At 36.2% G+C, this 134,734-nt stretch overlaps 9 protein-coding genes, 1 long non-coding RNA gene and 1 other non-coding gene across 15 annotated transcripts; 7 read left to right on the forward strand and 4 right to left on the reverse strand.

Annotated features, from left to right (window-relative positions):
* Nucleotides 1-6,828: 6,828 nt before the first annotated feature.
* LOC108982677 (probable receptor-like protein kinase At5g24010) lies at nt 6,829-9,653 on the reverse strand. Its single transcript, XM_018954118.2, has one exon. It carries the CDS (start codon nt 9,512-9,514, stop codon nt 7,028-7,030), a length of 2,487 nt encoding a protein of 828 aa, XP_018809663.1. The 5' UTR covers nt 9,515-9,653; the 3' UTR covers nt 6,829-7,027.
* Nucleotides 9,654-14,817: 5,164 nt separating this feature from the next.
* LOC108982683 (proline--tRNA ligase, chloroplastic/mitochondrial) lies at nt 14,818-20,807 on the reverse strand. Its single transcript, XM_018954121.2, has 11 exons — nt 20,329-20,807; nt 20,132-20,188; nt 19,547-19,657; nt 19,296-19,382; nt 19,090-19,203; nt 18,798-19,004; nt 17,896-18,033; nt 15,922-16,083; nt 15,455-15,654; nt 15,289-15,372; nt 14,818-15,181 (listed from the first exon to the last, which is right to left on the reverse strand). Exons 1-11 carry the CDS (start codon nt 20,698-20,700, stop codon nt 15,040-15,042), a joined length of 1,674 nt encoding a protein of 557 aa, XP_018809666.1. The 5' UTR covers nt 20,701-20,807; the 3' UTR covers nt 14,818-15,039.
* A 350-nt stretch (nt 20,808-21,157) lies between these two features.
* LOC108982688 lies at nt 21,158-23,700 on the reverse strand. Of its 3 annotated transcripts, none has more exons than XM_018954126.2 (5): nt 23,558-23,700; nt 22,533-22,655; nt 21,961-22,428; nt 21,799-21,854; nt 21,158-21,692 (listed from the first exon to the last, which is right to left on the reverse strand). In XM_018954126.2, exons 2-5 carry the CDS (start codon nt 22,588-22,590, stop codon nt 21,471-21,473), a joined length of 804 nt encoding a protein of 267 aa, XP_018809671.1. In that variant the 5' UTR covers nt 22,591-22,655; nt 23,558-23,700; the 3' UTR covers nt 21,158-21,470. The 3 variants fall into 3 exon arrangements, with proteins under 3 accessions (XP_018809671.1, XP_018809672.1, XP_018809673.1); XM_018954127.2 differs by having other exon boundaries at nt 21,175-21,692; nt 22,533-22,624; nt 23,558-23,697; XM_018954128.2 differs by having other exon boundaries at nt 21,175-21,692; nt 21,799-21,815; nt 23,558-23,682.
* A 4,038-nt stretch (nt 23,701-27,738) lies between these two features.
* Nucleotides 27,739-28,314, reverse strand: LOC118344142. Its single transcript, XR_004797907.1, has 2 exons — nt 28,184-28,314; nt 27,739-27,876 (listed from the first exon to the last, which is right to left on the reverse strand). It is a non-coding gene; the product is annotated as an uncharacterized LOC118344142 (long non-coding RNA).
* A 3,137-nt stretch (nt 28,315-31,451) lies between these two features.
* Nucleotides 31,452-35,650, forward strand: LOC108982687 (protein DETOXIFICATION 35). The gene is made up of 7 exons (XM_018954125.2): nt 31,452-31,930; nt 32,389-33,014; nt 33,462-33,518; nt 34,248-34,486; nt 34,583-34,701; nt 34,875-34,961; nt 35,287-35,650. The coding sequence occupies exons 1-7, from the start codon at nt 31,688-31,690 to the stop codon at nt 35,362-35,364; spliced, it is 1,449 nt and encodes a 482-aa protein (XP_018809670.1). The 5' UTR covers nt 31,452-31,687; the 3' UTR covers nt 35,365-35,650.
* Nucleotides 35,651-40,370: 4,720 nt separating this feature from the next.
* On the forward strand, nt 40,371-41,686 carry LOC108982676 (protein SRC2 homolog). The gene has a single exon (XM_018954117.2). The coding sequence runs from the start codon at nt 40,488-40,490 to the stop codon at nt 41,409-41,411; it is 924 nt and encodes a 307-aa protein (XP_018809662.1). The 5' UTR covers nt 40,371-40,487; the 3' UTR covers nt 41,412-41,686.
* Nucleotides 41,687-43,613: 1,927 nt separating this feature from the next.
* LOC118344409 lies at nt 43,614-43,706 on the forward strand. The gene has a single exon (XR_004798180.1). It is a non-coding gene; the product is annotated as a small nucleolar RNA snoR69Y (small nucleolar RNA).
* A 22,711-nt stretch (nt 43,707-66,417) lies between these two features.
* On the forward strand, nt 66,418-69,121 carry LOC108982684 (BAHD acyltransferase DCR). Its single transcript, XM_018954122.2, has 2 exons — nt 66,418-66,963; nt 68,029-69,121. Exons 1-2 carry the CDS (start codon nt 66,511-66,513, stop codon nt 68,932-68,934), a joined length of 1,359 nt encoding a protein of 452 aa, XP_018809667.1. The 5' UTR covers nt 66,418-66,510; the 3' UTR covers nt 68,935-69,121.
* A 20,473-nt stretch (nt 69,122-89,594) lies between these two features.
* Nucleotides 89,595-97,391, forward strand: LOC108982673 (N6-adenosine-methyltransferase non-catalytic subunit MTB). Of its 2 annotated transcripts, none has more exons than XM_035684151.1 (7): nt 89,595-89,748; nt 90,235-93,093; nt 93,406-93,489; nt 93,616-93,720; nt 93,863-93,971; nt 94,597-94,748; nt 96,788-97,391. In XM_035684151.1, exons 2-7 carry the CDS (start codon nt 90,400-90,402, stop codon nt 97,226-97,228), a joined length of 3,585 nt encoding a protein of 1,194 aa, XP_035540044.1. In that variant the 5' UTR covers nt 89,595-89,748; nt 90,235-90,399; the 3' UTR covers nt 97,229-97,391. The 2 variants fall into 2 exon arrangements, with proteins under 2 accessions (XP_035540044.1, XP_018809652.2); XM_018954107.2 differs by having other exon boundaries at nt 90,368-93,093.
* An 8,455-nt stretch (nt 97,392-105,846) lies between these two features.
* Nucleotides 105,847-109,903, forward strand: LOC108982675. 2 transcript variants are annotated; one of them, XM_018954115.2, is made up of 2 exons: nt 105,847-106,205; nt 108,167-109,903. In XM_018954115.2, the coding sequence occupies exons 1-2, from the start codon at nt 106,110-106,112 to the stop codon at nt 109,574-109,576; spliced, it is 1,506 nt and encodes a 501-aa protein (XP_018809660.2). In that variant the 5' UTR covers nt 105,847-106,109; the 3' UTR covers nt 109,577-109,903. The 2 variants fall into 2 exon arrangements, with proteins under 2 accessions (XP_018809660.2, XP_018809661.2); XM_018954116.2 differs by lacking the exon at nt 105,847-106,205 and adding an exon at nt 106,212-106,571.
* Nucleotides 109,904-117,426: 7,523 nt separating this feature from the next.
* On the forward strand, nt 117,427-133,415 carry LOC108982672 (mitogen-activated protein kinase kinase kinase YODA-like). Its single transcript, XM_018954106.2, has 12 exons — nt 117,427-117,710; nt 118,767-119,612; nt 119,764-120,492; nt 120,982-121,069; nt 121,289-121,351; nt 122,080-122,240; nt 122,352-122,427; nt 122,655-122,714; nt 122,804-122,911; nt 123,118-123,357; nt 132,016-132,107; nt 132,204-133,415. Exons 2-12 carry the CDS (start codon nt 119,056-119,058, stop codon nt 132,682-132,684), a joined length of 2,655 nt encoding a protein of 884 aa, XP_018809651.1. The 5' UTR covers nt 117,427-117,710; nt 118,767-119,055; the 3' UTR covers nt 132,685-133,415.
* The last annotated feature ends 1,319 nt before the right edge of the window (nt 133,416-134,734 follow it).

Genomic DNA, 134,734 nt, shown 5'->3' on the forward strand with positions numbered 1-134,734 from the left:
TGAGAATGTTTGTGAATAGTTATGAGTAGAGATTGAAGTGAGTTTGTGGGTCCCATTGAGAGTATTTTGAGTTGTTTGGATGTGTGAAGTATGTTGAGTTGTTGACTTTTGAGTAGATAATTGAAAAATGTGTGGGTCCCATAAATATTATAGTGATTTGATTTTTAATAATAAATATTATAATGATTTTATTATAGTGATTTTTTTATATTAATAAATATTGTAGTGATTTTATTTTACTTTTATATATAATAATGATAAATATTATAATGATTTTATTTTTAATTTATATATAATAATGATAAATATTATAATGATTTTATTTTTAATTTATATATAATAGTGATAAATATTATAATGATTTTATTTATATATATATAATAGTAATAAATATTATAGTAATGTTATTTTATATTTATATATTATAGTGATTTTATTTTTAATTTATATATAATAATGATAAATATTATAGTATTTTATTTTTTATTTATATATAATAGTGATAAATATTATAGTATTTTATTTTTTATTTATATATAATAGTGATTTTATTTTTATTTATATATTTTAGTGTTTTTATTTTTTATTTATATATAATAGAGATAAATATTATTATGATTTTATTTTTTATTTATATATTATAGTGATTTTATTTTTTATTTATATATTATAGTGATTTTATTTTTTATTTATATATTATAATGATTTTATTTTTTATTTATATATTATAGTGATTTTATTTTTTATTTATATATTATAGTGATAAATATTATAGTAATTTTATTTTTTATTTATTATATATTATAGCGATTTTATTTTTTATTTATATATTATAGCGATTTTATTTTTTATTTATATATTATAGCGATTTTATTTTTTATTTATATATAATAGTGATAAATCTTTTTTATTTATATATTATAGTTAGTTTATTTTTTATTTATATATTATAGTGATTTTATTTTTTATTTATATATCACAGTGATTTTATTTTTTATTTATATATAATAGTGATAAATATTTTTTATTTATATATTATAGTTATTTTATTTTTTATTTATATATTATAGTGATTTTATTTTATTTATATTTAATAGTGATAAATATTATAGTGATTTTATTTTTTATTTATATGTAATAGTGATAAGTATAATAGTTATAAATATTATAGTAATTTTATTTTTTATTTATATATAATAGTGATAAATATTTTTTTATTTATATATTATAGTGATTTTATTATTTATTTATATATTATAGTGATTTTATTATTTATTTATATATTATAGTGATTTTATTTTATTTATATTTAATAGTGATAAATATTATAGTGATTTTATTTTTTATTTATATGTAATAGTGATAAGTATTATAGAATGTTTGTGAATAGTTATGAGTAGATATTGAAGTAGGTTTATGGGTCCCATTGAGAGTATTTTAAGTTGTTTGGCATGTGAAGTATTTTCAAAAGTACGAGAATACTTGAAAAGTGTTGAGGAATGTTTGGTAGCCAAACATAGCCTAAGACAATTTAGAAAGAGATATGATTGTTATTAGAGAAATAGGATTTAAAATGGAGGCAAAGAGCTAAAGTGAATTGGTACAAGCTAGGAGATAAAAACACCAAATTTTTTCATAGTTGTGCTAATCAAATGAGAAGAAAAACAAAATAACAACTATAAGGGATGATCAGAACAGATGCCACTCAAAGCATGAAGATGTGGATGGAGCTTTTAAAGAGTTTTCTGGAAGGTTATTCACATCCTCATCTCCTAGCAAACAGGAGATTGATGACTACTTAAAGAACTTGGAGGCTTGAGTGACATGGGAAATGAACGAAGCTCTTACAAAGCCTTTCACAAAACTGGAAATTGATGATGTCATAAAGCATATGGCACCTCTAAAGTCACCTGGTCCAGATGGTTTTGGAGCCTGCTTCTACCAAAGTCATTGGCACTTTATTGGAGATAAAGTCAATAGGGCTGTTATTTCTTGGTTAAATTGTAACTCTTTTGATTCCTTTGTCAATTTCACTTACATTGCCCTCATTCCAAAAGTTTCTAATCTCAGTTTAGTTAGTGAATATCGTCCAATTAGTCTTTGTAATGTGGCCTATAAAATTATGTCAAAAGTTTTGGCCAATAGACTAAAATCTGTTTTGGCTGTTATAATATCTGATAAAGTGATAAAAACTACATGATGAAGCTGCTTAAGTGAATGAATTGTTTAACAAAAAAAAATGAATTAAGCACTTAATTATGTATTGGTTTTTAATACTTGACTCTATGTAAAGTTATGATATTTTACACTTAAAAAGAGTTGTAATGCAGCTGGTCCATACCATAAATTAACATTCCAAAATTTTACCATTTTCATTGTTAACACTTTCCATTTTATGTAGGGTATTTTTGGAAGAGCCACACAAATGGGACGTGCAGCACCCAAATGCTAAAGCAGCTAGGGATTAGAAACAAAACAAAGAAGAGAAATGAAACATGGCTTCATAGCGTGGCCTCACAGCAAATCCACTCACGCGAGGTGCTGAGCTGAAGATGAAACGCACTGCAGGACCTGCTGGCTCAAAACGCACGATCGTGGCCTCACTGCGAGCTCGCATGCGGTGCTGGGCTGGAGAGGTGCTGAGCAAAACACACAGCAGCAGACGCACGACGTGGATCGTGCAAGCAGCTCGCACGCAGACCCATTCACGCACGGACAGCAGAAACGCACAGCAGCAAGACGTGAAATGCGGACGAAGTGGAACGCGAGTTGGGCGAGACGCAAAACGCTGGGCTGGATCAAAACGCAGGAGATGGAGGCGTGAAACGCGGACGCACGAACCTGGACCGCACGTCAAAACGCACGAAAATGGATGCGAAACGGCATGGTGTTGGGCTGAGATGAAACGCGTAGCTGAGAAAGCTTAGACGCAAAACAGAGAGTATAAAACGAAAAAGAATTTTCGTGCGCCGGCAGTTTTCGATTTTAATTTTATCAGTGTTTTTCTTCCGCACATTTTTTTCTTTTTCGGATCTTTTTCTTTCGATTTCATTTTCGTTCGGTTCTTCTTCTTCATTTTATTTTCCAGTTCTATTGACTGCTATTTCATTTTATTTTCCGCAAGTTTGTATGCTTTTGAGTTTCGGATTTCAGCACATTTGAGGGATACAGTATATTTTTATTCAGCAACTTTCCTTTGAAACAGTATTTGATGATGTTAGATTTTAATTTTCTTGAGCATTTTGTTAATCTAGAGATGATAGACTAGATTTTTAGCTTGGGATTCAATGAGTAACCCATGACTATTTGGGATTAGATTTACTTCAATATTTAGTACTTTTGATGATTAACTTGATGGATTATATCTCAATGTGCATCTAGAAAATATTAGAGTTCTTTGTTCTTGATTTAGATCAATTGTAGACGTAAAGGCACAATTGATACTTGAACAAGTAACATGACTTTAATGTTTTTCTTTCACTTTTCTATGATTGTTATATAATTTATCAAGTAGTTTTATTAAAATAAAATTGTGGTTCATTGCTATATTATTCGACTATGATTTCTAGGAATGAGAGAATGGTTGAGAGGAAATGAAAAGAGAAGTAAATCCATCACCAAATTAGTGGGCGAAAATTGCATCCCAAGTGTTTGTTTAATTGTTTCTTACTAGTTTAAGTCAACTTCCAAACGATTTCTTTAAATCTCTTTACTCTTAGCAATTTTAGAAAAATAGATTCTCTTTTATTTTCAGCTTTACTTATGCTTGAACGTCCCGACAATTTCACTCATAATTCATTCTACACTCCCTTAGTAAATAGCCACATTTAGGTGTCAATATTGTTAGTGGTTAAATTTAGAAATTTATTTCTCTTTGCTTATTATTTTAAACTTTCGTGTCACTCCAAACGGTAATATCTGGTCTTGTGAAAATGAAATGTTTGCTAAATTCTCATTGTCCCTGTGAATTCGATCTTAGGATTTACCCTTGTATTACTTTGACAGCTTCTACGCTTGGAAGTCGAAATTAAAAGCTGATCAATATCCCCCTAATCAAAGTGCCTTCATTTTTGGGAGATTAATTACTGACAACATCATGGTGGCTTACGAGTTGCTGCACTCAAGGAAAGCTAGGAAGAGAGGTAAACAAGTAAGTATGGCAATGAAACTTGATATGTCAAAGGTATATGACAGGATCAAATGGCCTTACTTAGAGGTTGTTTTGTATAAATTGGGTTTCTGTAAAAGATGGACTGAATTAATAATGATGTGTGTGTCCTCAGTATCATACTCAGTGCTGATAAATGGAACTCCAGGCTCTAAGTTTTACCCCTTAAGAGGTTTGAAATAGGGAGACCCTTTGTCTCCCTACCTCTTTATAGTATGTGCTGAGGGCTTATCTTCACTTCTTAATGCTTCTGATTTGAAAGGAGAGACAAGAGGGGTTAATGTGGCTATGAGAGGAATCAGAGTAAACCATTTATTGTTTGCTGATGATTGTGTCTTACTTGGTAGAGCATTAGTAGAAGAATGGAAGAAGCTGCAAGCTATGTTACTGACATATGAGAAAGCCTCGGGTCAGGTGCTGAACAAAGAAAATTTTGCCTTTTACTTTAGTTCAAATACTAGCTCTAGAGAGAAAGATATAATAAGAGCAGAAGGTGGGGTTGTGATGGTTTGTAGCTATGAAAAGTATTTAGGGCTGCCCTCAGTGGTTGGAAGATCAAAATACTTAACTTTCAGAGGCATCAAAGAAAGAGTATGGAAGATTCGAAGAAGATCAATAGTTGGAAAAACTCATTTTTGTCAGCAGCAGGAAAGGAAATACTCATCAAAGCAATCCTACAAACTGTGCCTACATATACGATGAGTGTATTTCAGCTCCCAAAAAAGTTGTGCAATGAGCTGAATGCATTGTTTGCAAAATTTTGGTGGTGTAATTAGCACAAGGAAAAGGGTATACATTGGAGCATTGGGCAGTCTTTGGGAAAACAAAAAGGAAAGGGTGGGTTGGGGTTTAGAGATGTGGAATGTTCTAACAAAACTTTGCTAGCCAAGCAGGGCTGGAGGTTTCTACATAACCCCACTAGTTTAGCAGCCATCATTTATAAACATAAATATTTTAAAGGGACTTCTCTGCTAAAGGCTAAGTTGGGTTCCAATCCTTTATTAATATGGAGGAGTGTGTGGATGGCATTAGGTTTGATAAAAGAGGTTGAGGTGGAGGTTGCAAAATGGTAAAAATATAAACATATAGGGGCAAAAATGGTTGTCTTCACCTATTTCTTACTATGTACAACCACCAGTACTGTTGATTGTAGATAGGGATGCAAAAGTTGAAGTGTTGTTATAGCAGAATAGAGGGGAGTGGAATGAGGAACTTGTCAGAAGCTTGTTTAGCAGAAAAGAGGCAGAACAAATTTTAAGCATACCTCTGAGCAAAATGAATATAGAAGATAAAATGGTATGGGGGACTTCAAAGAAGGGTATATTTTCTGTAAGAAGTGCTTACTACCTGGAGCTAGAGAGGAAAAGTGCCACCAGAGGAGAAACATCAAGAAGAAATGAAGTAGACAATAGATGGAAGGGCATATGAGAATTGAATATACTAGAAAATGTGAAATTGTTTTTATGGAAGGCAGGGAATCACTCCCTACCCACAAAGAAGAAATTATACTCGAAGAAGCTAGTGTAAAATGCACTCTGTCCAATCTGTAAACAGGAAAATGAAGATGTTATGCATGTTCTCTGGAAGTGCATTGCTAAAAATGATTTATGGCATGAGTCAATGATTAAAACTCAAAAATGGTGCACTGATGAAGATGATTTACTGGAACTTTGGGGAAAATTGATGATCAAAATGTCAAAAGCTGAACTAGGAGAAACATCAACTGTGATGAGGGGTCTGTGGACAAGAAGAAACCAACTTTTTTTTTAGGACAATTTTAAAAAACTGGGGCAAGTTGTAAGCATTGCAAGGGAAGAGGTGAAAGAGTTTCAAAGAGCTCAGAGCCTAATAAGCAGGAAACAACCTAATGCAGTTGCTGTGAGGCAAGTGGAATGGAAGAAATCGAGGGAAAATTATGTGAAAGCCAATTGGGATGTTGCTTTGGATCAAAAGGAGAAAAAGATGGGAATTGGAATAGTTAAAAGGGATGAGAAGGGGGAAATATTAGCAGTTGTTTGTGGTCAAATACAACATGTACAACAAGCGGCAACAGCAGAGAGTCTAGCCCTCTAGAGAGCTTTGGGGATCTGTAACGACCTTAATTCCTGTAGTGTAGGGTTTGGAGGTGATGCTCAGGTTGTTATCAAGGCCATTAATGAAGAAAGCATTTTTTGCTACTATGTGTGCTACCTCACTTCTATGTATAAATTGCACTTTCCAATCTGTCATATTCTTGATCATCTTATTTGCATCTTCTACCACCATCCCATAGTCTGAATTATATGCTGAGTTTTGTATTTGAATTGTTGTGGTAAGGAATCAAGGATACAAGTGACTTCAAGCACGAAGTAATGATCAACCATAACACAGATCATAGATGGCTACATTTGGTCTTTCTTGTATATATTTCTCTATGATGCCACATGTGTCTCAAATTGCATTAGGACTACTGATCTTGATCCTCAAGTCCTAAGTTAATCCTACTTGATTAAAAATGTATAGGATTACTCCTAGGTAACATTAGATTGGAGAGTTTCCAACTTGCATCACCATCCTTGTGATGGCTCTATTTGCAACAGTTTCTGTTGTATCTATTTAGCAGAACACACAATATGGAGTACTTTGTGACATCAACTTGAACTAAATGAAAAAATCATCTATAACTGTCTAAGGATCCCATTTTATTCCCTAAGATAATCAAAATAAGAAATTCAATCTAAAAGAAAAATGAGAGCGAATAAATAGTTAAAAATGAAAATATTACATTAATACCTCTAATTTCACTGGAAGTTTGAAGATACAAATCTTCAATCTTGAGATTACTTATACTGTAGATATATTAGTTGTAGGACTCTAAAGCTATCTGCCATCATTAGTCATCAACTGGGAAAATACGTCAGTTGTAGATATGTCTGAGTTATGATTACCACGTTCTCCATCTGCTCTTATGTTACTGGATGGGATTTGGGGAACGATTCCAAATGTTGGGGAATTAGGCCCATCAACACTGCTGCCTTCACTAGGTTCTCTTTGTTGTGCAGTTTCCTGAAGCTGAAGTGCATATTCCAGATTCCATAACACGTCACCCATGGTTGGCCTATCAACACCATAGTCTGCCAAACATTTCTCTGCTGTTTCTACAAATTTCTTCAAAGAGCTCGGTTTTATCTGTCCAGCAAGATGAGGATCAATAATTTGCTCGAGCATGCCCTTCTTCTGCCATTGCATTGCCCATTCAGCTAAATTCACTTGTTCCCTAGCAAGCAATGGATCAACAGCAGGTCTAGCACAAAGAACTTCAAAAAGCACAACCCCAAATGAATAAACATCTGACTTATCTGTAAGCTGCTGCCTCCGGAAATACTCAGGATCAAGATATCCAAAACTACCCTTTACACCTGTACTTACATGGGTTTCGTTGAGACATGGGCCAGATCTTGAAAGACCAAAATCAGCAACCTTGGCCACATAATTCTCATCAAGCAATATGTTGGTCGATTTAATGTCACGATGGATAATTCCTTGGGCTGAACCTGTATGAAGGTAGTGAAGACCTCGAGCTGAGCCAATGCATATTTCAAGCCGCTGCTTCCAAGACAGAGGTGGAAACCCTGAACTGTACAAATGCTTTTTCAATGGCCCCTTCTCCATATATTCATACACTAGTATCATTTCTGATTGTTCTTCACAATACCCAACAAGAGAAACAAGATGTCGGTGGCGAATTTTTGACAGAACTGTTATTTCAGTCTGGAATTCTGGAAGGCCCTGCCTGGATCCTGGTACACCTCTCTTCACGGCGACCTTTGTATTGTCTCGAAGAACCCCCTTGTAAACCATGCCAAATCCACCAGAGCCTATAATCAGACTTTTGTCAAAATTGTTAGTTGCAAATTGTAGATCAGCAAAAGGGATTCTCATGGCTAAGTATCCATTTGGGCCAGGAGATACATAGGCTGTTCCTTCAGACATTCTACTGTGAGAACTGCCTCCATTTACACGTAACGGTGTCCACCCCACACTTTCTGCAGGTCTTGGTTTTGGTTTCTTCTTCCAGCATTTCATAACAAGCAGTAGTGCAAGCAATATCAAACATAAACCAACAAAGCCAACAACCAAACCCACGATAATCCAGATATTCTTCTCCTTAGTACTACTTTCGGAATTCTCATGACCTAAAATCTTCATAATCTCTGCCCCATTCAGAATTGCGTTCATTGCCGAAGTGCTGCTGAGAATCGAAGGACCTACACTTACTTGCACAACCGTAGAATCACCCGAATCCACAATGACATCAAAATAGACTGGAGATGCAAGCGCATGGTACACAGTCGATAAATCAAGATCCTCACATGCAAGGTAACCATTGATATAAACATTGAAGTACAGCAAGTTAAGCCCCCGACTAACAATATCACAGAAGTGCAATCGAACCAAGTATCGAGCACAATCCGAACCCACTGGAAAATTCCAAGTGATATTAAACCTTGCATTAAAATTCGGGTTTTCCCTGTTCATTTCTTGAGCAGTCATATACACACTGTCTGGAGCAATATCTCGACTCGCACCTCCAGTTTGATAATTTGGCGGGTGGGTAGTGTTCACACGCCTTGCCGCAGATTTCAGAACAAGATAATCGTCATCAGGAATCCAAGTCCTCCAAAGGGTATCATTAAAAGGAGTAACTTTTGGACCTCCGACGTTAATCCTAGTAACTGTCTCTAAGACCCGTGATGAAAGATTCTTGTACACTTTACTTCCATCAGCACTAAGTAACTTCACTCCCTCATCGACTATAAAGTCCCTAGGAGCCGAAAAAAGTTCGATTGCATTAACGAACCCGAAACCCGATTCATTACCAGGTGTAAACACAATTTCCACCGCAGTTCTATCTATTTTTAAGATATACTCTCTCAGGACAGTGTCGGTGTTATTCAAATGCAAACCTCCAAGAATCAAATTCCCATTAACCAGAACACTAAAATTTGCTGTAGTTAAATCAAAGCCTTGAGATACAAAGGGCGAGAAATGGAAACGTACCAAGTGAGTCCCATTTTTCTTGATGTTGAATCTGTAGCCAGAACTTCTGGTGAAAACCCTGGCTGTATGGTACAAAGTAGAGGAATTTGGTGATGGTACTTGGTTCTTGAGCGAAATGGACCGGTCTGCAGAGAGAAAATCCGAACCGGGTTTCGTTGAATCTGTGAGAAAGAGACGGCTGTAGATAGAAGTGTTGCTAGGCGAACCACAGTTGAGGAGGTAGTTGTCTGATGGAGTAAAAGAGCTTGAGAAGGAGACGAGAGATGCGATAATCAGAGGGAGGAAGCGAATGAATTTGGTCACCATGTTGACAAAGATCTTTTGGGGGTTCCTGAAGAGGTTTATAAATTTGGGTCTCCTGGAAGGGAGAGTATGTGTAGTGTGGACATTTAGTTGAGTGGAAGTGGGCGAGACAGTACTAGCTGGTCCCCCCCCGGCCTCCCACATGCTAGAAAATCATTGCAGGATCAGCACTACTCTCGTATTTGGCACTTCATAGTGGCGGTGGGCCAAATTTCCCAAAAAGTTTTGCTGTTGGTGGGCCAAATTTGTTGAAATTTTTTTCTCCGGTTGGTGGGTGGGCGTCATTTTTGCGAGACTTTGAAAGTTGAAATAGATGACATGACACCTATACAGGACGAAATCGCTTCGCCAACCTCGTGGATCGTCTGCAAATAGTTCGAGTTCGACTCTGACTTTGTATTCGGCTTCCTTTTATAACTGCGAATCATGATATAGAGCGTTAGTTTCATACTACTTCCTTTTCTTTTACCGTGCGCTCACTATTTATCATGAAGAAAATCGAGTTTGGCTCTGTATTCGGCTCTGTTATCGGGTATCGAGTAAATGGAGAATTATATGGTTCTTTCTGGGAATTTCAAACTGAGACTCTAGCTAATACTGGAATGGTTTCAGGTGGTCGAACTCGAACCAAGAGGTGGAAATGGAGCATATATATGAATCATAATTCCTTAATAAGTCCCAAATGTTCCTCAATGGGTCCTCCCTCGACACGTCAGTATATCGGCTAAGGGAAAAAACAAGGACACGAAGGAGACGAGGTTAAAAAACCTATCAACGTGATGGGGGATTCCACACTCAAACCTGGGGTTACATCTCTGCCTCACTGAGTGTCAAACTATCCTCCATTAATGGCTTTTAATCCTCGCCCACCTTTCTCCGCCACCTCTAATCCCGCACCCCAACCTCTCACCCCCTTTTATCCCGCCGTAGTAGGCTCACGACGCTCTGTTCCATCAACCGTCAAAGGATTAGACATCTCTCACCATTCATCTTACCCAATAATCGAAATTCGACTCGACGACCTGAGAAGTTAATTAGGTCACAACTGAGGTATCCTATCATATCTCCGGAAGACCACTGGGGCACATGGCCTGCTCTCTCCTTGCCACTGGTGCTTTTGGTCTCTGGTACGCACTCTCATTTCATACTTAGCATGTTCAATAATTCTGGTGCTTTTGGTCAAGCGTCAAGGAAACGTTCAAGGATCAAATTTACGTTTGGAAATTACTGGTTTCAGTGAATATCGAAAACACAGTCCAAAGATTGTCTCTTTTGTGGGCAAATTTGAGTAGCACTTTGTAAAAATATGCTTTTTCTAGAGTGTTGTTTGTTTTTTCCCGTCGTTAAATCAATAATGAAAATGATTTTTTTTTTTTAATTTTCCACACCAAATTTGGCACTCATAATTAATTTTCTCCTTTCTTACTACTATAAATAGAATTTTGTCTCTTTTTTTATCCAAAAAATAGCTTACACCCCATATTTTATTACTAAAGATTTTTTATTTTATTAGATTCTGTATAGCCAATTTCTTGGTGACTAATTTGGGTAAAGGATATGTAATATGTTTTGGGGATGTAAGGTCAGAGAAGACCAAGATTGGGAGCATGGTGAGTGCTGCCTTGGTAAGCACTTTAATTGGCCTTGCAGCAAGTAATATTGGCATTATTCCTCATGAAGCACCGGCGTATTCGATTGTGTTGGAGTGATACAGTCCACTGGGACATTGCTTTTGGCTTTCTTGATTGGATCAGGTATTGTACTAAAAATTTAAATAACAGCCTTCATGCTGCTAAGACTATTTCCATTTATTTTCTTTTTCAGCTTTTTAATGTTAACAAATAGGCCCGAAAGAGGAAATAGCAGAATATTTTGTGGTCTTTAACCTTTTTCGGCTTTTCTATCGCAAATTATTCTTCTCTGTAAAGAGGAAATAGTAGAAAAGCCTCTCAAGAGCAAATTTTTCTACTTTCTGCTTTATTTTATGAGAGCAGGTTATTCTTCTTCAGGCGAGTAGCAGAGCAAATTTTACCTCCGCCTTTAAGACCTCTCTCTCTCTTTCTTCTTCCAATTCTACCTTCCAGTGTTTGGTTTTCTTTTTTGGTTTTTCTCCTTGAGAAACTGCGAGAAAATTAAGGAGGCAGCTGAGCAGGAATATAGCTTTATTTGATTATCTTATTTGGACTAGTTCTGTGTTTTTTGGCCTAGGAATTTTTAATAGATCCATCTGTTGGGTAAGTTTTTTTTTATTTTTTTTTTATTTTCTCTTTATTTCTGCACCGTTTTTGATTGATCGGTCGGTCACAAGATTGGGTACTTCTGATTGTCATGTTTTTGGGTTTATTGTAAAGCAAACTTTCAAGTTTTTTTTTTTTGTTTTAATGCTATTTTAACTCCAAACCCATATATTGGTTGAGTGTGAAATCTGTTTTTTTTTTTCTTGCTTTTAATTCTGGTCTTAATATGTTTTTGGATTTTTCAAATCATTCTGATGCAAAAAGGAGAGGGAGTGAAATCGTAAAGAGAGATGGAGATGAAAAGGGAAGGATTATAACCGATGAAATTTCGAGGGAGGGAGAGAGAGAGAGAGAGAGGGAATCTTCCCAAGAGAGACTTTGGGGGGTAACGATCCTGAGGAGGGGAAAATGAAACGATGTATTTAAACAAGAATAAAAAAGCAAACGGATGAAAAATATATTTGACGTGAGCACGATGGTTGCATCAGGCAGTTGCAACCAGCATTTTTCAAAATCAAAAGGCGTACTTTTGATTTGAGTACCCTCAATGTTGAGGGTAAACAATATTTCATACACATGGATGAGCAACAAAACCAATAGCATACAACAAACGGGTTTCGTTTGTGACAGAATGCTAATCGGGCAAGAAAAAAGGAATGTTAATTACCAAGCCTAAAAGGTGATTAAAAAAAGGACTTTCTGAGTAAGGATTCTTTACGACAACCACAAGAGTCAGGAGAAGGGAGGTTGGAAGGGCGAGCAGTACACACTTGTAGATGCGAAACAAGAACGGTTATGAGAGATTAGTTGCGGTGCTGAGTTCTCGATGGTGTTAGGGAGAGGCATCGTGTGTGGTTGTGGAACTAGAAATTTGGATACAAGACACTCGGAGTGAGTTATGAGTATAGGATGGCGGCATATGTGATTTTGAAAGAGTAGGAAGGGGATAGGGTGATAGTCGAGAGATCTCGAATTGGCTGCCATTGAAATTTGAAAATTCATACATGAATGATTTCTCTGATTCTTGTGTTCAAATTCAAGTTGGTTTTTCTTTATTGAACATTTGAACAATTCTTTTATTTTGATATGAACATTATTTTTTTATAAAAACTAAAATAAATTTTGAAATTGGTTCACAAATCACGAGGATTGAATATTACTAATTTTGGTTACTAGTAATAGATTGACCCCGTTTGGATTGAGAAATTATCTCAATTCATTTCATTTTATTTTTTTATTACAATTTTTATAAATTTGCACATAAAATGTAATAAACAACATATTTTATTCGACTTTTAACTTTTATCTAAAATCATCTCATCTTATTTCATTATCCAAACAGCTGCTTAGTCTTCAGATAATCTTTGATAAATTCTCATGTATTCATATTATCTTTAAAAAAAATTCTTTATGTATGCATATAATTAACAACTTGATATTTTACCAAAAGTTAAAAGTTAGTATTAAATAGAGTTGTTTATCTTAATTTAATAGTTGCATACTGACCCTACCCAAAAAAAAAAAAAAAGGAAATAGAAGCCAGGATCACTCATCAAAGTTGGCCAGGTCAAAGTCAGAAAGGAAAATGCTATCCACCGCGCTCAGATGTCCCGCTCTCACTTCCCGCTTGACGTGGAATGTCACATTGTAAGTGTTTAAAAATTAAAAAATAAAGCCTTTGCCATCAGCAAGGAAAAGCCATCCCAACTTGCCGCCTCCATCTCCATTTCGTAAAGCCTTCAACAAGAGAAACCCATCCCGTGAAGCCGCCTCCATCTCTATTTCGCCCTCAACCTTCTTCATCTTCAAGTAAATTAAACCCATCAACAAGAGAAACCCACCCCACCAAGAGAAACCCATCCAGAAACCAGTTTGTCTTCAAGTCAAAGAAACTCATCCCACCAAAGAGAAATAGGTTTGTCTTCAATCATTTGACAGCAAATCTTTAGCAAAATTTCGGTACAAAGAAACCCATCCCATTTAGTAGAATCTGACCCTTGTATTTTTAATAAGTTTGTTCAATGTCAATTTGAATCTCCTATCGAAATTGGACTAATCCTTGTATGGATTATTCAAATTCTTAACTCTCAACACCTTCGCCCCATCTTCCTGTTCCCTATATCACAGAACACAACCGGTTGCTTCATCTTGCAACAACCTTTTTCATGTGATTGGTATTGGTACAGAACACAGATCTATCGAAAATAATTTGCAATCCAAATTTGTTTTGATTGAAATGTACCTCTCAGATTGGAGGTCGAATGGAGGAGAGTCGGAAGACAACGCCGGAAATGTATTTTTTGTCGCGCAGACTGGATGTTGTGGAAGTCTGACGGAGGAGTTGGAAGAAATGAAGCTTCCGTCGAGGGTTAGGGTTTTCACTTTTGAACGCGAAATGAGGAGCAAGGGAGAGGGGGTGGGTGGGTGGGTTGGGCAAGAGATAAAGCTTTTTTTTAATAAAACAATTTTAAAGGATGTGGCATGCCACGTACAGCGAGAAGCTCAAACAGAAAAACTAAGCGATAACTGTAGCACTATCCAATCAAAAAAGGTAAAAAATATTCCCTGCAACCTTGCCTTTGCCAACAAGGTGGCCGAAAGTACGTGTGGCAAATAACAAACTGACATTGTCTAAAAAATTTACAATGAAATGAAAATTATAAAATGATATCTCTCAACTCAAAGTCGATGATCCTACAATAAGAAAGGTGTTACAGTTATAATAAGATTATAAAAAATAATAAAAATAAATTTATAAGCTAATATAACATCATATAACCCGTTAGATTTATTTTACAATTAAAATAACTTTACGACAACATATCACACATCTAGCTACATTACTTTATAGATTTACTTTGTATAATTAATCTCTTCGTGATTAAAGCATTTCTTGATCCATCAAAAACCTTTTTTTTTTTAATTTCTATACTCACCCAATTTACCCAACTACTGAAGTGAAATATACAAAAGCTATTATGAAATGTTTTGATTGGGTACGTACTGCAAGACGTTCGTGACATCCGTATGTCATAAACAACAACCGATCTAAAAAAGATGAACTTAATCTCACCCAACTCATGAAATTAGTGGTGCTGACATTATAACTAACAAATTGTAACAACCATCTTCATCTAAAATCATGACAAATAACAAACTTGAAGAACAGTCGATAATTTACACCGTTTCGGACTAATTTCATCCAAACAATACACTTGAAAAAGAGCTATAGCTGCCCCAAACAATATGATTTCACCATTAAAGAGGAGCGAGCACCCCTGGAGGGAGACCTTAGTATGATTTTGCAAAAATGGCTACTTCCTCTGCAGGATTACCAGTCATCAGGCATGTTTTAATCCCTTGAGGCTGTTGGAAGGGAAAACACCTAATAGTCGCCCCCGTCTCTTCTTTCACTTTTAACTCATCTTCATCACTGTACCATTAGTTATAGCATTATATTATATTTGCAATTTATGTGTAACTTGTATGTTTCAACATACTTCCTATACAAATCCTCAAAAGATACGAATGATGAAATACCTAGCTGACCAAGGACCCCTTGCCCATTTGCCCCGAGAGATTGCAACTTTGAGTTCATCATACGAGCTTACATCCACAATGTTACTGCAAAAGTATCCCCTTCAGTATGAATGTCTGCGACAGCATGTATGTGTCTCAAAGTGATAAATATTAGATCAAGAGTTACCTGTCCCGAAATGAAGTTGCCTGTCCCAAAAGAGAGGACTGGATCTCGTCCAATTTTTCTTTTACATAAGCCTCTAAAATTGAAGGTTCCATAGATATTCCAAACACCTTCCCTTGCTTTCCAGGAACATCTCTCCTAGAAATGACCACACTTCTACTGGAAACATCACGAGGACCAATCTCAATCCTTAAAGGGACTCCCTATATACAATCAGCATGTTATTTAGAAGATTATCAGCAACACAATATCTAGATTTTATCTTTTTTCTTTAAAAAAGTGGTAGATATAGTACGTCTCGTCAACAGTCAACTTTTGGCTATATAGTCTGAAATGAAGAACAGAGTATGTATATATGTACCTAAAGCAAGGATGAAACCCAGTACAACAAGAAGATTTGGTCAATTTTTGAATCTTATGACAGTTTGTATAGAATGCTGCACTCTTGACGTTCATGAAAAGAGACATACCTTCATCTCCCAGAAATTGAATTTCCATCCTGGGGTTCGTACGTCCGAGTCGTCAAGTTTAACTTTAAACCCTGCAGTTTGCAATACCTCTTTTACAGATGATGCGGCATTTAGAACTTCCATTTTTTCAGCATCCTTCTTCCAAATTGGTATGATTATCACCTGGAATCATTGCAATGCACATTTCTTAAGAAGTAATCATGCGAGCAAGAAACAAGTCAGATGAATTAAAACATGCAAGTGACTAATCATCCTTTCTCATGAGAAACAAGAACATCAAGGTAAAATAATCAAGTTGACCAAAAAGTCGTCAAATTAAAGAGGTTGGGCAAGTTGACAAATTATTCTTGGATTATAACATCGTTTGTATACTCTTCATCTTTACCTTGCACTCTTAGCCAAAAAAATACGCATGGAATCTATCTTTGTAAGACAGTTCCATTCTCATCATGACTAGGAATATAAAAAGCCACACTCTCCTCTTGCTCATAAGAAAGACTTCCACTCTCATCATATTTAATCTCCATAGAATAAGAGTGTCACCCACATTCTCATTTTGATCATATTTACTTGCAAGAATACACCTGTTTCATTTAACAACTGATTACTGAAGCCATCAACAGCTTTACATAGAAATCAGGTGTATAAACTCTTAAGGAAACTTTCTTGATCTAGGCTATCATGAAACATTCTGACATCTCTGACAAGCATAAAATATAAATATAATTTAACCATTCATTCGACCATCTTTCTTTAAAGACTGTTCCCAGCATTATATTCAGAAGCTTAATTTCCATGACTCAATCATCCATTAAGATTGCAACACTTTGAGAACTAGACTTTTGGCCGTAAGCAGTACATCGTACACAGACAAACTCAAACTCAAAACTTCTTCAAAACTTCACTGAACAGTGTAAGCCTTGGTACTATCATGGTGCCAAATGAACTATCATCTAACTTCCCTTCTGATAGAGCCTCTAAAAAATACTCATACAATTTCATACTTTGTTTACCTAGTTCATTCCAGCCACCCATGTAATGTTAATCAATTAAGTAGGAACCCACATCGCATGGAACTTGCTTTTTGGCATGTTCTCCATGCGATAGTTGCTTTCAAAAGTGTCCAAAATCTTTGCTGTATTTGAGATACTGAGACCAACAAGCATCCAAGGATCCCAAAAAAATGATGGTCCTGCCAACAAGTCTTCAAGGGCCAATCTTAAGACTTCATCCTTGATTGGCTACCCTCACGCAATTATAGCCTGTTGACCCACAATAACCAGGTCACACACAATTATTCACTAATTTTCCTTTATTGGTAATTATTCACTTAAAAAATAATCCTAGAAATCCTGAATCAACCGAAAAGTTACCATAGCTGAATTCATCTCATTGCAAAGCAACCGAGGAAGTCTTTAAGTAAGATGTCACAACAACTTCCACTTTAATAAGTTTTACTACTTATTAGAAACAAGAACTGATGTCTCGAGAAGGATGTTCTTCACAACCAACTACAACCCCAATCAACGCAAATTCAAACCTTAACACAACCCATCATTGATGTCTAGAATCGGGCATCAATGAATTCACAAAATATGAACTTAAAATACAAAGCAATTATAAATTTGGTTCAGAGAGAAATAAACAATAACTACTGGAAAAATTAAATTCCTGCAAAATTGGCTCGTAACAAACGTAGTAAATCCTTTTGCTTCTGCATCAATGAATCCAAATCAGAAGCCTCACAAATTGGCCTACAATGATCATGTACATTTTTTTATCAAACAATGGCATGTATTGAGGTTTATTCATAAATATTTTCATGCTCTTTTATGAAAGGAAACTTTTAAGCTTATATTATAAGAATGATTTAGTTTCATTCCCACACTAAATATTGAAAAACTTAACATTGAAATACATCTCAACCAGTGCCAACAACATCAGGCAGAAGACACATAAAGAATTCAAATGTACCTGTATCGGTGAAAGCCTTGGAGGCAGCATTAGACCTGCATCATCTCCATGGGTCATGATAATTCCACCAACAAAACGGGTACTAATTGCCCATGATGTTTGCCATACATGTAGCCTCTGTCCATTTTCATCTGTGAACTATACAAGCAAACACATCGATCAGTTTCTGCCCCACAGAAATCAAGAAAGAGCATCAATGATAATGAAACTAAAGGAATAATGACACGTATTTTCTTCCTTTTTGAAAACTACAGAACTAAATAATAAAATATGTTAAATTCCCAAAAAAGAACATGGCATGGGTATATAATTAGGGGGAATAGTGAGGACAGATTAGTATTTGAACTCACAGAATGAAATATTTTAACATAATAGAAACTAACTATAACATTATAAACACATTGTAACCTCCAACTTATGTCTTTACAAATGTTTGAAGTAAACTTAACACCAATGTACTTATGTCTTTACAAATGTTTGAAGTAACCTTAACACCAATGTCTTACTTATTCTGTACACATACACCACTGTCATACTGAATCAAATAAAATGATCATCCAACACGATGTAAAGTAGAACACACGCACATGTAGAGAGAGAGAGAGAGTCAAAATGAAGAGATTGGAAACAGAAACATCCAAACAAAAGCATTGATGAAGCGATCAGAAACAAATAGCTAAATTGTTAAAATGCCACAGCACACTTGTTGAATATTTTAATAAACAAATTATATTCTTAAGCTTTTTAATCATCATCCTCTCACCGTACCTTGAGGTGACATCAAATGGTTGAAAAACTATTTTCCAATCGTTTGGAACCCACATCAAATGATAAAAAGGCTCATGAATAGCATTTCTCGCTTCAATAAACTCAACAAAAAATCATGGTAGTGTTTCAAGCACCTGGGTTCCAAAAGCACGGGAGAAGTTCTGCCCAAGATTGTGGCTGGTTCCAGCCTGTAATGCCTTTCGATCACCCATCATGGCTTCAATCGTATAGGTCTTAGAAGCACCAGCAAATGTCTCGACTCTAGATTTTCGACCAGCAATAACAGGTATTGCAGCTTGCTCATAAGCAAATTTTGTATAGATGTTAATCATCTGTATGGCCTGCAGTTCAGAGGCACCAACAACTTAGATGCAAACTATAATTTGATAAAGCTATCAGAAGCCTTCAGGTTTATATGATGCCAACCTCATTTTCTGCTTCTTCGGGAGTGGCATGAGCAGTATGGCCCTCCTGCCAGAGAAATTCAAGGGTCCTTATAAATGGTTTTGTTCGCATCTCCCATCTAGTGACATTTGCCCACTGAACCATATCAATTGGAAAAAAGAAGAAAATTAGTATGTAAATGCCCCTGAATAGCTGGAGGCACTTTAAACAATAAGAAATAGCTGTACCTGGTTAACCATGAGAGGAAGATCACGGTAACTATGAATCCATTGAGTGAACATATGATTTACTATGGTTTCGCTTGTGGGTCGAACCTGTCAAAGCCTCAGGGAGCAACAATCAAAGCCAAACCTTAGGTTATAGCTTTTCAACAACTTAAAAGGGGCACATTGCTTCAGTTCAGAATAAGAAGAAAAATTGTTTGCACATCATGAGACATAGAAAGGCAATTGTCAAGCGGGTGAAGAGGTAAAAGTACCACAAGTTTTTCTTCAAGTTCCTTTCCTCCCCCAATGGTCACAAGAGCTAATTCTGGACTAAAACCTTCAACATGGCTAGCTTCTTTCTCTATAAATGAGTATGGTATAAACTGCACATAGATCAGGATACAAGCATCATATATATGAGTTCCAAATTCTTGATTGGCCATAGCAACAACTCACAGACTTCATTGCGGCACCGTTTAAATTTCAAAAGAATCCGGCTACAGCATTCAAACAAAAGTAAAATTCGTAGGGATCCCTTCATCCCCCCCCAGTTGAATCCTTCCTAAAGATAGCTCTTTTCTTTAAAGAAAAATAACAGAATATCGATAGTTCATTTTCCAATTCAAGAGAAATAAAGTTCAGCCTGAATCATCTCTCATGGCAATTATCATATAATAAACTCTTACTCTGAATAAACGCATAACGAAGTAACAATAAGCAAGAGAAGTTTCGTTCCAAGAACGTGTTCTTTCATTTTCTTTCACCTTTCAAAATAATGGATGACCAGAATACATGAATAAAACAATGGCAAAAGAGCAAAGTATATGCCAAGTGATAATTCATCATCAGAGCCACACCTGGGGGAAATACATATTACTGTGACCAGTCTCCTTGAACTTAACGTTCAGGAATTCCTGCGTAACAAATATAAACGATAAAGTCAAAATGAGCTTTCAAAAGCAATGGAAAAGCACTTCAAAACTCAAAGTGAAGACAACAGAAGTAATTATCTTAAAGAAACTAAACAACCTCGTTTTCGGAGATCGTAAAGTACCTGAATTGCTTCCCAAATGGCATAACCGTAGGGTCGAATAACCATGGTGCCGCGGACGGGGCCGTAGTCGGCAAGCTCGGCGTTCGCTATAACATCGAGGTACCAAGCGTTGAAATCCTGGGACCGAGGCGTGATGACTCGGTCCGGGTTGTTGCTCATTCGGTTCTTCGAGTTGCCATCCACCCGGTCCTCGCTCGTGGTCTCGGTAGCCGCCGTTCCCTGCGTGGAGGCGGAAAAAAGCGGCGAATGAGGCTGAAACTGGCGGGGCCCGCTCCACCGCCCGAGAAGAGCCGGAGAGCGCCTAAGGGAGTTGGTGGTGGCGGGAGAGAATAGTGACGAAGTGAGAGAAGGGAGTCTGAGACAGACCACCATTTTCTAGGTCGGAGTTCCAAACACCAAAGTCTAGTCTTCTAGAGCGGGGAAGCCTGAACTCTGAAGAGTGAGGGAGAGATGAGGTTTCGAAGGTGCAGTGAGATCGACGCGAGAGCGTCGTCGCCTTTTTCTTATGGGCCTTTTTTTAGTGATTTGGGCCGTACGGAAGGTAGACCATTTATAAATAGGATGCCCATTTTTTAGCTGAATATCTATCATAATTCTTACGTGAGAAGAAATCTGGCCCACTAACCCAATACACAGTAGAATAGTTTGTTGAATTGTTTGTAAATTCTATCCTGATCCGTTAGTTCAATAATTACTAAGCAATGAGTGTCAAGAAAGAAAAGAGAAAATATATTTACAATCGTGAATTGTACAATCGTCGTGTAATCGTTTTGAAAAAAGTGAATAAAATATAAGATTCATATAAAATTTTTAATAGTAAATTTTACTCTTTTTTAAAACGATTTATGTACTTATTTTATTCAAAATTCAACAAATTCTTACAGGAAGAGAAGGGAGAACAAAGTTCTAACAGATAAGAAAGGGTAAACATTTCTCTATTGGAAATTGCCTTCTACAAAACAGCTCAAGCAGAAAGCTCTACTGCAACAGTGAAGTTCTGCTGCAGAAGGCAGCAAACATTCTTTACTTAGCACAGGCCAGATAAAAAACATCTTAGTCTCCACTTCCCCATGTGGCATACTTCTTAGCACCAGATTTTACATCCTGGAAGAACAGGCATTTTTACACGAAGGAAAACCAAATCAATGCCTTGGCAATTCTGGAGTCTCCACCAACTTAAAGTTGGTGAAGTCGTAGTCGTTGCAGAATGTGAAGTGATAGACTGATTTTGGGGTCTTGCATGGAGGAGGAGAGGCGGGATTGTAAGGCAACAGCTCATGCATCCAAGAAGATCCTCCGTCTTCAATCACCTGCTCGGCCATCTCTTCCAAATCAAGATGGTACTTCTTCAGGGGGCTTTCTATCTGAATTCACGAGTTGCACACGTCTTTTTTATTGAAGGCTCCAAGACGAAAGGCTTTAAAGACCAGGAAGGAAAATAAAAAAGACTTGAGGAAAATGCCAACTGACCTTCGTTTTACTTGACACTGGTGGTGCACGAGGAAATGCAAAGTATTTGGGATGAGCTAAACACATAATAACAGTAAGAAATTAACAAGAAAAGGTAAAGGAAAAATTGCGTATTAAGGAGGGATGTTCATCATAGATACGTATGGGAAAGTTTGATATTACCATTATCTAGTCCAACTGTCTTCAGAAATTCATCCATGTCCATGGCCTTTGTCTGTGCTTTGACGCACTCGTGATGATTGTGCAGAAATTGTTCGTCGGCAATAGCATTCGGTTGAGGAAGTTGTTCTTCTGCAACAGCACTAAGCTTCATCTTAAGGTTCTTCTTTGGTGCCTCATTCAGACGTGCTTTTCCAGAGTTTGAAATGTCAGAAAGAGCTTTCCTGTTACCGGCCTGCACGGTTTTAATGACTTTGGAGATGCCTTTCTTTTTGTTTGTATCATTTCTGAGTTTAGAAACGCCTGAATCTTCATCAATTAAAGCGAGATTTTTGGAACTTTGCTTTTTTGTTGCCTGATTTAAAGGAGCAGGCTTCCCTGAGTTCGATAAATCACCAAGCGGCTTCCTTCCACCAAGCCCCGCTTTCCTCTCTGCTTTCAAGACATTACTCTTTCCCCCAACAGAAGTACCTGCCGCAGATTTCAGAAGGTTAAACTAATGAACAGCCCAAGTGATTAGTGGAGGGAAAGCAATCATTTAAACATTTGCAAAGAAAGTACAGATAGTAAAGTACCATTGTAGCGAGCATTGAAGTTCTGATCTTGGATCAGACTGCCAGCTTGCGTTGCCATTCGTAACTTTCGTGGTCCAAATTCCAGTCAATACCTAGTCAAGTATTGGAAATATGATTGAAAACCTGTACTTGTGAAAGGAGAACAAGTACTCAGTCTAACTGATTTTGTTATGATCTAAAAGGAGTATAAGCCTATGAAATGAAAAGGCCAAACAGCAACCAGACCCCTCTACAAGTGACTTCCCTTCAACATTCTCGAGAGGGTTTAAAGCAAAAAAGGTCCCTCCGGCTCCGAGAGATCAAAACGTCTTTCGCTTGCTTGTGCTAGTTTAAGTTGGATAAGATTATCCCCCCCAGGTAACATGGATTTATTTCAAATGTTCCCTCTTTTTCTCTTTTTCCTACCTTCTCGTGGAAACGAAACAAATTAGGAACATTATTTCTTATTTTTCCAAATTTATTCCGAGTGAATGGAACCCTAGACTTTGGAACCTTAAATGTTCCGAAAAAGTACTCGTAATTCGAATAGTCAGAATGCAAGCAAAGCAACATTATTTTTTGCTTTTATAAATCTGATTTCGAATCTATGAAACTCTAGATGTTGGGCAAAAGAAAATGGATGTAACCCAAATCATCAGAACGCGCAAAGAAAGCTTTTGTGTGAATTAAAAAGAATATATTGTGCGTGTGTCTGTGTGACTAACCCTCTAACTTTAATGCATAAACCCCAGTATCCCTAGATGTTCACAGTCGAAACCCCAGTATCCCTAGATGCATAAACCCCACCATAACACTCTGGTTGTCGAGAACGGGATAAAAGGACACGGTACTTTGGGTCTTAGATTTGATTATTACCTACTTCTAAAGCAATTTAAAAAAAAAAAGAAAGACAACTGAGGTAAAGATTTCATCTCTTCTAGTTTCTTCCAATTTCGCAGAAACCAAACAGCCTAATCATTAACATAGTTTAGAAACGTATCTTTGAGTTTCAATCAGATAAAAAGGAACCAAAACAAAAGACTTACTTTGGATGGAGAACTCACAAAACGGTTTGTAAGGGGCGATCTTTCTTGATTTACTTTGGATTTCCTCCTAGTTCTCCCTTGGAGTTTCTTGCTTTTCTTTCCTCGAATCTTCCGTTTCTGGTAAGGCAGTTGTTAAGAGTGAGCCATCCATTCAAATTTGGCCGGTCCTATATAGGAGGGAATTGGAAATCCAACGGTAACATTTTAATGGTTTTACATTATTACCCTTCGTTGCACAGGGTGTTTCTTTACCCCTTTCTAATAAGACCAAGTGAGCTGTTCTACTTATTATGAAAAAAAGAAAAACAAAACTAGAAGAGGTGTGGCGTGCAGTTTGTAAGATTATAATTTTTCTTAGAAAAAATGAACGTACAGTTGGTAGACGCTCTATATCTTTTTATAAAAACTTTATTTAGAAACCAATTTTATTTGGATTCGGTGTGGGTAAATTACACCCTGAGATTTATTGACATGTCAAGACTTGATTTAGTAGAGAAATTTAAAATTAAAATCTTCTACAAATCAAATCTTATCATGTCAATAAAATAGAGAGTGTGCACACTGGGTTCCAAATAGAATTTTTCTTTAGGATTATGATATTAAGAGTGTAACTGATTCAGTTTGATTTATTTTGGACATTTTTTAGAATCAACCTGGTATACACCAATTTTATAAATTTATAAATCGATATAAAACTGATTCACCACCGAAATCGAAACTTTTGGTTTTACAATTTCGGTCCAGTCCGATTTTTCCAGTTTTACGAATAAACAAAATCATACTCCAACAAAACTTTAGCATGTGATATTGTGATTGAACCATGTCTCTCATTTTATGTTATATTAATTTGATGTTATAAAATTAAAATTTATATGTTATATCATAATCAAATATTATATTAAGATTTATAAGATTAATTCTATATTATATCAAATGTTATATTAATTTAATTTTATAAGATTAATATATATGGATTTAAAATTTTATGTTATATTAATTAACAATTTAGCATATAATACATATAATATCATATAAAAAATATTTTATGTATCATATTAGAAATTAAAAATAATATTTATGACAATTCTCAATTAATGGCGGTGGCTGTTAAGCAATCCCGCCAAGAGCCATGGATTTCATAAGTTAGAACTGTCGGGGACTTGGAAACCTTCAGACAATTCAAGACTTTTACCTAATGGTGAAGGATAAGCAACCCAAACTAGTTTTTCTTATTGAGACAAAACTAGTACATGCTAAATTTGATTTCTTAAAGAGGAGATTGGGCTTTGAAGGACGTTTTGTGGTGGATTCAAGGGGTAGAAGTGGAGGGCTTGTACTATTACGGAGGAAGGAAATGGGAGTGGAAATCCAAAGTTTTTCACAAAGACATATAAACGCTGTAATTTTAGAGAGTTTACCTAAAAATAATTGGACACTTACATGTTTTTATGAGAATCTAGATGTTAGTAAAAGAAAGAAAGTAGGGAATTTACTATCTTTGATCAAGCAAACTTTGCATAAGAAGTGGTGTGTTATAGGTGATTTTAATGAGATCTTCTCACATGATGAAAAATATGGGGGTAGACAAATATCTGAAGGGTGTATGGAGGATTTTAGGAGGGCTTTGGAAGAAAATAATTTGTTTGATCTTGGATGGAGTGGGGATATGTTCACTTGGAGTAATAAGCATGAAGATACAACTTTGAGAGGCTGGATAGGGAAGTGGCTTCCCCTCAATGGATAGAGACTTACAAAGATGTTCGAGTAGTTATATTGGTGGCTAGAAGCTCAGATCATAAGCCTCTTTTGTTGTCATGTAATAGGTGGGAGAGGAGACCACGACTCAGAAGGAAGATATTTAGATATGAAGATAGTTGGTCTATTGAGGCAGAATGTACAGAAATTGTGAAATCAGTTTGGCATAGAGAGGGTCTGTTGCAGAGTCCTTGCATAGAGAGGGTCTGTTGCAGAGTCCTTGCAGTGGGATCCTATCTAAGTGGAGTTCAATGAAGTTTAGAGAACATGAGAGGCAAATAGAAAAAAAAAAAAAAATAGAAGAATTGAAGGGTTGGCAAGAGGATGAAAATCAATTTAATGCTGCAGAGATAAGAAGCATTCAAGCAGATCTGGGTCACTTGCTGGAACAAGAGGATAAGAAGTGGAGATAGTGAGCAAAATTGAATTGGTACAAACTGGGGGATAAAAATACCAGGTATTTCTATGCTTGTGCAAATTAGAGAAGGAAAAAGAACTGGATCCACAATATTTCTGATAGACAATGACAGACATTGAAAGAGCAAGCTGACATTGAAGGAGCTTTCTTGAAGCACTTTTCTGAAATCTTCAAATCATCCAATCCAACTAGAGAGGTGAATGAGGACAGTTTAAAACATGTGGAATAAAAAATTAATGCTGCTATGAACACTGGCCTGCATAAAACATTCACAAAAACAGAAGTGGAGGAGACCCATAAACAAATGGATCCTCTAAAGTCCCCAGGACCTAGTGGATATGGTGCATGTTTCTACAAAGCACAGTGGTCTGCTATTGGTGATGAGGTATGTGAAGTTGTTCTCAATTTTCTTAGAGGAGAAGGTTTGGATTCTACTTTGAACTTTACCTATATAGTTTTAATTCCAAAAGTAGGAACTCCAAAGTTTGTGACTGATTATCGACTTATTAGTCTTTGTAATGTTTTATTCAAATTGATATCAAAAGTATTGGCTAATAGATTGAAAAAAACACTCAATTGTTATTTATAGGCACCAAAGTGTCTTTATACCAGGAAGGCTCATTACATCTAATATTATGGTGGCATATGAGCTTCTCCATTTAATGAAGACAAGGCAAAAGGGAAAGACAAGGAGCATGGCACTCAAGTTAGACATGTCAAAAGCATATGATCTCGTTGAGTGGAGTTATTTACAAGCTTTAATGGTGAAATTGAGGTTTGGGGATAAGTGGATTGAGTTAATTATGGCTTATGTGAGTTTAGTTTCATATTCAGTTCTTGTGAATAGGCAACCTACTGAACCTTTTACTCCTTTTAGGGGACTTCGACAAGGAGATCCATTATCTCCATATATGTTTATATTATTTGCTGAGGGGCTTAGTTCTATGTTAATAAACTCTAATTCAAGTGGTGATATAAAAAGGGGTAGATGTAGTAAAAGGAGGAACAAGAATCAATCATCTTATGTTTGCTGATAATTGTATTCTCTTTTGTAGAGAAAGTCTTATTGAATGGAATAAAATGCATAAACTGTTGGATACATATGGGGCAGCCTCAAGTTAGTGTTTGAATAGATAGAAGACTTCGATTTTTTCCAGTTCTAATACAGATGAGATGACAAAAGATCAAATTATTTAAGTAGCTGGTGTCTCCCCTATCAGTAATTCTGAAAGATATTTGGGTTTACCTATTATGATTGGAAGATCAAAGTATAACACTTTCAGAATTGTAAAGGATAAGGTGTGGAATAAGTGAATAGTTAGAAAAATAATTTATTGTCACAAGCAGGAAAAGAAATTCTGATTAAGACAGTGATTCAAACAATACCTACTTTCCACATGAGTGTATTCAATAGAGATTAGTGCTACAACGTCAAAATTTTGGTGGGGACATAAATAAAATGAGCATAAAATTCAATAGAGAAGCTGGAAAAATATGAGAAAATAAAAAAAGAATTGAGAGTTGGGATTTCGAGATATTGAATGTTTTAACAATACACTACTTGCAAAACAATGCTAGAGGTTGTTAACTGACTCCACTTCTATGTTTACTCAGATTATGATGGAAAAATATTATAAAAACAGAAAACTCCTAGAAGCACCTCAGGACAGGGTCCATCTGATATATGGAGAAGCATGTGGCTAGGACTGTTCATCCAACCCGACCCGACCCGAGATAAGTATTTCCAACTAGACCCAAAACAGCAAAAGTTCCGACTAACTGTTTGGCCATTTACCCGAACCGAAACACTTTGAAAAACAGGGATCCCGACCCGACCCACTGTTTTATTTTATTTTATTGTATTTTTATTTTTATTTTTATGTGTACTGGAACTCAACAGCAAAAGATGTTTTGCATAAGACCTTGAAAGACCTTCAAATTCAAACTTCTTTAATCTGAGTTTCCAAAATTTGCCATGATAGTCTTTGAATTAGCACATGATGTCAGCTTCCAGAATCTGTCATGATAGTTAGTCTTTGAATTAGCAATGGGTTAGCAATACAACTGAAGCTGTGCGAGAAGAATCAAACACCAACAACAAAGGCCTGGACATCCTCTGACCAGGAAACCAAACCACATGAAAAATCTGCAATAGGAAAAAGGAAAAAAAAAAAATTCATAAATAAACTGAGAAACTTAGGAAATACTTTCACTCTAACAGAGTCCACAATAAAAAGGAATGAAGAAATCCCCCCTAAAAAAAGCAGTTAAAACCCATGAATCAAAGATGTTGAGAAACATTACACCAAAACAAATCAAATCTTAAGAAGCATGCAAACCCAGAATAGTTTTTCCCTCAAACGAGCTAAAACATGTAAACTAAATCATAAACATATATATGTGTGAGAGAGAGAGAGAGAGAGAAGGGGGGGGGGGAGTCGACTAATGCTCACCGTGTGAGAGGATGGTGAACATTACCAAGCTAGTTCGATGGCTGTGTTTTGGTTTCCTTCTTCAAGCATTGCCATTACCGAGGATGCTAGGGTTCTCTGGAGAGAGTGAGAGTTGCAAGGAAGAGAATGAGAGTGAGCTGCAATGGATATAATCGGCTAAAAACGGGTATCGGGTATTACCTGATTAAAAAGCAAATGGGTTACGGTTAATTCCGGTGCCATTTTTCACCTAAACGGTTCGGCCTTTTTGGGTCGGGTCGGGTCGAAATTCCGACCGGGCCGGGTAAACGGATTTTTTGTTCAGGCCTACATGTGGCACTCTTTGGATTTGATGAAGGCTGGTATTATGTTGACAGTAGGTAATGGACAAAAAATTAATATTTGGGGGATCCTTGGTTACCAACAACTGCTACACACAAAGTGCAGTCACCTGTTCAGTTGATAGAAGGAAATTCCAAGGTTGCTGAGCTAATCGAATCAGAAGCTGGATGTTGGAAGAAGGAAGTGATAGATGCTGTTTTCTGTCCTCAAGAGGCTGAAATTATTTTGAGTATTCCAGTTAGTAAACAAGGTGTGGAAGACAAACTAATATGGGGGCATACGAAAGATGTAAAGTTTTCTGTAAAAAGTGCATATCATCTTGAAATGGCTAGGAAAAAAGCTATTGGAGGTGAGTCATCAAATCACACTAATAGAGGTAATGGCAGCAGTTATGGGGATTAAACGTACATGGGCATGCTAAGCATTTTATTTGGAGAGCTATCCATGAGATATTACCCACTAGAAGGAAATTATATGATAAAAACTGTGTGGATTCACCAAATTGTCTCATCTGTCTGCATGAAGAGGAAACTGTATGTCATGTGCTGTGGTGTTGTACTGCAACTAGTGATGTTTGGTGTAATATGGGCAGTCCAGTTCAAAAGTGGTCGAAGACAGAAGCCAACTTTATGGATTTATGGCAGAATTTGAATGAAAAGCTCTCTGGTGATGATCTTCAAATCGTAGTTATGATTATGAGAAGAGTTTGTCTAGAAGAAATGCTGTAATCTTTCAGAATCAGTTTGAACCACCAAATAAGTTACTTGTCGCGACAATGAATGAACTCAAGGATTTCAAGCAGGCTCAAAAAATGTCAAATCTGTCTCATAGTGTAACAGGGAATGGGAGGGCTCTGGCAAAGTAGAAAAAACCGAGTGTATTGGAGGTTAAGGCTGATTGGGATACTGCTATTGATGGAAATGAGAAAAAGGTGGGGATTTGAGTCATCCTAAGAGACTCTGCAAGTGATATACTAGCATCTTTATGCCAGAGCTTCCATTGTGTTGTCCAACCTTGTGTAGCTGAAGCACATGCATTGAGAAGGGCTATGGAGTTTTGTGAAGAACTAGGCTTCTCAAATGTGGCTTTTGAGGGAGATTCACAATCTATTATCCAAGCTATAAATAGTGTGCATGAAAACTGGCTGTGGTATGGACAACTCAATGAAGACATCAGAAGAATGCAATCCTGGAGACCTTTTTGGAAAGTCCAATTTGTATTTAGAGAAGCAAATTGTGTAGCACACAATCTAGCAAAGCATGCTTTTGTCCATTTTCAACAAATTAAAATCAAAACCGGCCGAGTTTTATTCCATTTTACTAAATCAGAACCGGTACAGATCGATTTTGGTTTATTGATTTTCGGGTTTTTTTTTTACAGCCCTGTCAGTAAAGTAAACGGTAGACCATTGATCAATCATCAAGTAGTCAATTAATGACAATTCATTCAGAAAATCTTAAAAATTTTATTCAATTTTCTTTTTGATCTAAAATATATATTGTAGAAAATTTTTATTTACAAGGCTATTTTCTACACACGGCCACATATTAGATGTGATTCTGATGCGACACGTGCTAATGTTAGCACAAAAAAAATAAAAAACTTAAAAAATAAAAATAATTATAAAATGATCAAATATTTTAAAGATTTATTAAGATTCCTTATATATTATGCTTGAAAGGACGAGGGCTAAATGCCTTCTAGTCAAATTCAATTGTATGATCCGATATGTTGTTACGGAAGCTTACATTTATATAAATCCCCCCTATACTTAAAACTAGCTATAAACGGATGAACATGAATGAGCAGTGAACGTGTTTTACGCTTTTCTTCTTCCCCTTACGTTCTTCTCTGCATCCTTATAGCAAAATCACTTCAAAATCACCATACAAATCACAAATCAACAAATCCCGTAAAGAAAGAGGGCATGAGAGAAGCTGGGGTTTTGGCTGGAGGAAAGGAGGAAGTGGAGGGGTCGTCGGCGAAGGACGAGGTTGCTGCTGGTGGTGTGGTGGCGTAGGAGTGGCTAACGGCGGCGCTACGAGGAGAAACCCGTGTGTGTAGAAGGGCTGCGTGCGTGGGGCTAGGGAGGAGCTACAGGTGGTGGGTTCCATGGAAGTGGTCCATGGCATGAGGGGAACTCGGTGGTGGTGCTTGGTGGAGCTAGGGCTGAGCCGCGGTGGCGCAAGGGTGGAGAACCCGTGCGTCGAGACCAATTTTGAGTTGCTCGCGTGCGGCTGAGGGAGGAGCTGCCAAGGGGCTTCGACGGTGGGGTTTGCTCACCGGCGTGAGAGGAAGCTAGTGAGGTGGTCGGTTACGCCGCAGGGTCGCGCACGGTGACGTTGGGCTGCTTGAGGGAGGAGATCAGGTGAGAGAGAGGGAAGACGTGCGGGGAAGGAGAGAGAGGGAGAAAGGGAAAGTGAAGGGAAAAAGTTGGGTTTAGGGTTTTAAATCCCAACTCTTCATCTTGAATATCTAGATTTAATCTAACGGTAGAGATTTAAGTGTTGATTTAAACTAACATAAAATAGATAATTAAGATATAAATATTATATCATACACTTAAAATCAACTTTAATTTATAAAATATTAATCTTTCATAATTAAATAAATGATGAAGTTTTGTTAAATATTTTTAAAAGAATAAAATTATCTAATAAATTTGAATTTCATAATAAATCATAAACATAAATGAACAGTAATTTTACTCTTATGCATTAGACTATTTTCAATATTTAGAGTCACAATTTATTTTTTCCTTCAAGTAGGCAGATGTGGCTAAATATGCTTATGTGTGTGTGTGTATATATATATATATCTTTAAAAGGACTTAGCATATATATATTAGATAATAATAGATATAGTTTTAAAATGTAGTGTCCTGTATTCTTTAAGAAATTCGAAAGTGTTGAAAGGTATGTATATTTCAGAAGATCAAGCAAAGCTGATCATCATGCAAAGAAAATGAGAAGTCACCAAAACAATTAGGAGAGAAGGGGTAACCAAAGAATTAAGATGTGCACAAAATCATGATCTGCCCCATGAATTGCGTAACTACTATTCAACTTCGTCTACTTCGCCCAGTTTCCAAATCAAAACCAAAGCCATACCAACATCTCGTTTCTTTTAAGACGCCACAGTCCAGAAACTGGCTCCATCGCTAACTCCAACACAACCTGCTATATGGACACGCCATTGATCGACGGCGACTACCCGCCTGTGAGAAGCGTGGGGGAGGCGAGACGGGTCTTGTGGAAAGAGACGTCCAAGTTATGGAAGATAGCGGGGCCCATTGCCTTCAACATTCTGTGCCTCTACGGGACCAACTCGGTCACCAACATCTTCGTCGGCCACATCGGGGAAGTGGAGCTCTCTGCCGTCGCTATCGCTCTCTCTGTCATCGGCACCTTCTCTTTCGGCTTCATGGTACAGGGCTCTCTATCATATGATCTCATCATGTGCTATATGTTCTTGTTCATATCAATTTGAGATTAGGAGGGCTTGAGTCAGTTTCCAAGTTGGATCTTGTTTTAATTTTCTCGTAATTTCTCTGACATGAACCAGCGGATAACAATGCGAAGTTTTTTTTTTTTTCTCTTTGGAAACAATGCAAAGTTGTTGATGACGGAACTGGTTTCCATTATGGGTTACTTCTTTTCTGGTGGTTGTTTCAAGATTAGGGAAATTCAAGCTATTGCTGGAATATGAGTTTTATAAGCAAGTCATGGGTGTACAATTTCTTACTTATCCGGAATATAGTATATGTATAAATACATACATACATACACATACATGTATCCGACACATCCATTCATCGCAACTCATATCTCATTGATCAACAATATTGATGTGGCTTTTATTGTTTGTCCCAAAATTGTGTGTAGCTTGGTATGGGGAGTGCCCTCGAGACGCTTTGTGGTCAAGCTTTTGGTGCTGGACAAATCTACTTGCTCGGTATTTACATGCAACGATCTTGGATTATCCTCTGGGTTTCCTGTATCGCTATCTTGCCGATTTACGTCTTTGCTACCCCGATTCTAAAGTTCCTAGGACAAGAAGATGACATAGCTGATCTTGCTGGAAAATTCACTGTTTTAATCATTCCCCAGTTATTCTCATTTGCCTTCAATTTCCCAACGCAGAAGTTCCTTCAGGCCCAGAGCAAGGTTAGTGTGCTTGCATGGATCGGGTTCGTGGCTCTAATAATACACGTGGGGATGCTTGGTCTTTTCATATATGTATTCGGTTGGGGGGTTACTGGTGCAGCCATTGCACTTGACATCACAGGTTGGGAGATCGCCGTGGCTCAGGTTGTCTATGTTGTATTTTGGTGCAACGAAGGGTGGAATGGATTGTCTTGGTTGGCTTTCAAAGACATTTGGGCCTTTGTTAGGCTCTCACTTGCATCGGCAGTGATGCTTTGCCTAGAAATTTGGTATATGATGAGCATAATAATTCTAACTGGTCACCTTGATAATGCTGTGATTGCTGTCGGTTCCCTCTCTATTTGGTAAGACCACAACAAACACTTGCTTTTGGTATCGAATTACAAATAATATCGCTAAACACCTATATGCAGCTTCATAGCAAAATTGCTTGTTCTGTTTTCCGAAGGATCTTCAATCTCATCATGGATAGTTATATTATTTTAAATCATGAACGAACTTATAAAGAAAAACACCTTATTCGAAATCATGGGCTTATCCAATCATGAAAGGCCACATGACATGAGTGTTTATTGTCTGTTGATCATGTGGTAAGAAAAGGGAGGTTTAAACAAGTTTAATCTTTTTTTGATCAATTAAAGAAGTTATTCTACCATGTACTTCTCTGGAATTGGTGCATAGGCTAACATTATCCTGGATCAAATACTGATCGTTGATAGCCTGAATAGTTAAGAACATGCACCTCTAAATATGTTCCTTAATTGTACTCATCATTATATTTCGTATTCCAGCATGAATTTCAACGGGTGGGAAGCCATGCTGTTCATTGGAATAAATGCAGCTATAAGGTATTTTGCTGAAACTCTGAATTCTTTTTAGGGAAAATACACTTTTTTTGTTTTGCTTTTCACACCAAACTATAAAAACTAAAACATTTAACTCTGTAAGTATAAAAAAACTAACAAAGAATATCCAATCTAATTATATCCCTTAATTAGATGAATGAAAATATGTGATGCAACACAATTTTGATAATTAGATCTTAACGGAGGGTACACATTGCAACTTTTTTTTATAGTTAAAGTGTGTAATATATCAGTTTTAGTAAATTTGAGGGTGCGAAGTGTATATTTTTCTCTTCTTTTAGTATCATTTTTCGGTAAGTTACACTTAAAACACCTAATTAGGCATGGGTTACCATAAAATAAGTAATAATTGAGGAACACTATGATGTTGTATAATGTATTTCTGTTGAATCGCTTATTGATAATGTGAGGATTCTATTAATAAATTCAGAGAATCATGGCAACGTGGCCAAAAAAGTTGCTTACTGAGATAGAGATGGTAGAACACTATTGAGTTTTGTACTGTGTTTTGTGGAAAGTTTGTACTTGTTGTGTAGGTTGACGTACAAATTACGTGGATCACTAGCATCTTGTAAAGTATGTGTTTGTGCTTGGTCTCTTTAAGTTTCTGTTTTCATTATTTCATGTACTATCGAAATAGGTACTGGCATCTGCTCTATGTTCGATTCGTTGCTACTCCATAGCTGATTCTCTTTTCTTCCCGATTTGCAGTGTTCGAGTTTCCAATGAACTTGGATTGGGACATCCAAGAGCTGCAAAATACTCTGTTTATGTGACAATACTTCAGTCTCTACTCATCGGGATTTTTTTCATGGTCGTTATCCTGATAACTAAAGATTATTTTGCCGTCATTTTCACAAGCAGTGAAGATTTACAAAGAGCTGTCTCTCGTTTGGCATTCCTTCTTGGCGTGACCATGGTTCTTAACAGTGTTCAACCTGTAATTTCAGGTCTCATATTATTTGGCTTCTTCTTCTTTATCTATGTTGTATAATATATGCTTCTCACTTCCGCCCCCTTCAATTTATTTTGAATCATTCTTGCAGGCGTTGCTGTTGGAGGTGGTTGGCAGGCATTGGTGGCTTATATCAACTTGGGTAGTTATTATGTTTTTGGGCTTCCACTTGGATTCCTTCTCGGTTACACAGCAAACTTGGGAGTGATGGTAAAAATTTTCAATTCCGCCTGCATGCGATACTAATTAGGAATTTTTCATTGTTAAAGCTTTGGTGTCAATGCTGCCTCAATCTAAACTTCATCAATGTCTCTTGAAGAAAATGAGGGCCTTATTGCTTTCTCTCCTACTAGTCTCACCACTACTCATTTTCACTATTGTAGGGACTTTGGGGCGGCATGATATGCGGAACTGCTCTACAGACTTTGCTACTCTTGCTTGTACTGTATAAAACTAACTGGAACAAGGAGGTAACGGAAATTTCTTAACCTTTAGTCATTTGAGCTTTAGTTACGCTTGCTTAGTGGTAAGGGTTTCATTGCAGATTCTACCTCTCGCAGTTGTGTTATCTTAGCAACTTTTTTGATGGTTTTGAACTTCTAATAACTGACGTGGACGTTTAATTATGGGAATTTATATAAACTAAAAAACAAAGTACAAAATTCCAAAAGGTGGGAGACATTTAGATAGTGCTGATTCTCTTGGGTCCACACACACACACACACTTAAGACACCATTACTCTTGCTTATAGAGAGTTTTAAAAGTAGAGAGTGGTGATAGTAAATCACTTGCAGGTTGAACAAACCACGGAACGCATGCAGAAGTGGGGTGGCCAAGATATCAAAACCGACATGATACCTGATAATGTTTGAAGTTGCTTATTATATGTAAAATTGTCTGCTCATTACTCCCGAAATATTTTTGGGTGCCTCAAGTGACCCCAAAATTCCATGCCATTCATGTTGTTCAGGTCGTCACTTTAGCATTGCATTATCCTACTATGGCTTTCATGATATGAGCCGCAATTTTGAGCTCTAGTTAGAAGTACATATCATCCATCATATTCCGGTTAGGAGTTTGACATTTTACCTCATGGTTTTGAATAATATCCTCCTTTTAATTAAGCTCGAAATTAAATTCCATAATAGTAAACCGAAACGAACAAAGAGACATGGTACGGTACTCTCTCTCTCTCTCTCTCAACTATACATTAATTCTAATATCAATAAGAACTATAATCATATGGAAGTATTTTTTAGAAGAGAAAATATATTTACAACTGTGAATTATACAACTATCTTGAAATTACTTTGAAAAAAATGAATAAAGTATGAGATTCATATAAAAAAAATTAATTTTTTAATAATAGATCTTATTCTTTTTTAAAACAATCACGCGATATTTCTATAGACTTGTAGAAACAATCACGCGATGTTTCCATTTAACAGTTTCTGAAGCAAGAACAGATTGATTGACTGAATTTTCGTACTCGTATATAAACTTTTCAAGGTATTTGGTTTCCTACTGAGGTTCATTGTTTCAGAAATTCAAAAATAAGATTAACCAAGTAATAAAACTCTAAATACCTGATTTTGAATGATTTGTTGGTGTCAGCGAGACTTGCACTTTTTTTTTTTTTTTTATGTCGGGCAAGAGGATTGCTGTAATCATAAAAGAATTACGTAAAAGTAATATTATAAATTAATATTTCATGTAATTTGTCAGATTTATTTTATAATAAAAATAATTTTACAATCTGACAAACCTTATCAAGTCACATCTATTTGTAAAATTATTTTTGTATAATCACTTTGTAATTAGAGTATTTCTCGTTGGATAAATATAATCCAAGAGTGATGTTAGGCTGCCGCGTGCCGTCTAGGCTAAATTTATCTTCTTATTTTTTTTTTAAATTTTTTTTATCATTTTAAAATATTTTTAAAAAATATATAAAAAAAAATATGAATACACTAATAATTATTTCCTTAATCAATAAGTAAAATAAAAATATTAAAAAAAATTAAATCTTTAAGCGGTCAAAATAAGTGGACTAGATAAAAGGATACAGTAGCATTATTCATAATCCAATTGTAATCACGGTACGTTTCCATATTTTAAAAAGATGCGCAGGCCAAATGCTGCACAATGGACCAAATTATGGCTACTCCCTCTGCAAAAACTAAATTACTATAAAGTTTAATGAATTGAGATTTCACGACTTGTTTTAATGAATTACTATAAAGTTTAAATACTTTACTAAATTATATATTGAAAGTGAAATTATGTTATTAGTATTTAAATAATTTAAGATATCAACATTCATTTTTGTATTAAACAGAATATTTATTTAATTATTTTTTACAGTATGAATTTAATTAAGTGGGATATTAGGACACGTTTTTCTAGATAGATTTAGTGGCATTTAATACTTCTAATAGATGATGAGTTACGAAATAAAATTCAAGAAGTAGTGCAATGAGATAAGTAGCTTAATCATAAATTAAGATTAGCACATGGTCAAATTATTATTATTAAAGCAAATTCTTGATAGTCACGTTTTATGTATCACGCATGTCATAATATATACAAACATGTCATCTAGCATAGTGAACGATCATGTCATTCTACATCATGTTCAGATTCAACACTTTATAGTTATTTACATTAGTATGTATGTCTTGCATCTCACGTCGTATAAGATACGTAAGCTATTTTAAGGAAAAATCTTATTGTAAGCAAGTTTTGTGCACTAATTCGTACACCAATATTGATATATAATACATATGTTTAACGAAACGATGTGAATTAAAGATGAAAATAATTTTTATCATATAGGAGATTTTCTTCTTCTCTCAAAATTTTTTTTTCATTTTTTTTAAATAAAAAAAATTATCGGTACGCGATATGATGCACGAACTTGCTTGTATCTAGCAAAACCCCTATTTTAAATTCAAGTGCAAAGATAAGATCATATCAATTTAATCAGACGATCATTCATATGTATGGTATCAATGCAGTTTCAGGGTGAATATGCAAGCCACATACTCAAGCGTGGTCTATCGTAGCATGCCAGAATACTACCTCAGCAATTCTCCTTGTTGCAGCGGGATGTGGGGCTGCTGCACAACCTTGTACACAGAGTTAAGTGTGTTGGTCATTCAAATCATTTAGTTAAGGGAGAAAAGTCAATTAATTTAGATAGTTCAAGACACGCTATGTATAGCATAAATATCAGTATAATCAATCATGATTTTAAACTCTCAGTATGAAAAATTTTATGAAAATTTTACGTTTATTATGTTTACGTTATGATGAGTTTATTATCGAGTCGAAAACTCATTTTAGTTTTATTTCATATTTTTAACCATCCAGGTGAGGATGATGATCGATATGAGTAGGAGGGTTAGGCTTAGTTAGAGCAATTCGATTTAGTTCCAAATTTTATTTAATTATTTAATTAGTTTGATTTATTAAATTATGAAATTTTTTGTCTGGTTACATGTACGTAAACACGTGACATTACTAACCCTAGGAAAGGGTGTTCACATCACCTCCAAAATACACGGTCAACTTTGCTTGGAAAACCATAGAAACAACCGTCACAGACAAAGCTAGCATTGTAAGTGAATGGGTTCCGGAAATGCTTTCAGTATGTAGCGGAAAAGTCGTGGTTGTGGGAGGTCGCATCTGATACGAAAATATCAGATTTACATTAAACTTAATAATCTAACTTATATATTAACATAAAAGATAACGTTCTAAAAGATGACTTAATAGTTTCTATGAAATAAATAAATTTTAAATATTTTGTTACAAATATAATAATAGATAAATATTATTTTAAGAAATATTATCGTAAAAAATTTGAAACATATATTAAAATGTTGTATTTTTAAAATTTTATTTCTACATATATATTGCAAATTATCGAGATCTAATTTTATATATAATTATTTATATACTAATATAAAAGATAACGTTCTGAAAGATGACTTAATAGTTTCTATGAAGTAAATAAATTCAAAATATTTTGTTACAAATATAATAATGGATAAATATTATTTTAAGAAATATTATTGTAAAAAATCTGAAACATATATTAAAATATTGTATTTTTAGAATTTTATTTCTACATGTATATTACAAATTATCGAGATCTAATTTTATATATAGTTATTATTTTATATATAGTTATTTATATACTAATATAAAAGATAAAGTTCTAAAAGATGACTTAATAGTTTTGAAGTAAATAAATTCTAAATATTTTGTTACAAATATAATAATGGATAAATATTATTTTAAGAAATATTATCATAAAAAATCTGAAACATATATTAAAATGTTGTATTTTTAGAATTTTATTTCTACATGCATATTGCAAATTATCGAGATCTAATTTTATATATAATTATATTTTTATGATTTTTGAATCTCAAAGACTCAATGTATCACACACTAAAAAAATTGATACGCTTAAAAAAAAAGAAATTATATTTACAGTCATGAGTGCTTAAGTGTCGTGTAATTATTTTAAAACAATAAATAATTATGAGATTCACATAAAAAATAATTTTTTAATAATAAATTTTATTTTTTTTCAAAATAACTATATCTCGTTTGTTTATTTCACAATTACATATAAGATTACTTTTAAAAAAGAAAAACTGTCGGTTCTGCCATTGTCCCAATCCCATAGAACGAATATGGGCTTGGATGTAGCAAAAGTGCCTATATCAGGGAGCTGGCAAAGAGAAAATGGCCAGGCCGGTTTAGAAGGCCTGGGCTGAAGGATCTGATCTGGCTTTGGAAGTTGTGGGTCTTTATATGAGGAAGCCCAAGCATGTGTGCACGAGTCAGCACGACTAACTGAGTAACTGGGAGGCAAGGCTGCTCACCGAAAGTCAAGTTGAATACACATGCATCGATGCCTATATATGACTCTTGGAAAATACTAATACGTGGTATGAGTTTGTCTTCTTATTTTGATCATTTATATATGTATTTAATTTTTTTTAATTTTTTTATTTAATGGTTAAGTGATTTTTAGTGTATTAGTATATTTTTATTTTTTAAAAATATTTAAATATGTTTAAAAAATATAAAAAGAAAAAGAAAACATTAAAATGTAAAAATAGTAATAGTGGACACGGCACACTAGCACTACTCTATGCCTCTTATAGGATTGGCCACAAGCTTCTTCTTGAGATCTGACCTTCCTTCCTTAAATCAAACATGCTTTAATTTGTCGTTACACACTCGGTTTTTATATGTCTCTGGTTGTTCACTTGCGCGTTAAAAATTATAATACTACTCCTACTCACGGCCTTGTAAGAAGACTTGGGGCAAACCTCGATCTGTTTAATTTGTATTTATTAAATATATTTATATGTTAGTTGGGGTGTTTTGTTTTCTCCTTCCTATTTAATAAGATGTGGTCTTGGTCATGCTAAATAGCATATAGGTTTTTCAGAACTATCTAGAAGGCATCTGTGAGTTTGTGTAACCTGGGACCAAGGGTATATATAAGACGAGAAAATCGAATGCCAACGAGTTTTTTGCGCGTTTGGTACGTGGGAAATCAATTTTAATAGTGGCAGAAGAAGTAATAAATAAATAAATATGTCCATAAAACTTTCAATAAATAAATAAGCCCAAAAAACGAGCGAATATCAACGCGCGTGGCTCCAAACAGCCCACGAACCGGGTAAATAGCTCCCCCACTCGTTTGCTTACTACTTAAGCCATTCCTAATTTCCTATTACCATTTCAGACACTGACAGCCTAGTTATAATAACCTTATCCTTTTTCTCAAAAAAAAAAAAAAAACCTTATCCTAACTTCTTTGCCCAATTTACCCTGTACCTTTTCAACATATTCCCATCTTGTCCGCTAGCCCTGCCAAGTGTGCCAACTCAGTATCAAGGGCAATTAGAAGAAACTCAGCATTCTCCTTGGGACTTTAAATACAGGATCTGGTTCCCAACTCACCTCAATGCACCCCGACGACATTCGGCCTTCTCCAGAGCATTCATTTTTACAAGACACCACATTCAAACTAATGGCCTCTCCATACGAAGTAGAGATCAAGCTCTCCTCGGCTAGGGACCTCAAGAACGTCAACTGGCGCCATGGCCCCATCAGGCCTTACGCTGTCTTATGGGTTGACCCCAAAAACAAATGCTCCTCCAGGGTCGACGAGGAGGGTGACACCTGCCCCCACTGGGACGAGGCCCTTGTCCTTCCCTTGCCCGGCTCCATCGACGACTACCCAACTCTCTACATCGACATCGACATCGTCCACGCCGGTTCCGAGGAAGAAACCAAGCCTCTCATCGGATCCGCTCGCCTCAAGCTCACGGAGATTCTGGACGACGTCGGCTTCAATGAGCGCGCCCACCGAACCTTACAGCTCAAGCGACCCTCGGGCAGGCCCCACGGCAAGATTGATGTTAACGTAGAAATACGACAGCCACGCTACCGCGCGCCGGACCCCTATCACGCTCCATCTTACGGGGTCCCACCACCATCGGCTTCCAGATCCTACGACTATACTCCTCCGCCACCCTATGGTAGTAACCCATACGCAGCACCACCACACGATCCTTACTATTCAGCTGCACCACCGGGTGGGTACCCCTACAGTGGGTACAACGCGCCAACACCTTACGGGCAACCAAGTTACGGGCAGACACAGTACGGTGGGGAGTACGGCTACGGGCAGGTGGAGGAAAAGAAGAAGGATAGCAAGTTTGGGATGGGGACTGGACTGGCGGTGGGAGCGGTGGCAGGGGTGTTGGGTGGAATCGCAATAGCAGAAGGTGCCGATTACGTGGAGGACAAGATCGCCGACGAGGCCGCCGAGAGGGTGGAGGAGCAGTTGGAGGATGATGCTGGCTACGAGGGGGATGACTTCTAGATGACGGGTGCCTAATTCTGATGTTATTTCCTTTTTTATTTTAAGATTCCAATAAAGCTTTCTTTTGATGGCTAGAAGGAGAGGATGAATATGAACTCCTAAACAAGAACAGAGAAAAAGAAAAAGAAAGGAGTGATGGCGTGCTTGCATATGTCGTATTCAATTTTACTGTAAAACGCGTGGCCAAAAAAATATTGTGCTGAACGTTGAAGATTAATTTGATGTTGGTTTTTGCATGATGCGCTGGCTTGTAAAAGTAAACTGGGTGCTCCGCCTCAAAATAAAACTCGGTGTCCAGCTTGGTAGTTTTATTGATATGAAGAAAATGATAGATACAGCCAATCAATTATCTGTCTATACAAAAAAAAAAAACTACATTCATAATTACAAAGTTAATGACTAATTGCACCTCAAAATAAGGAAATCAAGCTTAATTTCTCTTCTCTAGTCTTTGGAAGCAAATGAATGTTCTGATCATACAAGCAATTCTTAGCAGCAGCAGCCGTTGCCTCTTTTGCAGACTGGTCTGTAATTCCATTTACTTAACCAAATCCATGATGAAAATTGTAAAAGTTAACTTCAATTTGTAACCGAGGGTTGGCGTTAATTATAAGAATAATAGATTCGTAGATATCTCCAAGTACTAAGCCCCTGTCCGAACGTGCTTTCACTGTGACTTCCAGAGTGGGCAAGACGCGGACGTATATGCCATGACTCGTGCTTTGTTTGTACTTGAAGAAGCAATATGCCATGGTGGGGTTGGTCATACGCTTGTCTCGTGGCTCGTGGGGAACCCCCATTGACCAAAAGACGAAGACTGATGCCGAGGATATGCTTCTCTTGATCTTCACGTTGTAGCCAATCAAGTGGTGTTTTTTTTACACAATAATAGGGTCAAGAAAATTAAACCATAAACCAATAATAATAATAACAACAATTATCGTCTAATCGTACTGTAGTGACTGGGAACATACCTTGCTTGGTAGATACGAGTGTTTGCTCTGAAAGGAATCTCAACTCCCATAAATATTCTCACAGTCTCGCATTAGATAATCATAGTATAACTGCGACATCATCTCCCATGCACCGGCTCTCTATAGTATACATTTTCCCTTTGCTACAAAGTCGTGATTACGGAGGTGTCTTAGGAACAAACATGTCACATGTTTGGATAAGGTAATGATGTTGTTGAAATTACCACATGAAACCTCTCAAGTTCCTCCGGTTCCTCCAGACAAGCAAATCACAGAACAAGTACCACATGACACCAGAACGTAGTGGTGGAATATTTTCGATTATAGAGTTGTTACAATGAGCTGTAAAATATATTCTTTTTTTAGTCATTCTTTCTTCTTCTTTTATTCGGTTAAGCATTTGTCTACAAATAGCCGAGCACTTGTACATTCCTGACGTGATAATAGAATCTTCATTTCTTCATCTGCACTCTGTCATTCTGTTATTGCATTGTTCCCTTGCATCTTTTACTTCTTGCATCATTTCCATTAGATGTTGATTTTGGGGGAGAAATGAATAAAGAACTCAAGCAATGGTTGTAGAATCCGTAATGGTTACTCCATTGGGATTGACAATATATATATATATATATATATATATTCTAAATTAACTTCCCCTTGATCTCTTCTCCAATACTTTGAAAAAGATGCCAATTGTAGTCGGTGAAGTATTCCTTGATCCCATAGTAAGGTGTTGGAGAATGAGCTCTGCTACTCGGCCTCATCTTTTATAGAGAAAATCTACTTTAAAGCCGGTCTAACTTCCACTCCACACACCTACTGATGTGGCAGACCCGATCTGTTGTAAAATGGTCGAGTGACTCACTCAGAGACCTAACTCCTGAAATCTCCCCCCCATCGTCTCCATCACTCCCTCCCCATCTCTCTCTCTCCTCTCCAATCTTTGAGCCCTAACTCCTGAAATCGTGATTCGTCTCCATGGCTCGTCTCCATCGCTCCCTCCCCATCTCGGAAATCTAACTCCTGAAATCTCCCATACGCAATCTGCCCATCTCCATCTGCGAACCCCCTCTGTGAAATGAAGTTGTATGTATTTTATTATATTGGGATATGATATAATCCCTCTCTGTACCTACCATTCATTCTGTGATTGAGTATCGTTGTAATCTAATTTATTGCTTGCTAACAATTATGGGACTAATTTTGTATACAAATTTGATGCTGATACATCGGAAGTGATTATAAATGTACAATCCCAGCTCATTATGAGACCTTTTTCAAGGTCTGGGAATGGAATTTTCAACGTTTGTCTGATCCCAATCCTTCTTTTTTAACAAAACGATAGTTGAATGAAGCAGAACGCCGTCACAATCATTTGAAAGAATAAAGTAATATTTTTAATACTAAGTACATTATATTTTCTGATCTCTTTAAGTGTTAAAAGTATATTTCTATTTATTTTTATAGATATAGAGATTATATTTTATAAATAATAAATTCGAAGTTAAAGTTAGATGTGCTTGTATTAGGCGGACCACGGATAGCTCATTTTACAATTTCAAAAACTATGCTAGAATGAAAGGACTATATGCAACCTCCTGTCAAATGCAAGCCAAGGGTCTCTTAATAACTCGCACTAATAGTGTGGTTGAGGCAATCTTCTGTTAAATACAAGTTGAGTGTCTTCATTTACACAATTTGAACGGTTGAGGCAACTTCTTGCCAAACACAAGGTCAAGTGTTTCCTCTTGCATTTTAATGCGGTCGAGATAATCTTTCTATCTATAGAGGTTGCACCTAGTGACTTGCACCTAGTGACCGAATGTTACAACATTCATGCACCACTTGCGTTTACACGATGTTTTAGTAGTTGCTCAAATGCATCATGTGTGTGGAATCTTTTTTCAATAATTCTTGCTCAATGTTTCATTTAGATCACTTATGGCCTCGAGTCAATCATCATGTGTTGTTGATGAGTTGCAAATCGAAACACCAACTTGTTGGTGTGGGTTGAAAGCATCATTGAAGACCTCGCATACTAACAAAAATCCTAGAAGGAAATTTTACGTCTGCCCGAAGTAGAACACGGTAAAGCATATTTTTTTATCATAATTTTGTAGTACTTTTTAATTTGGCATATTTAACAATCTTGGAATTAACAATTTGCATGTTGGGAGAAGAAATGTGTCAATTCTTTATATGGGTAGATATACTTCAATTGGTAGAGGAGAAAATATGCACAAGAGAGAATGCAGCTCGAAAAAGGGAGGACGATTTACTGTTGCGCGAGTATGAAGTTCAGAAAACGAAAGATAAACTTGTTAAGAGAGAGAATGTTCTTTACAAGCAAGAGAAGAAAATTGGAAAGTAGCTCGTAGAGAATAGATGTGCACGAATATTATTATGTATTTATTGGGTGTTATCAATTGTAATAATATTTAGTTGTCTTGGACTATAAATATATTTTGAAGAAGTAAATTATAGATGGATGGTACGGATTAATGTATATTAATTGTACTAATTGTATTAATGTTAATGCCTGTGTTGGAAACCTGTTGTTCCTTAAACTGTTTTACTATATTGCTTTGAGATGACAAATATATTGTTAATCAGGGCTAAATTCACTACCATGAGCATACAAAACATGTGGCATTGGTACATCAGAACACCTAATATAGGTGGCGATATATCACATGATTCCCAAAATCCACAAAAATACAAAACATACCCAAACTACATCACAGTCTTCTAAAAATCCATAAAAATACATAACAATCTTCCAAGATCCATAAAAATACATAACAGTCTTTCAAGATCTATAAAAATACATAACACTCTTCTAAAAATCCATAAGAATACATAAAAGTCTTCCAAGATCCATAAAAAATACATCATAGTCTTCCAAAAATCCATAAAAATACATAACAGTCTTCCAAAATCCATAACAAATACATCACAGTCTACCAATAATCCATAAAAATACATAACAGTCTTCCAAGATCCATAAAAATACATAACACTCTTCCAATGAGAATGGTATGCAATGCTCCTAAATCTTGAAAGCTTGTTTACGGGATATTAAAGAGTTTTCCAGGCAACTTTCAGTTTACATTTAGGTAATTTAGCAAGTGAAAATGGTATGCAATGCTCAAAAGAAAATCAAATACATACCTAGTTATGCTAAATGGGCTATGGTACTGATTGAATTGTAAAATTCAAAGTAAACTAGATGCTGTTTTGAATACAATTTTTCAACCTTAAAACTCCCAAAATAATTAAACTAACAATGTTCAATATAAAATGCTCAACTCAGAGACACTAAGAAAACTAACTAAAACATACGAAAATAGAAAATACAAACAAAATGCAGCAGTAACCAAAAATGTTGTTGGTGCAACCCCATAGATCAGATTCCCTAAGATATAAGATTAAGAAACATCTCAGAAAATCCAACTAAAGAGGACTAAGCAGTAAAATGGATGACCACAACGTAGATGCCGGAAGGCAGACGGCAGAACGCACGGCACACCCAGATGGCACGACAGAAGGCAGACGGCACGACAAAAGACAGACGGCACGCGGACGACGACAGAGGATCGGGAGGAACCGAGCTGGAGAGAGAGAGAGAGAGAGAGAGAGAGAGAGAGAGAGAGAGATTCGAAGGCAAGATGGGTTTTGAGCAGACGGCACCCAGACGATGGCAGACGGCACGTGGACGACAGCAAGAACCGAGCATGAGGGACAAGAATGCAGGAACCGAGTAGGAGAGACCTGAAATTTGAATGCACTGTTTAGAAAGGGAAGATGGGTTTTGAGTAAAACGTCTCATTTTACTGTAGCAATTTAAAAAAAAAAAAAAAGCCACATAGGCAATGTGTGGTGTTAGTTACTGTAGAGGCTTAAGTGTAGAAGCACCCTCTTTTATAACACTCGGGTATATTGCTTGAGTTGGCAAGCCACCTGGATAAGAAAAAAAAAATGGCAGAGGCCAGCTCCTCTGAAGCCAATTTGAAACCTAATCTCAGACGTCACCAACCTCTATTTTGAAACCTAATCTCCTTAGACCTCACCCACTTGAATCCACTAAAGTGGACGTTTGATTTTGTTCACTTGTGATCCGTGTGATTTCGTCCTCGCCCAAAGCTGTGCAAAGTTGTGTGATTCCGTCTAAAGATATCGGCTTTGATTCTGTCCAAAGGTACCGGCTGTGATTCTTTTTATTTTTACATAATCAGAAAGAAGAAATTTATTCTAGCTATTGATCATTTGTTTTCCATTACTTACGTTATCTTAGTAATTTTCTATTAGGGACCTGACGGTGCAAGAAGGGAAGCGGAAGAAGATGAAGACGTGGGTGAAGGGACCTAGGAGATGAGATTCTGCGAAGTAAAGTAAAGAAAGAGTAAAAAAGAAACGGCGTCGTCTAATTTCAGTGAGGAGCAGATGAATAGAGTTGAATAAAACGGATTGTTTAAGAGTATGTTGAGTTTGTTGTTTAGTTAAGGTTACATTACACACCGTTTAATTAAGCTATAGTCTGTTGTTTAGTGGAGTAAATGTAATACGCATCATTTGGGACTAAAGACATCAAACGAGGCGTTTTGACAACTATGATTTTCTTTTAGCATTATGTTGGTTAGTTTATCATTGTCACATGAGAGTTTGTTACGAGGAGGCATCATCCTTAAAGGGAGGAAGGTGTTGAAAGAAGAATATATGGAATTTGCTAACCCTGAATCTGTAAGGAGTTTGGGTTTCCCTCGAAGAACCCTTATCAATACATTTGTGGCTTATTTGAGCAGTTCATCAAACACTTTTCATCCCTGCATTTTATTTCATTACAACATCCTTCTTCTACATTTCCTAACACTCGCTGGTTACATTTATCCATTACAAGAGAACTCTAACAATTGGTATCAGTATCCACTGATCCTATGGAAGACAATACAAGATCCAAGTATCAACAACAAGAGACCTTTCAACAGCAACTAATTGAAGTTCAACAGCAAAATGCACACACAAAACAAACTATACAAGACTTGATGGCTAATATAGAGACACTAAATGACATGATGTGTACCCTCATCATGTCCCAAACTCAACAATAGCATCAACAACAAAATCAACAGCAACGTGAGCCTCATTATGATCATTGATGACCAGGAGCCACCAGATCCAAGGAGGGAGAATTTCAGGGGTGTTAGATTGGAGTTTCCTCATTTCCATGGAGACAACCTAGCTGCTTGGGTCTTCAAGGCAAACCGGTACTTTGAATTCCATCAGACTCCTATGCCCCAATGCGTGCTCATGGCCTTATATCACATGGACGTGGAGGCTCTTGTGTGGTACCAATAATCTTTGGATAGGTCCATTTCCGTGACTGAGATGCCTTCACCAGATCAACTCGATTAAAACAGACTAGCTCCATCGCTGCCTATAAGGCATAGTTAGAGGCCCTTTTCCAATCGATTGTGAGGACTTTCCGATATGCACAAGCTGAGTTGCTTCTTCAGTGGGTTAAAAGATAAAATCTGCCTTCCCATTAGAATGTTCAATCCTATTAGATTGAATGAAGCATATGGGTTAGCCAATACAAGAGAAATACCTCTTCAGTAAAAAAAAAATAAAATAAAAAAAATAAAAAATAAAAAATCACGTAAGCTTATAATAGAGAAGACTAGTGAAGTAGTTGGGGGTTTTTCCCGAGGATCCTTCTCAGGAAGCAGTAGCAGTAAATGGCCTAAACCCATGGGCACCACTAGAGATAGTTATCCTCGGCCCAAATAGATGAGAAATGCAAGAAGAGACTGTGCTAGAAGTAGAGCCCAACACATAACTGCAAAAATTCAAGGATTTATTTTTTACAAGCTAATGAAGAAGAGTTAGTGGAGGAAGGACGCAACCAACCTAATGATCATGTAGAAAAGGTTTAGGAAAACAAGGCTGGAGATAAGGTGGAGGAACCTGAGATTTCCTTGGTTGCAATTTTTTGAACTCCCAGAGTTAGAACAATGAGGCTGGTGGGCAACATTAAGGGGGAGCAATTAGTGATTTATGTGGATTCAAACAGCTAACATAATTTCATAAACTCAACTTTGATTCCAAAATTGAAGCTGCCAGTAGATCCTTCTATGACCTTAAAAGTTAAGATAGCTAATGGTCAATGCTTAATGAGTGGAGTGTGCAATGCAATAAATTTGAAGGTGCAAGGCACCTTGTTTCAACCCTTTCTTTATTTACTTGTTCTTGCTAGTTGTGATGTTGTGCTAGGAATCCAATGGTTAGAGACATTGGCCCCATCACTTGGAATTTTTCTAAGTTGTTGATGAGTTTTATGCATGAGGGGAAGTTGACTGAATTACAAGGGTTAAGGTTGAAACCATCAGTTGTGGAGGATTGTCACAAGATGCTTAGGGCGACTATGTCTAAAGGAAAGGGAATTTGTTACAGATTATGTCTGTCGAATGTGATGGGCAGTATTCTAAAATTTTGGATAGTAATATTACACAGTTGCTGTGAGAGTTTCATGGAGTTTTTAATGAGCCTAAGAGGTTGCCCCCACCCCGTAGTCATGACCATCATATAGTCCTCAAGGAAGGCGCCCAATCCATCACTAATAGGCCCTATCGATACCCCTACTACCAAAAAATAGAAATCGAAAAAATAGTGATTAAGCTACTGAAATCAGGGGTGATAAGACCAAGCTCCAGCCCCTTTTCTTTTCCTGTTTTGCTGGTTCGCAAGGTCGATGGAAGCTTATGAAAGATTAATTGTATTCATTTTCTCTCTATTATGAAAGATTATATATTTCCTTTATGTGCATAAAAAACATTTTAATACTTGCTAATATTCAACCAACATTTTTTTTAATGGTTGCTTAGGGAACTCCTCCACTTGAGTTGGCATGGATTTCGATATGGAGCTCTCGGATAATGAGTGCGTTGAAGAAAGACCTAATAATGATGAAGATAACAATGAAACCATTAAAGAATCCAAGGTCAGAATATAAATTTTATTGAGAAAGAGGTTCAGTCTTACAATATGAAGTATGCTAAGCATATGGAATTTTGGGTCCATAAAAGGAATTCTAGACAAGGAGATGATGGGAAGACTAGATGGTTTGTAACACCCAAACCCAAAACAAGGCCCAAGCTAATCGCAAGTTCTATTAAATTATTTTTGGGTTAATATGTATGAAAAGCTCAAATTAAATTTAACAAATAATTTTGGAATAAGTTACGGACCCAAAATTTGTTATGAAGAAATATGAATTTTTCTTGGGCTTGATAATTAGGTTAAGGTCTTTTAATATTTTATGGACTAAGTGCAACCTTTTAATTTATTTGATAATTGACCCAAAAAATTTATGTGATGAGTTGGATTATTTTAAAATTTGAGAAGAGGCCATTGGAAATTTTGGGAACTTGGCCCAAAAAAATATGGGCAAGATCGAGAGATTCTTAAATCAGTTAAAATGGCCCAACTCACTTCGAAACCTAGAAACCCACGAAAAGGCCTAAGTCCAGTTGCTCAACATCCAGCTTTTTTTTTTTTTCCTCTAAGGTTTTCAACTGCATATATATATATGCTTCTCATGTATGTAGAAATCTCTCTGGGTTGTGGCACATCCCAAAATCTTGTCAATTTCTTTCCCTTTAATATCTCTCCCACGTACAAGCTCACGTGTCGAAAACTACCATTAACTTATTAAGTAGTTATTAAGTAGTGGCAAACCTCCCATAGCCAATCTGTTAGACCTCCACGTCGAGTTGCCTCTAGAGATGCTGCACATGCCCTAGTCATGGTGGGGACATACACCTTGGCTAGCCCACAGGCATGCCTTGGCTCATGGGGTGACACACACGGGGCGCCTTGCATGCATGCATGCCTTGGCCTGCGTGATAGCACACATGGGGCACCCAGCATGTGGGCCAGCGAGGTTAGTGAGCGCCTGCCCATGTGTGCGGCTTAGTGGCGTGACATTGCACGCAACAGCACGCCACGCACGAATGCGAGTTCCAGTGCGCAAGCCCATGCGGACATTGATGGGCCGCGTGGCCATGCGCACGCCCATGTGCCGCACAACCAGCTCACCCCGTGTACTCACTCGTGCCATAACCACTGCCAGAGAGACTCATTTGGGAATGAGCCTTCGGAGGTAACGAGCCTCCTAGCTCCACAACTATCTTGCGCAGGATACCTTCTTGAACAAGTCGACGGGCTCGGAAACCGCTTAAGGTGGATCTAGGGGCCAACGAGCTTCCTGACCACTTTGCATGGGTTACCACATACAAACTCCAAAACTGACAATAAAATGGAAACATTAACAGCAGTTCATGATGGAAAAGGAAAATCTTACTAGCACCATCGAAAAAAAATTATTGGATGAATACCCATTTACATGCCACCGTGCTCGCCAAATACACAGTTGAGGACATCTCCCACCACGTTTGAGCTCCGCGCTCGCATCTTACGCGGTCAAGTATGCCTCTCGCCACGTTCGAGCTCCACGCTCGCATCTTAAGTGGTCGAGTATGCCTCCTGCCACATCCGAGCTCCACGCTTGCATCTTATGCGGTCGTGCACAACTCCCAACTTCTCGCCCGAAAATCTTTATCGCTTAACATGAGTGAAATGAATAACCAAGAACCCACTCTCAGGATTTATTTCTCTACAGGCCTCGGTGGATCATTTCGACTGCATATTTAATATTTAAAGATTCTCAATGTCTTTTTTGGAACAAAATGCCCTTAAGAATCGTGGGCAACTGAATGAGTAAAATATACCAAATCTAGAAGAGCTCAGCCCAAGGGAGAGGTCCAAGACAAAAGAAGAGGGAAGAAGGGGAGACAATGGGGGGACAAGGGAAATGAGGGTGTTAGGAGAAAGGGACAAGAAAAGGAGAAAGTAGAGAGAAGAAAAGATGTCAGGCACGCAAAGGAAAGACAGCCAATCCCCACCACTCCCTATGGACAGGCAAAACGAGGGGCACGCAAAAGGAGTTGCACACTGAAAGAGGGGGGAGATAAAATGAAATGGCCAGACGACTCGAGGGGGACTTCGACTTCTTCTTCAGCTTCTTCAACCTCTCGAAAAGGGGCTCCAACAAGAACAGAATCTCCAACAAATATATTCAAGATCACCATTGTACAATGAGAAATGATGGGAGATGAGAGACTGTAAATAAGCTTATTATAGTGGATATTCACTCTCCAAAAATTTCGTGGACACGGGCTTTGTGCCAAACCACGTAAATCTGTATGTCTCTCTCTTTTACATTATCAGTATTTATTTTCCATTCACTATTATAGACGTACGCACAACTACACCGGACCATACCGGGGGTTCCAGACTGCACCAATCAAGGCTCAGATCGTCATAACGGGTTGAGAATGATTATTTCTTCTATTTCAGCAAGTGTGCGATTTTTGGCATCAATAATAACATTATTAAAAAAAATAACAAATCGTAACAGTTATCCTAGGATGTGATGGATGCAACCACGTGGTGACTAACGTTGGTAAAAAGATGAGGATCAGAGCGTTGAAGAGTTCTTCACATGCCGCACCCGCGTTTAATGAGGAAGGGACCATCATGATGTCTATATTTTTTGAGTCCTTCTACGGGTCAACCACTGTAGGGGTGCACACTTTGCACACCCTACGTGGCTGCACTGTTTATAATTTTTTTAAAAAAAATTTGAAAATAAAAACGTGCGTTTTCATCTTATTGTTTTCTTCTTCCCCAATTCATTCGACTTTGCCCCGCGCGAAAAATTTCCTCCCTCGCCCGCGTCGCATTGTTGCTCTACCCACCGCCACCGGCGACGCCGCCTCTCTGAGCGACCCTTCCCCTGCCCATCCTCTGATTGCACAGTTTGGAAAGGTAAGTGGAGACCAATTTATTCTCTGCTCTCTCCTCTTCCTCTCTTACTTCTTGTTTGTATTTCTCTCTTTACACGCATCTATGCATTTACATTTTACAGGATTTAGGACATATGATTGAAAGAAACCCAAATGAGTATACAAATTAGGCCAAAGGCTATGTTTCCTTTCTTATTTTGATTTATTTTGGGGTTCCGATTAGATACAGTGGCTGCTTTTTTTTGGGACTGTTAATTTGTTGATGAGATTTGTTTCTTGTATTTATAGTTTGGTATAATGGGTCTGCTGATTATTGTATCTTTGATTTAGAAAGGATTTGTTATTGTAATCCTTAATCTTCTTGCATACAGATATGTGGGTACTTGGATACCACTAACCTTTATCTTTAATCAACTTCTATACGTAGAGGTTTACCTATATACGTAAAATTCTAGTTGAAAAGATTGCCCATGTTAGAGAATCAGACATTGTATGCAAGGAATATTGATTTTAAATAATTAATACTCTGCTTGGGACAGCTGCATGCATGTGTTTTTAATCCTATCATATTGTCCTTTAGAGGCTAAAGGGCATCCCACTTAACTACTCTTGTTCAGTTTGTTTCTTATTATTGTCATCTTAACTGGAATTCAATTTGCGAATTCCAAACATAAATATTAGAGCTTATTCCTTTTAAAATTTTGGGCATACAGAAAAACAAACCTTGTTCCTTTTAAGACTTTAGGCATACACCTTTCCTTAGTTGCAACTTGTAAGTGTTTATTATGTTTCTTCTTCCTTAGTCTGTTTTGTGTTGGTGACATAATGTGTTGTGTTTGATTTCTATGGAAATAGAAGTTTTTGTGAAAATGTGATTTTTATGGTAACATGTTTTTTCCATTTTCCTTTTTCCAGATTTGAGAGAAGTTTGTATACCTAGGTCTTATGGTGATATTGGCAATCATTTACTGCTTTTCTGGGTTTGCATTATGTCTTCATTTCTTTAATGTGTTCCCTTATATGGTTGAAAGCAATAAACCTTGTCGAGATTTCTTTTCTTTTCTTTTTGTGTTAGTGTGTCTTGGTGGAACATATTTTTCTCTTCTTGAAGCTTTTGACAATAATTGATGTTCTATTTTCAAACTACATTGTGGTATTTTTTTCTATATTTTTTTGTTCTTTCATATACAGTGCATCTCCCTTGTTTTCAAACGTGTTGTATCATTGTAGGGAATTCGAATGTTTTTGTTAAGTGCGTTGCCACTTTTTAACATTTTTTATGCCCCCCCTTAGGACACATGTTGATCAGGTATACACTACAAAGGCTCTTCATATTAGATCGAGTGCTCCTATAATGCAAGTGGTCTCGACGTGAAATATCATATTTAGTTTTTTCAGATTTTTTTTAGATAATAGTAGTGACTTTTTGTTCATTTAGGTGCAATGGAGAGGATTGCATCTCTCGGATCAGGATAATGATCCAAGATATTAATCATAAATGATGCAGTTTTGGTGATTGGAAGATCCCATGCTTTTGGAAGATAGCTAGTTGATTTTGTATATTTGCTTCATTTTTCTGGTTGATTAATTAGGGGAGGGTCCAATGGTATGTTTGCTCCATTTTTGGAGTTGCAAGATATTTTGTGATGAAGCTACAGTTTTTTGGGAGGGACCAATAGTATATTTGCTCCATTGTTCTGGTTCCTCCATATTTGTAATGAAACTACATTTCTCAAGTTGATTAATGGAGGGGGTATATTATGCTATATTTGCTCTATTTGTTTGGATGCCCCCCTTATTGGTGCATTGGGGTTGCTTGTTATAACATCAAAAGATTGAAGAGTGAAGCAAATTGAGTAGTGGGTGATCTCCCATAGAAACTGAAACTGTTAAGCAGCTGCCTATTCTCTTCTTGAATGTATTGAATCAAAATAGATGGCTTGTTTTTTGCCTTTTATCTAAATGAATGTTGCACTTTGTTTATTTTTAGTTGACTAGTGCGCTTTTTAATCTGGTAAACCCTTTTTTGGGTACAGATAGTGATACATTTCATAACAATTTAGGAGAAAAATCACGTATGAAATTTAATTTAAACTTGAAGAGAAGCTTCATCCTGCATGCTTTATCTCAAAACCTTGAGGGTTTTAGACGAGGGTAAAAGTTCCTCACGAAGACCTGATTCAAGCGGCCACGATTCCAAGAGTTTCAAATTTCTGTTGGGCATTATGTCACCCTGCATCCATTCCCAATTCATCAGAAAATTCACCAAAGTAATGTTCAACATGAATCACATTGATTTTTGCACAGATTCTTGATAATTTGGTTTTGGAACAATAATATCATCTAACAATCAATTTCTTTTACATGTAAAAAGTGGCGACTTATTCACGATTAAGTACTAAAGGAAACTCTTGACAAGAACAAAAAAGAAAAATGAAAAATGTTTCAGACATGGGTTTACAAACCAATACACAGACTTAAGTTATACATTTGTGAGAAACACGAAGAGAGAAAGACTTCATTTTCAGGTGGAAGGCGGGGTTGAAGAGTTGAGGAAGAAAGCCAATGTACAATTCATGCAGTCCCAATGACACGGACATTTATATGGAGGTCCCCAACAGAAAATTAGCTCATCAGGGGAATCAGTCCGTGCTCGAGCCCTGAGGATGTCATTAGCCTCATCTATCAATGCAGCAGCTACCACTTATATTCATTTGACTTCGAGAAGCTTTTTCCAGCAGTACGCATTTCCATATTTTTTTCGGGGTTCGGAGGATCCATTAGACTTCGAGCTATATCGGTCCATAGGTAATCTATAGTGGCATTTCTAGACTTGGGCTTACACTTTTAGGGGCCAAGGTACTTTATAAACGCTTTGGATTTGGGCTTTGGGACTTTCTTCCTACCGAAAACCGAATATCTATATATATGCTTTCAAGCAAATGGGCCTTTCTTGGTTATGGGTTGTGTTTCTAGTCATGCAATTTGTAAATTTGTTTTTGTAAAATTTGTTATAGGTAGATAGATAGAGTTAAAAGAACCTGCTATATATAAAGTAGATCATAGGCTGCTTATAATTCTAACAGATGGATGATCGATTGGAGGAGGGGGCCAGCCTAGCTAGCTGCAATTACTTATTTCGAAGCTCTTGAAAACCGATCTGCTGGACTAGCGATGGATAGATCTCTCAATTGAGACTGGGTCGATCGGCCAAGCAAGTAGTATTAATTATTGGCTATGACAACTAACGCATGGATCACAACCATCCTAACCTTAATCAAAGTAATTGTACAAATATGAAATTAAGCTATATATATATATATAAATATATGTACTGGATTTGATTTGATTTGATTTGATTTGAGCACCAAGGTATTCTTATGAGATCTACACTGCAGACATCAGAGTACGTACTGCATGCAGATTAATGCGAACTTGTATATATATACTGGCAGGTGAGATGTCAGTATTGCATGTGAGAGATGTACGCATTTGTTTTAATTACATGGCCTGGAATTTTCATTACGCTCATGAAAGACGATTCAAACCTGTAATCACTTAACTAGCTTTTAGCTATTTATGCATAATACGTAGTGAAAATACATGGAAACGATATATACATTATATATAAGAAGAGGTGGGTCAGATCCACCTATCAAATTAAAGCTGCAAACCTTAAACCATAACTAATATATAGTAATAGTACTCATGTAGGAGTTAATGCTTAAGGCATTATTCTACTAATTTTGGGAATTGTATTAACCCCACCCACACAACATATAAATATATATATATAAGCCAATTCAAGTATTTTAATTACTCCAGTATCCATGCATCTAACTCTCCAATAATTTTATACAATGTTATTGTAGTAGTAGGAAGTACTGGTTGTAGAGCTAGCTAGCGGGTACCTGTTCCCGATATATCATCCACACACACACACAGAGGCCACAGCTGATCGATCGTTTGTTAATCACTTGGGGGACCCTAGCTAGCTAGCTAGTCACCAAAGTAGTTGATCAGATCAAATTAATATATGAAAGTCGGCATGCATGAGTAATTAGCTCTAACTATATATCGTTGGAAAGGACATTATGTACGCCGTTCAAATTGTTGGACCCATTAATTATTTAACAAATCATGATCATCAGGACCCTCAGCTTCTTTAATAAGTTCCCCCCATCTTTCAAAATTCTTCCACGGATTTACATGCGCGCTTTACATCACCCACCTAATTAAGGCTTCTTATATGCATACATGTATATATATGTACATATAATAAACACACGCAAGTAAGTTAAAACCTCAATAGCGATCTTTTAGATTAACAAATCTTCTCGGTTTTGGATATATGACTCTAAAGTAAAGCTTCTCGGTTTTGGATGTCAGAAAATGCTATTTTTTTTAGATTAACAAATCTGGTAAATAATTGAATAGTGTATATCACACGTCGTACAATAATGGCAGTACAAATATCACGAGAAACCCGGCCAGGGCGGATCATGCGCATCCAGCTTGCAGTACGGCACAAGACAATTATTCATTATATATATCGGCATTGGGAAATGCTATGCATCAGCCCCACACCAGCACACACTTCATATCACTTTTTTTTTTTTTACACTCAATAGGTTGAGTGTGTGCTGGTGTGGGGCTGATGCAAATATTTTTCCTTATTCATTATATATATCGGCGTTCTGGTCTTAATTAAGCAGCTAGTTCTTATATATAATTTTTTTCATGATCTCGAATCGAGTTGAGATGAAATGAATTAAAATTTTTATTAATAAAAATAAATTAAAATAGTGAAATGAGTTTTAGGAAACTCACTTAAGATAAGTGTAAGGGCAAGTTTGAGAGGTGGGATGAGACATAAAATTTTCATCTCATCTCATCGTATCATTACACATTTTTTAATTCTCCATATAAAATATAATTAACAATTCAATTTTTTCAAATCTCAATACAATAATAATACTAAAACATAATATTTTAAATATTAAAACAAAACATAAAATTCTCATCTCACCTCTCAAATTTGTGAATCTCGTGTGTAAAAAGGTCATGTTGAGCTAAAAAAGTTATAGGTTTTACTTATAAAGAAACTTTGAATTGAAATGAATTTAGTGATTTACGAATTAGGCATTTAGATATTAGACTTAACTTAAAATTAAACTAATCAATTGAGTTGAGTTCTAAACGGGACCTTAATGTGCATATATATAGATTTATGTATATATCTATATATACATAAATAGATATGTATATATACATAAATAGATATGTATATATATACATGTTTGGATTCATAAGTCATCTCAGCTCATCTCAACTCATCTCACTACTATTCATTACTATTCAGCAACTTTAACTCACAAATCTCACTACTATTCACAACTCATCTCATTACTATTCATAATCCATCTCAACTCATCTCAAATCATCTTCAAATCCAAACATCAGTAAAGTAAGCCTGATTTCTCAATTAGATTTTTTTTCGCGGAAGTTATATTTAGATGAACCAACTCGATGAATCGGAAATCCTTGCGAATTGACGAGATGATCTAATACCATGTCCATATGAATTTCCATGCATCCTCCCGTGCTGCTATCATACAAAGTTACAGCTTAAAACCACCTATAGCTAGCTAATTATTTTTGTAACTTCACGTATCTGTTAATCTTGAACCCATGCCTAACCGAGTACTATTTCAATTTAGCACGTTATATATATAAATATATATATATTTATATACTAGTTAGGGCATACGTGCAGCATATACTAGTTAGGGCAACGTGCGCTGCACATATGCCTAGTTGGCTACTATTAAATGTTACTAGATGTATAATAGATAATAAAATATGATCAACTTCAGATAGAATCATCGTATAAAGCAAATCATCATATTATCACAAACAGCATATGCGTAAAGATTTTTGACTAAATCATTTCCCTTTTTATCTCATATTATAAATCCTAATATCAATGATTATATCTAATAGTATTTTTACGAGTTCTAGATAAAATAACATATAATGAGAATTTTAGATCTTGTTAGGCAGCAAACTCAAGAATTGAATACACTTAAATGAAATGTAACATCCATAAGCAAATTAAGATTATTTCTTTTACTAAAAATAAAATATTGTTTGGTTAAACTTACCAAAATCTATTGTTTAAAAGGTTAATGTTTCTATAATATTAAAAAATAATATTCTAACAATATTTTATTTAACTTTTAATTTTCATTTCAACTAATCTCATCTCAATTAGGATCTAACCTATAAAAAAAAACCTTAGTATCCAAACTCACCTAATCGGCAAAAGAGCAAAAACATAAGAGAATCGGATTTAATGAAAAAAAAAAAAAGAAGAGAGAGAGAAATTGATAAGAATACTATTCATACATTACTTATTTTCAAATAAAAGTCTATTTGAAAATAGATTTTATTCCAAAATTTTCATATCATATCCCATCTCATTTTTAAACATAATTGAAATACAAAACTTTTAAAATAATCATTACAACTTTCTCAAAATTTCAAATTTCAAATAAAATATAATTTATCTTTTTAAATTTCAAAACAAAAATAATATTATAAAATTATAATCTAAGTGTCTTATAATATTTTAATTTTACAATATTTTTTATTTAACTCTTTCTCTCTTTCAATTATTTTTTATAAAATTTCATCTCATCTAACTCTCTCTAACATTATATAAATTTTCAGAGAAGGAAAAAATTAAAAATGTTCTAATATATATTAACATATTCTAGACCATATTACTTAACACTACAAATAATGTTAAATTATTGCGTTAGTTTAAAGGCAGTTTAGCTCTTAATTTAAGAATGTAAACCACATCATCTTAATTTACTTCAAAAATTTTCATAACTCTTTTTAATATTATTAAAACATAAACATTATAAGAAATAATAAGAATGAAAAACATTAATTTATTTAACATTTTCACACTTGGCTAAATAAAATAATAATAATGACATATTATATTTTTAAATTATTAAGAAGTTATAATTTATTTCCTTATGAAAATTTGTAATTATACTAACCAATCTACTATTATTACTCTTAATAATTATAGTTGGATGCGCATGTTGTATATTTGTTATTTCCAAAATAAATATATAATGTGTCAGTTTTAAAATTCAAAACTAGAGTAGTAAGTATTGAATAATTTAATCATATATTTTATAAAGTCTCATCATTTACGTTTAAAAAAAGATAATGATAGGGTTACTACCCTATTACTACCCAATTACTACTTATAGTTAATTTCAAGTTTTTTTGTTTTTTTATCATTTTCTTTGAAGTATTTTTTTAACATCCTTAATCGAAAAAATTAAAAAAATATATAATTTTATTAATAATCACTTCATTAACCATTAAGTAAAATAAAAAAAATCAAATATAAAAGAGTAGTAAATGAGTAGTAAGATAGTAGTAACCCTATCATTTTCCTTTAAAAAAAATTAAATAAACTATAGTACATTAGAAACTATAGATCTACCTCAAATAGTATAATTAATTTCAGGTTAATTAATAAACTATTCAATTTATCCAGAAATAAAAAAAATATTTAAGTTTATTTCTTAATAAATCATGAAACAAAAATCATTAATAAGGAAAAAATTAGATTTATACTGAAATGTAACAATTGAATTCAATATTTACATAATTCAAAATTAAAGGAAATAAAACACAATAAAATACAATAAAAACACAGCCGCTCCTATTAAAAAAATAATAATAATTAGAAAAAAAAAATGAGATGCGGCTTGGATTCGTCGTGACAGTTAACGGCGTCACAATATGAGCTGATATTGGAAGGGGAAGAACGCTGGACGGAGGGGAAAAGAATGGGTGGGGCGGTGTTAGCCACGCCGGCGTGCGGCGGCGCACTGGAGGCGACAAAGAATCGGACGGGCCGCGGCGCGGGAGAAATCAGGGGCAAAATAGGAAGAATGTCAGTGGCAAAACCAAAATTTGGGAATAGAAGCAGGGGTAAAATTGGAAACGAAAATATTAGACGAAAATACTGTTTATAGGCGATTCGCACTTTATATATAAGTAGATATATATATATATATGTATATATATATATATGATAAATAGGTCAGCCAAAAATCAATCCAACTGATCTGATGCATGGGTTGTATCAGACATGTGGGTCATATTCTACTGACTTTTTTATTTTTTTCTTTTTAAATTCAATCGACACAAGTAGAACCATTGTGTCGATTGGGCGTGGGATCGAGTGAGTTTTGAGTTTAGTCTTACAAGCGATGGTGACCACAATTGATACAGCAATAGGAAGGCTTTATTAAACATTCCAAGCACTGATTAAGAAACTAAATTAAATTTGTAATCGGGCAAAGTTTTAAGTACTAGTAAGTCATTGAATGGGGCTTGTGAACTTCTAAGCCAGGTAGCCCTTTCACGAAGAGATGTGATGGTGGTGGAAGGGGTGATGCATCTCCTCGCTGGCAGCGAGAGGCACCAGCATGTACACTGGCCAATGTTCCCTTATTATTTCAACGTAAATAAGGTCTACACTTAACCATACAACAGTGACATACACATAGATTAATTCTAACTAATACCTATCACCAACACTTAAATATTAAATTCATCTTCAATACACCCTAACAGCCTAATCAACTAGATAAATTCTCAACAATTTACAATACTAAATTTTAACAAATGTTATATTCAAAATTCGTTAAATATATCATTTACGAGGAATGAGAATTTACCTAATATTATCATTTATGATAATAAAACTGCAAGGAGCAATGACTATGGGTGGAGGTTACACACACAGAGAATATATATATATATGTAAAGTTTAGAGAGAGAGAGTAAAATAAATAACATATATATACACACGAAGGGTTAGAGAGATATATATATATATATTATATATATATATATGGGGGGTTGTGAGTAACGGGAAGGAAGGGGGTGGGGAACTTACAAGAAGTAAGGAGAAAGGGTGGGGGAATAGAAAAAGAAAGCAGAAATGCTTCTGACCGGAGACACCTAAATGTGGTCTTATCGAAGACCAATAGAGAGCTGACACGTAAGTCTTCCTCAATTGTGACAGTGGGGACACATACAGGAGATCATGTGATTCTCCTTCCCAATCGAGACTCTCCCTCTCTCCAATAATGCTCACAGGATCGCTCAACTCTCCCCCTCTCCCCTTCTGAAATCAATCGAGTCTCTCTCTCCTTCCAAACTTCAATCGCTTGACTCTCCCTCTCTCTCCTTCCATTGACTCTCCCTCTCTCTAATTCAATCGGTCGACTCTCTCTCTCTCTCTCATTCCCTCTCTCTCGCAGGAAGTTCCTCCCGAAATCAATCGGTCGACTCTCTCTCTCTCTCCTTCCCTCTCTCTCATTCGATCTCCCTCACGAAAACCCTCCCAACTGTTGACCACCTCAGGTACACAATCCCTAAGTTTGTTTTTTGTAATCCCTAATTTTTTATAATCCCTATTTCTAATGGTGTGTGTTTTGTTGTAGGATTTTTGAGATTTTTGGCTTTGATTTTTCACTGTCCACACAACAACGAACCAAGCATTTCACATGGTCAATGTTTTTTTTATTGCATTTCATTTTCCAAACAAATTGCTATATTTGTTATCCTCTTTGTGGGATTCTGAATATGAGTACTAACTCTAGAGAACTTAAGGTAATCTGATTGGGTTTGTGCAGAGTTAGTCTACTGGTTTCAGTTCTTTTGAAATGAAAGTGATCTTTGTTGTTTTGTTTCTATTAATTTCCTCCGACATGTTGGGGTATATGTTGTGTAATGCTTGTTCTGGTTCAACTTCAGTATTTTTTTCCCAAGGCAATGGTGTGAATTTGAATAGCAGTTTGAATAGTAATTTGATAATATTGGGATTGAATCCTACATTGATTACATTGTTTTATGTTATAATGAAGGATTTTGGGTGGAGTTCGGATCAAGGTTTTGAATTTCGTTCCGTACCGGCCGGTACGGTCGAAATTTTTCGTACCGGCCAAAATATCGGCCGTACCGGCCTAAATTTCGGCCTGTACTGGCCTCAATTTCGGCCGGTACCGACCGATATTTCGGCCAGTGTTTTTTTTTTTTTTTCATTTTTTCAAACTATAAGTTTATTTTTTAACCCTCAATTCAGACTAGACTATTTATAATTTATATATATATGTATTTATATATAATTTATTTATATGTAAACTATTATTTTTATATATAATTTTTATATATAATTTATTTATATATCGATCATTCCGAAATGTTATCCCGAAATGCTATCCCGAAACGGTACCGGTACCGAAATATTTCGTTCCAGTGCCTAGACCGGTACAGCGTCCGGTACGATATTCAAAACATTGGTTCGGATAGTGATGGTGTTGAGATATTAACGACTAGAAACTGTCCACAAGGTGTAAATGAAACTATTGAGATTGAAACTGTAGAAGATCAATGTGATTTGAATGTGAGAGATGACGTGAATTTGAGAGATTTTGATGATGATAGAGTGAATGTGAAAAATGGAGATGAGTCAATTTCAAGTCTACTTCTAGTAGTGGACTTTTTGAACCGTTCATTGAGAAAGAACTTATGAAGTTGAGGATGCCCAAGCATTTTACAAGGAGTATGCAAGATGAAAATGTTTTGCAATGAGGACCAACCACATGCAATTATCAAGATGAGATAAAAAATTAATTGGAGTACACTATGTTTGTACAAGGGAGAGATTTAGGCATGAAAGTCTCAAACAAAAAGAAAGACAAATTCTCAAACTCGCTGAAACAAATATTGGGTGTAAAACTATCATGTGTATAAAAAAAATAGTGAAAGGTGAAAAGTATGCAAGTTCGTGCCTGAACACAATCATGAGCTACTCACACCAAGAAGTACTAGTATGTTTCGTGGACATAGATGAGTGACACGTGTACAAAAAAAATCATTCTCACTTTGAATGAGTCTGGTGTACCGATAAGGAAAATAATGTATGTGTTAAGCAAAGAAACAAATGGTGATTTTAACATTAGTTGTATTGGAAATGACGTAGGAAATTATTTGAAAAATAAAAGAAGAAAATTGTTTAAAGAGGGAGATGCACAAAGGTTGTATGCATACTTTCTTGAATTACAGTGTAAAGAACCTGTGTTTGTGTATTCCATGCAGGTTGATGAGCATGGGTGTATGGGAAGCTGTTTTTGGGCAAATGCAAGATCAAGGTTTGCATATCAATATTTCAGAGATGTTGTCACGTTTCATGCGACCTGCCTCACAAATGTTTATAAGATGTCATTTATGTCGTTCTCAGGAGTTAATCATCATCACCAAACCATAATATTTAGTTGTGTGTTGTTAGTCAATGAGACAACTGAATCCTATATATGGTTACTAAAAATATAGCAGGAAGCAATGCTTGGGCATACTCCTTCAACCATTATTACTGATGATGACAAAGTTATGGTCAAGGTCATTGTAGAGGTACTCGCAAATACAACTCACCAGTTGTGTTTGTAGCATATTTTTACAAAAAATTTCAGAACATTTGGCACATGTCTATAATAAATTTTTAGACTTTCAAAAAGAGTTTCATCATTGTATCCATGATATAATAACATCTGATGAGTTTGAGGAGGAATGAGTTTATGTTATATTAGATCTATTTTTAAAACATATCACGTCAATTAGTACAATTGAAAATAACAAAATTTATTTTTAAAAGAGTAATGCTACTCATCATTTCATGATATGATATTATATTTTACTTATGAATCATCATTTAATACTACATCATAAAAGAATGAGAAAATTAATGATGAATAGATTTTTTCTTTCTAAAATGATTTTGAAATGCATAAATACTTATAAATAAAAGCAAGGTCTGCTTTTGCTTTTTTATCAAGAAATAAAAAAAGTATTTAAAATATATATAATATGATGATAACAATTTACTATTTATCTTACATATTCTCATTTAAATTATATTAATTGATGTACGATATTTCAAATTATTTTTATTTAAATAATAGACTTATAATTCAAAACTAAAAGTGTAAAAAAATAAGTGAATCGGTAAAGTGGACCGGATCGAACCGAATTGAATCGGTGGATTTGGTCTAATACCGAGTTTGGTTCGGTCTGATTCCGATTTTTCTTTTTTTAAAACCAGATCGAACCGAATCAAATCGGTTCATATATATTATAATTTTTTATATTATATAAAATTTTTATATCTAATATATAACATATATAAAATAGTTTTGTATTACGTGATAAATTACTAATTAATATAATTTTAAATTTTAAAATCTTATATCATTATAATCTATTGTATTAATAGTTATACTAATATCATATCATTATATATTATAATATACTATAATATATCACTATAGTCTATAATACAATTATAATATATATATTATAATATACTACAATATACTATTATATATATATATATATTATATAATATAGTATCTAGTATATTAAAATCGAAAAATCGGATCGAACCAGACCGAAATCAGTAAAATTGAAAGTATTGATTTAAAAGAGAAATTGATACAAAATCGATACATACCGATTCAGTCCCAAATTTTGTTTAAAATAAAACCAAATCGAACTGATTACACTCATATTCAAAGCTACTTGGCACACAGATCAAATTGTACTAATTGACGTGACTTGATATAAAATAGGTCATTGTATCTGTTTATGTTAGACATTTCATTTTCAAGTGGTATGTAAGGGTTATACCTTGAGGTTGTTCAGCATCGGCTGCCTAATTACGGGGCGGTTGTACGAGGAATGAGTTTTCTTTTCTTTTTTTAGGAAGTACGAGGAATGGTTTTGACTTCAACGAAGTCCGCCATGGTATATTCTAATGTAAGATATATAGTCAACTATATTTATAAGTTATAACTAATATGCACTATATAAATATATCATGATACATACATATCATATGAATCACTCATGTATGGATCATTTGTGTTTTGTTATCTAACGAGTCAGAATCGGGTTTTACAGAAGTCTGTCCACGAGAACATGCATGGACTCGACAGAACCGAGTGAATTATAAAATAGTTTGTATCGCAATACAGTGCAAATTAGTACATTAGTAACTTATAAAAACTCGATCGATTAAGGTGAGTTTGGATTTTAAATTCATCTCAATTCATCATTATAATTTTTTCAAATTTTAATATAAAATATAATAAATAATTTAATTTTTTTAAATCTCAAAATAATAATAATAATATTGAAAAATAATATTCTAACAATATTTTATTATCTCAACTTAATTCAACTCAACTCACTTCAATATCCAAAGACATCCTAATAGTTTTTATTCAAAAGATCACTCGGGACGTACGCAACATTTTTGGACAATCGCAATCAAATGTGGTTGCAAATAATTTTATTTTTTTAAATATCTTTAATTATTAATTAATGATGTTTAAAAAATGATTAAAAAAAAAGAGAGAGATGCGAGGTCTTGATCACTGCACGTACGGTTGATCATCGAGCTCCTGCAGATCGAACACCTTACACATATTGCGAGGTGATTAGTTTTGAGCAATTACGCAAGGCTGGAAAGTTCTTGGTTTAGGGCTGGTTTAGGCTTTTGATTAGTTTTTAAATTCACTTCAATTCATTTTAATTTATTATTATAAATTTTTTAAATTTTAATATAAAATATAATAAATAATTTAAATTTTTTAAATTTTTAAATAATAATAATATTAAAAAATAATATTCTAATAATATTTTATCATCTCAATTCAATTCAATTCAATTCAATTCAACATCCAAACGCAGTTTTAGACTAAAATTTAAAATTTTGGAAATTTATCATTTTATTATTATAATTTTTTTAAATTCTCACATAAAATAAAATAAATAATTTAATTTTTTTAAAATTTTAAAATAAAAATAATATTAAAAAATATATTTTAATAATTTTTTATTTAAATTTTTTACTTTAATTTTAACCTATTTCATTTCATTTAAAAAAATAAAGTATAACTAATCAACTGCCACCAACATTGGCCACGACAGAGGCCTAACAGGCTAGCAAATTAATGGGCCACAACTGCTCCTATGAAAACTCATTAATGCACCTCAACGACATTTATTTTATTATAAGTATAACTTGAACCATGTATCAAGTCATATCTTGAAAACTCAAGCTAGCTTTTCTTTGATTCAAAATCGTTTTCATCATCCATGGCAGCTGAATTTGGGCAAGAGGGGGAGATGAGGACCGTGAGAATATCTTCCAAAACCCATGTCATGCCCCGCATGAAACTAGGAAGAAGAGAATGCCAACTGGTAACATTTGATCTTCCATACATAGCTTTCTACTACAACCAAAAGCTGCTATTTTACAGAGGGATCAGTGACTTTGAGGACATTGTGGGGAAATTAAAAGATGGGCTGGGTGTGGTTTTGGAAGACTTCTATCAGCTTGCAGGGAGACTAGGCAAAGATGAAGAGGGGGTCTTTAGGGTGGAATATGACGATGAAATGGACGGCGTGGAGGTGATGGAGGCCACCGCTGAGGGCATTGAAATAGCTGATCTGACGGTCGAGGACGGCACCGGCACTTTGGAGGAGTTGATACCTTACAATGGTATCTTGAACTTGGAGGGCCTTCATAGGCCTCTGTTGGCAGTGCAGGTAACAGTACTTGAATTTGATCAAGCACAGCCGCGTTTTTTTTTTTTTTTTTTTTTATGCAATTTCAACAAAAATACTGCTTTGTAACCATTTTCTTCTAATTGGATATAATTAAGCTTAATAATTTAGGGTAAAACCATTCTTGATAGCTAGCTCTAGTTTCAACGACCATTGCAGGATGATCCAACATATTGCATGTATGAATTTGGTCTCCCTAAAATAATTATTTATATATAGATTTAGCCTTATATCAGATCAGATTTGTTCTTTAGTCTTTTTTAACATATTGCATGTATGAATTTAGTCTTTTTTAACCCCCAACGAAAAATGAGATCAGATTTGTTACATACATTTATGAGGGGCAACCAGATTGTCAGTGTGATCATTATGAGATTAACTTATTCATAAATGTATTTTCTCTTATTGTCATTTTTACTATTTTTTTGTTTGTTTTGTGTGACTGCTCACGGGCACTAGTACTACTAGTTCAGCTGCCCTGTGCCTTACTACGACTCTCAAATATTACTTCACAAACTCTAATAGTGTATGCCATGCACCAGTTAATCAGGCTTCCAAGACTCAAACATTTCAAAATAAATGCTATCTACCTCCACCCTCATAATTAATGGTCCATTGACATAGGTGCATATGAATAGGACCAGTACCAACGTCTACCAGCTAGCTGTCCAAACCAGACCGATATTCTTTAAGTACTTCATGATCCATCTCACCCTTTTGATTTTTATTTTATTAAATATCATTAAAAACTGTTTGACAGTCACACATTTAGAATTATTACATACATAAATAAATTATATAAAAATAAATTTATAAATTAATATAATTTTATGATATTTATTAAATTTATTTTATAATAAAAATTATTTTTTATTATAATATATTATATTAAATTACGTTAATTTATAAATTTATTTTTATATAATTTAAATATTTTTTAATATATATAGCTTACATTTCGGGTCAAAACATCACTTGACATCTCGTTTGACCGGAGCCCCCATCTTACGATAAGAACAATAATGTTTCTTTTAATTCCCTTCCCAGTTAACGAAATTGAAAGACGGACTGGCGATAGGATGCGCATTCAACCACGCCATCCTCGACGGGACCTCCACTTGGCACTTCATGAGCTCCTGGGCCCAGATCTGCGGTGGGTCACCTTCCATCTCTGTCCCACCCTTTCTGGACCGCACCAAAGTCCGTAGCACACGCGTGAAGCTCGACCTCTCACTCCCCAACTCGGACCCGCTCGCCTCATCCAACGGCGACGCAAAGCCGGGCTCCAAACCCCAACTTCGGGAGAAACTTTTCAGGTTTTCCGAGGCAGCCATTGACAAGATTAAGTCAACGGTCAACTCAAAAACTCCATCAGGGGACGCCTCAAAACCCTTCTCCACATTTCAATCCCTCTCCGTCCACATCTGGCGCCATGTAACCCATGCACGTGAACTGAAACCAGAAGACTACACAGTCTTCACCGTCTTTGCCGATTGTAGGAAAAGGGTGGACCCGCCGATGCCAGAAAGCTACTTTGGAAACCTAATCCAGGCCGTATTCACAGTGACGGCAGCCGGTCTGTTATCGGTCAACCCGCCAGAGTTTGGTGCGTCAATGATTCAAAAAGCGATAGAAATGCATAATGCCAAGGCGATAGAGGAGCGGAACAAAGAGTGGGAGAGTTCACCGAAGATATTTGAGTTTAAGGATGCTGGAGTGAACTGCGTGGCAGTTGGGAGCTCGCCAAGGTTCAAGGTTTACGAAGTGGACTTCGGGTGGGGGAAGCCGGAGGGAGTGAGAGGTGGGTCCAACAATAGGTTCGACGGAATGGTGTACTTATACCAAGGAAAAGGGGGTGGAAGGAGCATTGATGTGGAGATTAGCTTGGAGGCTGGGACCATGGAGAGGCTGGAGAAAGACAAGGAGTTTCTTATGGATCATCATCTGGTTTAATTAATTAAGGAATTAATATTTATTCATGAGCACTATATCTATCAGGAATATTTTAAGGCCATGCATGCAAGTATTTATGTGATTTCTATATCATGATCGGGATGATGAGATCATGAATCATGATCAATGTTTGTGCTGCTTTGCTGATCTTTTATTGAATTTCTTAAATCTTATGGTTTATTAACTACTTCAGTTGGTCTATATATTTATATATATAGTTTGATCGACTAATTAATTATTACGTAATTAATTATAATTAAATTTTGGGTATTGTTCTACCAGTCGTCTTAGGTCTTTCGCTAATTTGTGGATATTTATAAATTTCATTAATATAAGGTTTTTAATATTAAGTATATTTATAGTGATTAATTAATTAGGGACAATATTTTATCTTGGATTAATGGATATCACACAAATATTATGTACTATCCCAATCGAGTACAAAGAACATCGAGATATTTGTGCAGGGATTATATAATGTATAATTTGGAATTCTTGCATGAGCAAGTGGGCGGGCGGCCCATATGCAACATGAATGATGAGATGATGATGAAGTTGCATGTTGTGTAATATTTTGCCAATTTGACTATGGTGCTTAATTAATATTTAGTGTGATTCTTCCTTTATTGATCAGTGGAGTGTGGATATTTATGTACTTTTTAGGACGCTTTCAAAGACGAGGGATGGATCGTTTATAATTAACAGCACATTTTCCAAATAGCTAGCTGTTCAATTAATCTCCGTGGGTTTCTCCAAAAGCCTTTGTTAACACAACCAATACAAACCCAACTTTTGTAAGCTCTACCACTGTCTTAGAATGTGCTGTTAATGAAGATATATAGCATGAAAGGTCACGATCGATTGTGCATGGTACTAAAGACAACGCTTCATCCAAGATTAAACTCAAATGCTCTAAAGATAAGGGCATGTCATGATAACCCCGTTTGGAAAGTAAAAATGTTTCATCTCATCTTATCATTACAATATACTCATTACAAGTTGTACTGAATCAATATAAATACAAGTATGTTATAGAGGTTGATTATCTTGATTATCCTCTTATTTTCAAACTTGTTCATGACATTAGAGTCATTGGCTTGCGCCTAGTTGAGTCTATTGCTATAACAAGGTTGATCCTGATTCTCGATTGTAAGCTATTATGTAGCAAGAATTTGATGCTCTTATGGAGTATTGGACTTGGTCACTATGTCTGAGACAACCTTACAACAACATTATCATGAGGAGAAAGTGTGTTTATAAAATTAAACAAAATGGATGTATCTAATGCTTCTCTCTGTGGCTCTAATTTACTTGAGAAAGTCTACATGGAGTAATCTCAAGGTTATGTTGTGACGCCCATGACCCCCACATCGATAAGGACCGCAACGTCGGGATGTTGTCCACACGGATCAAACACACCTCGCTAACAAGATGTGTGCACATGCTTAAAATAAAATGGAGAACAGTTAGTTATATTCGCAACAGAAATAAAATAAAAGGGTCATAATCAATTCTAATTAACAATACTGGAAAAATTAATTACATCCCAACCACAATATCCATAAGTTACTTGTCACAAACCCATAAGCAAAAGAATAATACAATCATTCGGTCTTTTTGTAAAGTTCAAATACAGCACTTAATCAAAATGGGGGAAAAACCTCAATCCTCTGACGATGCCAAATCCCCATGCTCATAACCACCTCCAGACTCTTTCTCTGCATCAAAATTTATGGTCTCGAGCGGGATCATAGTGAGACGACCATGAAGAGATTTCGCAAAATCTTAGTAAGTGAGACTAAGACTAAGACTCAAGAATACATGCAAGTAGAAATGAAAATTATGCAAACAATTTATGAAATAAGGAGAAATTATAATTTGGCATTTCACATTTAACCAAATTCAAGCATAACCAATTAGTAGTCGATATCAGCCATTTGACACATGAAAAGAAAATGATAGTTTATATAGCACAATTTACCAAATTAAACACGACCAAGTAGACCTCATGGTTATCTCCAGCGACCAACTATCTGAGCGTGCCTAGCTCCCACCAATCAAGGGGCTCCCACTAGACCCGAGACATTTATACTCTTGAAGTCTCAGTAGGGTTTCACTTGGCCAGAGACATTTATACATGTTGAAACTATTTCAAGAAGCACACGCTGCAGCTGAGACATTTATACCCCCTAGGTCTCAGTTAGTTTCACTTGGTCAGAGACATCTATACCCTCTAAAACCATGTCAAGTAGCACACATTAGGCCTGAAACATTTATACTTTCTGAAACCATTTCAAGTAACACGCACTCGACTGAAGACATTTATACACTCTAGGTCTCAACTGGTTTCACTTGGCCATAGAAGTTTTTTACTCTCTGAAACTTAATCGATTCGAGTTTAATAAAAAATATAGCAATTTTATAGATTTCAGTTTACACACAAATACAGTTCAGTGGCAAGATGATCAGCAACAAATATCAGTTAAGATGCAATCCAAGAGTACAATAGTTAATTACATCAGGAAAGACAAAACAGATGGGAAATTCTCTAACAAGCACTCACGTGCTATGATCCAGTGCAAGGGAGAAGATTTAAAACAAACATTCACAAGTTGTAAGCTCATGCAATAGCGGAAAATTTCAGCACCCCATTGCAACTGAACAATAGAGTGGATGTGGAAAAATCTCCCTTATTATAACATAACAGCAAAAACATTTCAAATAAAAAGGTATCCCAGCACTAGTGCAACCAAATAACAAATGGAAAGAAAGTGTTTGTTCTATCATAAAACCAAACCAAAAATCTCAATATTTCACAAGGGCCCTTGGCCACAAACAAAACTACAAAGAGAAACTCAACACTTCACAGGGGCCATCTGCCACCACACAAACCACAATCAGAACTACATAATAATCCCAACAGTTCGTAAAACTACACAGATCACAATTCTTAGTTTCCATCAACATTTATTTTCAAGGTTAGTTTCGAGAACCAGTTACCACTTTATAAGAACTCCATCTCTACAATTTCCCATTAGCAAACATCCCAAATTAGTCAACCACATAGATTTCCAAGCCTAGCATTTATTGCCAAAATCAAAATCAAATCTACAATCATACTCACTCTCAGTTTCAAGTAGTCATCAACTAATTGATTCAAGTAAATAGAAGTATATTTCATGGGTAGAGCTAATAATTATCTTACCCAACTTGGAAAAGTATTCAATCAGACTTGTGGAGCGAATGTCACTACACAAAGGACGTTCGATAAAGTGAGGTGGCCTGAATTTTGTGTAACGGCCTCCATTGTAAACTGTGGCAGTATCAAAGAGGGGACAAACAAAGGGTTAGAAAGAGAGACATACGAGTTTGAGAGGGAGAAACACAAGAAGAGAGGATAGAAAGAGGTGACGAATAGAGAAGTGGACAAAGGGCTTATCGGCACTAGGGTACGACATGCTAACAACTACGACGTATTCTAGCTGGGCGAAGTACAATAAGTGAAAGGTGGTGACTGCAAGGTAGAGATCGAGGGACTAGAAACAGTGGTCATGGAATGGAGGATGGCGGTGTCATGGTGTAATTGGGAACCGAGAGGCAGAGGGAGAGTGCAAGAGAGGGAGAAGAGAAATTAGAGGTAAGGAGAGTCAGACCAAGAGAAAGACTTATCGATGGCATTGCGCAATGCCTTGAGTGGCGGTGGGGCAAGGCGGCGATGAGCGACAGGCAATAACAAAATGGAGGGAGAGAAGAGAGCTATTTAGGAGGTGTTTTGCACAAGGATGTTAGGGGATGGACGAACTGCACATGAAAGGAAAGCCTCGTGACAAACGACAGTGGTGGAGAGAGAAACAAATAAACAAAGAGATGATTGGGAGAGAAATAGGCAGGGTTGTTCGGCACAGGAGGGGGAGGGAGATGGCTTCGTTTGGTTCCTAAACCCATCTCAACTCATCATTATAACTTTTTCAAATTCCAATACAAAATATAATAAACAATTCAATTTTTTCAAATCCCAAAATAATAATAATATTAAAAAATAATATTCTAATAATATTTTATCATCTCAACTCTTCTCAACTTAACTCAGTTCAACATCTAAAGAGAGGGTGGAAGAAATCAGGGTTTAGGTTTTTCTGGAGTCCAAAACCACATCATTTTGGTGCTAGGCTGGGCATACTTCTAAAGGCTTGGGGCCTTAAGGATGGGTTGGGCTTAGGCTTGTTGGGGATGGGCTTCTCATATGTTAATTTTGAGCATCCAACTCATGTTTGCAGACTACCCAAGATCATTTATGGCCTCAAACAAGCCCATTTGGCGTGGTTTAATGAACTCTCATCCTTTCTCTTGGACCTTGGTTTCACTGTATCACTGGTTTATTCTTTTTTGTTTATATATCACTATTAAGATAATATATTGCTTCTCCTATTATATGTTAATGATATAATATTCTCAGGTACTCATTTTGGAGTCATTCACTTTCTTACATCTCGGCTACAAACTGAGTTCCCCTCAAAGACTTGGGGCCTCTCGGGTTCTTCCTTGGCGTCTAGGCTACTCACACATCATTGTACTTGCAACCTTCTTAAATCAAGTACATCATTGATCTTCTGATAAGGATCCATATGCTTGGTGCCTAGCCCTCCATGACTACTTGTCCTTCAGGCTGCAAATTATCCCAATTTGATGGTGAGACCCTCTGTGATCTAGCTGATTATATACATGTTGTTGGATCCGTGTAATATTGTACCTTGAGAAGACTTGGGATAGCCTTCTCGGTTAATCAAATTTATCAACATATTCCCCACCTTATTTCAGTGCATTGGACTGCTACAAAAAGGGTGTTACGCTACTTGAAAGTAAAAGTTGATCAGTGTAATTTTGCTAGACAACAGCCTTGATGACAAACGATCTACTTCAAGTCTTGTTGTGTTTCTCAACAACTCCATAGTCTCTTGGAGTGCCAAGAAGTAGTATCTCGGTCAAGCAATGAAGCTGAGTACCACTCCCTTGCTTTAGTCACTGCAGAATTCTATTGGATATGTACGTTACTTCGAGATCTCCATATTTATCTTCCATCTACAAGTATATTTTGGTGTGATAATGTCAACACTTTATATCTAGCCCCTCATGTCTTCCATTCTCATACCAAGTACATCGATGTAGATTACCACTTTGTGCATGAAAAAAGGTTCTTAACCGAGATATTCTCATTAAGTATATATCCACACAAGACCAAGTTGCAGATTCTTTCACCAAGAGACTGTCATCCCCTCGTTTTCTTTATCTCAAGTCCAAGTTCATGGTGGTTCCCTCATTTGCTTTTGGGAGGGTATTAACAAAGACAATACAAACCCAAATCTTGTAAACTCTATTAATTGTCTTAGAATGTGTCATTAAAGATAACATTGATAATTACCATTGTTCTGTTACTAACGATAATGCTTCATCCATGATCCAAGTTTAAACTCAAATACTCTTGAGATAAGTCTAATTCAAATAGACAGTATCATATTTGGATCCTGCTACTAGGTTGCCCAATGTGTACCGCTAGGCATGCCAAAAAAATTTTAATAATTTCTTAAACATCTTTAAATAATTTTTTTAAAGAAAATCAAAAATTCACTAATAATCATTGATAGGTCCCAAACACAGATAATACAAGTGCTAAGATAATTTGTTTCTCTTCGGGTGAGAAAGTACCACAATTTGGATAACTTTTTTCTGATGATTATTGATAAATTCTAGACTGCTTAAGTAAGTAAGGCCACGTACAAACTGCTGAAATAAATGATAAACAAACTGCCGAAAATAAATGACAACTTGCAACTGAATAACCGAAACACATGACATGCACGTAACAACATGAAAATAGAGCACACGAAATAAATATGTGAAAAATAGAGTATACGAAGTGAGTATGCAGGAAACATCCTCTACTGCCTATTACCCAATCTCCGAAGCATGCATACGAGATCTTCACGTATAATGACCCAGTCTACATTGAACGCATGCAACTGGTTCCCACATCTAACCTCTTCCTTGATCCTTGGGATTTGGTTTGAGGCCTCTCTCTGAACGCCGCATCTTAACAATACCTCCCCCATCAAGTGGACTCTTGTCCCCAAGTTCCACCGAAGGAAATCGTTCAAGCAAGGATTGGTTGGTCTCCCATGTGGCGTCCTCAATGGGTAGATGTTTCCACTGGACCAAATTTTCTTCTTCAAGATTATTTCTCCGCTTAACCCTGCGAGTGTCCAGTATGTACCGAGGTTCGAGTATAATAGCCCCTTCATCATTTACTAGTTGCAGCTCCATTGAAGGTTTTGCAAGCTCTCCCACGAAAGTTTTCAAGAGCGATATGTGGAAGACAGGATGAATGCAGGCTCCTTCCGGTAGTTGAAGTTTGTATACGACGGCCCTAATCTTTTGTATAACTGGATATGGTCCGTAGAAGCGACTAACTAGCTTCTAGTGAGGGCGTTTGAAGATTGTCTATTGTCTATAAGGGTGCAACTTAAGAAACACCAGATCACCAACGTCGAATGAAACATTCTAACGTTTTTTATCCGCAATTTGCTTCATGCGATTAATGAAAGTCTCCAGATTGCTTTTGAGTTGACGTAGCAGCTTGTCTCTAGCTTCTAGACTTTGGTCTACTTCATGCATCGAAGAAAACCCATTATGGTAAATGAGGATTGGAGGAGGTAAACAACTGTATAGTGCCTGAAAATGGGTCATTCCCGTGGACGCATGATACGTTGTATTGTACTAGAGCACAGCCCATGGGAGGTAGTTGCTCCACTTGCGTGGCCACTGATGAACCATACTCCGAAGGTATTGTTCAACACAACGATTGACAACTTCGGTTTGTCCATCCGTATGTGGGTGATAGGTGGAACTGAGTAGTAGCTTGGTTCCCGACATTTGAAAAAACTCCTTCCAAAATTTGCTGATAAAGATGGGGTCCCGATCGCTAATGATGGACTTAGGTAGGCCATGCAATTTATTAACACCTTCTATGAACCTTTTAGCCACGATTTTAGCAGTAAAATGATGATTTAAGGATAGGAAATGTGCAGACTTGCTCAATCGGTCGACAACTACTAGGATCGTGTCCTTGCTGTTGGATGTCGATAATCCTTCAATGAAGTCTAAGGTGATGTCATCCCACACTTGGCATGGAATGGGTAATGGCTGCAGGAGCCCAGCTAGCGACATTGTTTCAGACTTCACATTTTGGCAAGTTTCACATTTTTTGATATACTCCTACACTGCCTGGTGCATTTTTTGCCAGTAGAATTGTTAGGCTAACTTCTTGAACGTCCACAAGACCCCTGAGCGTCCTCCTATTTTGGTGTTATGCATTTCATGTAGTAGTTTTGCCCGTAATGCTACATGAGAAGGAATGACTACTCCCCCTTTAAATAAGAGCAACCCAATTACGCCATGCATGCAGCCCTTCTAGTTGAGCATTTGTCAGGCGAGTTAGAGATTGGGTGTAAGAGTCTCCTTCATAAGGTTTTTTAATCTCATCCCATACGGTCACCTCTGGCACATGTAGATGGTGAAGAACTAGGCTACCAGAATTGCGTGAGAGGGCGTCTGCTGCTGAATTCCAGCGACCTGGGCTGTAAATGATCTCTTATTCGTATCCCATTAGCTTGACTACTCATTTTTGTGGTTCTGGCATAGCCACACACTGCTCCATGAAATATTTCATCTACGCTGGCCGATTAGAATGAAGAATTTTTTTCCCAATAGATAAAGACGCCATAAGCATATGGCATTCACAATTGCAAGCATTTCCCTGGCATAGGTTGACCAAAATTTTTTTGTAACTCTCAATGCTTGACTCATAAACGTAATAGGCCTGTCTTGCTACAATAAAACTGCTCCAATCCCCTCCCCAAATGCATCGGTTTCAATGGTGAATGACTCATTGAAATTAGGCATAGCTAACGTCGAAGTGGTTGTCATCGCTTATTGGAGAGCCAGAAAGGCTGTGTCGGCTTCATCATGCCAGCAAAATTTTCCCTTCTTAAGCAGGTTGGTCAGGGGTTGAGCTATGATGTCGTAGTTGTGAACAAACTTTCGGTAATACCCTGATAAGCCTAAAAAACCACGTAACTCAGAAATATTAGTGGAGGGTGGCCATGCGACCATGGCTGCAATTTTACTATTATCAACCTTCACTCCTTGATGTGTGACAATGTGCCCCAAGTATTCCAATTTCTATTGGCCAAACACGCATTTGCTTGCATTGGCAAAGAATTGGTGTTGTCGCAAGGTCTCCAATGTTTGTCTAACATGCACCACATGCTCATTCGAAGTGGGACTATATACCAGAATATCATTAAAAAAAAAATCAAAATGAACTTTCGAAGGTAGGGTCAAAATGTTGCGTTCATGATGGCCTGGAATGTCGAGGGGGCGTAAAAGGCATTACAAGATATTCGTAATGGCCGTTATGGGTACGGAAACTAGTTTTAATAACATCAGAAGGATTTACTCTTACTTGATGATAGCCGGCCCTCAAATCAAATTTGGTGAAGTAAGTGGCGCCATATAATTCTTCCAACATATCGTCCACAGTTGGAATGGGAAAACGATCCTTGACGATGGTGACGTTAAGTGTGTGGTAGTTTGTGTAAAATCGCCAACTGCCATATTTTTTCTTCACTAGTAGTACCGGCGACGAGAAGGGATTGGTGCTAGGACGAATGAGCCCTGAATCTAACATTTCTTGGACCTATTTCTCAATTTCAGCTTTCTAGAAGAAGGCATACCTGTATGGGCGCATGTTAATTGGCTCGGTCCCCTCCTTTAGTGTAATACAATGATCCACTTCGCGTGCAAGTGGTAAACTTGAGGGCTCCTGGAACACATCCTCATACTTTTTCAACAACCTCTGCATACTTTGTTGTTGATCTTCAGTTAGTGTATCAGGTGGTGCAGTTTCCATGGTTGGTTGGAAACCCACAGCAAATAACGCATGTTCTCGGGGAAACTCATTTGATATTTCTTTTGGTGAAGCTGCTTGAATCACTTGCACATCCACCCCTTGCAGCCTTCGATCTTGATTTTCCCAAATAAAATCCATGGTCAATTGTTTCGAGTTACAAACCACGAATCCCAGCATTTCAAGCCATTGGACTCCAAGGACAAGATCAATACCTAATAAGGGCAGAGAGAAAAGGGTGAGGTAAAATTCGGTGCCTTGTAATTCTACCAGTACCTTATCGTAACGCCCCTAACACGTTAGTCTTTCTCCGTTGGCCACCCGGGCAGGAAATGTCTCTGTAGGTATGACTGGCAATCTGAGCATGCTTGCCAAACGGTTGTTGATGAAGTTGTGTGTCGATCCGCTGTCAATCAACACCATTACTTTATGGGGACCCATTTTTGCTGTTACATGCATGGTTTTCGGTGCTGTCCATCCCATTAATGTGTGCAAGGTGATCTTTGGTTCAAGTTCAGGTTCCTGCACCTCTACTGCATCTCCCCGTGGTCACTTCTAGCGTTTGTTGGTCAGTAATGTCCTCACATATCACGGTACCCGCATGCCCTTCCAAGAATAATAGCTGCGGTTTTTGACATCGATGGCCTACTGTAAAACATTCATTGCAATTGAAACAAAGACCTTGTGCTCTCTTCCTCTGCATTTCCTCCCAAGACAAACGCTTAATGGGTCCAGCAGGTGTAGTAGGAGCTACACGCGTGGCTTGTGGAAGAGCTAACGGAGCTCTTGCAGGTGGTAATCGCACGAACCTTCTCTACCGTGTGAGTTGATCATCCCTCATCCTTGCCAAGTTAATGGCCTCTTTGAGCAACTGTGGCTTAAACATCTGAATCTCATCCGCTATTTCAGCCTTCAAGCCACCCATGAATGTCCCCACCAATGCTTTCTGAGTCCATCCTTGGACCCTGTTGCCAAGCTTTTCAAACTCGCGCTGGTAGTCCCTCAAAGTCCCTAGTTGTCTGACTCAGGAAAGAGCTTTGTCAAAGTCCTCACACTCTGATGGTTCGAAGCGAGCCCAGAGTTCTTCTTCGAATTTCTCCCATGAAATCACGTGTCCTTCATCCTGAAATGTTCTGCGAATCCACTGCCATCGTTGGTTACCCTCTCCTTCCAAATGGTATGCTACCATGGAAACCTTCTGGACTTATGTTGTGCCCTGGTATTCGAAGAACTGGTGCACACGATTAAACCATTCGGTTGGGTCATCTCTTGAAAATCAAGGAAATTCCAGCTTCGCCGTTTTGGAGGAGATGATCTGGCGAACCCCATCGTTGCCTTCCCGGTGATGGTTGCAATTGTTGGGGCTCTCCTGATTTGTCATCAAGACATCAGAGAGGCGGTTGAGAGTTTCTTCCAAGTGACGAAGTCTGTCCCCCATGCCGAGTTACATCCTGTGCAATCCATCTTGCACTCCCCCGAGCCCAGCCTCCATATGCTCAATCCGTTCTTTATTGGTTCCCATAATAACCTAGGTCTGATACTAATGATAGGTCCCAAACACAAATAATACAAGTGCTAAGATAATTTGTTTCTCTTCAGGGGAGAAAGTACCACAATTTGGATAACTTTTTTTTTACGATCATTGATAAATTCTGGGTTGCTTAAGTAAGCAAGACCACGTACAAACTGCCGAAATAAATGATAAACAAATTGTCGAAAATAAATGACAACATGCAACTGAATAATCAAAACACATGACATGCAAGAAACAACATGAAAACAGAGCACTCGAAATAAATATGCGAAAAACAGAGTACACGAAGTGAATTTGTAGGAAACTTCATCTACTGCCTATGACCTAGTCTCCGAAGCATGCATACGAGATCTTCATGTATAATGACCCAATCTACGCCAAACACATGCAACTGGTTCTCACATCTAACCTCCTCCCTGATACTTGGGATTTGGTTTGAGGCCTCTCTTCGAACGCCGCGTTTTAACAATCACTTCCTTAAGAACTAAATAAAATAAAAATAAAAAACATATATGAATGGTCAAAATGAGGAGACAAATCACAGAACAAGTTAGTATTTTCCATCATATTTAGATGTAGTGATCCTTATTTGTACAAGTATTTTTGAATCAAATGTACTCATGACAAGTTGTATTGAATCAATATAAATACAACATAGCTATACGGGTTGGTTATCTTGACGACTCTCTTATCTTCAAACTTTTCAGCCTTTACTACAAAATGGATTTCTTTAATTAACTAATTCTTTCTTTCTATCATAGTTCAGAAAAAAAAAAAAAAAAAAAAAAAAAAAAAAAAAAAAAGGCAAGCTCCTTCAAAATAAAAAATAAAAAAATAAAAAAAAGGCAAGTTCAAGGCAGATTTAATTAATTAACAGTTCGGCAAGCAGGCTGGTGCATCTGAACAGCCTAGTAAAATTCGTTACCTAGACAGATTCACCGACAAAATCAATTGGACCTCAAATATTTGTTTGTTCAAAGCCCACCCAAGTTCCGGCCAGTACCTTACCTACCAGTACTCTAATTACTAGACACGCCTTCAATTCAATTCCCTACCTTTTTTCCAATGAGGAATGATAAAACAACCATCCGTTTATAATTTTTGAACGATTTTTAAATAAAATAATATTTTTTAAAATATTTATTTTAATTCTGATTTTGATTTGATGTGTTTGAACTTTGAATTTTAAAAATCAAAATCAAAATAAAATATTTTTAAAAATGTGCTTTTATTCATAAGTTGTAAATAAAATATAGTTGGATTGTATCATTGCTCTTTGGCAATTAATAATTCATATTCTCATAAGTAGTTTTATCTTTATACACAGGAAGTCACATGCCTACTGCATACTTTTACAATTAATTAATGTAAATATATCACTTTATTAAAAATTAATTATATATTATAAAATAATTTAGAGTTATAAAAGAATAGTAAACTGATTATTTTCCTATATAAATTAGCATTTAGTCATTTGTCCCTCCCAAAATGACCATCCAAACCACCTCCACACAATTTCCTTACGACTCAATCAAGACGACTAGTTGAATGTAAAGTTGGTTACCTTTGGCTTAAAAGATAACTATCATATAAATGTCGAGGAAACTTAGCATTGTTGTATAGTTCCTTATAGTTTTCTAAAACTTGTTGACAAAAAGTAGTTCTTTTAAGATTTAGCTAAAAAAGCAACACACTACTATTTAACTTAAATCATATATTATAAATGTGGTACTTTGTATTGTAAAACTTCTTGAAAGAATAAGGAGATCCATAGGATCTTTTACCTCTAGTTATTTGGATTTAAGAACTGAAAAACCTACAAAAGAGAGTAGAGATTTTCTGTAGAGAAAGGGCTTCCAGTCTTTTGCCTTAGAACTTTATGGAGTGAATCTAAAAGAAAACACAAGCCCCTTTATATAAGCAAGACTATGGACCCTTACTTATTACTCTTACAACCTTTGGGTTGTCCTCATTATTTTATCCATAAAAAAATAGCAAAGGTTAACCACTTTATTTATTAAGGGCAATTACATATACTTGATAGATGAAGTGAACCACCTTAGGGAAGACAAATGGTTTTCTAGGGAAACCAAAAGTCTAACATTCTCCCACTTGATTCAGTTAATAAGTAAAATTGAAATGACAAAAAATAATGCCCTCAATTATGTCAAGGTATCCTATCCACAAATTAGGGCAGTATTGCTCTCTATAGTGAGCATTTCCTTTCCATGTGTCACAATACATAGTATCCCTTAAAATAATGTATGAACAACTAATAAAAGTCATTCGGGTCCAACTTAATCACCAAATGGATATAATGAATTCGTTACTTAATACGCAAAACTGAAAATGAATTCAACTTTATTTTTTGTGGAATATATAGCAACATGAGAGAGATTACACTTTAGATAGGCCCATACGATCCACATGACCCTGAAGTTGTTTTACTTGTAAACCTTTGGTCATTGGATCTGCTAACATCAAATCTGTACTGGTGTGCTCAATATACACCACATTATTTTTTATGCTCTCTCTCACACTAAAATATTTTATGTCAATATGTTTGCTTCTGCTTCCGCTCTTATTGTTCTTTGAGAAGAACACTGCAACGGTATTATCACAAAGAATTTTTATTAATTTTTTAATAGAATCGACAACTTTAAGACAAGAAATAAAAATTTGCAACGACATGGCTTGTGTCGTTACTTCATAGCACGCAATAAATTCTATATTCATAGTAGATGTAGCAACTATAGATTGCTTCGTACTCTTCCAAGATATAGCTCCTTCAGCAAGAAGAAAGATATATCCAGAAGTAGACTTTCAAGTATCTACAAAACCTGCAAAATCTGAGTCTGAATAGCCAACCGCTTGCAAATTTTCTATATGCATGTAGGTTAGCTTATAGTCATTGGTTCCTTTCAAATACCGCATCACCTTTTTTGTAGCTATCCAATGTTCAAGACTTGGGTTATTTTTATAGTAACCCAATAATCTAACTACTAGACATGTCTGGATGGGTGCAAACTTGAGCATACATCAAGCTACCCATTGTAGATGCATAAGGCACACTTTTTATCTATTCTTGTTCCAATGCATATTCAAGTAATTGACCTTTATGAAATTTATCACCTTTGATTATGGGAGTTACAGAGGTTTTACAATCTTTCATATCAAATCTCTATAAAACATTTTCAATATAGGCCTTTTGAAACAATTCCAAGACTCTTTGTTTCCTGTCTCTGTGAATATCTATGCCAATGACATAAGAGACTTCACCCATATCTTTTATTTCAAAGTTTTGGGAGAGGAATTGTTTAGTCTCATGTAATAAGCCCAAATACTCGCTTGCAGGAAGAATATCGTCTACATATAGGACTAGAAAAATATATTTACTCCCACTGACCTTAAGGTATATACATTGATCAACAAATTTCTCGATAAAACCTATTGAGATAAGAATCTTCTGAAACTTTAAATACTATTGATGGGAAGCCTGTTTTAGTCCATAAAGAGACATTTTCAACTTGCATAATTTCTAACTGTCATCACTAAAACCATCAAGTTGTTTCATGTATACCACTTCATCAAGATGCCCATTAAGAAAATTCATTTTCACATCTATTTAATGTAACTCTAAATCAAAATGAGCTACTAAAACCATGATTATCCTTAACAAATCCTTTTTAGAGACCAAAGAGAAGGTTTCATGATAATCTATGCTTTCCTTCTAAGTGAATCATTTAACGACAAGTCTAGCCTTATATCGTTCGACATTACCAAAAGAATCTTGTTTGGTTCTATAAACCCATTTGCAGCCAATTGTTGCCGCCCTTTCTGGTAATTCAACGAGATTCCAGACTTGATTCTTATAAATGGATTCTAACTCATTCCTCGTGCCATCCAACCAAAATGTAGATTTATCTCTACTCATGGCTTGTGAAAATGTAATTGGGTCTTCTGGAAGTCCAACGTCAAAATCAGACTCAGTTAGGTATACAATGTAATCATTTGGATTAGCAGGCCTACATATTCTTGAGGATCTTCTTAGAGCAACCACTTCGTAATTTGGAGATGACTCAATTGGCTCAAACTATAAATGCGGAAGAACTTCAGGTTAAACCTCGTTTACAGGAACATGATGTTCTTGAATTGGTGTCACCACATGATCTTGCGATCTATTTTTCCTTAAGACAACCATTCTTCCTCCAAAAGAAGGCAAAGTAGCATGTTTAAGTGTTTCCTCAAAAGTGACCTCTTGAGAATTCACACACCCATTAAGTTCAACATCCTCAAGAAACCTTGCATTTTTATATTCGACAATTCTAGGGCTATGACTGGGACAATAAAATCTATATCATTTGGAGTTACTTGAATACCCAATAAAGAAACCACTAGTTGTCCTTAGGTCTAACTTTTTTATGTTAGGATTATAAATCCTAACTTTAGCAGGACAACCTCATATGTGTATGTGATTTAAGTTAGGTTTCCACCCTTTCCACAATGTGAAAGGTGTTTTAGAGATAGACTTGGATGAAACCATATTCAATATATACACTACAGTTTTAAGTCAAAAGGTTGCCAACTGAATGCAGGGAGAGATAATTCTCCTCAAAAGCGGGATGGATATCTAATTTACACAAGTTATCAACTAAAGTTCCAGAACCAATAAGAATTTTATTCTTAAAAATAGTCATAGTATTCTAAAAAAAATTGTAACCTTTGATAATAAGTCTGGAAATGGAAATTAAATTTCTATTAAATTTTGGAATATAAAATATATTATTTAAATTCAAAACATGTCTCGACTTGAGAATCACTCTAAAAACTCCAATTGTAACAACATGTGAATGCCCTTTATTTCGGATGAAAATCCAAAGTTCACTTGTTGTTGGTTTCCTTCTAGTGAGAAAACCCTACAATGTATTCACAATATAAATTGAAGAATCGGAGTCAATCCACCATGAATTTTTAGGAGCATCAATGAAAAAAGATTCATGACACACAAGTGAGATAGAGTTACCTTTCTTTTCAAGCCACTCTTTATACTTGATACAGCTCTTTCTTTACATGGCTCTATTTCTTGCAAAAGAAGCAGGTCACCTTTTTGCCATCAGATCTATTGGATTTTGATGGCACATTATGCTTCCTTTTCTTTTGAGGTCCACCTTGACCTTTTTCGGTCTTAACTTCATCATTCACGATCATATTTGCACTTTCAAGTCGATCATGCTTCATCCTTTCCTCTTCTTACACACACATGGTCAGAAGATCCGTAATTGACTAATTTTCCTTATGTGTATTATAAAAGATCTTGAAAAGCTCATACTCTTATGACAGTGAGTCGAGGATGAAATGGACTAAGAATGGCTCAGATATCTTTATTGTTAAGCTCTTAAGTTGAGAAACAATATCTCTCATTTCTGTAATGTATGCACGCATACCCTTAGAACTGTCAAAAGTTTTAGTAATGAATTACCTGATAAGAGTGCTAGCTAAAGCCTTGTCAGAGCGAACAAACTGTTCCGCAATTGCTTGTATTAATTCATTAATTGTAGCGCAGTCACCAATAGAACCTATAATGCTCTTACTCATATGAGACTTAATGAGCATTAGATTTAGGCGATTAGATCGCTCCCACCATTGACGATTTTCGATGACTTCCTGTGTATCCATATCTCTAGTAGTAGGTGGTTGCTCCACACGAAGTGCATGGTCAAGATCCCTATACCCCAAGGTAAAATGAACTAAATCTTTCCAGTCCAAATAATTAGTGCCATGAAGCATTGAAATAAAATATAAACACTATCAGCTAAGGATCATGGAACAATGGCTACAAAAATCAAGAAAAATTGTAATGCTATGAATTCAAGTAAATTTTAACTTTCCTGTGAAAAAAAGTTGCATAACAGCATAAATTTACTTATCTTTATTTATAAGACAAATTATTATGAATATTAACAAATAAAACTATTCACACCTGTAGGCAGAAGACAAATTTTACAGTTAAACCGAAAATCATTTTCTTATTCTAATTAAATCACAAAAATTAAAGATTTTCCTGTAGGGATAAAATCTTTAAAACTTATGATTTAGTTACAATGAGATTCCAAATTTATTTATGTATTCTTTTAAATAATAAGGATGATGTAGCATTACCTACATTATTCAAAAGAAATACAACTGGACATGTACTAAAATAGATAAAAACTTATTAACTATAAATTAGCCCAAAGATCCATCAATATATATAAAGCGTGAAATTAAGCCCAAAGTCCAAACATGCATTTGAAATCCATTAATATAGTTATGAGCACATCTCTAAAATAATTAAAGACTCATTATATAAACAAAATTGAAATACTAATAATTCAAACACAAAGTTGAAAGGTTTAGCTTTGATACCAACTATAAAACTTCTTGAAAGAATAAGGAGATCCATAGGATCTTTTACCTCTAGCCATTTGGGTTTGAGAACTGAAAAACCTACAAAAGATAGTAGAGATTTTCTATAGAAAATGAACTTCTAGTCTTTTGCCTTAGAACTTTATGGGGTGAGTCTAATGGAAAACAAAAGCCCCTTTATATAGTAAGACTAAAGACCCTTACTTATTACTCCTACAACCATTGGGCTACCCTCATTATTTCATTGTACAAGTGGACAACATTGTAAAAGATTTAAGACATAAATACGAAGTTATAATGCCATTTTTACTATGACTTCAATGGGTGAAAATGTAGACAAGAATATCAATGATCGAGGCGGTCCATACATCTTTCAAATTAATGGTCAGAATCATCATAAAATCATAACCCTACATCCAATAGATGGTTCTAATCCTCGATTTGCATAGTTATACTTCTATGACACTGAGAATGAGATACAAAATTGAATGAGTGTACTGAATCAAAACAACTCCAATAAAAATATTGAGTCATCAATTCTTACTGCATTGGTCCATATGCTTAATGAAGCAAAAGAATTGATGAAAGTTTTTCGTATGGAAATGGACCGTTTCTCAGAGGATGATATTCATCAAATGAGACTACGTCTTATTAGCTCAAGAACAACAGATGGAAGAGAACATAATTTGCCCAACTGTTCTAAGATTGTTATAATTATTATTGTTGATATTGATATTAAGGATGCTCATCGACATATTGTTTTCGAATATAAAGAATGTGGATTAAAAATGATTAATGAGTTGCATCCATCATATATGGTACTATAGTATCCTATTCTTTTTTTCAAATGAGGAAGATGGATTTAGGCTTAGTATTTTACATAGGACTGATTATAGAAGTACATAAAGAAAGAAAGAATTCATTACTATAGGGGAATATTATATATACAGATTGTAAGAACGTGAACGAGAAGGACAAGGACACACAATAATATATGGCAATTGTTTATTCCAATAATTTCTTGTTGATGCATACACATGTATTGAAGAGATCCAACTAATGTGGGTGAGAAGAAACCAACGTAAATTAAGGGTTGAGTTATATAGTGGATTGAAAGATGTAGTTTTTAGAGGAGATACAACATCTGCATATACTAGAAAGAGAATTATACTATTACCTTCAAGTTTCACAGGAAGTTCAAGATCTATGGTTGAGAATTATCAAGATGTAATGGTCATTTGTAGGTGGGCAGGTTGTCCCGATTTATTTATAACATTCACATGCAATGCAAAATAGACAGAAGTTAAAAGTTTTCTATCTAAGAACCCGGGACAAAAAGTAGAGGATCGACCAGATATAGTCACAAGAGTTTTTAAAATTAAACTCGATCAACTTCTACATGACTTAAAACATGGCCAACACTTCGGGAGGGTTCTTGATGGCAATACTTCCTTTATCATTTGTTATATTTATTAGTATCCTAAACTAGAGAAATATGTGTTGATCTAATTAAATTTATATTGTGTCTTTTCAGTTATATATACTACTGAGTACTGAAAGAGAGGACTACCACATGCACATATATTGCTTTTTTTACATTATGATGACAATCATCCAACTCTGATAGAAATAGATAGAATAATATCCATAGAGATCCCAGATGTTAACAGAGATAAAATTGCTTATGATGCGGTGAAGCAGTATATTGTTCATGGTCCATGTGAATTTATAAATCTAAAAGCAAGTTGTATGATTAATAACAAGTGTAGTAAAAGTTTTCCAAAGAAATTTTATAGGGAGACGTCAATTGATGGAGATGGATTTGCAGTATATAGGAGAAGAGATGATCCTCATATGTATATTGAAAATAATGATCTTAAGTTGGATAACAAATTTATTGTTCCTTACAACGTGAACCTGTTGGTGAAATATCAAGCACATATAAATGTCAAATGGTGCAATCATTCAAGATCTATAAAGTATTTGTTCAAGTACATCAATAAAGGACCTGACCGTGCGACTGTAATTCTGGAAGAAAATCTTCATATAGATGGTTCTACAGGGTCACAACATGTTACTTGAAATAATGCTTTCTTCTCCAGGCGAGTTTAATCTATCATCAACAAATGCAACAAAGTTGTACCTAAATCTTGAGATTCCTGACGTATCAAGAATTCGGGAAAAGTAAAAATAACATTTATTACTTTTTATTCTCTAAATATTTAACCATCGTATTTATATATCTATTAACTTATTTTGATTGAATTAGGTTGCAGGATGTCTTCCAAAGGGAAGTCAGAACCATGAAACTAAAGCAAACGGTGATATCTAATACAGAACTTCCATTCTACAATAGGAAAGCAATTGCAAAAATTAAAGAATTTGAATAGATTGCATAGACAAATGTATTGATTTTGTGTTTTGAATTTAATATAATATGTCATTCTTTAAGATTATACAATTTCTATAATAACTAATAACAATTTAATATTGTTAGAATTATTAGTGACATGCTTATGCAAAATTGTCAAGATAGACAACAAATTTAGATGATATTATAGTTCATGCCTTATATGCAAAACAAAAGTTAAATTCATTGAAGGAACTTCTTGATATGAACAATATAAGGTAAAACCAAAATTTATTGTACCAAAGTAATTTTACAAAACAAATTCTATGTATATTTTCATTTGCACATACACACACGTGAACATATATATTTTAATTAAATGTGTAGTTTATTTAATAAGTGTTTCGGTATTTAGGTATCGGATAAATATGGAGCCAATTGATGATTCAGAGTCAGCGTCGTCAGTGCTATTTGACAAAGAGGCTGAAAAAATCTTACATAAAACTGCAAAAGAACTTACAGAAAAACAAGACCAAGTAAAAAAATAGTATATATAATATTTTTAAACTAAATATTGGTATAAAAGTATAATGAGTACATTAAATATTAGACATATCATTATTATAACATATATATTTGTATTTGTGTAGGACCAGAATGATGATGGTTTCTCAAATGATTTACAGCAAATTGTTAGCAAAGAGTATATCTTTCTACTATGACTTGATGAGTACAACTTAAAATATGGACGAGAAAACTACACGATTCAACAAATATTTTATCTCGAATTTATAGAATCAAAGTCAATTAAAAAAAATAACAATAAATTACATGATTTGGTATTTAATCATATTTTCTATCAGATTCTATATTTATAATGGTTTTAGTTCTCATTGTTCAATCAATTCGTTTGGATGTTAAGGTGAGACGACATGATCCTTTGAGGCCCGGCTGATTAAACCGATGGTATCTAAAGTTTAAAAGAATATTATCATTAATAATTTCAGACATTAATAAAAAAATAAATAAATGATATTTAAATTAACTTCTACGTACTTTCTTTTAAAAAAATGAGATAAATTAAAATTTACATATAAAAATTATTTTTTTAATAACAATCCTATTAGTTTCTTTTTTTTAAAAAAAAAAAGAGAAGAAAATACGATACTGCAAACAGATTGTATATAACATTTCTTTAAAAAAAAAAAGGAAAAAAAAAACCCTTGATCAAGTAGGTGGAATAAAAAAAAATAATTCTTATGGCATCAGCCATAGCCGCAGCACATCTATGCTGTGGTTTTTTTTTTTTTTTCTTTTTTTTCACCTAATATACTGTGTGCAGCGTGAGTTATGTACAGTAAAATGCTATTTATATATTCTAAAAAAAAAAATACTTCTAAAGGAAAAACGAAAGAGCAAAGCCTAAAAGCTCTGCGTCGTCTCAATTGTAATTTGCTGGGTCCTTGGAAAGAGAAACTCCGTGTCAGAGACTGAAACCCTAATCGTAGGTTTCCACTTTCTACCGGCTTCCCATCTCTTCTTCCTTACATTACCGAATCGCAGGTACTCTCTGTCTCTCTACAAAAGTTTTTTATTATTATGCGGAGTTCAATGCTAGTATCTTCGGTTTCATGCGGGCTTTGTGTTTGTTTCCAAATTCTGATCCTTTTATGTTATGTTCGGTGATATTCAATTATTTTTATTAATGAGTTTAGAAGCCGGGGTTTCTAAGTTTTTGCTTCCGAGTATGCTGCGAGGTGTTGGGTGGCTAAGAAAGTTAAGAAAAAATGACAATATCGTCATTTTCAACAAATTTGCAAACTGTGTTTTGCCTGTATAGCTTAGCTGGATTATGAATATTACGTATTTTGGGCACTGGCGCATTCAATGGTATAGTTTGAGAGTCAAGATCGTGGTTTACTTCCTTGGAAACCAGACGGTGGATTTGATTTGTTGTTCTATTGGTTTCAGTGTTGGGTTTTCAAGCATTTTTAGGTTCATTGAATTGCTTTGCTTCTTAATTTCGGTCTGATTTTGATATTATTTCAGTATTGTGCTCTATCATTGAGGTTGCCACCAAACATTGTGAGATTAGGCAGTCTTGTGCTTTGATGCTTTTGGATCTAGAGTCATTAGAATCATATTGCTTTCGATTTTTCATAGCGTTCTTTTGAACTAGCAGTGCCAAGAGAGTTAGGAAGCTTTTTGCTTGATATGGATTCACCTGAACGTGGGCGAAGTTATGTGAAACGGGATACAGGGGATGGCTCAGATGTGAAGAGTGATAGGGCCAGAGATGATGAAGAGTGGGAGAACATTGATAAGAGAAAGCATAGGTCAAGTAGATCAAGAAAACCGGGGAATGGGGAAGACACTAATGTGTTAGATGGAAATGGAAGAAGAAAAAGTTCTAGGGATAATAATGAGGGCCGGAAACGATCGGGTGGATCCAGCAGAGCAGGTAGTGACGAGGATGATTATGACTCAAAAAAAGAGGCGCGTTCTAAACAGGTGAAGAAAAGACAAGAAGAGAATACATTGGAAAAATTGAGTAATTGGTACCAAGATGGTGAATTAGAGAACAGGAAAGATGGTGGAGATAGGTTGGGGAGCAGAGGGCATGGTCGGGCTGATGAAAGTGAAAGAAGGAAAATGGCTTCTAAGTTTTCGGATCATGAGAATTCTCAGAGCAGAAGTAAAAGCAAAGAAGAAAGGTCCCAAGATGGAGAGCTTGAAAAAGTGGTTGATCGAGATTCTAGGTATTCGGAGAGGAGGGAAAGTGGCCGAGAGAAGGGTCATGGGTCTTCCGAGGAGGTGAGAAACTCAAGGAGAAAATGGGACGAGTCTGATACAGTCAAGAAAGCTGAAGATACTCATTCTGAAAGAGCTGATCTGACAAGTGGTAAGGCTTCTGATCCTAAGTATGAGAGTACTAGAGACAGAGGTATGTCTACTAGAAATGACCCCAGTGAGAGTAAAAGTCGTGGTGCAGATTCAAACAGTGAGAAGGGTATCAAATCTGACAACAGAGAAGGGAAAAGAGTTGATGCTGAGAGGAGAAAAAACAAAGTTAGGGCAGAGGCACTGGAAGAAGATAATAGGGGCAGTCCTATTACTCGTGAAGACGGATCAGGCAGGGAGACAACAGACAAGCATAGACAACAGAGAACTCCCATTCAGGATGTTCCCGATAGCCGGGAGAGAACAATAAATGCAGATGAAGACAGAAATATGCGGATGAGGGATAAAAGTGTGAGAGAAACAGGGCACTCAAGCAGGTCAAGGACACCTGATATGAAAGGGAGGCGTCATCAAGAAACAGATCATTCTGAGATGAATCATGAAAGAAGTTTCAACCTCAAGCGGAAGGAACTGGAAAAGGATGCTTACTGTGATGATAGATCAAAAGGCAGAGATGATAGCTGGAGTGACAGAAATAGGGACCATGAAGGTTCCAAAGAGAATTGGAAAAGAAGGCAACCCAGTGGTAGTGATAAGGAGTCAAAAAATGGGGATATTGTGTATGATCATGGCAGAGAGTGGGAGTTGCCAAGGCATGGTCGTGAGAGAACTGACAATGAAAGGCCTCATGGTCGATCTGGTAATAGGAAAGATGGAAGCAGGGGTGAAGCTGTAAAAACCTCATCAAACTTTGGAATTTCAAATGAGAATTATGACGTAATAGAGATTCAAACCAAGCCTCTTGATTATGGAAGAGTAGAGTCTGGGTCCAACTTTGCGAGGAGAACTGAAGTTGTTCAGCAGTCTGACTTGAAATCAACACCAAATGATGAAGAATGGGCATATATGCTGGATGAAAGGGCAAGAAGAAGTGATTTATATGGCTCTGGCCCACCTGGTGAAGATTCAAAGGAAAGATATGCAGATGATGGTACCTCCATTCGTGATCAAAATTCATGGAGGGATGACTATGATTTCCCAGGAGGAAAGGGAAGAGGCCAGAAAGGTGCTATTTCTGGTCGCAGTGCTGGTGGCCAAAGTTCTAGTGGTTCAATGCCTCCATATGGAAACCAGGATCCAGGATCCTTCAACAGAGCTGCCTCACAAGGAGTCAAGTCGAGTAGAGTTGGAAGAGGAGGACGGGGTCGGCCAACTGGGAGAGAAAACCAACAGGTGGCAATCCCGTTGCCACTAATGGGATCGCCTTTTGGACCTCTCGGAATACCTCCACCTGGACCAATGCAGCCACTTACCCCAGGTATGCAAGCTGCTCCAGGTCCACCAATATCACCAGGCGTCTTCATTCCACCATTTACTCCACCCATCTGGCCTGGGGCTCGAGGTGTTGATATGAATATGCTAGCTGTTGCACCTGGTCTCTCTCCCATTCCTCCTGGACCATCTGGTCCAAGGTTTCCTCCTAATATGGGAAACTCATCCCCTGCCATGTATTTTAATCAACCTGTTCCTGGAAGGGGAGTTCCTCCAAGCATGTCGGGCCCTGGTTTTAATGCTGCCGGACCAATGGGAAGAGGAAATCCACCTGATAAAACTCCTGGGGGTTGGGTTCCTCCAAAAAGTAGTGGGCCTCCTGGTAAAGCTCCTTCTAGAGGAGAGCAGAATGACTACTCTCAAAATTTTGTTGACACTGGTATGCGACCCCAGAATTTCATCAGAGAGCTAGAGCTTACAAATGTTGTTGAAGATTACCCCAAGCTTAGGGAGCTTATCCAGAAAAAGGATGAGATTGTGGCTAAGTCTGCGTCTCCTCCCATGTATTATAGGTGCGACCTAAAAGAGTTTGAGCTGTCCCCAGAGTTCTTTGGAACTAAGTTTGACGTTATTCTCGTGGACCCCCCATGGGAGGAATATGTTCATCGTGCTCCTGGTGTTGCTGACCATATGGAGTACTGGACATTCGAAGAAATAATGAATCTTAAGATTGAGGTGATCTTCTTGCACATTACGTTTTTTTTTTTTTTGAATTTTGTATTTAAGCTATTTATTTGAGCTTCTTCTGCATGTGCTTTTATAAAAGAACTTGCTAATAAGTATTTATAATCACTTCCTGTTGCAGACTGGTATGATTTCATAACATCTTCGTTGTCATACCGACAAAACTAAATTGGAGGATTATTATGTGACTAGAATTAACCTCTTATACCATGAAATGACATTATAGACAGTTTGCTTTAATTGACTTAATTTCCTTCCACTTTTGGTTCAGGCATCTAAACTTTATGTCCTTTGTGTTTACAGGCAATAGCAGACACACCTTCTTTTATCTTCCTTTGGGTTGGGGATGGTGTGGGCCTTGAGCAGGGCCGTCAATGTTTAAAGAAGGTACATATCCAAGCCTTCAAAATTTATATATAGATATTCAGAGTAGCCTTACCTTTTTGGCTGTAATTTATATGATAGGAATGTTTTGTGTTCCTGATGTTTATCATTCTTTTTGTGGTGCTATAGTGGGGATTTCGTAGGTGTGAGGATATTTGTTGGGTGAAGACAAACAAAACTACTGCAACACCAGGGTTGCGTCATGATTCACATACTTTATTTCAGCACTCAAAGGTCAGTTTGATTTTTTATCCTTCCAAATTTTGAATGTCTACAGCCTATTTTTCTGCCTCACCTCCTTCCTATTTCATTCAATGCCTTGCTGATTTGTGGACAATTTTCCTAAATTTTTTGTTGTATTGTCATTATGATAAAGGAGCACTGCTTGATGGGCATAAAAGGAACTGTTCGTCGCAGCACTGATGGTCACATTATCCATGCCAACATTGATACTGATGTTATAATTGCTGAGGAACCTCCTTATGGTCAGTATCATCATTACTGTTCTTGTGATGTTCTCTTTTTCGATACTCTATTCCTTTTGGGCAACTTTATAGATTTGAATGGGCTGAGTTTCCATGATTATCTTGTTTCCATTTTTATTTTTTTTGACAAGCGATTGTACACAGCCTGTGTACTTGAGCCACGCATGATACCTGTACCTTCTCTTATATGCTTCTCTCTTTTTTATTTTACTTGGTTTTATGTTTTATAAAATCTTCGATTACTTATAGAAGAAATTAATATTTTTTTGTGAAATATTGTAGACATTATTGTTAATTGTGGCGTCTCATTTGCCCTCATGTTTTCGTTTTTAGGTATAATGTGGGTCTGTGCAAAGGCTTTTCCTCTTTTGTACAGTTTTCGAGAATTTTTTTTTCTCGTGAATGTCTTGAACTGAGACAGTTTTTGTGGGTTTAATCTTTTCTTAAGTTTAATAATTAATAATTTTGGCATGTGTTTGTTGACTGAAATTGCAACATAATTACTTGTATGGCAAAATTTTGTTTTACCCAGGGAATCTATATCAAGGCCTTCTACCTTTAGTTTACAGTTTTGAGCGATGGAGTGAGCTCTAATGATATAAGGTGTATGCCTATGGAATTGCAGGTTCAACTCTTAAGCCGGAAGACATGTATAGAATTATTGAGCATTTTGCACTTGGCCGCAGGAGACTCGAGCTCTTCGGTGAAGACCACAATATTCGGTCTGGTTGGCTGACAGTTGGAAAGGGACTATCCTCATCTAATTTTAATGCTGAGGTATATTTCTCAATGATAATTTCATTGAAAACAAAACCACTATAGTTCAATTTATTTTTGTTGAACTGAACATTTATGTAGGCTTTCATTTTTGGAGTGGAAATATAGATTTGGGAGATTAACATGATAGTTTTAGTACTTCTGCCATACTATGGGATGGGAGCGTTAGTGATTTTCACTTTGTTCAATTAGAAGAATTGATGTTTTTGTCTGTCGTTTTTTCAATTATTATTACAATGGAAATCATTTTCTTGAGATGGAAAGAGGGCTGGTGGAAGCATGATTAATGACCTCGGTCTTAAGAGTGTCTTTGTTGGGCTAGTTTGGAAAGTGAGATGATATGAGAATTCTGTGAATATTAGTGAAATGGTTTGGGTTAAGATGTTTTATTGAGTTTTGGGAAATGAGAGAGAAAAGGTTGAAAGTTAAAATATTGTTAGAATATAATTTTTTAATATAATTTTTGTTTTGAAATTTGAAAAAGTATTATTGTTTTTTATGTTTTGTTTGGAAGTTTGAGAAAGTTGTAATGATTAGGTAATGATTAGATGAAAAAGTTGAAAATTTGAAATTGAAAAGTGTTTGTGTTTGAGTGATGTTTGGGAAGGAAATGATGAGAAGTTTTGAGATGAGATGAGATCTTCTCACTTCATCTAGCATAAACAAGCCCTTAGAGTTCATGCTGAAAAAAATTATTTTGCAAGCCAGCTTTTTAACATAATAAGCACACTACTGATGCAGAAGCCTACCGCATCATCTAGCATTAAAATGTATTTTTTTGACTTTTCTTTTTTTTTTATATAGCTATAATAGGTCTTACAGTAATTGGTGTGTTAACACACCAGCTAATAAGTAGCAGAACTTGTTCCATATTTCTTTTAACATAAGAAAAATGATCACGTTTTGGAATGTAGTTTCCTCCAAGAACTATTGGACTTATTAATTTCTTAAAAGTATTTCAGGAAGCAAAGACCTTTTAAGGGAAAGTGACAACATCTATATTGTCTAAGGTTAGGTTTGGATAATAAGTTGAGATGAAAGTTGAAAATTGAATAAAATATTATTAGAATATTATTTTTTAATATTATTATTATTTTGAGATTTGAAAAAGTTGAATTGTTTATTGTATTTTATGTGGAAATTTGTAAAAGTTGTAATGATGAGATGAGATGAGATGGGTTGAGATTAACTCTCAATCCAAACCGAGCCTAAAGCTATTTCCCTTTGACCTATTCTGGAAAAAGTTGAAGATAAACTCAAGGAAATAGAAACAGAAACTTTGATGACATAAATGCTTTATTGACCAAAAATTTTTCACCCACCGCGCTGGGGTGGTTCTCCCCCAGAATATTATTTGGCCGAGCTGCTGTCTAGGTCAGTGGTCTTTGAATTAAACAGCATCTCCTTCCATTATAAAGGAGGGGTAGAGGGTGAAGTCGGGGGTTTTATCCCACATAGAATTTAACTTGGGTTTATGTATCAAAAATAAATACTAGATATTCACATGCACCAAGTTTTAGCTGCCACGCCTTAAATAGAATCATCTTACACCACAAAATTACTTGAGCATGCATCACAACTCAAATTTCAGGATCTTTTTTTTTTTTTTTTTTGATAAGTAAGATATAAACTTTATTGATGTGAATGAAATAGGCATATACCTAGTACACAGGAAGTATACAGTTGAACACCTAGATACATTCTAAGAGCGTTAAACTAAAGATAGGAATTCATGTATATCATCCCCATTTAATACAATAGCTGAAAACCAAAGCAATAAAGTGTGCAGAAAATAATTCTTCAGCTCCATCATTGTTCTTTCCTTGTCTTCGAAGCAGCGCATATTCCTTTCCTTAATAGTCGAATTATATTGTGCAAAAATAACCTGCCAAAATGTCTTTTGTTAGAGATCACTGAGTTAGTTTTTGATAAGTGAAACAAACGAAGTGTTAGACCTAATCATTTGTCCGTGCTTGTTTCTCTGAGTGCTATTGATATTTTTTTTTCCTAAACTCTATGCTGAGTTTGGTTGCATTCAGGCATATGTCAGGAACTTTGGTGACAAAGATGGGAAAGTTTGGCAAGGAGGTGGAGGACGAAATCCACCCCCAGAGGCACCTCATCTTGTCATGACAACCCCCGAAATAGAGTCTCTTCGGCCCAAGTCACCAATGAAGAACCAGCAGCAACTTCAACAGCAACAATCAACATCTATTTCTCTGACAACAGCCAATTCCTCCAATAGAAGGCCTGCTGGAAACTCACCTTCCACTCCAGGTGCTCTTGGTCTAAACCAAGAAGCTTCCAGTTCGAACCCCTCAACTCCAGTTCCGTGGACCTCACCAATGGAGGGCTTCAGAGGACGAGAAGGCAGCATTATGCCCCCAGATGATAAGGTTTTTGATATGTATGGGTATGGTGGGCAGGCAAACCAAGACTATCAGGATTTTGAGTCTCACAGACAAATGAATTTGTTGTGACATAATACTCGGCATATTAATGTGCACTGATGCAGCCTGTATTTTTGTTTTTCAGCCATTCAGTATTATGGAAAGAAAATTCCACATGTTCAGTGAGCGCATGCTAATTTGATTTAGTTATCGTAATATCTGCTGGTTTGAATGCATCGTGTGTGATTGTCTACGCTGTTGGCAACTTTTATTTGTTTTAAATCAGCGAGAAAGTCGGTGTAAGCAGGATCTATTTAATGGTGGTAATCTGTGACACGATATGTGAATTTAATTTAAACAACCCGAAATTAGCAAGTTTGGATTTGATATAAAAGAAATGATAGTTGTAGTTGTAAGTGCGTAAGCGTTGTGTAATCATTTTGAAAAAAATAAATAAATATATACTGGTCTTGCAAGAAAAAAAAAATTAATAGTGGATTTTATTTTTTTTCAAAGCGATTGCACGGCGTTTACGTATTCTACAACTGCATATAGCATTACTCTTAATATAAATGAGTTTGGATTCAAACGAGTTGACCAGTTAAGACATGATTAATAAACAGGTCAATAACGGGTTAATTGTTTAATCCAAAATCGATCCGTAATAATCTGTTTAAGTTTTATTTTAAAATTATAATTTTATTATTATGAGTTATAATATTTGTATTTCTCAATATACTTGTATTTTTATTGTTGGAAATGTAATTTTAGACCTATGCTCATACTTGTTATTGTAGGATTTATAATGTTGATTTTATTATACAGTAAGATTTAAAAAATATTGATATTTTTTGTCAATAGATAGTCTTTTTTTTTTTTTAGATATTATAACTACTAATAAATATAGATTTTAACTTTTATGTGAAATTATATTAATCAGGTCAAATTGGTTATGTATGTTAGTAAGGCTGAGCACCACCCAAGGCAGAGTTGGTATGGCCTACCACCGACTCCAACTCCGACTTTATTGGAGGTTGAATCCGACTTCAACTCCAAGATATGCATCCTTCGCTCTGACTTTGATTCCGACTTGTTGGAGCAAAATCAGATTTTGGGTTTTTTTTTTTTTTTTTACTTTTTTCTAATTTCATATTTGGCCCACTTTTTTTTTTTTTTTTTTAAAAAGAATTTTTGTGTAGACTTTCAAATTTCAATTTTTTCAAAAATTACAATCTAAAACTAAATAATCCAATAATTAGTAATTCATAATATATATATTGCATGCATTCTAGCTATCAAAAAATTACAATCTAAAAATAAATAATATCCATCATCCACACCCAAAATCATTCACATCCAAATCATCCATCATAATAATATTTCCTTCCAACTACTACTACAAAATAATACTCCCAAAATCATCCACATCCAAAATCATCACCCCTCTCATCCAATCCATCATCCATCATCATAATATTTCCTTCCAACTACTAAAATAACAAAAGAAAATCAACAACAACAAAACAATTTTTTTTTTGCCAACCAAATTAAATGTTCCCAACAACAACAAATTTTCCCAACAAATAAACTAAAATAAATTAAATGTTTCAACTTCCAAGTTGTACCTAAAAAAAAGATGACAAAATTACCAACTAAAAACCATAATAACTTTCAAAGTACTTATTATACCAAAGTATGTCATTATACTAAATTCTTACGGTTATTTTATTACTTTCTAACTTGTATTACTTCTTGTTATATTTATATATACACTTGTATTACATGTTATTCTAAATTTAAAGATTAGTTTCATTACATGTTAATATGCATTAGTGTTTATAAATTAGTATTAAATGTTATTAGTATACATTGGTTATTATATATTACTATTACATGTCATTATACTTTAGTCATTATATATTAGTATTACATATTATTAGAAATTTATACATTAGTGTTTATATATACACTTGTATTACATGTTATTCCAAATTTATAGATTAGTGTTATTACACATTAGTATTACATGTTAATATGTATTAGTGTTTATACATTAGTATTACATGTTATTATAAACTATAAACAAATAGTTTAGTATATTTATGATGTTTATATATACTAAAATATTATTAGTACTTATTATAATTTTTTGCTAATTGATGAGACAAGATTATACATTAATGATGTCTAAATATCACGTATATCAGAATAGACAAGTGGCAATAGAATTATATGAAGCTGACTTTTTAAGAAATAAAGTTAAAAGTGTAAAAAATCATTTTAAGGATCCTTGCTTTGTAAAAAAAAGAGTAAGAAATCACTGATACAGATTTTTATAAGGATAACTCATAGCAAAAGAGTATTGATTAATAACAATTATTATTTAAATCAACTTGTACTATATTATTTAATTGCATGTTATATATTAGTCACTAACTTATTTCTAACTTAATAATATGCTAAAATTTAGTATTATATGTTATTATACTAGTGTTTATTATACATTAGTATACATGTTAATATATTATTATACATTAGTTATTATACATTAATATTACTATTACAATTAGTCTTTATATATTAGTATTACAAGTTATAGTTATTAATCAATACTAACAATTAGGAAAAAAAATTATAATTAATACTAATAATAGTTTAGTAAATTAGTAAATTTATCCTATTTATATTATAGTTTAAGTATATTATTTTATAATAATTACCTCATACTATTATTGAATTTAACTAACTATATAAGTTATAGTTATGTAAAATATATATGATGAATGTATAGAAAAATATATATTTTGGGGGGGAAAAATTCTAACTCCAACTCTGACTTGTTGGAGTCGGAGCAGAGTCGATGGCGGAGTCGAATTTTCAAATTTTTATTCAATCCTATATGTTAGTTCAACTCATTTATATGAACAGGTTCAAATGAGTCATGTCGTGTTAGCCTATTTATAATTAATTATTAAACGGATCAAAATGGATAACATGACACGACCCGTAACTTAAATAGGTTGGATTAAGATTTGAAAGTTTGACATGTTTAGTTTAACAGATCAGGTTAGGATTAACCTATGTAATCAAATGCCCTTAACTTGACACGACATGAGCAAGACTTGCAAACATGAATTGTCACCCCTGTTGTTGAAAGAGTAATGCTAGAGAGAAACCACTATAGCAGTGCACACTTTGCATTCACTGCGTGGCTGCTTCTAGTTGATTGTTTCCAACACTCATTTGGGGAGATGTGTGGTCTAGATGATGCCACATCATGTGTGCAAAATGGATGCTCCCAATAGTGACTTCTATCTATATTTATTCTTTTATTAATGACCATCCTTTCATTATTTCTTTGATCTGTTAATTATTTGATGTCGTAATAAAAAATAATGATAGTTAATGATGTCGTATTAAAAAAATGATAGTTAATTATTCTACCAAGAAACAACGTCAGTGCCTACTGAATACAATACACCACTCATTGCGAAATTCAGTTTTTAAGAAAGTAAATAAAAATATTTATGTTAGTTAATGTTGCAGGTTTGTTTTTATTAAGTGAAAAATCGATATTGGGCTGACTTCGGGTTAGAAGGTACAGTTGTAAGAACCCAGTCAACGCAACAATTCTAAAGATTTTTTAACGAAATAATCCCACCCAGGACCATGGGCCTGTGCTGTTAGGCCCATTGAATAAGAATAGGTGCAAGTAACATATGCGATGGGTTTCATGATATTAGTAATGGGTGCGTAGATGTGCCTGTGATGATAGAGTCTCCCATGCGACTTGTGAACCTAGCATTTTTCAGTGGCTGCCAATGCCAACAAGCGCAAGCAGTATAAATGAGGGTCTTTAAAGCAATCTGAGTAGTTGAACCTTTTTTTTTTTTTGCCCTTTCGTTGATAAATATATATATATATTAATAAATTCTAAATCAACCCCCCCAGCTACATGATAAAACTGGAACATGTGGTGTGCTGGTTTTGCTTTTGCCTTGTAGGACCATAGCCACACTAAGCCACCCCATAACAGGCTGATCTTGTGAAATATCCAGCAGTTGCACCTCCATGCATGTGGAGCCTACAATTTTAAAAGTTGTCTTTATTTTTCATATATATATCAACTATATATATAAGTGTGAATAAGAGATAAACAGTATTTTCATCTAACAATTTCTTTTCTATTTTACTCCTGCTTCTATTCGCAAATTTCCATTTTGCCCCTGGTCTTCTCCTGCATCCCCTCCTCCCCTCTCCCCCGTCTGTTTCTTCGTCCCCTCCAATGTGCAACCGCACGCTGGCGTGGCCAACACCATCTCGCCCATTCTCTTCCCCTCCGGCTGGCGTCCCTCCCTTTCCAATCTCAACCCCTCTCGTGCCACCTTTAACCGCCACGAGGAAATCCAAGCCGCAGTCATTTTTCATTCCAGAGCCGCCTTTGCATCGCCATTGGCCACCATATCATCACCACACCACCATCGGCCCTCCAGCCACCTAAACCACCTAACCTCAGCTCCAATCCGCCATCATTAAAGCCCCTCTAGCTCATTTTTTTATTTGGGTATTTTGACCTCCAACCGCCGCCCACGCCACCACTAGCGGCCAATCACCACCACCGTTTGCTTCACCAAAAGCCCTTTCCTAGCCATCCCAAGTCTTAGTTTGTTCCTATTCAAAATTTGGCCTTTTGAGACTCAAGACCATAGTCCAAAATACACTGTTACGTTGTTGTGCCGCCACCTCTTGCATCTCTTTGATCCTTCAAAAATTATATTTCACCACTATGAGTAATTTTTCAAAGAACTTTGTAAGATTTGAATATATTTTTGCACTAACAAATTTTTTGCAGTCTTGTTGGTTGTGCCGAACTTTGAGTCCGAGGAGTATGAGGGTCGATTAGATGTGAGAATGTGTTGTTTATTTAATTGAATTATGCTTGCATGCATTTATGTTATGTTTGGCATCATGGCATCATGGCATCATGGCATTTATTCATCATTTTATGCATGCTCATGTGTCGTGAATGAAAATTGGGTTTTCATGTGAGATGTGATTTTTTGGTATGTTTGAAATCAATGGATTGAAAGGAATAGGAGAAATGACTGTAAAGATTATGGTAAGCAGGGACGGTGGTAGAGTCTCGCCTATAATTCTAGCCTACGGTGCATGCGATAAGGATGGTGGTAAGTAAGGATGGTAGTAATCCCACCTGCGATTCCCACCTACAGTGATTGATAAATGAACATATTAGTCTATTTTCTGAGAAAATGGTAGTTTGTGATTTAATGGATATGAGCACCATTTTCTGGGAGAATGGTTGGTTTATGCTTGGGCCGTTTTCTGGGAAAATGGCGAATGGTATTTAATGGCATTTTTTAGGTTAAATAAATTAATGAATATTATTAATATTATTAAAATAATAAAATCGTTTAAATAAATTAATTTTTTAAAACTATATTATTTTCAGAACTCCAAAATATAAAAAGGTTTACTTGAAAATTAGACTTTATTCAATAACACTACAAATACCTCATTTAAAATGATTTTGATAAAATATTTAGAAGATTTTAAAATATTTGACTCAATTTAAAAATCAACTGCTAGATTTAAAATAAAGATATTAGATTTAAAATGATTTTTTTTAAAGAAATGTTATTCATCGTCTTCATATCACACACCAATATGTGATTTTTTTTTTTTTTATGTGTAAACGCACATATTTAAACATTAATATATATGTTTAAATTGAATGGTAAAAATGAGAAATTACATGTTACTGTATAGTATAGGAGATGATGAGCTAAATTTTTTTTTCTATAATTCATTATTTCTACTTTTTAAAATAATTTATTTATTTAAAAAATAAAAAATTATGTAAAATTAAATTGGACACACGTGCAGGGCACGTTGTCCTTTCCTATTAAGTGTGTGTGTGTCTATATATATATATATATATATATATATATATATTTGTAATTTCTTCTTCTTCTTCTTCCTCTTCCTACACACGTATTATCGATGTTGTGTTTCGCGACCTAGGCAACTTCACGTAACTAAACTCAATCTTGTTCCTATTGAAATGGAGAATTTGGGGGAGGGGGGAGGTCGGAGGCTATGATAGCTCCGATGCTTAAGTTAATGATTAGGAAGGAGAGAAAAAGAGATATATTCAGTCAAGGAGAATGAGAGCTGAAGTACTCAAGAGTGTGAACCTCTCTCCTGGCTGTGAGAGGGTGATATTTATACTTGGCGGGGTTGGTCCATGAGGTATCGTGAGTGTGCAATTCTGTATGGGAGTCGGGTGTCCCTTCCACTTCCCCGTTGCGATACAAACTTGCCAAACTTGGTTGCAGCTGTCACTGACACCTCAGGAGGCACGTCATGGTGAGCCGAGCCCTTGGATGTATTAAATGCGGAGTGGCTCCCTGTCGTGGCATGCCCACCTCCGTCCCATTAATGCAGTATGGCCATTTTAGGTGAGCCCGCCATCAGTACCCGAGCGTAGGGGGCTTCATCTATGCTACCTTCAGTGCCTGGGTGTCAGTGTCCCTCCTAACACCTTAATTTGATCCTAACACTTGGATCATGGGTGGTCAGGAGCAGTTTGCACTCCTGATGGGTCCCCACACGAGGTGCATCTTCCCATTTTCCTGCTATGGGCCTTCTGGGCCAGCCTAGCCCACGCCCCCCAAGCAACCTAGGCCAATCCACTTCAGCCCAGTCCTGACCTTGGAGATTACTCCACTCACGAGAATATATATAGTACTAATTGTAATAACAAATTAAGTAATTTGTGAAAGATGAAAAGGTTGAAAGATAGTTTTAAGTATGGTAATATAAAAAGATGGGATATTATGGGAGATGAATCACTTTTGTACCAATAACAGTTTTGAGTAATCAGCGACATTATATATATAAGCTGTCATTTTCATGTATAAAAGATGCGACTCCAGCCAAGGGAAGGAAATGTTTGTTGACGGCATCCAAACATGTCCTAGAATTGTAAAAGTGAATCATCATAATAATCCTTAAAGCTATTATTTTAAGTTCAAAATCTAATGAAAGTAACACAAAAAAAAAGGTTAAAAAGCTAGCAAAGAAAAATGAGTGACACATTCATGAGAGGTTAAAAGGTAGGAGAAGCTCGTAACATAAAAAAAAAAGAAGTTGGTAGAGAGAGATAGAGAATGGTAGGAAATCATCATTATCAGAAAGGAAAAAAGGGATAAGGGGATAATGGGTGAGAGGAAAGGCATTGGGTGGCAAGCAAAATACGTTGATTTTAGAGGGAGAGGAAAAGGAGGAGGAAGGTCACCATCTCACGCAGTGCACGAGGGGCACTCACTTTTGCACAAAAACCCAGCAAAGTTAAAACAACGGGATCCTCACGCACACGTGCGCATCTTTCACCAAATGAAAAGAAAACTTCAAAAAACAAATCAATATTCATGCATTTGGACAGAAACACCTACGTACAACCATCTAACACTCATGCTAGCTAGCTGCTGATATTTGGTTTGGTAGAAATTGGTTTTTACAATAAAAAGAAAAGAAAATCAATATATATATATATATATATTTTAATGAAATCAACGTGTTGGGTTAGCAGTGCATGGAGTTGAATCGAGAGCCACAGCCACAGCCACAGCCACAGCCACCCGCAATTCACCAATTGAATTCCATTCATATTTGGTCACGAGAGTCGTGAGTTTTTGTATGAATGAATGCTCATAATAACTTAACGGACACATCATCATCAATTAATTAATTATGACTTGAGTTGAGTTGACAATAAGATCGTTCGCCACACGAGGATTCCCCCCTCTCCAACAACAACACAAATTCATTTATTAAGGGCTTTCAAGCTCACCGTTTCATGAGCGCACTTCTGTCAATCCATCCATCTGGTATTACTACGGACAAACATCAATATTACCTTTGAAGAAAAAAAATTATATATGTACAATTAATTTTTATAATCTTTTACAATTACATCTTAAATAAGAGGTATATTGATAAAATAAATTATAACATAAATATCTTCATTTTAATGTATCATTACTCTTATAACCCCTTGTGTGTGTGTGTGTGTATATATAAATATATATATATATATATAAAATAAGCAAACACGCATGAGAATGAGATGCATTAAAAATAATGAAAGTGAAACTAATTTGATGGACTTAATATGTGTATTAAAAAAAATATTAAAATTAATAATACTGGGGAGAATGCTGACTAATCGAATATGAGTAATTTGATTTCAAATAGATTAGCTGCTAACATGTAAAAAATTGTATCTTTAATAAAAATTCATTTTTAAAGCTATCTTAAAAATCGAAAAGTAATCAAAGTAACTAAAATCGTTTTCAAAATAAATATTTATAAAAACAAAATAGATATATATATATTTGTTATCGGGTAATATCAATTATATGTAGAACAAGAAGTGATAATAACTGTATTAAATGGAAGATATAATATAAACAATAATAATAATGGTGATGAATTGATATAATATGCTCATCTAGGGGGAAAACAAAACAGCAATAATTTCAGGTGGGTCCCCCTCAATTATCCTTCCATGCTGTCGTGGTCAGGATTTAGCGCAAATTTGGAGGAAATCCATTCACACATATTAATTTTTATTTATATATAGGAAGAGTTTGCTGATTTTTCATAATTAAAAAAAAAAACAAAAAACAAAAAACAAAATAGTTTAGAAATACCTTTGATGGTGTCTCTGTTGTTACTTGTAGATCATCAAAATCCATCTTCCATCTTCTCTAGTCTCTCCGAAACTGGAAATTCAATCATTTTCGGCCGCCTCTCAGGCTCGAGCAGCCGGAAAATCCATTCACCGTTGAAATCAGGCCTTCTTTTCTCTTCTCTTCTCTCTCTCTCTCTCGATTGAAATAAAACAATAGTAATAAAGGTTGCTCCGGATCGAAACGAAACCAGAAGGATGAGAAGCACAAATAGTAACAGCGTGGAGACCATAAACGCTGCAGCCACTGCCATCGTCTCTGCAGAGACCCGTGTCCAGCCTACCACTGTTACTGTAAGAGTGTGTGCGCGTGCGCATGTTTTGGCTTTTTATATGATTGTTTTCTCCATTAATTCTGGTCTGTGTTTGGGAGCTGAGAAAATGGAAAAAAAGGAGCGGGTGCTACATGGGATGCTGTTCTGGTTTTCGGCGAGAACCTGTTCTCTATTAAATGATTGGTTTTGCCAAAATCGTTCAATTGTTTATTTTTTCGTTTGTTCAGTCATTTTTTTTACTCTGTTTAGCTGCTGCAAAAATGCGGAAAGAGAAAGAAAATTACCTTTTTTTTTCTTTCTAATGCCGGTTGGGGGGATTCATTTCGCTTACTTCCATTTCATGTTTCTTATGCTCTCTTTGGTGGGCGAGGAAAGAAACTGAATGGTACGTTCGATTTCTTTTGTAGATTTTAAATTTCGCAAATCTCATTTGGTTTTAGTTTTCTCCTCCTCCTCCTCCTCCTCTCTCTCTCTCTCTCTCTCTCTCTCTCTCTCGGCAAGCTGGATTTGGGGTATAGGAAGTCGATCCCGAAAATCTCATGAGCGAGGCGCAGTGCGCTATTGGCTAGATATCTCAATTATCATATGGTGCTCGGAGAAATAAGATTTAGGCATATTTTCTGCTTTTTCTCGTTTCTTTTTTGGCGGCTAATCATTAGTGTATTCGTCAATTTATTTTTATGCTGCGTTTGGCTGCTGAGAAACCGAGGGAAAGGGCGAAAACGGAAGAATATATAAAAGCTATAATATTTATAAAATAATCCTAGTAAACATATTTGGCTCAATTTAGTTGGTTTCTTTCTTTTCTCATCAACTATATTTTCATCTTGTGGAACTTGTTAGCGTCCCTCCTGTCTTGTAGAAATTGGCTGGGTCTATCCTTGACACCACCTGTTCTGTTCATTCTGTGGATTAGACTACACGTTCCTTTGATCTCTACTTTTTTCAGTTGCCATAATCATGAAAACAATAATGCTGTGTAATGGAGATAATATCGCTATCCTTTTAAGACGCATAGCTCAGACGGCTTTAGAAAAGTAAGACTGCTTTAGAAAAGTAATACTAGCGTTCAAGGATCCTTTAAAAGGACTTAGAACAGAAACCTGAGAAGTGCTTTTTCTTCTCTCTCCGGCTTCTCTATTGTGCCCCCACCGTCTGTATTTTTTTTTTTTTTTTTTTTAAGGAAAAGTGACTTTGACAGCCATTAGAATTAGCCAAATTCACAGAGAAAAGAAGAAGAAAAGTAGAAGAAGCCAAATTCACACATTATATTCTAAAATTAGAAGATATGATCAAAATATATAAATTTTAGACAGAAATTTATTTTCTTTCTCAATTTTAATGTTGTCTGTAGTCAACTTTGCACAAAATCAGGTTGCATCTGTAGTTTTGAAGGAGCATTCTAACTCATATTTGGCAAATGGCAGGACCTTGGAAGCTGGCAATTGGCATAGATCTTGTCTAACATTTCTATTTGTTAAGTGGCATTAATAACCTATAAAAAAAGTGGCAGTAATTGTTCTTTCAAGTTACTGTGATAAATTCCTTGCTTGCTTACATATGTATTGGATGGTGATTTTGGCTTGATTAAGTGGCCAGTGCTGAAATTGATTTACAGTTAGTATAGGATGTCCAACTCTGGTGATGATTAGGGCTGTACCTGTGCTTTTATTGTAGTGAGTGTTGCTGCTGATGCATCAACTACCTGTGTTGTTTTAATCCATAACTGTACCAAAGTGTATAACAGGTTGTGTGTGTATGTGTGGTCTGTGATTAAGTTCACTAATTCTTGCTGAATTTCCCCTCTTTTGTTCTCTGAATATTGCGTACTAAATGTTTGTAGATCTTACAAGCTAGATAAGAAACCAAATCACGATTCCCTTCAAACTCCAAGTCATTTACAATTATTATTATTATTATTATTGTTGTTGTTTTTAATCACTATTATTATTAGTAATATTATTTTTCATTTGAATACAGAAAAGAAGATGGGGAAGCTGCTGGAACTTGAACTGTTGCTTTGGATCTCATAAAAACAGCAAGCGGATTAGCCATGCTGTCCTTGTTCCAGAGCCAGTGGTACCAGGGGTTGCAGCCCCTGCTAATGAAAACCCCGCACCCTCAACTGCCGTTGTACTACCCTTCATTGCCCCACCCTCTTCTCCTGCATCCTTCCTACAATCTGATCCTCCATCTGCTACTCAATCACCAGCTGGATTACTGCCCCTCACTTCTCTTTCTGTCAGTACTTATTCACCAGGTGGACCTGCATCCTCTTTTGCCATAGGTCCATATGCATATGAGACACAGTCAGTCTCACCCCCTGTATTTTCTACCTTTACCACTGAACCATCCACTGCTCCTTTCACTCCCCCGCCTGAATCCATGCACTTGACAACACCTTCATCCCCTGAAGTGCCATTTGCTCAACTGCTTACTTCATCGCTTGACCGCACTCATAGAAACAGTGGAACCAATCTGAAGTTTGCATTATCCCATTATGAATTCCAGCCTTATCAACAGTACCCAGGAAGTCCAGGTGGCCACCTCATATCACCTGGATCAGTGATCTCAAATTCTGGAACCTCAACTCCTTTTCCTGATAGACGCACTATACTGGAGTTCCGCATGGGGGAGGCTCCCAAAATCTTGGGTTTTGAATATTTTTCAACTCGCAAATGGGGTTCAAGGCTTGGTTCTGGATCTTTGACCCCAGACGGCGTGGGGCTTGGTTCAATGCTAGGTTCAGGATCCTTGACTCCGAATGGTATGGGGTTGGGTTCAAGGTTAAATTCTGGATCTTTGACCCCAGAGGGTGCTGGGCAGGGCTCAAGGTTGGGTTCTGGATCTTTGACGCCTGATGCTATGTGCCTTGCTTCTCGAGAGAATTGCCTTTTGGAGAACCAAATATCTGAAATGGCGTCCCTCATCAATTCAGGGAATGGATGTCAAAATAATGGAACTGTAATGAATCACAGAGTATCATTTGAGTTGACTGGAGAAGATGTTGCACGCTGTCTTGCTAATAAACCAGTGGCATTTATTAGAAACATATCAGGAGCTTCACGGGATGTAGTGGCAGAAGCCCCAACTGATAGAGAAGGGATAATAACGGACACCAAAAATTGCTTCGAGTTGTCAATTGGAGAAACATCCAATGAAATGCCTGAAAAAGTTTCTGAGGAAGGGGAGGAGCAGAGCTATAGGAAGCATCGTTCTATTTCTCTTGGCTCGACCAAAGAGTTTAATTTTGACAACTCAAAAAGGGAAGTGTCTGATAAGCCCGCTATTGGCTCTGAGTGGTGGGCAAATGAAAAGGTAATGGAGAAGGAAGCCAGGCCTGGCAACAACTTGGCTTTCTTCCCAATGCTGCAACCAGGGGTCAGCTGACATTCAACCTTGGCAACATGGTTTAAACTCCACAACTTCTGAGGTAGACTTTGGATGCTAAAATCTGTACTTTTCACCCGGTGCATATCCGATGGTATTAGTATGTGGAAGACGAGCCTGGCAAGTTAGGGAGAAAAGGATTGACATAGGGTTTCAAGGCAGAGGTGAGATTACTGTTTTCAAATCCCTTATGACTCTAAAGTCTAAAGACAAGGGAGAAACTGAAACAGTTTGTTGGGATCATTGCTGTGGGTACACTAATAGATCATTCTTTTCGGTACTTCATTGCTGATGTATACTAGAAATATCATTCACGTATAGGTATTATGTTGTGGGTTACTATTTCTAGTCGTATGTAATAATAAAAAGAATTATGCTACATAGAAATTTCACATCCCTACACACCACTTAAAAATATATAATTTTACTTTTTTATCCTTATATTTCATAATTCAATTCAATATAAAATATAAGAGTAAAAAAATAAAATCATATATTTTTAAATAGTGTGGAGGGTGTGAGACTTATTTTTAGAATTTTTCTAATAAAAAAGGTCAGTTTTCCAGATTGAGGACCTACTGTGAGTATGTGACTACATCGTTTGGATAGTGAAAATATTTTATCTCATCATTATAATATTTTTAAATTTTTATATAAAATATAATAAATAATTCAATTTTTTTAAATTATAAAATAATAATATTAAAAAATAATATTTTATTTAATATTCAATTTTTATATCAATTCACTTTTCAAACCACACTTCGTTTGATGGGTGGGGCTGAAATCCTTTTGTTCGATTCACCCCGACTCTTTTCTCGATTAATTTGGCTTTTGTCATGTCTTGGACAGAAAAAGAAAGCGAAGAAAACAAAAAAAATAAAAAGTGAAATATTTTCAAACGTTTTTCGTATTAGCGACGTGACAGAACGGTAATGAATTCCAAATTAAAGGAGAGGCTAACTTGGAATGCTCACCTCTAATGCTAGGCTGAACGGCAGGGCCTTTCAAGTTGTTGGCTTCCGAGTATGCTGTATTGTGTTCAATGCTGAGAAAGTTAACGAAAAGACAATAAAAGTAAGATCTTCAACAAACTTTTAAAATGGGTTTTTCCTGTGTAAATTAGCTGGGTTATTACTGTTACGTTTTCTGCGCACTGGCGCATTCAATGGTAAAGTTTCGGATTCAAGATTTTGTTCACTTTGTATTGCAGACTGGTAAACGATAACAGATATCATCAGTCATCTGCATTGCCATTCCATCGGACCACATGAATTGAAATGGTATGTAACATGAATTAACCTCTTGTACCACGAAATGGCCTTACACACACACATATAGACAGTTTGCTTTGCTTTCAAGGGCAGGTTTGAGAGGTGTGATGAAAATTTTATATTTTATTTTAATTTTTAAAATGTTATATTTTAATATTATTATTGTATTGAGATTTAAAAAAGTTGAATTAAGATTTAAAAAAGTTGAATTGTTTATTATATTTTGTAGAGAGATTTAAAAAAGGTATAATGATTAGATAAGATGAGATGAGAATTTTGTATTACATCCCACTCCCAAACCTGTCCTAAATCACTTTATTTCCTTTCACTTATGGCTCTGGTATGTAAACGTTATGTTCTTTTGTGTTGATCACAGGCAGTAGCAGACACACGACTAACTAAATCAATCATATGTAATGATAAAAAAAGAGTTCATGTGGTGGAAATAGAAACTTGCATCATCATCATATATAAGTATAACCCTGCTACTCAACAAATCAAGTTACTGAAAATTAATAATTAAATTATAATTCGTTACCTTTTAAAAAAAACAAATTCGTGTTTAAGTATGGGTTTGTTGAAACCTCTTAATCTAACCTCTTAAATTTTTTATTATTTAATTATTATTATTATTGCCTTTCTTTAATGGGCATAGCTGAGTAATACATCGGCATTAAGTAGTGAAATACGTTTTAGGGTACGTTTAGGTAGTAAGAATATTTGAAAAGTATTGAAAATATTTGTGAATAGTTATGAGTAGAGAGTAGAGTGAGTTTGTGGATCTCATTGAGAGTATTTTAAGTTGTTTGGATGTGCGAAATATGTTGAGTTGTTAACTTTTAGATAAGTAGTTGAAAAAGATATGAGTCTCATAAATATTATAGTGATTTTATTTTTAGTAATAAATATTATAGTGATTTTATTATAGTGATTTTTTAATATTAATAAATATTGTAGTGATTTTATTTTATTTTTATATATAATAATGATAAATATTATAATGATTTTATTTTTAATTTATATATAATAGAGATAAATATTATAATGATTTTATTTTCATATATATAATAGTGATAAATATTATATTAATGTTATTTTTTATTTATATATGATAGTGATTTTATTTTTTATTTATATATTATAGTGATTTTATTTTTTTTATATATAATAGTGATTTTATTTTTTATTTATATATAATAGTGATCAATATTATAGTAATTTTATTTTTTATTTATATATTATAGTGATTTTATTTTTTATTATATATTATAGTGATTTTATTTTTTATTTATATATTATAATGATAAATATTATAGTGATTTTATTTTTTATTTATATATTATAGTGATAAATATTATAGTAAATTTTGAAAAAATTTTAATACGAAAATGATTAATTGTATTTGATATGTGAAATATTTCTAATAATATAAAAATATTTAAAAAATATTGAAATATATTAACTATCCAAACACAGCCTTAACCTACCTACACGTGCATGTTTTCGCGACGAGATGGTAAGAACCCAAGGTTCAAAGCAAATTTGCCAAAGAAACGTGATAACCACACTAGGTACGAGTGCGGAGCTCAACTTGGAGCGCAAGGGTCGGGCAGTCAGGAGACTATCACCGCCCATAGTTCGTGGCGATTCAAGGACCCTGTTTTGTACGTGAGGGTCGAGCATTCAAGAGATTGTCACCTCCCGTAGTTCGTGACTAGTCTAGGGACCTGACTTTGTATGCAAGGGTCGGACAGTCAAGGGACCGTCACCGCTTGTAGTTCGTGGTGAGTCTAGGACTAGGCTTTGCGGCGAGAGTTGACGCAGTCAAGGGACTATCATCGTCGCTATTTGCCTCAAGTTAAGAGACTCGACTTTACTGAATCTATGGGTGAGGGTCGAAGCAGTCAAGGGACTGTCATCGCCGCGAGTCAAGAGACTTTGCTTTATTAAACCAGTGAGCGAGGGTCGAAGCAATTAAGGGTCTATCATCGCCGTTGTTCAAGAGACTCGGCTTTGATTTTGCTTATATGAATGTTTGCCTAATAGGTTGCATGTGACTGTTTATCTTTAGAAAAGAGTTATATTCTCCTGATCTTTTTTTTTTTTTCGATGGAGTTAGCGGATTTTCGTATTGATGTTGTTTCCATTTTAGTATTGATGTTGATGTTTCCATTTTGATATTGATGCTAGAGTTTGCTTGTAGTAACCCGTACTAACTGGTCAGGGAGCCTGTCGACCCCCTGGGTCCATCTCAGAAAGTTATTGAGCCCGTCGACTTATTCACGAAGGTAACCCATGCAAGGCGGTTTGTGGAGCTCAGAGGCTCATTCCTAGAGGTAACCTGCTAGCAGCAGTTGCAGTGTAAGTGCATACACTCGGTGTTTGCTGGAGAAGATGATGTGTTGGTGTTGCTATCCAGATGTGAGTCCAGTGACTTGGCTTTTATGTGCGCAAGAGAAATCGGGCAGCCAGAGCTCAGAGGCTCATTCCCGAAGGTAACCCGCTGGCAGCAGTTGCAGTGTAAGTGCATACACTTGGTGTTTGTTAGAGAAGATGATGTGTTGGTGTTGTTGTCCAGATGTGAGTCTAGTGACTTCGCTTTTATGTGCGCAAGAGAGATTGGGCAGCCAGAGTTCAGAGGCTCGTTCCCGAAGGTAACCCGCTAGTAGTAGTTGCGGTGCGAGTGCATACACTTGGCGTTTGGAGGAGAAGATGTTATGCTGGTGTTGTTGTCCATGTGCAAGTACAGTGACTCGACTTTTATGTGCGCGAGAGAGGTTGAGCAGCCAAGTAACTTGTCATGCTTGTTGAAAGAGATCAAGCAGCCAAGTGACTTGTCATCGCCTGTTGAGGGAGGTTGGCTAGCCAAGTGACTTGTCTCTTCTATTGAGAGAGGTGGGCAGCCAAGTGACTTGTCTCGCCTATTAAGGGAGGTTGGGCAATCAAGTGACTTGTCCTGCCTATTAAGGGAGGTCGGGCAGCCAAGTGACTTGTCTTGCCTGTTGATTCGTGGCAAGTCCAATGACTTGGATTTTGTTGAAGGAGATGCTTAATCGCGCTAAAATATCCAAACTGGTTAGTGTAGATAATTCAAATCACAAATGTGAGATTTGTAAACCTGAATCGCTTTGCTAAAGTGTGACGGAGGTTTGAGGTGCGTCTGCAAGGCCTGCGTGCAACCATGCTTTGGTGAAGATGCGGGGTCCCAGCAATTTTGAGTAGTTTATTTTGATGAAGACAGATTTAAGATATCCAAGCGGTACCTAATAGGGCTATATAGCTAATGTTTCGCACCATATGAACTAATTTTGTTAGTAAAAATGAAATTCATAAAGAAAATTTTGAAAGAGACATACCGGGGTCACTTAGCTGCTGTTTTTTATTCGCGTTTGCCTGAGATTATTCATTGCTAATTTTGTTTTATTGGTCGTTGCTTCGAAATCGAAAGAGAAGAAGATACAGTCGTGAATACTTGAGCAATTCTAGTTGCAGACACATGACTTAGCTAAACTTGCTGATGACTTTTGGGTTGAGGAGTGTGGTTTGGCTTCCATGGGTGTGTTCCATGCTCAGGTAAGTTGGAAGGGCCCCGGTCAAGCACGTTGCATGGGCTTGCCCACGCAAAGCCAGACACCTTTCTATGACCGAGGGCCTTAAGTGGCTATGCGACCCATTAAGGTCGAGGGGAGGTGTGGCCAGGAGAGCTCAGGCCGAGCAAGTGGTTGCTTGCATGTGTGGTTGAAGAACTGTAGTGATTAAGGAGATTTGACCGAGCAAGCTTAGGTCGAGGAGGCTTAAGTCGAGAAGATCTGGCTGAGTAGTGCTTCGGGCGTGGAGGGTGCCTCAGGTCGAGCAAGCTCTGGCCGTGGGTGCCATGCACGATCAGGCCAAGTAGACTCAAGTTGAGGAGATCTAGACGAGCAGTGCTCAAGCCGTGGAGGATACCTTAGGACGAGAAAGCTTTGGCCAGCAATGCCCAGTCCAAGCAATGCTCAGGCAGTGAAGGGTGCCTCAGGCTGAGCAAGCTCTGGCCGAGCGATGCTTAGGTCAAGTAGTGCTCCGATGAGCAACTTTGGGCAGGCATGCTTTGGTCAAGTGGGAGGTGGTTGAGGAAGACCCCACCAGCGATCTTGGTGGTAGCCGGTAGTTGCCCGCTAGCTAGTGGGTGCCATTAGAAGAGGGGCCTCTTCGGGTGCGCTGCAACTTGCACCCATTGCCCACATTCGCGGTCCACGTGGTGGCCGCTGGGGTCTTTGTGGGTCCTGCGGTTGGCGAGGGGAGGGATCTTTGGTGCATAACAACGTGCGCCTGTGTTACATTGTGCATGCCATGCACGATCAAGAGGCTCCCACGTGACCGTGCACTTGCACTGTGCACGCTCGACCTCTACCCACGCACTGCGCACCTTGCACTTAAGTGCACAGTACATGCCTGGGCTTGGAGTCCTCGCTCCTTGGTTTTTCAGTAGCAGTATTTGTGAAAATAAGATTTGTAAGTTGAGAACACTTAGCCCTGTTTGGATACAAAACTCATCTCAACTCATCTCATCTAATCATTACAACTTTTCTAAATTGTCATACAAAATATAATAATCAATTTAATTTTTTTAAGTCCTTAAACAATAATAATATTAAAAAAAATAATATTATAATAATATTTTGTTTAAGTTTTAACTTTCATCTCAACTCATGTTATGCCAATTCATTATTAAAATCTTCCCCTAACTGAGGGGAACTTCATCTGCTCGTTTGAGGACGAATTCGTGTGCCTGAAAATCCTTTTTCTCCCACTTTCGGTGTAGATAATAATCGAGATCTCACAGTGCCAAACGTTAATGCCAAAAAATCACACAAGAGGTCGAAATGGGAGAAATAGTCATTTCTGGCCTACTGAGATTGTCCAAGACTAGATAAGGATGTAAATCCATGTCAGTGAATAAAAAATAAATATAAGAAATATAAATAGAGATGAAGACATAGCTTTATGTGGTTCTGCACAAGGCCTTCGTCCATGAGTTGTTTGGAGGGCAAATCCACTATAATATGATTATTTTACAGTCTTTTATGGTCTCTCATTTCTCTCTTTACTATGAAGGTTAGAGACATTTTTTCTAGAGAAGACCCTCTCTGTGGAGCTCTTGTTGTGAAGTTGAAAATGACCTTTGTGTTCTCGTCCCCCTCCCCTGTAATAGTAATGATTAGATGAAAATGTCGAAAATTTAAAATTATTTATGTTTGAGTGGAGTTTGAAAAAAAAATTATTAGAAATTTTGAAATGAGATAAGTTATGTTTTCTAAGCAACCTCTTACCTAAAATAGCTTAGAATTTGGTGGGTGAAGTGAATTAATTGTCAAAAGTTGGGGGAGTAGGGTTAAAAATTACTTATTATAGCCCGTTTGGATAGTAAGATGAGATAGGAAGAGTTATGATAGTTTGTAATAATAATGAGATTATTAGTTGAAATGAGATGAAATGATGTGAGATTATTAGTTTCATCTCAACTTTGTATCCAAACGGGCCCTAAGTAAAACCACACGTGTCATTTAGGCTAATTTCAGGACTTTCAAACACATCGAGAGTTGCATTTTTGTACTAAGAGTATGTTTGGGCTGAACTCGTCTTAACCTATCTAAAATTAATTATTGATGAGATTTACTATTTTTTTATCTTTCCATAAAAAGTTAAAACATATCTCAACCTATTTCATACATTCAAATATATCTCAATGGACAAGTAAAATCCACTCATACATCTTAACTCATTATTATTTTCAAATCAATTCAAATTATCTAAGATTGCCTCAATACCTAAACATAGGCTAAGATCTCATTTGGTTATACAACTGAAATGAGATGAGATGAGAAATCAGTAAATAGTAGTGAGAAAGTTCGTGAATAGTATTGAAATGATTTGAATTAAGATGTTTTATAAGGTTTTGAAAAATGAGAGAAAAAAAGTTGAATAAAAATATTATAAAATTAAAATATTATTACGATATTATTTTTTAATATAATTTTTATTTTGTGATTTGAAAATTTTAAATTATTTTTTGTATTTTATTAAGAAATTTAGGAAAATTGTAATGATTAGATGAAAAAATAAAAAAATTGAAATTAAAAATTGATTATATTTGAATAGAGTTTAAATGTTAAAATGAGATGAGATAGAATAAAATAAGCTAAGATCATCTGTGAAATCAAACTATATCTAAATATTACTTTCCTGAATCAGAAACAAAAATTAACAATAAAATAGAGAGAGAACATTATTCTTATTTAGTTTATTGTTTTCGCCAGACGGCAAAATTTGGTGCCGGTTCGCTTGAGAATATTGGAATTTGGAGGTGGATGGAACAAAAAACGAGAAAAAAAAAAGCGAAAACAAGAATCTAAACTAAAAAAGAAGAAGGAAAAAAAGAAAAGAAAAAAGAAAGTAAGGTAGTAAAAGTAAGTAGATAAAGAAGAAGGATAACTGTTAGAAAAGAAACCAAAAATCCGAAATAACTAAATAATCTCAATTATATATTTCATCAATAGTTTTATATTATATTATAAATCTTAAAAATTAACGCTCGGGCAAGACACCATGTCTTAACTCAGCTTAGACATAGCATACTCTCGACCACCCCCACGCGATCTCTTTCATAAGATCTTTTATTTGTTTTTGCTAGTTTCTTTCTTTAAAAATTCTTTCCAAATCCCTGTATGCAAATTTTCTTCATTTCACATTTCTAGGGTTTTGTTTCTTTCTGCTCTCAACCTCCCCCAATCACGGAAAGATTCAAGGAATTTATATGACTCAGATTTTTGCTAAATTTATCAGTTGGGTTTAGCAAAGATTCACAGCTCTCAGTATTTATTGTAAGCCTACCTCTGCTGTTGTCTGATTTTAGTTTTTTTTCCTGAATAGTTAGTACCAGTTAGTGTAGTTTTTCTCTTATTTTCTCTATTGATTTTTTAAGTTTATTAGTAGATCTGTGTTACGAGGAAATGTTTTTGAGCAAATTAGGATCCTATTTTTGTTTGGTTCGGAAGAAAATTGCGGTAAGAGGTAAGGAAAATTATAAATAAAGTTGGGAGTATTATTTTTGCGTTATTTTGTATTTTGTTTCATGGAGTAGCTTTCTCAACTGAGCCAAATGCGTGGATTAGTAACTCTCTGCAGAGTGGGATTTTGGTTGCCCGAAAACCCGAATGATCAACATTGAAAATTGATCGTGTAATATGCTTGGTTGTGCATATCTTCTTGGGAACCAATAGAGCATTAATGCTTTTGGGTTGGAGATGAATGAGTTTGATCCGATTTAAGCTAGTGAAACATTCACGTTGATTTATATTTTGAATTAAGAGTGGGGAAGATCTATGTTAAGATAATGCACCTGAATATGTATTGGGAGAAAAATTATTATTTTTCTTCAATAGAGGGAGTAGATACTGACGTTTTGTACCCAAGAAGTTGATTTTCCCATCAGTTTATTACTCTTAAGTGCTATTTGGGTGACGCAAAAGCCAGGTCAAATAGGTTTTGACTTTAAACCAATGGTATCACGCAATTAGGGTATGTCTGTTGGTTGTGCAGGTGCCTGTGTCCAATATATTCAGATCAAAACAAATTATTGAAAGACTTTGTTGTCGGAAATGTTGTTACACACTGATCGTTATCATTTTTTAACATCCATATGACAGATTACTGATAAATGTGATAGATGCACTCAACCATGCACTCATCCGCACAGGCACGTGCTTTGTTGTTGTGAAGATTTATTTATTTATATGTGATTTGTGCTTATTTCTTCTATAGAAGTTCTTTAGGCATTTCAATTCATGCATGATTAACAAAGTAAACATAGCTTTGGTGCTCATTAATTCTATACATGAACTTTTTCCAAAACTAACATGCAGCTTCTCTTTCTGCAGGTTTCAGTTGTGTTACTAATCGTGAACCTTATTCCAAAATTCTGCCTAAAATTTTGAATTGGTAATTGTGACCCTCCCAAAGCTTCTTATTGGTGGAAGTCATTTTTGGACTAGATTGGAAGGAGATAATTGATCCTTCCAAATCTCTCAGAGTTGTAGAAATTGTGTACTTTGGTTATTAACTTCATGTATAGGTATTATATGATCAATCTGGTAACTGAAAAACGGATCTCCTGCAGAACTATACTTTGCTGATTCTTTAAATTTTCAATATAAAGTATAAAAAAATATGCCTTCATGGTGGGGGAAGTCATCATCCAAAGAAGCAAAGAAGAAAACAAGCAAGGAAAGTTTCATTGACACATTACACAGAAAGTTTAAGAGTCCATCTGAAGTTAAAGCGAGCAATAGATCAGGAGGGTCTCAAAGGCATTGCAGTGACACAGTTTCAGAGAAGGGGTCTCGATCCCCACTAGATTCAAGATCACCTTCTCCTTCCAAACATGTGGCAAGGTGTCAAAGTTTTGCTGAAAGGGCTCATGCTCATCCACTTCCACTTCCTGGTGTACACTCTGCCGGTATTGGTCATACAGATTCTGGAATTAGTATATCGATAAAACCTAGGTTAGAAGAAGCCTCAAAACCATCAGTGCTTCTGCCTCTTCCGAGACCTGGATGCATTCATGGCAGGTCAAATCCTGTGGATTTAGATGGAGATGTGGTCAATGCTTCTGTTTCTAGTGAGAGTTCCGTTGATAGCAATGACCTAGCTGACTCACATCATCATAGTCCTCAGGCAACTGATTTTGACACTGGGACTAGAGCTGCTGCAGGCAGCCCTTCCAGGTGTGGTTGCATCTAACATGCCCACTTTAACACCTGCATTACTGATATTTACTCCTATAAACATAGGTTTCTATGGGTTGTTTTTATGGTTACCTGTCATCTTCCTTTTATCTTAGTCATCTCTGACAATTTTATTACATATTTTCTGAAGCTTGAAGCTCAAGGATCAATCCTCTAGCATTGCGCAACTGAACTCAAGAGAAGGAAAAAAACCACCTAACCTTCCTTTCAGTAATCTTTCTTCCCCTACATCACCAAAAAAAAGACCTTTAAGCAGTCATGTGCCAAATCTACAGGGTCCTTATAATGGTGCTTTCTTCAGTGCTCCCGACAGCTCCATGTCAAGTCCTTCCAGAAGTCCAATTAGAGCTTCTGGCTGTGAGCAAGGTACGAGTTCTGCTTTTTGCGTTGGGAAGACTTATCCAGATATCACTTTTGTTGGATCTGGTCACTGCTCCAGTCCAGGTTCAGGTCAAAACTCTGGGCAAAATTCAATGTCAGGACAGATATTTTGGCAACAAAGCTGGGGCAGCCCAGAGTATTCGCCTGTGCGGAGTCCTCGAATGACTAGCCCTGGACCAAGCTCCAGAATCCATAGTGGTGCTGTTACTCCTATTCATCCTAGAGCCGGAGGGACATCCACTGACTCACAGATGAGTTGGCCTGATGATGCGAAACAACAAAGTCACCGTTTACCACTTCCTCCTATAACAATTTCCAATACTTCTCCTTTTTCTCACTCAAATTCAGCAGCAACATCTCCCTCTGTACCACGAAGTCCAGGAAGGGTGGAGAATCCAGCAAGCCCTGGCTCCCGGTGGAAAAAAGGGAAGCTGTTAGGTAGAGGCACTTTTGGACATGTTTATGTTGGTTTTAACAGGTATATACCCAAAAAAACAAGATGCTTTGATCCAATATGTGGTAAATTTTTCCTTAGTCACCCGTAAATGTCAATGGGTCCTCTAGGATACCCGGGTCCTCATCCCTTAATATGGATGTTGTAAAGGTGTCTATGTTTAGAGGATCTGATAAACAGGTCAAAAAACTTTTCCCATTGCAGTTTTCTCTCAGCTCGTCACTATGATGCCTAGCTGAGCTGTCTATGTATCAAAATATAAAATAAAGTTTGTGGAATACACTTTCTTGATCCTTATTTCAATTTCAACTTGCGAATGAAATGAGTACATAAGTCTGATGTTAGCCTAATCCTTCGATTATCCATTGCATCAGTGATCATTTGTGTTGTCCGATAAGATTGATGTTTTCTGTGCATACCTAGTCCAATATCCCCCATTCCCCTGCCCCCCTCCCCGTTTATTGTTCATTAATGGAGTTTATGAATATCTAATTTTAATCTTGATTGATTTAGCGAAAGTGGCGAAATGTGTGCAATGAAGGAGGTCACATTATTTTCTGATGATGCGAAGTCTAAGGAAAGTGCTAAACAATTAATGCAGGCAAGTTGATTTCCAGTAGATTTTAGAGATTTTCATCAACTTAATAGTTCAAACAATCTACAATCTCATATATATATTTTTTTATACAAAAAGAAAAGATCCGAGGTTGTCTATTGTTTGAACCATTAAGTTGGTGACTTTTCTATAACTTTGCCCAAACAAGCCATTTAGCTGCTTGATGTTTTGCTTGAAAGAAGTTCTTACATTCTGTTGTGGCAGGAAATTGCTTTGTTGAGCCGTTTACGACATCCAAACATCGTGGAGTATTATGGGACTAAAACGGTAGGTTTAATGTTTATATCTGCTAATGTACATCTAATGCATTAAACATCCTGCATAAACTCTGGAAACAGTCCGTGCTTGATGGTGGTCCCAGGGCCGGCTCGAGGGTAAGGCCACTTAGGCCATTGCCTAAGGCCCCACCCTATGCTAGGCCCCTAAAATTAAAAATAAAGATGTTTTTTATTTTAATTTTGTTAGAAAAATATAAAAACCATTTCATTAAATAGAAATTTAAATTATTTTTATATTTCTCAATGTGTGCAAGGCCTCATGGTACTAAATTTAATATTTAATACAATGGATAATTTATATTTTAAATAATTATTTTCTAAGATCTTGCTAAATTGAGGCACAAAATTTATAATGAGGCCTCATTTTAAATTATTGTATTAAATATAAATTCAAAAAAATTTATTTAAATATTTTAAATAAAGCCTCATTTTATTGAGAAGTTTGAAAAATATTTAATATAATAATGTGTATTTTGTTATATTATAATTAAGAGTAACTCACTTAAATTTTGCCTTGGGCCTCAATTTCTATTGAGCTGCCCCTAGGTGGTCCCCAACTTTCAAAAACTTGGGATTCTGACTCTTTTTGGTCACTTCAATAACCTAATTGTGCCCTGCTATGTATTGGTGTGGTAGTGTTCATCATGTCATCATGTGCAACATCATATTTTTAATTTTCTATACCATGTACATAAGTTTTATAAATTCCTTGGACAGGTGGGTGACAAACTTTATATATACCTCGAGTATGTTTCTGGTGGCTCCATTTTTAAACTTCTCCAAGACTATGGACAATTTGGTGAACTAGCAATTCGGAGTTATACTCAACAAATCTTGTCAGGGCTTGCATATCTGCATGCAAAAAATACTGTTCACAGGTGAACTGAGTCACCCAATTTCTTTTTGTCTAATTCAAGATATAAAATTTTTCTGCTGTAATTGACCAAATTTTAAACATCATTAATCTTCTTAAGCTGAATTTCTTTCAGGGATATTAAAGGAGCAAATATACTCGTAGACCCAATTGGCCGTGTGAAGCTGGCCGACTTTGGGATGGCCAAGCATGTAAGTGTAGGCATGATCAATTTTTTATTTAAAGTGAGATTGTAATAAAAGCAAATGAGTACTCATTCTGGCATATGAAATTTGTGAATTGGAATTATTATTAAAATGGAAGATTGTGCTTACACAACCCTCAACATCACCTCCCAGACTTCTCAAAAACATTTAACATTCATTGCAAGGTTGTGTCAACACTGATTGTCCCAACTTACTTTGTTTGTGACTTGTAGATTGCTGGGCAGTCGTGCCCATTATCATTCAAGGGGAGTCCTTATTGGATGGCACCTGAGGTCAGAATATTTCTGGTGCTAGCATATTCCCTAATAGCAACATGTTTCTTAATTGTATATTTCAATACTCTCGTGCATTGTTTGCCCAGGTTATAAAAAACTCAAATGGTTGCAACCTTGCTGTGGATATTTGGAGTCTTGGGTGCACTGTTTTGGAAATGGCTACAACAAAACCACCTTGGAGCCAGTACGAAGGGGTAGTGATTTAGACCAAAGATAGAAGCTTTAAATTCATCTCTTGCCAGCATTTGTGTTTGTGTGTGTGTGCTGAATGTTTTCATCAAAGTTTCACTTAGTCAAGGATTCTCTAACATATTGGAAGCATGAGTCTCAGTGAATTTTTTAGATTCTGGTGTTGATCCTTTTAATCTCTAGTGTAATGTTTGCATGTTATTGTCTGAAGGTTGCTGCCATGTTTAAGATTGGTAATAGCAAGGAACTCCCAGCAATTCCAGATCACCTCTCAAGAGATGGGAAGGATTTTGTCTGGCGATGTTTGCAACGCAATCCAATCGATCGTCCTACAGCTGCCGAGCTTTTGGAGCACCCTTTTGTGAAATATGCTGCACCATTGGAAAGACCTATTCTGGGCCCAGAGCCTTCATCTCCGCCTGCTGGGGTTACAAATGGAGTGAAAGCTCTGGTATGAAATTCAATTTACTTTAACTAGTTGTGGACCCGCTCAATGCATGAGTATGTTTACCTGAGTGTCATGCATCAATTGTCCAAAATCAGTCTCAAAGAGTCTAGAATGCAAGAACATTCATATAATCTTCTTTTCATGAAAACAGGAAAAAAGAAAAATGACCCTTCAAAAAAGGTATTTGGACTTGGGAGTATATAAATTGAAAAATACTTTAAACAACAGAATTAATTTTTTTTTATAAGTATTCTCTTATTTGTTTTTACAAGTATAATTAACTGTTCTTTTAAAAGTACGAAAGAATTTTATTAATAGAATCTAGGCAAAGCATGTGTACATGGCAAGTATACAATTAACCGTCGAGTATACAAAGATTTTAAAGCAGAAGTGTTAAATGGTGGGGAACTCATAAGGGTAAGTAATGGAGGGTCAATACCTACAATAAGATAAATAATCTCTTTTTCTTTATTGAAAAATTAGTAATAATAACATTTGTTTTTACCTATAAAAAAATTAGTAATAATAAAAGAATAGAAGAGTTAAGTGGCGGGGAAGCTAAAGGGTTAAATAATGGGGAATCAATAACTACAATGGGATGAAAGAGTCTTTTTTTAGAAGTGCTAGATCTACAAATTGATTTTACAAAATTAAGTTTACAAACTGAGTGATTTAATGTGACGCTTCGATAGCTGATAAAAAAAATGTGATACGTGATATCTACTTTACATCAAAATGTGTTTTACAACCCAATATACCATATCAAGCTACATTAGTTTTTTTTTTTTTACAAGTAATAATCTTTATTGATGTGAATGAAAGTAGGCAATGCCCAAATACACAGTAAGTATACAAAGTGAGACACCTAATTACATTTTATGATGCTAGAAAGAAGATAAAAACTCATGAACATTCCCTCCCTTCAATACAACAGCAGAAGAAAACTACTGGAAAAGAGAGAATACAAAAAAATTTCAGATTTTCCCCATTGCACGCTCCTTGTTGTTAAAGCACCTGTCATTTCTTTCTGACTATAAACACCACATTTAGCACAAAGGAATCATCTGCCATGCGGCTGCTAGTTGGACGCTACTATGAGACCCATTCCAGCATGCTAATAGATCCACCACACTCTTGCGCATAGCCCAACTCAGCCCGGTTCTACTAAGGATACCAGCCCCATAACTCTCCAGCCACCTCACAATGTAAACCAATTCCCCACTCCTTTTACACGTTGCACCACTCCGTGACCATCGTACCTCGCTTTCTTAGATTATCAACTGTCAAAATCTTTCCATGTGTAGCTGTCCAAGTAAAAAAAACAACTTTAGATGGAACTAATACCGTTCATATACTTTTCCATAGAAAGAAAGTGGGCTGTAGGACTGTTAAGACCTTATAAAAGGATTTAATAGTAAACTTTTCTCTCGTGTGAGTCCACAACATACGGTCACCCCCATTGGCCCCTAGCTTTGCTGAATACAAGTAACTGTAAAAATCTGCCAGCTCTTCGAGTTCCCAGTCTTGAGCATTTCTTGTAAAAGTGACATTCCAAGTGACCGACCCATTGGCACGACATAGTGCTTCTGAAACTGGAGCTTGCTAATTTCCAGCCAGGTTAAAAACAACTGGGAAAGCCATGCAAAGAGGACTCTCCCCACTCCATACATCGAACCAAAAGCAGGTTCGTGCTCCATTGCACACCTCAAACTTGAGATGTTTTTCAAAAGTGTTCTATCCCTTCCTTATGAATTTCTACAGGCTTACTCCATAAGACCCCCTACCCTCTTTAGAGCACCATCTCCCCCATGCACAACCATACTTATGATCAATAACTTCTCTTCACAGCGAGTTCCCTTCCATTTGGTACCTCCATAACCACTTCCCTAATAGTGCCTTGTTAAAAACACACAAATTTCGCACCCCTAACCCCCTATTTGCAATTGGACAGCTCAACCTTTGCCAACTCACAAGGTAAAATTTAGATTCCTATCCCATGACACCCCACAAAAAAGCTCTAAACAACTTTTCTATCCAGTTTGCCACACTCACTGGTAATGGAAAGAGAGAGAGATAGTAAGTGGGAAGGTTGAAAATGGTGCTTTTGATGAGGCTTAATTTTCCCCCTTTCGATAGATATAACCGCTTCCTACCCAATAGTCTTTGCTCAACCTTCTCAACCACTCCATCCCAAATACTCTTTGCTTTGAAAGATGCCCTCAAGGGGAGTCCAAGATATTTTATAGGAAGAGAGGCAATTTTACAACCTAGTAACTCCGCTAAAGAGGCTATATTGCTACCTCTCCCACCGGAACCAACTCCGACTTTCCTAAGGCAAGGTTTGGGGGATGGGATGAGACACAAAATTCTCATATCATCTCATCTCATCATTACACATTTTTCAAATCTCCATACAAAATATAATAAACAATTCAACTTTTTCAAATTCCAATACAATAATAATACTAAAACATAATATTTTAAACACTAAAACAAAACACAAAATTCTCATCTCACCCCCCAAACCTGTCCTAAGTTCGCCTTGAGTCCCGAAACAACTTCAAAACACAACAAAATTGCCCTTAGAGTTTGAATCTAGCCACTAACAGCATCACAAAAAATGAGCGTATCATCGGCAAATAGTAAGTGAGAAATGGAACTGGTATTACTATTGTTGCCCACTGAAAACCAGCAAGAAATCCCCCCTTTACGGCAGCCTCCACCATATGACTCAATGCCTCCATTACAATAACAAAAAGGAAAGGAGATAACGGGTCTCCTTGTCTCAAACTCCTTGAAGACTGAAAAAAACCACATGGTCTTCCATTGACTAGAACCAAAAACCGAGCGGTTGAAACACAATGTTTAATACATTCACACCACCTTTCCCCAAAACCACATCTTCTAAGCATATAGAGGAGAAAATCCCAACACACATGGTCATAGGCCTTTTCCATATCGAGCTTGCAAAGGATCCCCGGGATGCATTCTCTTAACTGACTGTCCAAACACTCATTTGCTATCAAAACTGAATCCAGGATTTGCCTGCTCCTTACAAAGGCATTTTGAGGTTTGGAAATGAGTTTAACACCTTTGATATGATTTTATAGATCCCACCTACCAAACTAATAGGTCGAAAGTCTTTCAATTCATAGCACCAAATATTTTTGGAATAAGAGCAATGTAAGTGGCGTTTAGTGACTTCTCAAACTTTTGAATAGAATGAAGAGCAAGAAAAATCTGCATCACTTCCTCCTTTACTATGTCCCAACACTCTTGAAAGAAAGCCATAGAAAAACTATCCGGACCCAAGGCTTTGTGTTTACACATACTTCTCACCACAAAATGCACTTCCTCTTCAACCAACCTGCTACATCTGAATCCAGCTGGTCAAAAGATTAAACCATCAAGTTTGGGGTGCCATTCTACTTTTTCAACAAGGAGATCCTCATAATACTGCACTGTGGTCTTGGGATTTCTTCGAGAGAATGTAACACATTTGAACCGGAATGGAGGACTTCAATAGTGTTGTTGCGCCTATATGAATTAGCCACCTTGTGAAAGAAGTTAGTGCATTTATCCCCCTCCTTCAACCAAAGTGCCCTTGATTTTTGCCTCTTAAGATATTTCTTCTATCAACAAAACGTTCTCAATTTCGGTCACCACCACATTCTTCCTTAGCAAGGAATCCGCATTAACTACCCCTTACTCCAAAGCCTGCAACTCATCCCAAAGGATATTTTTCTGCACTTCCGTATGTCTAAATTCTTCTTTATTCCACTTCTTTAAATCATACTAAAGCCCTAAGATTACCCGACACTATGAAGCTAGGGGTACCATCAAAAGAATAATTATCCCACCGAGCCCTTACCTTTTCCACAAATCCTTCAACTTCTAGCGGCATATTCTCAAATTTGAAGGAACGCCTATCCCCACGAATACCACCACAATCAAGCAAAATTGGGAAATGATCGGAACAAACACGTGGCAGCCTTTTGTGACGTAGGTTCGGAAAGTGCGTCTCCCAAGAAGAAGAGACTAGAAATCTGTCCAGCCGGAACTGCCCTCGACTATTGGACCAAGTGTAGGCCCCCCTACCAGCAGAAGATCCACAAGATTCAGGTCAAAGATTAACTCTGAAAAGGTTTCCATTGCACCTGTCGACGTAGAAGCCCCTGCCCTCTCACTAGGGAACCGTATAATATTAAAATCTTTACAAAAAGCCCAAGGTAAATCCCATAAGGAATGAAGACCTGCCAATTCCTCCCATAAAAAACTTTTGTCTCTATCTACATTGGGCCCATACACACCCGCTAAAGCCCACATCCACCCATCCTCAATGTTCTTAAAAGATACAGCCATTGAGAACACCCCAATGCAATCCTCGACCATCTCCATCGCTCTCTTATCCCACATCACCAACATATCTCCCGAAGCCCCTGATGAAGCTAAATAACACCACCCAACAAAGGAGCAACCCCACAGGCTACGGATTATTTATCTATTAATACCACACAACTTAGTCTCTTGAAGGCAAACAATGTCAACCTTCCAACTACGGAGGAAGGATCTAATGTGGAGACGTTTATTCACGTCATTGATCCCCCTTACATTCCAAGAAAGGATTTTAGGCTTCATTAAATAACGAAATCCTCTTACTCTTCAATCTCTCCCTCCCCACACTTTCCTCCTTGTTGTCGTAATTAATAGAACTTTTGAGACGTTTCAACTCCCGGTCTTGTTTCACTGCTGATTTCAGGGCTGTAGGTCTCCTTGCCTCCATCGCAATTAAAAGGGCCTTAAATTGGTTTTCATAGCCAACAAACTATATTCCCACATACTCTTGAACTTCCTCTACTTTTTTTAACAACCAGTTGGATGTTAAATTGTACACTGGCTTTGGAGAGAGAGTGCGTAATGGGATAGGGCTTTCCAATTCATCCTTATCACCCTTTATGCCGTTGACCATAAGCTAATCCACTGACTGAACCATAGACTTAGGCTGCATTTAGTTCTCAAACTCAGTTTAGCTCAGTTGAGTTCAGTCTAACTTTAAGCCGAGTCTAACATCCAAACACTCAACTCTCAAATTACTAAACTCATCCCAACTCAAAACCTTCTTACATGTAGGACCTATATCTTTTTTCAACTTAAAACATCTTTATACGTGGGACCTACAACCTTTTTCAATTTTTCATAAAAAGTACTAAACTCATCTTAACATCTAAACACACTTTAAACTCAGTTTAAATGAGCCCCACATAACTCCATTCACTACTCAACTCACTACTATTTATAAAGAACTCAACTCAGCTGAGCTCAGCTCAACATCCAAATGCAGCCTTATCCTCCTTCAACACCTCTGATGATGACCCAGGACCCTCATCAATTCCCCCTTCCATATCCAACAACCATAACTCTTGATTGAAACACCCCTCAACCAACTCCCCATCCTCCAAAATTTTCCCAAAGGACACATCTTTTTCGACCTCTAGTGCCTCCAAGACCCCCTCTGTCACTTTCGACGCTAAGGGCATTACCTGAGGTACACTTGAAGGTTCGTCGGTGATCGACGACATGGTCTGTGCACACCCCAACTTCCCTGACGAGAGAATGGTCTGCGGTACTGGATCCGCAACCATCTCCCCTAAAACTTCATTCCCCAGTGGACAGAGCCCCTGCGTTGACATCGAGGAGACGCCGACGACCTCCGTCGGACCTTTTTGTGCAGGTCATGATGACTTGAGAGCAAGTACACCATCGGCGACCTCCATTGAACCTTTTTGTGAATATTCATCGTCCACTATAGATGGTGCCGTTGGTGTTGTGGCTGCTGCCAAAGGAGTGACGGCTTGCGGCGAGGTCGTCTGAGGCCTCGTCAGCGATGATGGCCTGTGCCCACTTGCAGATGGGCCAACAATAGCTTGCAACTTCCTTCGCTAGATGCGGCCTCGATCTCCAGGCTACATCCCCTTGGGCTGAGGCCCGCCTCCTAGGCCCACTTCCCCTTCCCCTCCAGACAAAACCTTCCCCTTCCCCTTGAGTGCCTCACTTGGCCCTCTGGGCTGACCCTGGCCCATTTTGCTAAAGCCCCTTAATTGGTTAAAATCGAGTCCCACAAATTCCTGCCCCAAAACACATCGTTTCAGCCACTGAACTTTATCAGTCAGCTCACCCAGCTGACTTAACTGACAAGGCAGAGTGGATTTCCTTATACAAACCAACAATTTTGTCTTCCCCCTCGCGACTTTGACCCCCTTCCAAAAATGCAGCACCACCTGGCCTGGGCAAAAACCTGCCAGTTCTGCCCTCTTCGCGTCTTGAGGCCCCTCTTTCCAACCTAGGAGAGCCTCCCTATACGAAGAATGATGCTCCCCATACAACGGCTGAGTTAATGCAGACTGCTCCTTCAAAACAGGAACACCACCTCCACCGACTTCCTGCAACGCTACCATTAAGTTCCTCCAACCCACACCATTTCTATCTTGGGGATGGAGATGAAGCTCTGCCGCCCCCCTCCTCCATACTCCACCAAAGCCAAGTATGCGCCTCTGGAGTTGAAGCACGTTGCACAATGTAGCCCCTGTCCCCATCCCTATGGGCAGAATAAAACCCCTTGCCTGCTGCCTTCAAACACCCTTCCAAGGCTCTGTAAAACCACCGAGCTGTTTCCAACCCCACTCTCATATTCTTCACCATTTTCCATCCTTTTCACACAATAGAACATGTCGACCATCCCTTCTCACCTCAAACAACTTAGACTCAATCACTACACGTTTCATGGAGCGCATTATCCAATGGTACGGTCAAACACCCATCCAAAGAGAAGAAGTGTACGGAGAGATAAGCATTAAAAAAATTAAAGCCATGATAAATCTAATATAAAACATAACCCATATTAGTTTGTAAGCACTTATTATTATTATTTTTTTTATAAAATTCCTTTGTACATTAAGCATTTCTCTGTTTTTTTATTGAATAAATTATCGTAAAATGTTAGGAAACTTTTCGTCTTCAAAACTTTTTCAAATCAAAATATTTAAATTTGTAGAGGAAATTGGATGACGTGGTTCAATGGGAGCGAAGCTCATGCTTCAGAAATTATACATGTTATAGATGTTAGCCACTTTGTTTTTGTTACAAATTACATGTATGATTTATGTCAGTGTGGAATCTCTATGAACTTGGCTAATAACTTGTGTAAGGTAGGAAGATTTCACATGTATTTTATTACTTTTGAGTGCTATCTGTCTTATGACTGGAGGGTTTGGCTCAGAGAAATATTATATCAAATGTATGTAGAACTCTTCTCTTAAAAAATATTGTCCATTTTGAGGTTGGGAATGGAAGGCTAGACAACTTCGTTTTCCTGACTTTGGAGACTTTGTATTTAGATTTGTCTTCAAAGAATGACAAAATTGAGAGACCCTGTTTTAACATAAATTCCATTACAAGTCAGAAGTCTAGGCCTGGTGGGAAACAACAGTGAGTTGGGCTGGTGTGGTGATAGACCAGCCGAGTATCAGAAAGAGAGAGAGATATTAGATTAGAGGATGCTGCTCATTAAGCTCGATTAGGTCCCGTTTGGATAGTGAGAGTGTCTCATCTCATCATTACAACTTTTCCAAGTTTCCACACAAAATATAATAAAGAATTCAACTTTTTCAAATCCCAAAATAATAATAATATTAAAAAATAACATTCTAACAATATTTTATTTAACTTTCAACTTTCTTCTAAAACCATCTCATCTCACTATCCAAACCGCACCAGTTTGCTAATTTTCTTTAGGAGTTTTAAGCTGATCTCTCTTATTACAAAGTGTCCTATTTTTTTAAGGACAACCGTATTGGCTGGGCACCAGGGGAGCTTTAGCTCAAAGAACTTGGGGGCTCAAAACTCCTAGGACATGAGTCCAGTTGGGAGGCCTACATCCAGTGCATGAGAATGGAACTCAAAAGTCATTTGGCGGGAAATAGATATACCTTATTAGAACAGGCAGATAAGTTGCAGGACCATCAGGGCAAATAAATAATGCAAGGAGAAGGACTTATGCAGGAGTGAGGTAAATAGTGGGATAAAAAAAGAGAAAATAAAAGCTGATGAGCATTGTCAGGTCATTGTGCAGGAAAGGAAAACAAGAGCACTGGTGAGGTTTTTTGTGCGTTTGGGTGGTTCAAATATAAGATGAGATACTAAAGAGTTCATAATTGTAGTGCAAATATACTCCAGATAGAATGCATAAAACAAAAAAGGTTCGAGTCCAAGTCCAAGTGATCCAAGAACTTCTTAGTAAGGTGTGATGAGGGGTGATTCTGGTATGTATACAAATACACTTGCATGCTTACATAAAAACTTTGTTTGCTAGTTGGTTCATGTGGATGTAATTCTATTGCATTGTGCGAGTGTGTGTTTGTATGCATAGATTGTGCTATTTATAGGCTTGGTGCGTAACATACCACTTAGTGAGACCCTTTATATTCATAAAAAAAAGGTTAAAATACTAACAGTTTTTTATATAAGCTGATGCGGCAGGCTTCCACATCAGCAGTGTACTTGGTGTGTCAATAAACAGGCTGCAAATAGGTTTATTCTTATTTTTGATTTCTTATATATGCCTCCAATTTTCAACTTTTGCTCTGCTTTACTGATCGTTTTCAGGTCATTGGACAAGCAAGAAATCTTTCCACCTTGGATTCTGATAGACTTGCATTTCACTCATCTAGAGTCCCAAAAACCGGTTCCCATGTCAGGTCTCTCTCTCTCTCTCTCACACACACACGCGCGCGCGCGCGGGGGCGCTTGCGCTCACAATAGCAACTGTCTGATTTTATTGTCCTTATTTACAGTGAGATCCATATTCCAAGGAACATATCATGCCCTGTTTCACCTATTGGAAGCCCTCTTTTGCGCTCAAGATCACCACAACACTTGAATGAAAGAATGTCTCCTTCTCCTATATCTAGCCCGCGAACCACTTCAGGCTCATCCACACCTCTCACAGGTGGTGGTAGTGGCATTCCATTTAATAAACTGAAACAGTCAGTTTATTTGCCAGAGGATTTTGGAAGCATGCAAAAGCCCCCAAATGGTTTCTACATCAATGTCCCCTCCTATCACGAGTCAAATCCGGACATATTTAAAGGAATTCAAACGGAGCCTTATATATTCTCAGAACTGGTCCCCGGTGAAAATGGTGTTTTGGGAAAGCAATTTGGAAGGCCCGCTCATGGCGAGTTGTATGATGGACAGTCCGTCTTGGCTGATCGCGTGTCTAGGCAGCTCCTGAGTCCCAGCTCTCCTTTGTCCAGTCGCACCAATGGTATATAACTTGACACATAGTCATGGACTACCTTTCAGAGCCCTGTCAGACTATGTTTCCGCTTCACAGGATCAATGTAATTATCATTTTAGCCGACAAGGAAGCTAATTTTTCCAGTAAGGACTCCTAACCAACAGAATCCCTGGAATAAGGTTGGATCTATGGCAAATGAAGTGGCTGGAGGCAGAAAAAGTGTGCGCAGTGGCTTGGTGTGAAGGCTTATGGCATTCAAATCATCCAGTGATCAAACAAGCCAGGTTATATAATGAAACCAGTACGGTAGTGGATGTTTGACCTGGCCAATTACATGGAGCTCACTTCCTGGAAAGGGTGCCCAGTTGTCTTGCGTAGCTTCTCATGATTGATGCGGCATTGACATTGTACAAGTTGAGTGCTTAAATTGTCACCTAATGCTTGACGGATTTGAGGTATGGGTAAAGCACGATTTTTCCTTGTGAACACGTCTGGTGACATGCGTGGCAGTTCCTTCAGTACCTAAAATAAAAATTATAAAAGAAAAATCGCGTCGATGATAACTATTTTTTTTTCAAGATCATCGTCGTATAGAAGAAAATAGTGATCGAATTGGTACCTGAGACTATTCTATCTCGCTCTCTTTCTTTTTTTGGTTGCATGTATGCTTGGTGGAAACTTCCACATCAGCAAATATATTGCAACATGTTCTATTTTATCTCTGTTTAAAAAAATACACACGAGGAAAAAGAAAGTGGATTTATTGCCTCGTTTGAACGTATAACATATATTCAACTGTGACTTAGTCCACCAATTAAAATTCAACCTGAATTAAGGAAAATGGGTAAGAAAATAAAGAAGTAAACTCGCAAATTGAGGGCATTCAGACTACCTACTCCCAGGGGTAAAGATTTAATTAAACAAACTCGATGAATATGAAATCGAACTCAATGAATATTACAGACTGTCAATGTATTTATACAATTGCTTAGAGAAAGGAAAGTATTTGAACAATTGAAGGGGCCTTGACACCACAGCTGATATCTCTGCCCTCAGATTGCCATCTAATGGTTTGTAGTATTGTACAAGAGTATTATAAAATATTTTCAAATATTTCATTCCAAATCCAAACATCATTTAAAGATAATTTTGAATCTTTAACTTTTTTATCTAATTATTTCAACTTTCTCAAACTTTTAAATAAAACACAAAAAATAATACAATTTTTTCAAATTTCAAAACAAAAACTTATTTAAAAAATTATATTCAAATTATATTTTAATTTTATGGGTAATGCTACTCAATTCTATGAATTTGCCCTCTCAAAGTTACCACTAGTGCAATTGCACTTTTTTTTTTTTTTTCCTTTTTCTTTCAAACATACTTTAAACATTTTAAAAAGATACAAAAATTCACTAGTAATCACTTTTTTTTTAACCATTTAAGAAAAAAATAAAAATAAAAAATAAAATACACGAGCGGTCAAGTTGAGGGGGCAAAATCATGGGGCTAAATAGTATTATCTTATTTTTATTCAACTTTTTTTTTTCTTTCATTTCTCAAAATACAATAAACATCTTAACTCAAATCATTTCACTATTATTCATAGATGTGTTGAGATATTCTTTTTTTTTTTAAATGAATAAGCCATATTGTTCAACTTATAATCTCAATGGATGAATACATGAAGGGAGACCCTCCAAAATAATGCTCTCTTCATAGAGTTTAAGTGCATCCTTGGCTAATACATGAGCCATAATATTTAAAGTCATAGGGACATAGTGAACTGACCACTGTTCCATCTTCAACAAAAAAGATTTGACATAATTAAGAATCATCCCAGTTGAGTTCCACTTCTGGTTTGAACCATTAAGATCCAACACAACCTGTTGTGCATCCCCTTCTAGCATTATATGAGTTAAACCCAAATGTTGACACATAATAACAACTTTAAGAGCAACTAATGATTCGGCCAAATGAGCATCTGGAAACAAGTCTTTTTGTGATATGAGTGAAGCCACCACCTTGCCCTCCCAATCTCGAACCATTACTCCAATCCCAACTTTGCAATGTGTTTTATCAACA

This window comes from Juglans regia, chromosome 13, assembly GCF_001411555.2.
Source record: "Juglans regia cultivar Chandler chromosome 13, Walnut 2.0, whole genome shotgun sequence".
Taxonomy (NCBI): Eukaryota; Viridiplantae; Streptophyta; class Magnoliopsida; order Fagales; family Juglandaceae; genus Juglans; species Juglans regia.

Bases quoted from the DNA above. Each gene is read 5' to 3' on its own strand.
- LOC108982677 (XM_018954118.2), bottom strand. From the start codon at position 9,514: ATGGTGACCAAATTCATTCGCTTCCTCCCTCTGATTATCGCATCTCTC.
- LOC108982675 (XM_018954115.2), top strand. From the start codon at position 106,110: ATGAGAAGCACAAATAGTAACAGCGTGGAGACCATAAACGCTGCAGCC. The intron at 106,206-108,166 runs GTAAGAGTGTGT...ATTTGAATACAG, and splicing joins TCCAGCCTACCACTGTTACT to AAAAGAAGATGGGGAAGCTG.
- LOC108982683 (XM_018954121.2), bottom strand. From the start codon at position 20,700: ATGGTGGTCTGTCTCAGACTCCCTTCTCTCACTTCGTCACTATTCTCT. The intron at 19,383-19,546 runs GTACTTTTACCT...AGGCTTTGACAG, and splicing joins AACTTGAAGAAAAACTTGTG to GTTCGACCCACAAGCGAAAC. The intron at 19,204-19,295 runs GTACAGCTATTT...GATATGGTTCAG, and splicing joins TTCCTCTCATGGTTAACCAG to TGGGCAAATGTCACTAGATG.
- LOC108982676 (XM_018954117.2), top strand. From the start codon at position 40,488: ATGCACCCCGACGACATTCGGCCTTCTCCAGAGCATTCATTTTTACAA.
- LOC108982687 (XM_018954125.2), top strand. From the start codon at position 31,688: ATGGACACGCCATTGATCGACGGCGACTACCCGCCTGTGAGAAGCGTG. The intron at 34,487-34,582 runs GTCTCATATTAT...TCATTCTTGCAG, and splicing joins TGTTCAACCTGTAATTTCAG to GCGTTGCTGTTGGAGGTGGT. The intron at 34,702-34,874 runs GTAAAAATTTTC...TCACTATTGTAG, and splicing joins CAGCAAACTTGGGAGTGATG to GGACTTTGGGGCGGCATGAT.
- LOC108982684 (XM_018954122.2), top strand. From the start codon at position 66,511: ATGGCAGCTGAATTTGGGCAAGAGGGGGAGATGAGGACCGTGAGAATA. The intron at 66,964-68,028 runs GTAACAGTACTT...TTCCCTTCCCAG, and splicing joins GGCCTCTGTTGGCAGTGCAG to TTAACGAAATTGAAAGACGG.
- LOC108982688 (XM_018954126.2), bottom strand. From the start codon at position 22,590: ATGGCAACGCAAGCTGGCAGTCTGATCCAAGATCAGAACTTCAATGCT. The intron at 22,429-22,532 runs GTACTTTACTAT...AATCTGCGGCAG, and splicing joins CTTCAATGCTCGCTACAATG to GTACTTCTGTTGGGGGAAAG. The intron at 21,855-21,960 runs GTAATATCAAAC...TTATGTGTTTAG, and splicing joins GACAGTTGGACTAGATAATG to CTCATCCCAAATACTTTGCA.
- LOC108982672 (XM_018954106.2), top strand. From the start codon at position 119,056: ATGCCTTCATGGTGGGGGAAGTCATCATCCAAAGAAGCAAAGAAGAAA. The intron at 119,613-119,763 runs GTGTGGTTGCAT...TATTTTCTGAAG, and splicing joins GCTGCAGGCAGCCCTTCCAG to CTTGAAGCTCAAGGATCAAT. The intron at 122,428-122,654 runs GTAAGTGTAGGC...TGTGACTTGTAG, and splicing joins ACTTTGGGATGGCCAAGCAT to ATTGCTGGGCAGTCGTGCCC.
- LOC108982673 (XM_035684151.1), top strand. From the start codon at position 90,400: ATGGATTCACCTGAACGTGGGCGAAGTTATGTGAAACGGGATACAGGG. The intron at 93,094-93,405 runs GTGATCTTCTTG...TTGTGTTTACAG, and splicing joins TAATGAATCTTAAGATTGAG to GCAATAGCAGACACACCTTC. The intron at 93,972-94,596 runs GTCAGTATCATC...ATGGAATTGCAG, and splicing joins TGCTGAGGAACCTCCTTATG to GTTCAACTCTTAAGCCGGAA.